General features: G+C 41.8%; 1 protein-coding gene across 3 annotated transcripts; it reads right to left on the bottom strand.

Moving 5' to 3' along the window:
• Positions 1-53,477: 53,477 nt before the first annotated feature.
• HERPUD2 (HERPUD family member 2) lies at positions 53,478-143,617 on the bottom strand. Of its 3 annotated transcripts, XM_003930736.4 has the most exons (9): positions 142,630-143,617; positions 124,216-124,293; positions 121,271-121,384; positions 118,571-118,725; positions 100,592-100,714; positions 97,377-97,700; positions 96,554-96,671; positions 58,262-96,102; positions 53,478-55,810 (listed from the first exon to the last, which is right to left on the bottom strand). In XM_003930736.4, the coding sequence occupies exons 1-8, from the start codon at positions 142,774-142,776 to the stop codon at positions 95,941-95,943; spliced, it is 1,221 nt and encodes a 406-aa protein (XP_003930785.1). In that variant the 5' UTR covers positions 142,777-143,617; the 3' UTR covers positions 53,478-55,810; positions 58,262-95,940. The 3 variants fall into 3 exon arrangements, with proteins under 3 accessions (XP_003930785.1, XP_010339605.1, XP_010339606.1); XM_010341303.3 differs by lacking the exons at positions 53,478-55,810; positions 124,216-124,293 and having other exon boundaries at positions 88,856-96,102; XM_010341304.3 differs by lacking the exons at positions 53,478-55,810; positions 121,271-121,384; positions 124,216-124,293 and having other exon boundaries at positions 88,856-96,102.
• Between the last annotated feature and the right edge of the window lie 562 nt (positions 143,618-144,179).

Below are 144,179 nucleotides of genomic sequence, written 5' to 3'. Positions count from 1 at the left end.
ATAGGGAGGTAGAGCCATCTACAGGAGATGTGTGGTACTGCACAACAAGAGCTGCGAGGAGCGGATGAGCAAAAGAGCGAAATCACAGCACCTACAGTCGAAATTGCCCTGTGCTCTCTTTATTTAACATAGGGGTTTAGCAAGGAAAGCAAGGTTTTCGTGAGCAGACCTTCTATTTGTGTTTGATGGGGGTGGGTGGAGAGACATGATCCTGACCCCGCAATTTATGTTAAAACAACATGTATGAGGGGGAGAGGGGATTTAAAGTAGGTGTTTCCTCTGCAGGCTTGAATGGACATTCAGCAATATACAAAAGTGAGCCCATTTTCAGTGTCTCTTTATCAGCAACAATTTTATTTAGCTGTAGGGCTTTTTTTTTTTTACAAGGAAAGCTAGGGGTGCCCAATGGTTTACAGGACATTCTACATAAAAAGTTTGAAAGTTCCTTATTAGAGCAACTAAAACTTCACAATGGTTTCCTGGATATGTATTTTGTGTAATATTTGGAACAATAGGTCTTTCTCCAAAAAAGTTAGGGCAATAGCATTTATGTTATAAGAACTCAGTCTGTTGGACCACATTTTGTGATTCAAAAAAAAAATGAGAAGCATGTTAATGTGCTTAGTAACAGATGTACACAGATGTGTTCACACTAATGAGAAGTCTCTCACAAAGCTCTCAGGAGTTAGGGAGACGAGCAATGTGCTGGGACAGATCCCTCCCGCCTCCTCTTGTTGCAAGGAATGAGAAACCTGTCTTCACCCAACATCCAACAGTATTCACTAGAGGCCTGCGACACACCAGACACTGTGATACATGCCAGGGATAACATGGTGAGGATGACAGACATGTGCCCTGTTCCCAGCAACTCACAAGAGTGGGAATGGCATTTCCAAGTATGAAACACTGATGTTCTCACTCATAGGCAGGTGTTGAACAATGAGAACACGTGGACTCAGGGAGAGGAGCATCATACACTGGGGGCAGTTGGGGGGGACTAGGGGAATGACAGTGGGGGGTGGGGAGGGTGGGGAGGGTGGGGAGGGATAAAATGGGGAGAAATGCCAGATATAGTCAAAGGGGGAATGGAGGCAGCAAACCCCCTGGTTATGTATGCACCTATGCAACAACCCTGCATGACCAGCACATGTACCCCAGAACCTAAAGTAAAATTTAAAAAAAGAAAAGAAAAGAAAAATCTCAAACATCATCTTATGAGGAATTCTGATTAAGAGGCTTAGTCCACTTTCTGTTGCTTATAACTAAATGCCTGAAATGGGGAATTTATAAGGAAAAATATATATTGCTTACAGTTATGGAAGCTGAGAATTCTGAGATTGAGAGGCCTTAACTGGTGAGTCTTCTTACTGATGGGGACTCTCTGAAGAATCCCAGGATGGTGCCAGCTATTACATAGTGGGGCCTGAGCATGATAATGTGCTAACTCAGGTCTCTCTTTTTCTTGTTATAAAGCCACCAGTTCTGCTCCCGTGATAATTCATTAATCCATTAATCCATGAACGGATTAATCCACTCATGACCCAGTTGCCTCTTAAATACCCCACTTCTCAATACTGCCACATTGGGGATTGAGTTTCAACGCGGGTTTTGGAGGGGGAAAACATTACATCCATAACAGAGGTCCTTCCAGATTAAAAGTTAAATTTTCCAACACGAAGCAAAGGGGTCTGTTGCTTTCTGTTATGTAGGATAGTTTTGCCCAAAGTAGTTTTCATTTGTCTTTTCCAACAATTCAGCAGAAGGTGGGATCAATGCCTTCTGAACAATTTCCATCGGAGAATATTTGTAGAGATATTTAGTCTATTTCTGTAAGAACATTTTCTCTAAGCCATTGATCCATTTAAGACAAACTTCAATTATCTTGATTGATAGTTTATAATAAGTTAATAAAGGTTATAATATAATCTGAAAACCCAAATATGAAGAACCCCAAAATGTTGCTCATTTGGTGGCTCTTGGCCCATTCTATGCCTTGTTTTGCTTTCTTTCTTCTTTTACATCTATTTTTTTGTTCCCACTATATGTTATTTTTCTGTATAAGGTATCTTAAATCCTTTATGAAATAAGTAACTAATATGTTTTAATATTAAAACCTATTGTGAAAAAACAGGGCTCACTTGTATTATTTTAACTTGGATCATCTAGCTGAAGAATCTACAGAAAAACCTTGAATTCCAACATTCTCATGTGGCCAGATCAACAGCAACACAGATAGTAGCCAAATAAAAGCTGGAAAGAACATTCAAATCCCGAAACCTCAAAACACCACTTATTCCTGCAGTTGTGGAAAAGCAACATGGCTCTAAATGTCAAAAGCCGTAAAACTTACAAGATGACTTTGGCTCTAAAACAGGACAATTACAGAAGACAAGACACTTTCTGGAGAAAAACATTCAAGTCTAAATATCTTTGACCATTCATAAATGGAAGTCAGAGAGTGGTTACCTTGGGGCCGGGGTGATGGATTGCAAAGGGGCACGAGAAAAACTGGAATGCTCCGCTGTCCTATATCCTGACCTCGGTGGTAGATGCACGAGTGATGACTTAGTTTAAAATCATGACTTAAGACTGGCACACCTGAGATACTTTACTAAGCTATACCTTGATTAAATTTATAATAATTAAATTTACTGTGTTGTGCCTTAATTGAATTAAACGTGCTTTACTATGGCATACCTTAAATATGTATTAAGTTAATACATATTTGTGTAGGATTTTAATTTCAGGAATCTTATTGAATCATAAAATAACCCAAAGAGAATTTTTAAAGGGATTAAATTTCATTCACTATATCCTACTTACACTCTGCCAAAATAGGAACATTAATACATGTTTTTTAAAAGTGTCCATTGAGACTAAGGATTAAAACCAAAGCATGTCCTGCTTGAAAGAATCAGCACATCTTGCCCCAAGTGAGGACCGCTCACAGATGGCCTAGGACTCTGCTCCTAGACCAGCCCCCCGGGGCTGGATTCTGAGCTGCAGAGAATTGGACTATTGGGGTCTCTTCTCAGAAAGGAGGGGAGCAGCTGGAGCCACAGGAGCAGCAGCTGCCCTGACAGCCCCACCTCAGAGCTTTGTGTTCAGAAATTCCAGGAAGTCCTTGTTACACTTGGAAATCTTCCCCCATACACACACTCCCACAAAGGGCAAGACAGTTTAGAGGGAAAGAAGAGCCCCTCCAAAGGCTCACCAAAATGCACAGCTGGATGTCTGTATGTTCTTCACTGCTGTCCTATGAGCCCTTAAGGAATTTCAATAATGAGCATCTTGATTTTCTGTGAAATTACAGAAGGAAATGTGACTTTTGAAAATGTATATAGCAATAGCAAAGACTTGGAACCAACCCAAATGCCCATCAAGGATAGAATGGATAAAGAAAATGTGGCACATGTACATCACGGAATACTATGCAGCCATAAAAAAGGATGCGTTCATGTCCTTTTGAGGGACATGAATGAATCTAGAAACCATCATTCTCAGTAAAGTGACACAAGAAGAGAAAACCAAACACCACATATTCTCACTCATAAGTGAGTGTTGAACAATGAGAACACCTGGACACAGGGAGGGAAACATCACACAGTGGGGTCTGTTGGGAGTGGGTGGCAAGGGGAAGGATAACATTAGGAGAAATACCTAATGTAGGTGACAGGGGGGTGAAGGCAGCAAACCACTATGGCATGTGTATACCTATGTTAACAATCATGCAAGATCTGCACGTGTACCCCAGAACTTAAAGTATAATAACATATATATGTAATATATTTTTAAAATATATATAGTAGTACACCCTTATCTGCAGGGAATAGTTCCAAGAACTCTGGTGAATGCTGGAAACTGCAGGCAGGACCCAACCCCATATACACTATGTATTTTTACTATACACACATACCTGAGATAAAGTTTAATTTATAAATTGGGCACAATATGAGATTAACAACCATAACTACCAATAAAATAGAACAATTGTGACACTATGCTGTAATAAAAGTCATGTGAATGTGGCCTCCCTTTCTCTCTCTCAATATCTTACTGTACCCTTCTGTGGTGACGTGAGATGATTTGGTGCCTATGGGATTGTGACATAACGTTAGGCTAGTACTGCCCTACTGACGATACATCAGAAGGAGGATCATCTGCTTCGGGTGATCCCAGAGCATTGAGCCATGACGATGTCAATGGCTGGGTGTCAGGAGCAGACGATGCTGATGTTTGGGGATCCTTGAGAGTTGAAGGGTTTTGTTTTGTTTTGTTTTTGCCACAACCTGCTGGAAGAACATCGTGATCAGTTGTTCTTTTCAATTCCCCAAAGTGTTGCTGCAGAGGTTGCAATCTTTCAGTGAGAATATGAGTAATTTTAACACGGCATTCCATCCTAGGATTATATTCCATAATTTTGTCCTGCAATGTCTGTGCAATTAGAAACACTTCAGCAAATTTTAAATATAACCACGTTGCTGGTTCTGCTTCAGTTTTTTATTCATCTTTCTCCGCAGATGACTCCACAAATTCATCCAATTCCTCATTTGTTAACGCTTCTTGATGGCCTTCAGTATCTTTTTCCATTTCTTCAACAAGCATGTCGGTAACCCTTCTCTACCAACTTGTCCTGCTGCACAAACGATTTTCCCAACTTCTCCATTGACCCCAGAGAAGGCTTTAAAATCATTCACGACTTTATTCCTTAAGTTCTTCCAGCAGGCATTTACAATTTCTGGTTTGAATTCATCTGTTGTAGCTCTGATGAACGTTATTGCATTAGCAATGGTGAATGGTGGCACTGCATTATGTCCAGATTAAGGTCTGTATCAATTGCTGATCAAATGTGATCAAATACAGTCTTGCACCAATTAGTGATATAGATATGTTCTGAGAAATGTGTCACAAGATGATTTCATCATTGCGTGAACATCGTAGAGTACATTTACAAAGACCTAGATGGTAGAGCCTGCTACACACCGGGGGTGTATGCTATATCCTATTGCTCCTAGGCTACAAACCTCTACCATGTGTTACTGTAATAGATACTGTAGGCAAATGTCACACAATGGTAATTATTTGTGCACCTAAACACAGAAAAGGTACAGTAAAAAGTAGGGCATGAAAGATAAAAACCTGTACACCTGAAGAGGGCAGTTATGATTAGCGGAGTTTGCAGAACTGGAATCTGCTCTAAGTGAGTCAGTGAATGAGTGGTGGGTGAATGTGAGCCCTAGGACATCACTGTGCACTACTTCAGACTTTATAAACACTGTACACTTAGGCCACACTAAATTTATTTTAAAATTACTTATATTTCTTCAATAATAAATTGACCTCACCTTACTGTAACTTTACGACTTTATAAACTTTTAATTTTTCTAAACTTTTTTACTCTCGGAATAACATTTAGCATAAAACACAAACACATTGTACAGCTGTACAAAAATATTTTCTTTTACAAGCTTTTTAAAATCTACTTTTAAATCTTTTTTGCTAAGAACTAACACACAAACACCTGCATTAGCCTAGGTGGGCCTACACAAGGCCAGGATTATCAACATGGCTGCCTTCCACCTCCATGTCTTATCCAGCTGGATGGTCTTCAGGGGCAGTAACACGCATGGAGCCATCATCTCCTAGGATGACAACACCTTCTTCTGGAATACTTCCTGAAGGACCTGTCTGAGGCTGTTTTGCACTTAACTTTTTTGTAATAGGTAGAAGCAGCACACTCTAAAATAATAAAAGTTATAATAAAGACATAAACCAGTAACATAGACGTTTGTTATCATTATCAAGTATTACGCACTGTGCGTAACTGCATGTGCTAGACTTTTATGACTAGCAGCACAGTCGGTTTGTTTACACCAACAGCACTACAGCTTTGATGAATGTGAGTGATGCATTGCACCATGACGTAGCCAAGACTACAGCGTCACCAAGCAATAGGAACTTGTCAGCTCCATTATAATTTTATGGGACCACCATCATGTATTTGCTTTATTGTTCATCTGAATGTCATCACATGGTACATGACTGTACCAGGCAGGTGTATGTGACCTTGACACAATAAATGATGCCTTGGTCAGGGGGCTGAAGCAATGTGGTTGTATTTGGAGGTAAAATGCAACATTGACATTTTCTTTTTCATAGCAATCAGATTCAGGATGGCCAGGTGCATTATCTATTCTTAATAAGACTTTGAATTCCAACCCTGCCTCTTCCAAGTATTTTTTCACTTCTGGGATGAAGCATTGATGGAACCATTCCATAAACAAGAGGCCATCACCCACACTTTCTGATCATGTTGCCATAACATGGGCAAATGATTTTGAGTTGTTTTTTTTGTTTGTTTGTTTGTTTTGTTTGTTTGTTTGTTTGTTTTTGAGATGGAGTCTCATTCTGTTGCCCAAGCTGGAGTGCAGTGGCACTATTTCAGCCTACTGCAATCTCCACCTTTCAGGTTCAAGCAATTATCCTGCCTCAGCCTCCCAAGTAGCTGGGCCTACAGGTGCATGCCAACACACCCAGCTAATTTTTGTCTTTTTGGTAGAGACAGTTTTGTCATGTTGGCCAGGCTGGTCTCGAACTCCTGACCTCAGGTAATTCACCTGCCTTGGCCTCTCAAAGTGCTGGGATTACAGGCATGAGCCACTGTGCCTTTTCTGGTTTTGTTTTTGACAGTGTGTGTATTCTTCATTCTGTACACTACATCTAGCTTTATCATATGCACTGCAGCATTGCCCCTTATACCAGAGTCCATCTGTCCTTCTATGTTTTTTTGTTTGTTTGTTTGTTTGTTTTTTGAGACAGAGTTTCGCTCTTGTTACCTGGGCTGGAGTGCAATGGCGCGATCTCGGCTCACCGCAACCTCCGCCTCCTGGGTTCAGGTAATTCTCCTGCCTCAGCTTCCTGAGAAGCTGGGATTACAGGCACGTGCCACCATGCCCAGCTAATGTTTTGTATTTTTAGTAGAGACAGGGTTTCACCATGTTGACCAGGATGGTCTCAATCTCTTGACCTCGTGATCCGCCCGCCTCGGCCTCCCAAAGTGCTGGGATTACAGGCGTGAGCCACCGTGCCCGGCCTGTCCTTCTATGTTTTATGTCCTTGGTGCCTCCCTTGCACTTTTATGAATGTAGGTTCTATGTGACATATTCTTCCAGAAAAGCCTAGTTTCATTGCAGTTGAAGACTTGCTTTGGATGATATCCTTTCTCCTTAATTAACTTCAACTCTGCCAGAAATGTGGCAGCATCTTCTTCACCAGCAAATGCAGCAACTCTAGCAATTTTTATGTTTTTCAGTCCAAACCTATTCCTGAATCTGTGTGGTCACCTCTTACTTGCAGTAAATGGCTTGGGGTCACCTGTTTCAGGGAATCCGTTGCTCAAGTCTTGGTGTCAGCTCACTGCCTTCTGGTGCAACGTGTTCCCATTGATTGCCGTATATGCCTGCTCAAGTTTTCCACCCACAAATGGAATGCCTTCCTTGTCTTAACTAAGCACTTATCATGCACTGTGGCCATAACGTGGGCAGTCTGAGGTGCCACAGAAAAAAATTAGCACAAATTTCTTTTTCCCTCCACACAATGTCATGGATAGATTTGTTCTTATCATAGATCTGAGTAATCTCAGCGCAGAATTTCTCTTTCCTTATTGAGAACTTTCACCTTTTTACTCGAAGAAAGCAGTTTGTAACTTCCTTTTGGCATATCTGGATTGCCAGCATCAGGGAAGTCCTTCTTGCTCTCGGAACTCCCCACACACACACACACAAAGGACTAGAGGGCTTAGAGGGAGAGAAGAGCACTATTCTTGCGCTTTGAGGCATTATTAAATGAAGTAAGGATTATTGAACACAGCACTGCAACACCTCGACAGTCAGCCTGAGAGAGGCTACCCCTGAGTGACGGCCAGGTGGGAGGCATCTACAGTATGGATGGACACCATGGACAAAGGAGGACTTGTGTCCCTGGTGGGATGACGCAGGACAGTACGAGACTTCACCACACTATCCAGGATGACATGAAATTTGAAAGTTATGAATTGTTTACTTAGGGAATTTTCCCTTTAGCATTTTCAGACTGAGACTCGTGAGTAACTGAAACCATGAAAAGCAAAACCTGACAGCAGCAAGAGAGGCTTCAAGTCATTTTAACAAGCATGCCCTTGATGCCTTGGGCTACGCCAAGTCCTGGAAAAACTGAGACCCATAAAAACGCGGTTTCTGGGTACTGCCCAGTGTGGACTGCAGGCAGGCAATTGAACGATCACCTATTGTGCTGGCCAGGTTACAGTAGCTGCAGAGTGCTAACAGAGGTGTAAGGCAGGGGGCACATTTTTGTCCCAGATAGTTAGAGAGGATTTCCTAGAGAGGAAATCATTTTCAACTCTTGCTTGATAAGACCTGCATGTTTAGGACATCCTAACATATTCTAACATAAAATATGATAAAGGCAGTTTAAAGAAAAAATTCCTCAAAAGTTCTGCCACCAGGGACAGTCACTGTTCGCTTCTTGCTTTCCCCTTCCAGACCTCCCTGCTCAGCCTGCATTCATTTACCATTGACCCTGTGCCTGGCACTCTGCTAAGGCTTTTTAATCTCGTGGTATCCTCACAACAAACTTGGGTGGTAAGCAGTATTAGAAAGAGTGATACTGATGTGGGCATTGGCAGGAGTGTCAACCCGGTTTTCCAAGCAAGGAGACAGGGGGTGTTTAAGAAAGGTCATTATCTTGCCCAGTTGCCCAGCTGGGAAATGGCAGGACAAACTACTGGGACTGTGTGACTGCAGAGCTCCACTCAGCCTTCTCAGAGGGCACGTCCTAGTCCCTGCTCTAGCTGAGGCTCCAGGTACCCTGGAGGAGCTTGAGGAGAGAGAAGTAGGATGGTTAGGGCAGGAACTGAGGCTGGATACAGAAAACATTGACGCTTTGTTGAGAAGTTGATGCTTCAGCTGGAAGCCAATAAAGTGCCTTCCAGGATTCTTAAGCATGAAAGTAACAAGGCCTGTGTTGTGTTCCAGGAAGATCCTGCTGGCAGCCATGGGGGTGGTATTGGGCAGTGCCCTGCAGCAGTGTGGGTGCTTCTGAGACAGTCCAGGCAGAGAGGCTTAGGGAGGGAGACCCAAGAAATCTGTCCTAAGTGGCATCACTGAGCTTCACAGAATGGATGGATGTCAGAGACAAGGGAGAAAAAGGAATCAATGAGAGCCCTAGACCAGGGTCCTGGGTTCAGCAACCCAGAAGATTCTGTTAATAATGACCTTGGCCTGTGCTAAGTGCTATGCTAGGCCCAAGGGCGCAAAGAAGAATTCAGCCTGAGTTCTTACCTGATTCAGCTGACGTACCCTTGGATGGGCCCATGACCAGATCCCCTTACACCAGGTTCCACTTGCTGGAGAAGTGCAGGATGGTGAGGTCCCACGTGTACCTTCCAGCCTGACACAAACATGCCATTTGAGGTGAAGGTCTGAAGTCGAAGGGTCAGACAACAGTTGATTTCTAATCGTTCACAAGAATATCCAGATGCTGTAACAAATTGTGGGGGAAGAAGAAAGAAATCATTTGTTTCTATTTTTTTCATGCCATCAACATCAACTTTGAGTGTCCCTGTCCCAGATCTTGGTGTCATACAGGGCCACATTCAATCATATTTTTTAAAGGGTTATTACTTTAAACTCATCCAGACTTGAGCTCTTTGTGTTATTAGAAAAAACAGTCTCAGACATACCTTTGGCAGAATTGAATAGTAGTATTAATGCAATTAAATCTAACTGAATAAGATTTCATAGACCCTGATATTTTATACATAGTGACTTAGCCTCTCTGGAGTGGAAACTTCTCTAACGGGAGCAGCTTTCAGCTTTTTAAAATCTTCCGGTAGCATCCATCTACATAAAGGGAATCTTGAATCACACACTCAGGTGAACAAGAATATTGCTTTCTGTTTCCCGTCACTTGCCTTGACTTCTGACTCACAGTCCCATTCCTCCAGGTTGGTGAGACACTGAGGCTCAGTCTTTCTGGGGGTTCGGCCTGCACCCCACAAGTGTGAGCCACGGGAGTCTCACTGGGACAGGGCACCCATGTGGTCTATGACCGCTGTCCTCAGAGCCTGGTCCTTGTGGCATTTGGGTGTGGAATTTCCTCTAAGACTGCCTTTGGCCCTGGCTGCCTAGACTCGGTCGTAAACTAAAAACCCCTACCTCCGATGCAGCCTGCAGAGGCATTTGCTCTTTTTTGGCCCATATGATGATATTTTTTTAATCAAGAGATTTCACATTTTTTAAAAATCCAGATGTCCAGCTTCTCCTAAGACCTGTCAGATGCGCCAACCCTGGACCCACATATTCTTAGGACACTGGCCAGTGGGGGCCAAGCGTCAGGTATCCCCGTTAGAAAAGACTGCGTTCCCCAGGCTGCCCTGTTCCTAGGATGTCCATGGACGTCAACAGCCATGGTCACCCTGCATCATTGCCCTGCACTTTTGTTTCTCTTATAGGAGAGAAACAGTTCCTGTACCTGTCATAGATTGAGTTCCCCTGAAGCTGACCTTGAGCAAGATTACATGTAGGAAGCTAAGTACGAAGTGCTCATTGCATCAATCCTGGGGAAAGGAGAGAGAAAGGTGCAGAACTGGGCAGAGAGAGACGTTGGGCTACTGTGCAGTCTCAACCGCAGCCCACCCACAGAGAGCTGGAAAGCTACGTGGCCCTTTAATTGCGGTGAAAGGATCCTGGGATTCCCACTCTTGTACCCACTAGTCACTGGATGCTGCTGCCCCTGGAAAGGAGTGTGATCTTAAACCAGAAAGATCTCTTTAGCCAAGGGCAGTGTGTGGCAACACCCTCAGCAGGAGAGGAATCCATCCTTCAGTGGGAAGGGGGATCTGGATGGTGTATAACAGCATCTCCTACAGCACCCATGTGGGAAGAATCAGCAGACCAGCAAGGGTACTGCGGGCCCCTCTGCTCACTGATGCCAGGGTCCTATAGGCATTTGGATCAAGGAGCGTGGAAGGCAGACATTCTTCTTTGGGCTTCCACAAGAGCCCAGGGGAGCCGCCCAGGAGGTCTGTGCCCTGACCACCACCACCAATGTCGCAAGAAGCTTTCCCACAAGAATCCTCACCATCATCTTTCAGCCCCTCTGCTGTTCCTTAAGGACAGGGACTTTTAGAATACAGAAGTCTAAAAGAACTGCTGATCACTTTCCTCCCTGCCACGAATCTCCCTGAAACATTGGACACAGACACAGCCACTTGTTGGACTAGTAAGGAAGAGAAATGAGAACATACAGGGAGATCAGGAAAATGTAAGTGAATGTGGTTGGCTCTCTGTTTCCCCAAACCCTGGCCAGGATTCGGAGACCAAGCAGTATGCAGGGCCTCCCGCAGCAGGACCATTCCCAGCCCCACTCCCCACTCCCTAGCGGAGTCCTGCAGCAGGGACTCTCTTCACTGTATTCTGACATGGCTGACTCTACAGGTGCCCTGAAAGCAGCAGCACTCTGGCCAGGACTCAAAGACTTGAGGGGCGACTTGCTCACATCAGTGAAGAGGTTTGGTCCCCTCCTTCCCTCCACCGCCTTCCTCCTCCTCCTCCTCCCCAGCCTCTGCCCTCTCCACATCGCACCCTGCCCCACTCTGCTATTATCTTTGCTAGGTCCTATTAGTGTTTCATTATAATTAGGGGGTAAACCAGAGGCTTCATCTGCCTCTGGAGATGGGGGATCAAGAAGGCCAAGTCAAGACCAATATGGGAAGTGAAATAAGCCTGGCACAGAAAGACAAATGTTCTTCACATGCTCTCACTTATTTGTGGGAGCAAAAAATTAACACAATTGAACTCATGGAGATAGACAGTAGAAGGCTGGTGACCAGAGGCTGCGAGGGCAGTGGGGAATGGGGAGAAGAAAGTGGAGATTAATGGGTACAAAGAAATAGAAAGAATAAGACCGAGTATTTGCTAACACAATGAAATGATAATAGTCAAAAATAATTTAATTGTACATTTTAAGTAACTAAAAGAGTATAACTGGATTGTTCGTAATAGAAAGGATAAATGATTGAGGGAATAGACACCCTGTTTACCCTGATGTGATTATTATGCATGACCTACCTGTATCAAAATCTTTCATATACCCCATAAATATATGCACCTACTATGTACCTGCAAAGCTTTTAAATTTAAAGGAAGGAAAATCCAGTCAACTTTCTTAGGGTTTCTGGCTGGTGTCGCCCTTTACCACGTTGTTCCGCAGCTCCCTCTACCCACTGTACACTTGCAGCCACAGGAGCCGGCGGGCTGACCTCAGCTGCCCACTCTTACTGCGCTTCCTGCCTACACAGATCTAGATGACAGATTTGTAATTGTCTTTATCTACCCTTAGGGTATTTATACAGGGGATGGAGAGAAATGCACGCCTATCATTTATAGAAGCTATGTATATAATAAAACAAAGCAGAGCAGCCTGATATCTCTGTTAGGAAATATATCCCCAGTGATCCAGCCACATCTAGATGATTATGTACAGAAGAGGGTGAGTGGTCAGCTTGGGTGCTTTGGGTGGTGAAAAGGGAGTGCCCTCCCATAAACGGGATCTCAGAGGTTCTTGTCTGTGTCAGAATCTCTTTCAAATGGCCAGAATCATTATGACATTTTTGTAAATGAGTTTGTGTGAAATGAGCAAAAGCTCCAGGAAGTGCCAAGCGTGGATGATGGGTTTGAGGGAGAATGAGATGAGTCCTCAGATGCTGCCGCGGGTCGGGGAGGCAATCCAGCAAGTTCCAAAGTGCCTGAGATTCAGGTAGGTGAGGAGGGAGCACATCTGCCACTTACGGAAGGTGGGAATGGCAAATGGCAGGACCACATTTGCCCTTTTCTAAACTTGGAGAGAAAAAAAAGATGTCCCCCTGCCTTCAGCAGCTCTGACTCTGGAACGGGAGCACAGATGATGAGCGCTGATTGCATGCAGACTGGGAAGACTCAAGAGGAAAGTAGAGGGTGTCATGGCAGTCCCAGGGAGAGAGGGATCAGCAGAATCTGGCAGGAGGGAGTGGGGATTTGGAGAATGATTTCTGGAGAAGATGGCATGGGTTCTAGAGGATAAAAAAGGCTTCACCAAGCCGAGGACATTTCTTCACGTCTGGGGGCAGAGGGACAGCCATTGCACCAAAGACAACTAACCACAGCCCATTCATCTCCCCCATGCTGGATGGAAGGAGGAATGGAAAGGAGGTGGATTGTGGAGAAGAGTCCTTCACAGGATTCTTCATTCTCCATCCTTCCCTAATATGACCCCAGTAAAATATAACATGAGGCCAGTTCTGGACAAATGAACCATTTTCTTCATCTGCAAACCCAGAGTTGAAGCACAACGCCTCCACTTGCCTTTGATGTTCTGATAAAGATTGAATCTGCCAGGAAGGATGATTCCTGCCAGCTGCCCTTAGAAAATGAAGGCATAGACAGCTCATTAGGAAGACAAAATTATGTTGACTTAGTCAATTTCCATTTCTCTCCAGTTCACCAAAGTCATATTAACTGTTTTTGGGGAAACTAATAAACTTCTTTGCTCCCTCAATCAATTACTCATGCCATGTTGTTCATGCTGCGGGATGGAGAGTCAATTCAAAAAATATATTTTGATGACCTACTATGTGCCAGGCATTGTTAGAGCCTTGGAGATTCAAAGATGAGAAGTACACTCATCAGATTACTGGAGTTGCAAAAAAGAGACCTGCATAGGACACCTTCTGCAATGGAAGTGAGTTGCATAGATCACAAAAACATGCATTTAGCAGGAGTCACTCTAATACACACATAGTCACCCAAAGCCCAGAATTCCTGAGCTGGGACCTGTGATAGGCATCGCATAGAAGCACTGCATGCAGCTCCCTCTGAGGAGCCTCCTCCAGAACTCTGTCTGCTGCAAAGGTTGGGCTGTGGCCAAAGGAATTGCTTAGGGATATTCATTGTGAAATGCTTTCAGCTCCACTGTATGTTTGAAGTTTTCACTAAAAAAAAAAAAAAAAAAAAAAAAAAAAGGTGAAGATAGAGATAGAGACAGAGAGAAGAGAGACAGAAAGAGACAGAGAGAGAGATGAAAGGTCTGTTTTTTAAACCACTGCTTCCCAGGCTTTACGATACTTAAGAATCACCTGGTGATCTTGGTAAATCACCGATGCTGGATGGGGGAAAGGGCACGGAAGACCCAGCTCCCAGGTCACACCCAGTCAGCCCAGCAGCAGCATGCTGCAAGGAGCAAGGCCAAAGGCAGCATGGTGACTGCAGTTAATAACAACACGCTGTATACTCAAAAATTGCTGAGAGAGTAGATGGTAAGTGTTCTCACCACTAAAAAAGGAGTAAAGTGAGGCAATGCCTATGTTAATTAGCTTGCTTTAGCCATTTCACAATATACATATTTTATTTTTCAGCTTTCATTCTAGATTCAGGAGGTACTTGGGCAGGTTTGTTACAGAGGTGTATCTGTGTAATGCTGAGGTTTGGAGTACGATTGAGCCCAACACCCAGGTAGTGAGCAGCGTAGCGCACTACCATACATTGTTTTTCAACCCCTGACTGCCCCCACGCCCCCGTTTTGTACTCCAGTGTCTGTTGTGCTCATCTTTATGTCCATGTGAGATGGTTTGGCTCTGTGTCCCCACCCAAATCCCATCTCTAATTGTAATCCTCATGTGTCAGAGGAGCGGCCTGGAGGAAGGTGATTGAATCATGGTGGCAGACATCCCCCTTGCTGTTCTCATGATAGTGAATGAGTTTTCACAAGATCTGGTTGTTTGAAAGTGTGTGGCACCTCCCCCTTTGTTCTCTCTCCCCTGCTGCCATGTGAAGATGTGCTTGCTTCACCTTTGTCCTCCGCCATGACTGTAAGTTTCCTGAGGCCTCCCAGTCCTGCTTCCTGTTAAGCATGCAGAACTGTGAGTCAATTAAACCTATTTTCTGGCCAGGCGTGGTGGCTTCCAGCACTTTAGGAGGACAAGGCTGGCAGATCACCTGAGGTCAGGAGTTCAAGAGTAGCCTGGCCAACATGGTAAAATCTTGTCCCTAATCAAAATACAAAAAATTACCTGGGCGTGGTGGTGGGTGCCTATAATCTCAGCTACTTGGGAGGCTGAGGCAGGAGAATCAGTTGAACCCAGGAGGTAGATGTTGCAGTGAGCCGAGATCTTGCCACTGCATTCCAGCCTGGGCAACAAAAGCAAAACTCCACCTCAAAACAAAACAAAACAAAAAAACTCTTTTTATCCATAAATGACCAGTCTCAGGTAGTTCTTTATAGCAATGTGAGAACAGATTAATACCCCGTATGTGCCCAATGCCCAATGTCTAGCTCCCACTTCTGAGCAAGAACATGTGGTATTTAGTATTCTGTTTCTGTATTAGTTCACTTAGGAGAATAGCCTCTAGCTGCATCCATGTTAAGGCAAAGGACATGATTTTGCTCTTTTTTATAGCCGTGTAGTACCCTTAGTGGGCAATGTGTACATATTTTAAAACACCAAGTTGTATACCATAAATATACACAATTTTTATTTTTAATGAAAAAGGACTTTAAAAAAAAAAAAAAAGCCTAAAGTGCTACAGCACAAAAAAGGGTGAGTGTGCTCCCACAGATCAGAGCTATTGAGTATAACAGAGACGCTAGGCTGTGCTGAATGGTGAGAAAGGGTGAAGAGCCCTCCCCAGGGCATGTGGAGAGCAAGGGGACCTGCGACATTAAATACACGGTATTTGCAAACAGAGACGGGACTCCAAGTGGGTCTCACCAATGGCTAGTCGTTAAAATCCTCCAGGGTAGGTTAAAAATTATGCGCCACTCCAGTGATTATGATTCAACAGGTCTCATGTGCCTGGGCATGGAACTTTTTAAAAAACCTTTCTAGATAATTCTAATGCAAATCTGGGGTTAACAATGGGTGTCCTGGATTGAATCTCACCTGTGTGTTCCAAGCTGGCAAGCTGAGACGCAGGGGGCCTTCATGATGGGCTCTCTCTTTACCCTGCCTGTGAGAACTGAAGCCCAGCAGGGCTGAGAGTGATTTTCCTTTTTTGTCTGTTTGTTTGTTTCTTGAGACAGAGTCTCCCTCTGTTGCCCAGGCTGGAGTGCAATGGTGCGATCTCAGCTCACTGCAACCTCCACCTCCTGGGTTCGAGAGATTCTCCTGCCTGAGCCTCCCAAGTAGCCGGGATTACAGGCACACACCACCATGCCCGGCTAATTTTTTGTATCTTTAGTAGAGACGGGGTTTCACTATGTTGTTCAGGCTGCAGGGCCCAAACCCATGACTGAAATCAGAAAATAAGCCAAGTCCAGGACAAGGAAGCCTCCCTATATTCAAGCCAAACACGACGTCGCGGCAGCTAAGCCCTCGGCAGCACCTTCTGTGAAACCCAAGTTGTGGAAAAGGAAGCAGAGCCCCTCTCTGCCGGGAGGCGTCAGACCCTCCCAGGTCACCCAAGGGAAGTCTAGTGGGTGGCACCTTCCCTGCACGCCCTGGAGTGAGGGTGGGAACCGCCCACATTCTGGCACGAGTGAGTGAGTGAGTGAGTGAATGATACTCATTGATCTCTGCTCTGACCCTGGCACTGGGAAGGGGCCTTTTACACGTTGCCTCAGCAAATCCTCACCACAAAGTAGATGTAGTCTTGCCCCAAACAAGGCCCAGCAAGGCTAGCCAGCTTGCCCAGGTCACGCCGATAAGGGGCACGTGACGGCCGGGGACCTGCAGGATATGTTCAGGACCCTGGGCCAAGTGAACTCTCATTTCCCCCGTAAGCCGCTGCCTTCTGAACCGGAGGGCCGAGAAAACAAAGCCCACAGACACAACACTAACCCCTGTGAAGAAAGAAGTGCGGATCGGGGAGCTGCTTTCAGGACCGCCCAGGCTGACTCGGGGCCCACGGCAGGGGTGGGTAGGACCTGGGGACCCCCCAGGGCAGAGCATTGCCAGGTGAGCGGCATCCCTTCCTGGAACGTATGAGAGGTGGGTGCGTAGGGAAAGAGGGAGCACGTGGGGCACCTGGGGAGGGGGCAGACCGAAGGCTGAGACCACCGAGACAGACACTGGTCCACCTTCACACTAACGGCTGCCGGTTTTACTGATCGGGTGTCAGCCCGGGGCCCCGGGCGGTCCCACGTGCCACCAACGCGGATCATGTGGGCACTGGTGCCACCTAGTGCCGGCAGCGCGGCAACGGCCCTTTCACCTACACGTGCGTCTGAAGTCCACGCTCTCGCACGACCTCTGCGGAGTCCGCGAGCCCTGGAGAGCAGAAGCGGTTTGTCTGACGATAGGAGAGAAATGGCCAGGAGCTCAGCCTCCTGATCACCAGTCCTGGGCCACCTCCAGAGCACCTTGGCTCTCCACTGGGTGTGGGCTGCAACACAAAAGACAGGACCCTCCCAGACAAGAACCACAGTTGCAGGCAGACGGTCTGCTTCCTCCCTCGCCACCAGCTGTGCCCTCCTTTCGCCTTATGAAAAATGTATCCCTAGGTTACAATTGAAAAGAAAATAAAACTTACTGCACTGTCAGAAATCACAAGCCCTAATTGCAGTTGACACAACTAAGGTTTCAGCAGTGAGATTGCTCCCTGAGCCCTCTGCAAGTTTAACAGTCTGCAAATCATGCACAATCCCTGAATTTCTCATGTCACCCTCTTTATCCCTTATTCTGGAACGATGAAGGGGAAACACGTGCACGCATGCAATTATGATACAGGAATCTTTGCATATGTGCTCATTTATAAAACAAGTGAATTATCCACAAAGGTTTGTCCTTTAGCAGTTACTAATGATCAATTCCCAGTGGGCCAACACATCATAAGCTGGTGTTCTGGAAGGTGGATGCTCCCTGCTCCATGCCATGTGTCCCTCCCCTACGACGAGGACCGCCAGAGAACCATCCAACCAAGCCTAGGCTCTCAGGACTTGCCTTAGAAGCCGTGCCCTGATACACCCATCCTTTCCATAGGAAAGTAAATTGTGATTCCATCTGTTCAGCACATGCTCCTTCCGTGGGAACAGACGGCTTGAATCCAGGCAGAGGAACAAGTTTTGCTGTGCTGTGGTTCACTGTTGAGGCTAGAAAGACCGGAACACTCTTTCCCTAGATTTGTCCTCAACCTTCAAGGCCAGCTCTTCCAAGACCTCTTCCCTGGCTCGACCCTGCCCAGCAAGGTGGCCACTCCCCAGGGTCCCTTCCTCCCACAGCACCTTGTAATAAATTCAAACAAACAAAGCCTCCTGCTCAAACCTTCGCATGGCTTTCGTTGCTCCGAGGATAGAAACCAAAGCCACCCCCGCGGCCCTGCCTGCTCCGGTGCTCTCTTGCCTCCCAGCCCCTCCTTCACTCCACAGCCTCTTTGCTTCTGCTCCCCAGCCCACCCACCTCCACTGGGCCCCTCGGTTTCACCTTCAAAGAGTCTAGCACACTCTGAGCCCTCGGCCTGGAATACTTTTCCCTCCTCTCTGCAGCTGGTCACATCTCCTTGGGGACGCCCTCTCCAACCTCCTTAAAGGGCCAGATCACCCTTTTAGAGGTTCTTTGAGCACCTTAAGGCACACATTCATGTTCTTATTGGGCCAACATCAGCCCTACCAGCGTTGAACGCTTCAGGTTGGATTTTGTTCATCTTCTGTCCCACAGTCGCTGTGGCATTCCACAAGAATCATGGTGACAATGGCCATGTTTATTGGGCACCTACTCTGAGCTGAACCTCGTGGAAGTACTTTAACCGAGTCCTCCCCCTCATCTCAGAGCAACTTTGTAAGGGAGAGCACCCACATTTCACAGATGAAGACGATGAAGGTGAGTCGGCTGCTCACAGCTGCGAAGTAGCCGGGCTGGGATTTGAACCCAGGGATTTCTGATGACAAAGCCCGTACTCCTAGCTACTACTCCATATACCCTGCCTGTCCGTTTTAGTACCTCCCCCACCAGTACACTGTGCTTATGACACCTCCCTCCAGGGAGCCCCCGCCAGATGGAGGCCCTCACACCTTCTGTCCCATCCCCCATACCCTGCACATGACTCAGTGGCCGACATGGTAGAGATTCATTAAATGTTCGTTGAAACCAGGCCTGATAATATGAAAGCAAGGTTCTTTCTACACAGATGAACAGACTGAATGCCCAAAAACATCATTTGCCAGAGTCACTCTGGGACCAGCACTGTCTTGGGATGTTAATAAACGTGCATCAAATGTGGGCTTCTATCAGCAGATAAAGGTGAGGAGGTACCACAGTAAACAGACATCCATAGGGGCCCTGATGGTGGGGATTCCTGTCTTTCAAAACTAATGTGTATTCAGAGCCCCCCTGAGGGCGTTGGGGTAGGTACCTTTTCCTCAAACAACCCTGGTGCCAGAACTTCCTTTTGAGGGAACAGAGCACCAGACTAGAGTCCCACAGAAACTAACCCACAGCACCACTCTCCTCCTCACTTTGTGAAGTCGGTGTGGCTCTGACATCTTCAGGATGGCACTGGTCCGGTGCCTGGCAATGGTTAATCTGATAAATAATTGAATATTCAATAACACTCAAGTACAGGGACTCTATCAACATTTCCCAGCTTTTAAGTCTGGTTTATTCAGCCACAAGTAGCACAGCAGCTGCTTCTGCTGCTGCCCTTCACGGCACGGCCCCCCACTCTCAGTCTATGGATCCACATTAGTGATGCAGAAGTCCTCATGGGCCTCTTTTCCCAATGACTATGGCCGTACATGCCTCACTGGAACGTAAGGAGAACAGGGAGTCTGCTTAAATGAAACGCGGGGAGGAGAGACCAAGATATCTGGTTTGGGGGGTTTTGTTTTTGTTTTTGTTTTTTCCAAGATGGAGTCTTGCTCTGTCGCCCAGGCTTCCCTCTGCGGGAAGAATCCGAGACAGGACTCAGACAGCGTCAATTCTGTCACTCAACATGCATTTAGTGAACGAATGACAACTTGCATACTGTTAGTGTTTGCACCCTATTTTTCTCTTTTAGCAGACATTTTAAGTGCTCTGTGTGCGAGATCTGGTGTGTCTGTTTTTCATGTCTTTGGTTTTAAGAGTTTAAGAGAAATCAATAGAATTTAAAGAATATAAAGAATATCCACCAGCACTGTGACTCACGCCTGTAATTCCAGCACTTTGGGAGGCCGAGGCAGGAGGATCGCTTGAGTCCAGGAGTTCAAAAGCAGCCTGGGCAACAAAGTGAAAGCCCGTGTCTACAAAAAAATACAAAACTAGCCAGTCACAGTGGCACATGCCTGTAGTTCCCTCTACTACTTGGGAGACTGAGATGGGAGAATCACTTGAGCCCAGAAGGTGGAGGTTGCAGTGAGCTAAGGTTTCACCACTGCACTCCAGCCTGGGCTATAGAGCAAGACCCTGTCCAAAAAAAATGGAACGTCAATGACATATTGGGGAATGAAAAGCCAACAAATCAATTGTGTTCTCAAAGAGAGTTTGTGAATGAATTGTTTGGAACTCAGGACATATTTCCTGGAGGAAATCTCAGACTGATCGTGATTATAGTACAATATAATAGTAAGAGACAGTAGAAATAGTGATTGAGTGCTTACTATGTACCTTGAAAATCCATTTCTCATTCAATCCCTGAAATACTGTTATGAGTTAGCTATGATGATCATCTCCATTTTCCAGAGGAAGAAACTGAGGCTTGGAGACATGAGATAACTAATTTCATGTCACACCACTGGTAAGTGGTAGGACGTGACTCCAAACCAGGCCTGTCTTATCCAGAGCCACGTCAGCAAAAGCCTATGCAATGCCAGAGCCGTGCTGACATGCAGCAGGAAGTCACACAGTTATAGCATAATTACAGCATCTATTACAGGGATGTAACAGCATTTAATAAGCAAGCCTCTTTTGTAACTCAAACATTAAGATTTTAGGGAGTTTTATTTTGAGAATTTGATTTTCTACCAAAGAAATACTTCTTAACACAGAGTTTACACTTTCTGATTCCTGATTCCTACCATACTATGCAGTATTCATCTCAATAGATCATGGGCTATCTCAGGAACCTTGAAAACAAGCCAAATACAAGCAAATTGGCCAAAGGAGCACAGGTTAGCTCTGCTCGCCACCCTCACAGCCAGGGCCCTGCGAGCAAAGTGGAAGGAGAGGACATAACATCTATCTGCCCAACCTGAATTAACCAGGGAGTAAAAGTCATCACCTAATAAATTCAAATTAATTGATAATCTGATTGATCAATTCAAATTAATCAGAGAAAGAAGAACAGCTCAACAGAAAAACATGAAAGATGAAAAGGCAATCCACAAAAAAATAAAGGGCCCTAAACATATGCAGACTGCTAAAGTTGCCTGAGAATCACCAAGACACCAGTTAAAATGAGATGCACTGGACCATTACATTGACAATGCTTGAGTTGATGTTCCTGTAAGGTGGCAGTACTTGTGCAGACTCCTGGGGCAAGAGCCTCCCATTTTTCACTGGCGGTACAACTTTCTCATAGAAAACTTGGAAATACGCATTAAACACCTTTGCAAAGTGCATACCCACTCATTAAAAGAGTTTACCTCAAATAATTTACTCTAAAGAAATAAACAAGGATATTTCCTAAAATTAGCAATAAGCAATATGACTCATATAATTTCATTTTTATAAAAATATATAATATACGCACATCCTTAAGACAAAATCTAGAAGAATATAAACCGAAAAATTAATGCTGCTTATCACTAGATTATCGGATTAGAATTGATTTTATTTTTTATATTTTTTTCAACAAATATGTACTAATATGGTAATTTTTAAAAGATATATAATATATATTTTTAAAGATATATATTATTCCAGCCAAAATTGTGAGCAAAAACTGCATTCTTAGCTCTGAAGAGATGATATTGTTGAGCGAAAAAGCAAAGTACAGAATAGAAGTAATCATCAACAACCACTTAGAAAAAGGGAGGAAAATACTATCTGCGTTGGCTTGGAGATGCATTTCGAAAACACCCTTGGAAGGGTATACCAGAAACAGACAATAGTGGCACCTTGTTTCAGAGAATAAAAGCAAAGCAGACTTTCAGAGAAACAAAGAAGAGCTTTCAGTATTATAATTTTGAATTCTGAACTATGTGAATACATAACCTTCTCAAAATAAAGTAAAACACATATATATTTTTAAGTACCTTTTTTCCTCAGGCCTTTTTCAGTACGTATGTGAGCTATATTCTACAGAAAGTATTCTACTCTTGGAGTCTACACTATTGTCTTAGGAGATCCAGTTTAAAAGCAAGACAGCCAGTAAAATGTCCTCATTTCTAACACTTATTTACCACACCACACCCCAGAGCTATTTTTCAGAACATCTCTGAATGTGGCAATTGAAAGACAAGGAGGAAGAGATAGAGAAAAGGAGGGGAAGAGTTAGAATGGATGACTTCTGCCTCCAACCCAGGAGACATCAATCTGCTCTCCACAAACTATCCCCGCCCCACCTCGCTCTCACCCCTGTCCAAGACAAACTTGCCTCCAAGTATTTGGCAAAGGTTTTCACCACCTCATTCTAGGCAGCACACAGGTCACCAGCCTTTAGAAATACTATCTTTGCTCAATGTATCCCATTTCAGCCCTCCTGGAAATACCTGCTTGATCAAATACACAAATCTCACCCATTCATCTTGACAGAATTTTTGATACAGTATCCTAGGAAGTGATTGAAATGACAGAAAATATCCCAAATCTAAACATCTTACAAAATCCCCACATGACTTTCAGTATGTAAGGAGTTTAGAAGTCATCACAAGATAAAAGCTGAACAACTGAAAATCAACAACTCTTCTTAGATCCATCAGAGAACTGAGGTTCCAGGGCAAACTGCTACCCCTAGAACTGCAGAAACAGACAAGGGGATACAGATGATCACGGGGAGAAAACTCTACAGGAACTAGTGCTGGGGCAGGAAAACCTGAACTGTAGTTGATGAATTGCTAGAGGCTCAGGATGGATGAGACTGAGAGATTAAAAACCCCAGGGGACCAGCCTCAGGGAGGTTCCCATGCTTAGTTTTACCTCTGGGAGCCCTACCAGGTTCTGACAGTGAAGATGGGGGGAAATCCCCTCATGCTCCCAACAGGGAGAGGGAGAGAGGAGCTTTTTTGAAATATACCAGATCATTCTCTTCTTCTTAACAAGGTCTGGTAAGAGAAACTATCTTACCACAGAATAATTAATGAATGTTTTACCAAAGACCAATCAACCTGGGGAAAGAGAAATGCCCAACTCCAGCCCCCTCTAGCCTGTCTGCATCACCTGCGGGGGCTGTAGAGGTGTGCAGGGAGGAGCACTTGTGAAGGTCACAGCCCAGGGCACAGACTCACTGAAAGACTGAGCTCTAATTGTCTACAGCACTCTCCCCTCCCCACACCTCACCAGTATATCACCTGAGCTCTTGCATCATAGCAAAGAACTGCAACAGAAAGAGCTCCATGTCTCAGACCTTATCCAAGGAGAATTCTTTAGGGAACCCCAAAGACAACAAAGAATACAAAACTAAGGACACTGGAGGAAATTTCAGAGCTACACCACAGCTCTTACCAATAGATGAGGCACCAACATGTGTTCAAAGCTCAGCCAGTTCAGTGTACCTCCCCCCTGGACTTTGAAGCAAATGAAAATAAGATTCAGGGATGATTTAACCGTCTTCCTGTCTGCCATGGTGGTGGCATCAAATGTCCCAGGCCCAGTGTGGTGATGCTTCTTAGCCAGGTAGTGGCTTTGCTGTTGTTCCTACCACTCTGGTGTCCTTGGTTCCTGTCTATTTTCTGAGCAGGTTCTGATCTCTAGCCTGACTGCTGATTCTGCAAGGTACCTAAAGCAAACTTAAAAAAGTTTTCTTCTTTCTCTCTTTTAGAACTTCTCTTAACATCTCAAGAGACTCTAGTGTTTCTGGGAATACAGTGTGGAAATTGTTACATTCAAAGGTAAACCATCAAGTCAGAGAGGCCTCTCTGCTGAGCAAGCCACCAGTTGAGGGGAAACTATACAGGAGCTAGAAAGAAATTATTTAGGTAGTGGGGGTAAGAGGGTCCTCAGTAAATAAATAAAAAGCAGTCACCAAATCATTTCTTTTCTAACAAAGAGCAGCCTGAAAATTCAAGCTGCAGGCATAGAAAAGCAAGCTAGAAGCTTGCGCGGGTGAGTGTCTGCAGCTGTGCCAATGGGAAAAGGCTACCTGAGGCCCAGGTGTGTTCAACATGGAGGCTCCATCTCCTCTTTTCTATGTAAATCACATAAACAGTAAAGGACCAGGCAACATGGCTCTCGTCAGGTAGAGAACCCATGTGCATAATAAAACATTAGGGTAGGGTGACCAGCTTCTTCATGTGCTATGTAAATGGCACACCTGGTCCAATTAATCTTTGAGCCCCACTTAAATCAGACGCTGCCTCCTCAAGCTCATCTTATAAAACCCCGTGCATTTCACCACAAAACCAGAAAACCTGCTTAACCCTGGGACATTGCATACCTGCTTACCAACCTCTCTCTCTGCAGGAGAGACAACTTTTGATCTTTCTCTCACCTATTAAACCTCCACTCTTAAACTCACTCTTTGTGTCTGCATTCTTAATTTCCTTGGCATGAGTCTGCAAACCTCGGGTATTACCGCAGACGAATGATGTTGCTTCAGAAAGAAACAACAGGAGAAAGAACATGCAGAAAAAGACCTGCAGCATTAGAGGCAAAGGGAGCTGCAGGGTAACTCCAGTAAGTGTCCTGACCGGGGCCTCCCACAGGGGTCCTCAGCCCTTGATGCACATCAGACTCCCCTGCAGAGCTTAGAAAAACTACACATAAACCACTCTCCACCCTCAGAGACCGTGAGTACAGGGAGGGCCCAGGCATACCACGGAGTCCATCTCCCCAGGTGAGGAGAGTATGCAGGCAGTGAGAACCACAGAGCTGGGGCTAATTACACCACATGCTATTTACAGCATGTGCTAATTACATCACACTCAGACACATTGTGTAATAGCTAGTATCCCTCAGACACAGTTTCCTGTAAGGCCAGAGACAGCGCCCAGGAATAATATACACATCCTTAAAGCAAAGTCTAGAAGAATATAAACCAAAAAATTAATGCTGATTATCACTAATTATAGGACTAGAACTGATTTTTTAATATTTTTTCTTCAAAGAATATGTACTAATATGGTAATTTTTAAAAGATATATCATCTGCAGAAGACACATCTTCTATGGGCTTCAGGTTTCTGGCAGGGAAGCTTGCCTTCAACAGCTCTGACCACAAGAAGCAGAGGCTCTTTCATGGGAAGGATGAGGAAGACTCAGAAAGTGTTGTCTGTCTTCATCAGAGCTGGGCCATTAAACAGAAGCAGCTTCCGGTCTCCAGAAGTCCACACTCACCCCATCGAAAGCCAGAAACAGGATGAAGGATTGCAGTCTCTCACAATCAATCCATTTCACAGGATCTCCCTTTCATTGATTTCCTAAATAAATGGATTGGTTTGGGGATGGTTTCACTTCCAATCAGTCCTGTCAGCTCTCCATACCATAAATTTGTATTTTCTTTCTTTTTTTTTTTTTTTTGAGACAGAGTCTTGCTCTGTCGCCAGGCTGGAGCACAGTGGCACAGTTTCAGCTCACTGCAACCTCCGCCTCCCAGGTTCAAGTGATTCTTCTGCCTCAGCCTCTTGAGTAGTTGGGACTACAGGTGTATGCCAAACACTCGGCTAATTTTTTTGTATTTTTAGTAGAGACAGGGTTTCACCATGTTGGCCAGGATGGTCTTGATCTCTTGACCTCATGATCCACCTGCCTCAGCCTCCCAAAGTGCTGGGATTATGTATTTTCTTTTTAAAGCATTTGCTGTGTTCTTGTCTCTGGGATGCGGCTTTAGAGATGGGCATCCCGGAGACAAGTATTCTGTTTTATTTAGTTGTCCTCTTTTAGGCTTTCTAGGTGCCCACTTTCCTGGCATCTCAGCCTTTATATTAATGGTTCTCAAGGTATGGTCCCAGGACCAGCAGCAGTGACATTGGGGAACTTATTTAAAATGCAGGTTCTTTTTCTCACCTCAGCCCTGTTGAATCAGAAACTCTGCGGCGGGGGTGGGGGCAGTAATCAGTGTTTTAACGACTATAATATGACTGCTTTAAATTATTTTTGTTTAATAGCCTAAAAGCCCACATTCTGGAGAAAATATCCTGGGTCTTTAAGCCCTACCCTAGGCTGTGATTTAATTATCTAGGCAGAGAGGGCAACCCACATCTATGGAGTGGCTCACTTTGAAGCCTTACAACATCCCTAGAAAACTTGTCTGCATTTGAAAATGAAAAGTCAGGTGTGAAGAGTCAAGTCACTTTGTCAAGGTCTCAGATAGCCAGCAACAGAGCTGGGTATCGAACCACATCTACCCACTGCCAAAGCCCCTGCCTCTCTGCATGATCCCCGCCCTGAGCTCTAGGACTTCACGGCTGCTAAGGGGGAATCCTGAGAGCTGAAAGGTGGGGAAAATCCTGGCTCATTCCTTGATTCTCTACTGGCCTGGGCTGAATGGAGAATGGGTGGGGTAGACTGCAGCAGAATCCAATCTGTTCAAGGTGAGGAAAGGTTTTTCAACAAGCATATTCTGTTTCCCTACCAGACTGCAAGTCACCCTCCCCACAAAAGACACTTTCATTCATTCAACACACATTTGCTGAGCACCAGATGCTCTGCAGATTCTACAAGTCAGAGTGGAGTGAGGCTAAGGGCCCTGCCCTGCTCGATGGTAGTAATAAGTCCACGTTTGGTGAGCACTTTCTATGCCCCAGCCACTGTGCAAAACAATATCATTTAATATTCACATTAGGCCTGTGAATTAGATAACATCTTTATCCCCTATTAAAGATGAGGAAACTGAGACTCAGCGAAAGTATGCAATGTCCCAGGGTTAAGAGGTAGAAGTGGCAGCAACAGAATTAAGTCTGGATTCCTCTGACTCAGAGCCTGAGCTCTTAACAAGATGCTGTGGCACCTTACAACATCTGCATCCTCTGCTGCTCTGGCATGTATGTGTGTTTTTAGAATAGTGATATGTTATTGTAAAACTGGGATCTTAGCCATTGTACAGGGCAGGCTCTGACTTTCCTGGTCAGGGATTGTCCATGGAAAGGACGCCAGAGCAGGAATCAGGATGCTTAGCTGTCTGGGCCATAGGGGTGAAATGAAACAGCAGCAAAATCCAGAACCAGCAATCAGAGCAGAGTTTGGGTAAGGAGAGGACAAGAGGAATAAGAAGCTCCTTGGGTACCTGTGGGGAGGGAAGCCAGCGGACTGCTCACTCCTCCGGCATGGGTCTCCTGGGTGATGCTCCTGCTTCAGGCACGTCCCAGCTGATGAAACTCTGAAATATTTCTAATATCTCCTTGAGCAGGTCTTTCTTCTCATTCTCCTCCCTTCCTTTCCCAAACTCACAATGCTCACGATGAATATGAGCAGCAGCTGTGCGCGCACGCTCCTGCCCGAAGCTTAAAGAGCAGGCATAATTAGCCTCGTCCTTCTCCTGCTGCCGCAGTCATGGAGCACAACTTGAGATGGAACCTCAGCCATGACACACACAGCGGCGCCCTGCCAACTTGCATTGGACAGGTAGCACAAGGCAGAAATAAACTCCTCTTGCACGAGGCCACGGAGATTTGGGGTGTTTGTCACCTAGCCTGTCCTGACTGATGGATTGTCTCTCTGGCAATCTGTCCTTTTCCTGTCTCCAAGAAGTTAGCACATGTGACATTCTCCAATGGCCAGACGACTGTGAGCCTGGTTTTTCATAGCTTTCTGCTGTCCTCAGAACAACCCTTTCCCTGGAAGACCTTGAATGGTCTCTGTTCTTTGCAGCCAAGCAACAACCACCACCCCTGCATTCCCTCTATCACTTGTCATCGAGTTCAGGTGGTTCAGGCCCCTGTGGTCTCTCATCTGGGCCATTGCAGGCCTCCCAGTGACTCCCCTGTATCTCGACTCTCCCTCCTATCTGCCTCCCTGTAGCTGCCAGAGTGGTCTGCCTAAACTGCAGGTGTGACTATGACCTTCACCCATTATCTCCTTCATCACCCCCTGGATTAGGGGTGCAATCTCCTGGCCCAACATCCAACACAAACAATCTTGTGTCTAGTCCTGTTTAGAAATAAATAAATCTAGAACTAAGACTGGCAGAGGAAATATTTCACAGGGTGTGTGTTTTCTGAAGCCCAGGCCATTCCCTCACCAGGACTCTGTTTTGGCTGCATGTTTATAAGGGAGTAAAACCCAGCCATGCACACCCTCTGATCCAGAGCTTATATCCAACACACCCACCACGTCTTAAGTGCGAGTACTCCAGCAATGGTGCTTAGCTCTAAAAATAAGCAGGCGCCTGCTGCCATGAGGAACAGGCTGTGAGCAAGCCACGCCTCCTCGGAAAGCATGTCTCACCTTCGCCACCTGTCACCTTGTCAGCCACACTCTGCTTCTCTGGGGTTACTGTCAAATGCTATTGCAGTGAGTGTGAATCTGACAATGAGTTCAGTTGCCTCTGTGCTGAGCCCAGCACACTCTTCTTTGACTGAGAACTTGAAGCCTCTTGAGCAGGTGTCCCCAAACTACGGCCCACGGGCCGCACGGGGCCCCCTGAGGCCATTTATCCGGCCCCCCGCCACACTTCAGGAAGGGGCACCTCTTTCATTGGTGGTCAGTGAGAGGAGCACAGTATGTGGCGGCCCTCCAACGGTCTGAGGGACAGTGAACTGGCCCCCTGTGTAAAAAGTTCGGGGACGCCTGCTCTTGAGCAACGGAGGAGGGCCCCAGGGCACACACCCTGCTTGGACACCTCCATAACAGGGCCACCAACTGGACAGCTTTGACAGACAGCAAGATGGCATCAACATTTCCCAAGCCAGGGGCACAGGCTTTTCTGGAAGGCCCACACGTGACCCACCTCTGGCATTTTACACCACTTCTGGGGTGGCAATTATGAAATACACTTTGACCAATTTTTCACTGATGCAAACTCAGGCTTCCCTGCATTGATCCAGGAGATACATGATACAACTTTCGGGATGTAGAAATGTTTGCATTATCATCAGAATTGCCCACCAACCCAGAGCTTGAATGCGGGCCACACCGCCAGTGCCCCAGGAGGGCAGTGGGCGCCATAAATGTGAACAATTTGGGGAAGCTCTTGGTCTGCAGGCTCAGGCTGCTGCTACTGGGTAGACTTTGGATGCCTCCACTTGTGCCATTGGTGTGGCCTGTCCCCTCCCTCATCCATCATGCAGCGCACTCCCGTCAGGACTGAAAAGCCAAGGCTAGGAGTCAGCTCAAAGATGTTTCTGAAAGGGAAAGTTGGACGGATCTAGTGGTGAGTCCTGGGTCGTCTACAGATTCAAGTCTCCTGTGAGAGTCACATGATTTGGGAGTTGAGGTTTCCAGGCAGCTACTTCTGCAGCAGAGAGGATCCCTGGGGCTTGGGGGGAGGACTCCCAGGTACTGGCACGTTCTCTATGTCAACCTGGGTGGGATTACACAGGTGCTCTTTTACATAACTGAAATTTATTAAGCTGTACATTTATAGCTGGGAGCAGTGGCTCAGGCCTGTAATCCCAGCACTTTGGGAGGCTGAGGTGGGCAGATCACTGAGATTGGGAGATCAGCCTGACCAACATGGAGAAGCCTCGTCTCTACTAAAAATACAAAATTAGCTGGGTGTGGTGGCTGAGTAATCCCAGCTACTCAGGAGGCTGAAGCAGGAGAATCACTTGAACCCTGGAGGCAGAAGTTGGGGTGAGCCGAGACAGTACCATTGCACTCTAGCCTGGGTGACAAGAGCAAAACTCTGTCTCAAAAAAAAAAACAAAAAGCTGTACATTTATGTCTTATGACTAATTGCCTAATGTGGGACATTTCTTGTATTTCATAATTTTTTTAAAAACATGGCTTTAAGAAAAAGACAAGCCCCCCTGGAAGAGATGGAGTGTGTATGTCAGGAAATGTCTGCGGAAGGGAAACGGCAAGCTCTCTGTCCACCAAAGGGGGAGGAATTTGATTTTGCTCTGTGGGCGGCAACGTCCAGGAGAGATCTAACCTTTCCAGGGCATGTGGGCCTGTCTCCACATCCTGAGGGCTGCAGAGCTGGGCTGCAGATGGCTTGGGGAGGGACCCAGGAACTATTGGCACTGGCGGGGGAAGCTAAGCCGCCCTGTGGCAGCTGCTAAAAGAAGCGCCGCAGGGGACCGGCCCCGGAGCCTGCCTTCCTGATCTTTGCTGACCATCACCACGGATTACGCGAGGTAAAATGTGTTCTTTATAAAGCCGCCCCTAACTTTTCATTAGCTTGCTTTGCTAGGTTAAAAAAAAGAAAGAAAGAAAGAAAGAAAACAAGAAAACTCATAATGAGAAACCACAAGAGATCCCCAAGCTGGATTTGAGCCCTCTCAGGCGTGACCAAATGTGGCTGAACTGGGACTAGATAAAGATGTTTACTGACAGCCTAATAAACAAATGGGCCCCGTTGGATGTAACCTTGATGAATGGAGCATCCAGGTGTTTTCACTAATGGCAATAAGCACTACAACCCAAAGTATTTCTGATTCAAGTCTAATGCATTATTAGGCCATTAGAGGCTAAGCACGGAGAACCATTTGGACACAACCCTATCAATAATGCTGCTTCCCAGCCTGCATTTAGGCCCGGGGAATTAGTCATCCTGATATTCTATTTAATAAAAAACCTCAAGAAGAAGCATCAAAAATCACATTACATTTTAACAGGGTTACAGCAGCCCAGGAGAACCACAAGTTTAATTTTCATAAGAGCATTCATTCCTCAATTATGTCAAACATGAAAATGTAAATGGCAAATTTAATGCTAACAATATCCCTCAAAGCACATTGGCAGGTAAGGCACATTATGTTGAGTGGATGCTGGCTGCATATCAAGCAGCTCCTGGAGGGAGATTTGGGGGCTCAGAGAGGAGGGGGTTCCAGGCTACTTGATGGGGCTGCCCCTGGGAGAGCTCCATCTCCCATGCAAGGGGGGAACCCATGAGTCTCAAGAACATGGGCTCCCTGGTGCCCCCTCAGGGCATCTCATGTGGGTGCCAAAAGTTTGTTTGTTCATGTGGCAGCAGCTGAAATATGCTAATGGAGGTATTGCAGGGCCTAAAAGTGATCAGAACTTCCAAGACATTGCCAGGAACTGCATGGGGTGTGAGATGAGAATCTGTATTTTAAACAAAATTCCAGGTGAGGGTCTCTCCCTCCCTCAAAAACTAGACCTATTTTCTGGCCAAAGGCATGGCAGAAAGAAGGGAATATTATTTCTATTTTTAGCTGAAGCCACTGACCAGAGCCACCAAAGAGTTTCACTGCCTTTTTCCATAAAAAACAAAAGTTGTCTTTGAAAGATATCCAGGATATATTGATTTTTTAGAAAACAATCTATGGCAAAAAAAAAAATCAAGTATTAATTGTGAATTGGTGAGTGCAGAGGAAAACAGCTGAATGATTATACATCAAACTATGAAGGGTACCTCAGGGCATATATTACTTTTGTAAGCAAAATATAATAGTAATAAAGTTTAAAAAAAAAACCCAGCAGAGAATGTCCATTCATGAATAGAGCCATCTTTCTGATGATAAGCGGTTGTACCATTCCTTCTGAGTTGATCTGTCATTGGAATTAAGGCAGAATCATAAAATGTGGGAGCAAAAAGAAGGTTCAGATACAATCCGGTCTTATCCCTCTTTTTATTCTGAAGAAAGCTAAGACCTAAAGCAATTCATTCATTCAAAAAGAATTTACTAAGAGTCTGAAATGTGCCAGGCAGGACTTGAGGCTCTGGGCTTCTCTTCAGGGCTTGATCCAAGGCTCAGACTAAAGATGCCCCCCTGTATCATTCATCACAGTAAGTGGATCCCACACACGTACCCCAACATATGACAGCAAATCTTACCATGTAACTATTACTCTGAATGTAGAAGTCCTTATAGGGAAAACACAATAAGGCATGCACATTAAGTTGATGCCAATACACTTTTATTAGGCAAATACCCCTGACAAGACGTCGTGATGGTTACCAGAGATATCAAGATGAAAAACAAAGCATTTCACAGTCTTGGGAGAAAGGCAGGTGTGTAAACCAGTAAGACAGTACAATGCCATAGGTGAGTGTGCGTAAAAGTGCATGTCTGCAATGGCATGCTGCCAAGTGGGCAATAGTTGACTTTTCAGGGAGAGTGCAGGGAAGTCTTTGCTGGGATAATATCCAAGCTGGGTTTTGAACAGCAAACAGCAATAAGTAGCAAATATACCAACTTATCTAGGCTCTGCCCACTTTCTCATTTGAGTAAACAGAGGCCAGATAGCAAAGGTAATTTAATTCAATTCTAAGCTTTGCTGTGTTTTGTAAAGGAAGCCTGAGCAAATACAATTTTACAACCCACTGCCACAACCAAAATTCCCTTTTCCCATTGCTCTACACCTGTTCTCTCTCACATCCCATGTCTGCACCAAAGCTTCTCTCTTCATCCCTCTCTCCCACCTGCCTACTGAAAACTCCCCACCAGAATCCGGCTCTCATGGTCTTCAGCTTGCTGTCCACACTCCCTTTTCTTCAAAGTCTATCTTGTCTTCTCTCTGGCAGACAAATCTTGGCCATGTTTGATACAAATCAAAAGGGTCCCTTCTCAGTTCTGCTTCTTACGGCTCTAACAAGGCCAATGATAAGGGATGGCAGACAGTGTTTGCCTTAGAGAGTGGGGTGCAGGAAAGTGGATGAATGCTCACTTGGGGTGAAGGTTTGACCCTGCCAACACTGACAGTGAGTTTGGGCAATGAGTGTGGGCTGCTCTGTGGACAAGCAAAAATCCCAGTGTCTAGGCTTCAGCTTGGGATAGATCAATCTGTCTTTCAGGAGAATAGTAGCTGCCAGTGGACAATTATGGGGGTGTCAAACACACTTATTGAGATATCGAGCCCTCTGGAGCGAAATTTTCCATTAAAAGCATTTTACAATTTCTCTTTCTACTTGTAATTATATTGGGAATAGGGTGGACAGAGTGAGCTACAGATATCTTTTAAGCTGGAGATATTTTATAGACTCATGAATTAGGAATGGGCTTTATCCTACAGCCAAATTATTAAGCAGCAAATTTTCTTCCTGTCTCAGGAAGAAAGAGTGAGAATCTATCAAGACTGAACTTCTCAAAGCCTTGCAAGGCAGTGTTTGGCTGAAAATTTGCTACAGTCCTAATTTAGGAGCATTCAGATAACACTGGGTGTACTCCAGTAGGCCGTGTGGAGTCATTATCTACCCTAAGTAGATTCAGTTCCAAAGCAGGCAATTAAACAGCTTATTTTAGGCAAGAAGGCTGCTGTAAATGAGCTAACTCTATTACCTTCAATGCTGTGCTTATCTGGCCCTACAGGATAGCCCTGGATAGCAAAGGAAGCCCTTTACTGCTGGGACCAGAGAAGGCTCATGCGCATCAAGACTCAGCCTCAGAAGTGTCTGTACATAGAGGACACCACCATTAGTTGACCTAAATGCCTCCGCTTTGGTTTTAAACAAGGATTTTCTCATGTTATCGTCGGGGAGATACGAAGCTCTGCAAGGAGAAGGATGGTATCTTTCATCTCTGAGCATGCTCCAGGGTGCCCTGCTTTATCAAAGCCCTCACTTCCTCATCTCTAAAGCTGGGGTAATGATACCGACACACTGGGAGCTGCAGAGAACATTATCGATCATGCACATAGAGCTCCCAAAACAAATCCTGGCATACAGCAGCCTCTCACTATACACACACCTAAACTGATAATGAAGAGGAGACTATCGCAAGAGGAATCATGGACATAAATTACCCAGAAACATGTATCTTTATTGTTGTGTGTGCTATAAGCCACCATTTTCCATAGACAGAGAACATCAAAATACATAGCAGTGAAAGACAGTATTTTTACAATATATCCTACTGGTGTGAAATCTAATGTAGTGAATACTTGATATATAATATAGAGTTAACTGTTCTATATAATTATATAATCAATTAAGAATTAACTATATATGTAAAACAGTTATATAAAAGAGTTAACTATATATGTAAAACAGTTACCTCTGTTCCCCTGCCTCTCTTTCTCTTGACTGAGAAACCTCGAGTGTTGTTTTTCTCAGATGACAGGGACTTGTGATAAAAAAAAAAAAAATCTTGTGTGCACAGGCATAATTAAGGCACATTTGTTAACATAGTGAAATTTCAGTATTGGATTTTACATCATTTACCAAAAGAACCTCCTCTCTGGGCTAGAGGAGAATTTTCCTCCAAGCCGTTAGACATTGCTTAATACAATTCAGCCTAGTCCCTCCTGATGGCAGTGTTTCGTCCCCGTCAAAGACAACAGGGGCATTGCCAGAAGTCAGAGTAGAGGCCGGTCAGGAACCCAGAATCCAGAGGAAAACACCCATCAGTAAGATGTCTCAGGGGTGACTATTATAGTTTCCAGATGGTATAAATTTTGTCTATGTGACCAAAAGCCTGCCAGTTCTGTGAGCTCAGGTTCAAGGTCTGGAGGGCATATCAGCATAGCCGAAGGCAGTTCTGTTAGAGGGAGCTGTCAAACGGCAGAATGAGGAAAGAAGACTAGCAACGATCGAGCTGCTCTCATACGCTCAGTCCTACCTGCTGGTTTCAGGCTCATGCTCAGCTAGCCCCTGTGTTCTCACATCAGTCTCTGGTCTCTCCAAATTGTTGTGTCTTTGGCCTCCCCAGGAATAACACAATAAAAATCAAATAGCCACGGGGAAATGAGTTCCCACCATCATGGGATAAACATCCCAAAAGGCAGTGGTTTTGGTTTCTGGCAAATGTTCAGTTCAAGCCTAATGTGGGAAGAGGTAGGAATAAAAAGATGGAAGGATCGGTCTCTTCCCCCAGCAGAAGCCGCTGTGGGTGACTGGCCAGCAGTTAGCTCCAATTTAGGACAGAGAGGCGATAAGGAAGGGACAGCCAACGCAAACCAATAAATCTCTCCTTCTGAGCGAACTTTTATCTGAAAATGTCAAAAAAAAAAAAATCCAGACAGGAAATATGTAACCCTAAAGCAATAGCCCAATACACTTATTAGCTGTAACTGGGTTTCCTGAAGATGCAAGATGAGTTAATTGAGTGCTCACGCTTAAAAGGAACACTTCAACTGCAGGCCCTTTCTACCCATTTAAAACTTAGAAAATCACAGTGTTCCTGATGAGAATCAAGATAGGTGGACCACTTAAAGAAACAGGCCCAGGAACCACTGGACACAAACACACCCAAATAGCTGGTCCCTCCTCTGTACCATTTTGTAAACAAGTAAATATGGCTATTACGTGTGAAGGCGGTAAATATGTAAGTTCTTGTTGTATTTAATGCACAAAGGGCCCAGGGTGCTAAGGCCTGACTTGTAATTTGTCTGCTTGTTCAGATATCACCTCTAAAGTTTCTTTCGACTTGATTAAGAAACCACAAATATATACAGCTAGTGCTCGACTTATGACCACGATTGGTTCCGACAGACCAGTCGTAACACGGTTTGGTCGTAAGTTGAGTAGGCTATATGTACAGTACTGTGAAATGATGTTATAAAAATCTTTAAGTCATATTTTATCATAATTTTCTTTCATTGTTATATATCATAATTTTCTTTGTTCATTTTATGCCATTTGTATCATCCCTACTCCATTTTGTCTCTTATTTTTACACAAAACACAAATTGCTGTACCGAGTCTGGGATAACAGCTGAAATGGTGCATGTGGAGATGGTGGTGCTGCCGGAAGCTGGTCTGCACTGTCGTACGCCCAGCAGGGCAACGTTTGCGCTGCCAGACGCGGAGCAGCCGTGGCTAGCGATTGTGGTCGTAAAGTTTAATGGTCGTAAGTTGCATGGGTCGTAAGTCGATCAATACCTGTACTATGCAATGTGGGGGGTGTGTGTGTGCGTGCGTGCGTGTGTCTATCTAATATATTTAAGGTTAACTTAAGCATAAATACATACATTCACAAATTACAAATACAAGTCAACAACATTGTGCTTCTAGAATCTTCTCACTAGGGAACTTTGCCCCAGTGTGATTAGATCGAATAGGCTATCAACTAGTGCATCATGTGGGACATGTGGCAATGTTTGGGGACATTTTTTATTGTCACAACTTGGAGATGGGGTGTTACCAGCATCTAGTGGGTAGGTGCCAGGGACGCTACTCAACACCCTCAAATGCATGGCACAGCCCCTCCCAGCAAAGAATTATTCCATCCAAAATGTCGGTATTATTCCAGCCAAAATGCCCAAATTGAGCATCACATTGATCCTTTTTCCTTCATCATCTGGTTCCACGTTTCACCAGCCTGGTCTCTCTCTGCCTCACAGCTCTTCCACCAGTGAAAACAAGCAAGCAGTTCTGAAATGACAGCAGCTTCCCTGACTCTCCACTCGTCAGTTCTCACTTGTATAGCACTGAATTCACTCCACCTAATTTAAACGAAAAATAAATCCATGAAAGGACGTCAAGTAGCTCATAGAATTTCCAGGGAGGCAGAGAGTTTACATTGAAGTGAAGCAGCTGGAGCAATAGCAAAACCGCAATCCAGCTGATACCACCTAGGCACTGACGGTGCCCTTCCACCTCCCCAACTAAAAGATTAAGTCCACCCAGCCCCTGCTCCTCTCATTGCCTACTTCTCACATGGTTGGATCTGATGGGTGGAGAAGACTAGGTAATAGGCCTGTGGCCCAGGTGCGAGAGGACAGATGAGTGAGCTGTAGTGTCTGTTTTAAAGAGGCAAGACAGATAGTGTAGAAAACTCCCCAAACACAGGAAAGATGCTCCAAAGATACTAGAGGCCACAAAAATAACTAATGTCTACAGCCCCCCTCACCTCCAGGCCCAGGGCTCCGCCATCAAGCCCTGCTTTGACTCAGTTTCATGGCCTCGTTCTAGGCTCTTGCTTCTGTATATGCATCTGGGCCTCCAATGAACTAAAGACCCTATGCCAAGTTTCCCCTTTTTACTCCACTGTGCCCCTGCAGCCAATTAGATGCCAGTTTCTTCTTCTCCAAGGAAAAGAACAGGTGAGCAACTGGGAGGCAGGTGGAGTCACTGTGCCAAGTTCAACATTGCTGCACGTGTGGATTTGTTCCTTGAGTTCTCTTTCTCTTGAGGCTCTTCCTGCCAAATGTCTACAGAAGTGAGGTGGCCCAGAGTCTACTTCCTCAGAGCAGGTTCAGCCATCTCTTGCTCTCTCCCTTTTCTCTCTCTTTTTTTCTTTTTAAGAAGTCAGAATTACGCATGTTTCTGGGCTACCTGAGCAGCCCATCTTTTTCTCCCTTTTGGATATTCTCATCTCTGGCAAGTTGAAGTCAGACTATTGCTATGGTCTGAGGTCTGTGGCAGAAGCAGACGCAGAAGCCAGTTCTCCTTTTGGCACTGGGAGCACTCCTGTCTCTGCCTCTTTCTGCAGCACACTGGCGTGTGTGTGCGTATGTGTGTGTGCGTATGCATATGTGTTCTGTGCACTTTCATGGCATGTGTGTGTGTACGTGTGTGTGTGCATGTGTGTGTGCACGTATGCATGTGTGTTCTGTGCACCTTCATGGCATGTGTGTGCGTACGTGTGTATGCATGTGTGTTCTGTGCACCTTCATGGCATGTGTGTGTACGTGTGTGCGTATGCGTGTGTGCGTATGCGTGTGTGTTCTGTGCACCTTCATGGCATGTGTGTGCGTACATGTGTGTATGCGTGTGTGCATATGCGTGTGTGTTCTGTGCACCTTCATGGCATGTGTGTGTACATGTGTGTGCGTATGCGTGTGTGCATATACATGTGTGTTCTGTGCACCTTTGTGAACATGGACTTTCCTCAGATCAGAGCAGTAAGATCCAAGACCGAGGCTTGGGATTGGAGGAAATAGGGGTTGAGAGCCTTTTAGTCTGCTTTGATTAAGGGCCACTGGAGGTAGCAGACCCAAATTCAAGTCCTGAGCCTCCTTCTTAATTAATAACCATGCAACCTTGAGTGATTTACCTAACCTTGCTGAGTCACAGAGTTCTCAGCTATAAATGAGATCATGAAGGCTACCTCAGAGCTATTAGGACTGAATGAGAAGGCACACGCAAAGTGCCTAGCACATCGTGCACCATGTCTCAGCATTCTGCTGGTCTCCTGGGAGACCAGAAGATGTGAATATTATTCTGTCTTATTTGGAAGCATTCATACCACCTCTGAAGGCAACAGATGTTTTTCCATCTCAAAGTCATTAAAGAGTAAGGGTAGGAAGAAAATGGTGAGGGGGTAGTTTTCAAAGCCCTGAGCAGAGAAGTCTGTTGTAACAGTGTCCAATACGAAATTGGGGTATCATGTCCAGTGGAGTGGTTACAAGTGTCCCTCATGAGTCCCAGAACAGGAGCCAAAAGCTGGTTTGAGTGGACCTCCCTAGAAGTAACATTCTAGTCCAGAAAGAAATCTCCTCCTCCCCAAAATTTTTCCCACCCATTCACTGGCTCTGAAAATTCCTCCTATAGGGAACACACATTTTCTTGCACAGTGAGAGAGCTTAAAATGTGAGTACTATGTATCCTCCTTGTGAAATTGACTACTCACTGAAATTGATTTGTAACTCGGAAAACTTGAGCACTTTCAAAGCCATTCACAGACATGCACAGGGTGGCAACAAAATTTGAGTTGCGGACACTTGCGCTCCCGGCTGAGGTGGAACAAGACAAGTCTCGGACTTCCTGTTTCAGCTCCTGTGCTATAAACAAGCATCCTTTTCATGATCTATCTGGTGCCACTTTTTCACATTTTTGTGCTTTCTGTTGGTGACCTCGCTGTTTGAGAGGGCCCTCCTGCGAGGTGCTGAAGTGGTGTCTAGCATTCCTAAATGCAGGAAGGCTGAAAGTAGTTGTGTTGGATGAGGTTCATTCAGGCATGAGTTATAGTGCTGTTGGCCGTGGGTTCAGTATTAATCAGTCAAAAATGCAGTACATCCAGAAAAGGAAGAGGAAACACACCAAACTGTGTGTGAGTCCTCTCTGGGAAGTGCTGAAGTAACAACTGCAATGCGTGCTGAAGCTATGGAAAACACGAAAAGCACAAGGTCTGTGGATTCACGAGATGACAACCAACCACAGAAAAGTGTAGTGGACAGACAGCATTGCTGTGCGGCGAAAAGCCAAAGACGTTTATGATCACATAATCATCATTGAATTTTTGTTTTATTATTTAAAACATTGCATTTAATTACTTGTTTGTAAGAAAAAACATATCTTTTAAAGTGTCTTCGGACTGAAACTTACATAAAACAAGGTTATGTGTTGATCTGCTGGTAAAAATGTTGTGTCCAGAGACTAAAGAGAATCTCATGTTGTATTTCTCCTGGGAGCAATTATTCCCTAATTCAGTGTTTGTGGCAACTTTGTAGGACATCACTACTGTCAATAATAAGAATCAACAGTAGCACCTTAGGAAGGAACTCTCAGAATCAATGTCACACTGAAGTATGAATTCCCGATGGTGTCTGCTTTCCTGAGAGCACATTTGAAAGGTTCACTGAATGCCTCGTAGGAGGTTCACTGTAAAGAAATAGAGGAATTCCTGAGGAAAGGACAACTGGGAGCAAAAGACAAACTTCTGCTTCCCCACAAGATTATAGCTGCAGTGAAATTGAAATGATTTGCCCAAGACCCAAGAGTGGAACTTAGTGACCGTGGAACCTGGGCTTACAGTTCGGGTCTGTCCTCTCTGCACTTGCCTCCAGAGTTTTTGAAAATTTTCTTCATGCCAATGTTCAAGCATGCACTAGGCATGCCAGCAGGCACACCAGCTGCACCAGGACTGCCCATCTCCAGCTAGCCACCAGCTGTGAGTCTTGGAATGGAGGAATACCACGCAATACCATTCAGCCTAAGGATAGTTTAGAAAACAGCCAGGCTGGAGAATGAGCAAATTCTTACCACTGAACCTGCTACCCTACGGCTTAGGATCATTGCTGATCCACTCAACAAAGAATGACATTTGGCCGGGCTTGGTGGCTCATGCCTGTAATCTCAGCACTTTGGGAAGCCAAAGCGGGCAGATCATGAAGTCAAGAGATGGATACTATCCTGGCCAACATGGTAAAACCCCATCTCTACTAAAAATATTAAAATTAGCTGGGCATGATGGCACACGCCTGTAGTTCCAGCTACTTGGGAGGCTGAGGCAGGAGAATCAGTTGAACCCGGGAGGCGGAGGTTGCAGTGAGCTGAGATTGCACCACTACACTCCAGCCTGGTGACAGAGCAAGACTCGTCTCAAAAAAAAAAAAAAAAAGAGAGAGAGAGAGAGAGAATGACATTTCTCAGTCCCAAAGAACACACACAAAAGTATATGTCTGGTAGCATTAATAATTTAAAAAATGATAACAGCAATATTTATGGAGTACTTCTCCCATGCCAGGCATTGGATTCAGTGTTTAATATGTTAGATAACTTGTAAAGCTTAGGGTACATCAGAGTTAAGCCAATTAGTGCAGCATTCTCAGGATGCTGGTTTGTACAGACAGGGAAGTTCCTTGTAGGCAGTGTTATTTCTATAAATCTCACATTGAAATGTGTGTCCTGGCAATAGAGATCACTGAGAACTTAGCAATGAGTGTATTACATTGTATTAATTATGGGATGAATACTTCTTAAACATGTGTCATGAGAAAGAGGGTAGGCTGGGTCCTAAAGACACCAAGGAGAACAATCTCTGTTTGCAAGAAATGTACAGCTGGCAGGGCAGAGGAGTTGTGAACTAACTGAGAGGTAAGCAATGCCACTGTAAGAAAGGAACCATGGATATTCTGTCTCAGAGCTTTGGAGCAATTTCTTCTGCACAAGAGACACTGGGAGACTCTCAGAGGAGGGGACATTTAAACTTGACATAAAGAAAGGATTTGGGGACCAGGGGTAAGGGGTGGAGTTCCAAAGACAGGCAGAGTGAAAAGCAAGGGACAGGCCATCACTAGGCAGGAAGCCACACAGTAAGTGTAGAGAAGAGAGTGTCCAGCATTTGTAATGTTCCAAGTCCTGGGTTACAATGAGGAGGTAAAGATGATGAAGACAAGGCTCCTGGCCTTGAGGGGCTCAAGCTTTAGAGCAGTCCTTCTCAGTGCGCTCATCCATGATAAGGAGCACGCACCAAAATGAAAAGCAACCTGCTGATCCTCCTTTTAGTATAACCTGGCTAAGAAACAAGTGAACTATGCCAGGCGTGGTGGCTCACGCCTGTAATCCCAGCACTATGGGAGGCTGAGGCGGGCAGATCATGAGCTCAGGAGATCAAGACCATCTTGGCCAACATGGTGAAACCCAGTCTCTACTAAAATACAATTAGCCAGGTGGCCCATGCCTGTAATCCCAGCTACTTGGGAGGCTGAGGCAGGGGAATTACTTGAACCTGGGAGGTGGAGCTTGTATCAAGCAGAGATCACGCCACTGCACTGCAGCCTGATGACAGAGCGAGACTCAGTCTTGAGAAAAAAAAAAAGAAAAGAAACAAGTGAACTGACCTAGCAACAGAACTGATTTACATTTTGGCCCATGCTTACCCCATCACAGACCAGCAGCTGGTGTGCAAGCCATGCTCGGAGCCATACTTCTGCAGAGCCACGGCCTCCAGAATGAGCGCATGCAAGAAGACCTATTCAGGCACAGAAAGAAAATATTAAAATTTCTTCTTACACAGGGCCTGAAATCAATGAAGCTAGATGTTCTTTGGCTCATCAACTTTGTTTCCCTGATGCTAGAAAGGCAAAATGGTGCATACACCATGCATTTTTTACACACCACGCCCAGAAGGAACCAGGAAGTGGAAACCGTTTTTACCCCACAGAACACTTCTGACACCAAATGTGTAGGGTTTTCTACCCACATCAACCAATTTCCCAACACCAGCTGGAAGTGTCCTACGCTTCAGTTATCTACCTGAGTTATCTACCTGGGGCATTATCTACCTGAGTTAGCATCAGACCCCGTAAGTTAGGGGCTCGGTCTCACAAGATTACCCCTGCTTCAGGTGCCAATTATAAGTCCTGGGTCTCCAGTACTTCTGACTGACCAGCTACAAATCAGGAGATCCCATAATACCTCCTCAGCCTCCAAATTTGTTATAATGACTCACATAACTCAGGTAAACTCTGTACTTACATTTACCAGTTTATTACAAAAGTTACTATAAAATATACAAATGAACAGTCAGATGAAGAATAATTATGTTAATATCATAATCAATTATAATTATCATATTAATATCAACATAATTAATAATAGTAATACTACTAATAATATTAATACATAGGGTGAGGTCCAGTAGAGCCCCAAGTAGAGGATCTTCTGTCCCCATGGAATTGGGGTGCACGACCTGCCAGTACATAGATGCATTCACCAACCCAGAAGCTCTCCAAACCCCATCCTATAGGATTTTGTGAAAAGTCATTACATAGGTGTGATCAATCAAATTATTGGCCATTGGTGATTAAGTCCATCTCTAGCCCCTTTTCCTTCCCTGGAGGTCAGGAGTAAGGCTGTAAGTACCATCCCTCCAATCATGCCTTGGTCTCTCTGGTGGGCAACGTCCATCCTGAAGCTAGATACAGACCCCAGCCACCAGTTATCTCATTAGCTTACCAAAGGCACTCATCACTCTAGAGCAGGTGTCGGGGACCATCCGGGACGGGTAGGCACGTCTGCCGGGGGTCTCTCGACCTGCAAGAGGGTCCCAATACCTGGAAGAGAGCGTGCGCTTGAGCGGGGATCTGGAGGGCTGATAGGCCGTGCCTAAACAGCAAATTTTATTTTTCAAAGGCCAAGAATAAATACACTTTCTTCTGCTCTGGTTTACGTCATAGCAAGAGGAAATGCAAATGTATACCTTACATGGCCTACACAATAGAGAAATCAGATACATAATGGTTGCAAGAGGAAATGCAAATGTATACCTTACATGGCCTATACAATTGAGAAGTCAGATACACAATCAGTGGTTGTAAAAAGTAACAGAATTTCCTGTGATCACAAAGCTTGTTTACATCCAGACATTATTCCTCCCGGCTGCAGGTATCTCTGGTTTGATCTTGTTTTAGAACTGAGATGTGAAAAGGTTTTCTGGTTTTGCTCATCAGAATATCTTTTAACTGGATTCTCCTTTGTCTACTCCTGACTCAACTTAACTTAACTTCCTCATTCAGGAGTCTCTGAGTCAGAGATCAAAGCCATCCCTTATGGTGGCATTTGCTTTGCAAATATCCGGACAGTCAAACCATTATCTAGGGTACACGGCAGTCAGGTAAGTAAAGAAAAGGTTAAAGCTTATTCTTTTTTTTTTTTTTTTTTTTGAGACGGAGTTTCACTCTTGTTACCCAGGCTGGAGTGCAATGGCGCGATCTCGGCTCACCGCAACCTCCGCCTCCTGGGTTCAGGCAATTCTCCTGCCTCAGCCTCCTGAGTAGCTGGGATTACAGGCACGCGCCACCATGCCCAGCTAATTTTTTGTATTTTTAGTAGAGACAGGGTTTCACCATGTTGACCAGGATGGTCTCGATCTCTTGACCTCGTGATCTACCCGCCTTGGCCTCCCAAAGTCCTGAGATTACAGGCTAAAGCTTATTCTTAAAGAAAGAGTCATAAAAAAGTTAAAAGCAGGAACCGGTTGCTGGCAGGGGGTCACTCGGTCTAGCAGCACCGCATAGTTTTAGGCCCAAACGATATTGTGGTTGATATTAGAAACTGATCATCCATCTTTAAGTTCCTTTTTCCAGATAGCGCGACTGCCTCCAGTAGGAAGCTGTGTTTGGGATCAAACTCACCGTATAGTGAGACTCACGCCTTTTGGGGGTCTCACACAGGAATGTTCCCCACAAGCAGGTGTCCCCAAACTTTTTACACAGGGGGCCAGTTCACTGTCCCTCAGACCATTGGAGGGCCGCCACATACTGTGCTCCTCTCACTGACCACCAATGAAAGAGGTGCCCCTTCCTGAAGTGCGGCGGGGGGGCTGAATAAATGGCCTCAGGGGGCCGCATGCTCTAGAGATTCCAAGGGTCTTAGAAATTCTTCCTTTAGGAACTGCAGCAAAACTTGTGATGGATCCTCAAACAGCATAAAGACTCTAAATAGTCTTTTGTCAGTGTGGGCTGGGTGTTCAGCTGTTGGGAGGCAATTCTCCCCAGATTTCTTGGCACAGTCTAGTCCTCAACCAAAGAGCACTGAGAAGCTCTCTTCACAAATGGTTGGCTAGCAAATATGTTTTGGGAGCTGGAGTGTGTAGAACAAAAACAGACAATGTCTTCCTCCCCAAAGCTATTCCAGAATTGTAAAGCTTAGAGATGTCCTAAGGTGGTAAGGATAATATCTTCCCCAAAGGCAAGGGTTACGCAGATTCGCTGGCAGTTTTCTGATAGGCCAGGACTTAAGCTCACAGTTCCTCAGCTGTGACATAGGTCCACTGTGAGCACAGCATCATCTGGTCCCACTCCACATACCCACTACAGAATTTCAGTGGGTGAAGTGCGCAAAGGGAATCAGCAAGAATAGTAATTAACTACCTAAATCCGTGCACACTCACTGCTTCCTTACTCCAGAATTTATGAAAGGGCAGCAAAGAAGCCTCAGGAACTCCTTCACCTCTTGGCCTGACAGCCGCCAAATGACTTGCAATCAAATATTCTGTTTTCAGAGATTTAGGGGTTTTAGAGTCATCAATGAGGCATCATGGGCTTGTCTTTATTGTTTACCTCATGTATTTCTCTTCTTTGTATGTTTTCTAATGTAAATAAGGTGTCCGTGCAAGAGTACCTGTATTTAATTTGCAAATAAATAAATATGCACCTATCAGAGGTGTCCAAATATCTGATCAGTAAGGAGGTGTCATCCAAAAAGCTTGATGACTGCTGTCTGGGAGATTCACGTCAGGTACAGAGAGGAGCAGGGGAAAGCAGCCTCAGAGGGGAGAGGGCCAGGGGTTCGAATGCCAGGCCTGAAGTCCGAACTTCAGCAGGATCTGACCCCAAGCAACTTTAACTGGCTTCTAAAGTGAGCCTCCCTCCATTTGTGCTGCTTTTTAGAAGTTGGGAAAAAAAAGAAACATCACCATATTTGAAAGCTACAAAGATTTAAAGCATAGCCTGGTACTGACATCACAAAGAAGAGGACATAGAATGAAATAGGCCAGGCAGGGTGGCTCTTACACTTTGGGAGGCTGAGGCAGGAGGATCGCTTGAGCCTAGGAGTTTGAGATCAGCCTGGGCAACATAACGAGACCTTGTCCCTACTAAAAATCAAAAAAATTACCTGGGCATGGTGCTGTGTACCTGTAACTCCAGCTACTCAGCAGGCTGAGATGGGAGGATTGCTTGAGCTTGGAAGGTTGAGGCTGCAGTGAGCTATGATTGTTCCAGGCTGTCCTCCAGACTGGGTGACAACGCAAGACCCTGTCTCCTAAAAAATAAAAAAATGTTTGTAGGATGTCTTAGTCCGCCTGTGCTTCTGTAACAAAATACCATAAGCTGGGTGACTTATAAACTGAAATTTGTTTCTCACAGATCTGGAAGCTGAGTTCAAGATCCAGGCTCCGGCAAATTCCGTGTCTGATGAGGGCTCACTTGGTGGTTCATAGACACTGTCCTCACCGGGCTTAGGAGGCTAAGGAGCCCCCTGGGGCCTCTTTAGACAGGACTCAACCACTTCATGAGAGCTCTCCCTCATATCTGATCACCTCCCAAAGACCTCACCTTCAAATACCATCACACTGGGGGTTAGGTTTTAACAGACAAATGGGGCAGTAAGACACACACAGCCTATAGCAATGTCTTTATCCCTCAGTAAACATGCAAAAACTAGAAGTTCCACAAGGGCAGATATTATACCCCTTTTGTTCCTGGTTTGCTGGTGGGTGCATGTATTTATTTTAAGGAAGCAGCCATATGAATTGATGACGTAAATGGCTTTTGTTGAATAAGGAATGACCACTCCTCCCTGTTGAGCTAACAGAAGCTGCAGTGCCCTGGCTGGACTCTGGGGTCTGCTCTGTTTGGGCCGTGGTTTAATGCCTTGCAGGGCCTTGTTCTGAGAACAGCCTCCAGGCTGCTGCTGCTCACTGAGACCTCAGCTAACAAACCAGAGCTTCCACTTCCTCTGTTCCAATCTTCTCATCCCTGTCCCTGGGTCCTGTTGAGGTGGGAGGAAGCCCATAAAAACATACCTTTCCTTGTCCTGAGTTATGAAACAATTGAAAAATAAAATTACTTCCTATAAAGGGTATAATATTGCTTTATTTCTGGTAAAGATGATACTGCAGCCTAGGCAAGGTGGCTCATGCCTATAATCCCAGCACTTTGGGAGGCTGAGGTGGGTGGGTCACTTGAGGCCAGGAGTTTGAGACCACCCTGGCCAACTTGGTGAAACCCCATCTCTAATAAAAATACGAAACTTAGCTGGGCGTAGTGGCACATGCTCATAATCCCAGCTACTTGGGAGGCTGAGGTGGGAAGATCATTTGAACCTGGGAGGTAGAGGTTGCAGTGAACTGAGATCGCGCCATTACACTCCAGCCTGGGAGACAGCAAGACTCCATCTCAAAACAACAACAAAAAACACCCTGATACTGGAGGACACAGCCTCCCCCCATGCGTAGGTGTGTTCTGAATACTGAGTCTTGCAAGTAAACAGAAGCTAACCACGCAGTCCAGGGCGCACACCAAGGCGCAGCAGGGCTAGGTGAGAACGCGAGTCCACCAGGCTCTGTCAGGGGCCCCGCTCCTTGCTTACCCACCATGCTCATAATGCAAACATGACGGGAGCACTGGCAATCACCTGCAGTGAAACCTCACTTAAGGCAAACCTCCCACTGCTGAGACTCTGTTTGCTTATTTGTAAAATGGAACTAACACTTTCCTACCAGCAGAAATTGTGAGGATTTGGCAAGATGATCACAAGACCATGCAGACGAACATATTCTGGAAATGAAAATGTCATGTAAAATATAAAGGGTTATTACTGCTCCCATCATGATGGTCCTGAAACTCACAAAATGAGAATGAGGGAAGTGATTGCTAGCCACGCCACTGCCTCCCACTGCAGCCTAGGAAGGCCCAGTGACACCAGGGGCCCAATCCAGGGAGTTCGGGCATTGGCCAGCGACACCTCAGTGCACAGCAGAGACTCAAGAGGAAGGGAGCTCTGGCCCCCTACCCACCTGCAGAAACAGAACGTGTCTTGCTTTCCACGTCCTTCATTCCAGAAATAGCCAGGCACTCTCCACAGGTTGTGGGGAGCAACGTGGGCTGCTGTGTTTTGATTTTCCCCAGAAGTGATCAGAGAAGAGCAGTTCCAGAGCCCGCTGAGCAGGATTGGAGAATTCACGTTCAGTTCCCCCCGCTTAGCTAAACATCCTCCTTTGGTTAGCCTGGCTGAGTCTGGAAAAAGTAAATATTTTTAGAAAGTCAAGCCAGTGATTTTGTTTTCTAAATCTATGCTAGCATGGTGTCTGGAAAGAAGAAATATGAGTTCCGACTGGGTTTAGGGAACAGAAACTGGCACTTGAACACCAACTGTGTATCAGACACAAAGCTGGGCATGCTCACATTCCTCTCCTTCCTTCTCACAGCAGCCCCGGAAGGAAAGATGTCACCCTCATTCTATTCCAGATGAGGAGGAAAAGCTTGGAGAGGCTGGGTGGCCTGCTACAGACACACAGGTGGCAAACCATAGAGCTGGGTACAGACTCAGCCTGGCTGTTTACCATGCCCATGCCATTTCCAGAACACCCTGCTCTGCTGATTAATTTAAGATACCCCTTTTCTGCCAGATGATCAAAGAACAGACAGACTGTAGAATGCCTGTGCCTCTTATTTTCTTTTTTTCTTTTTTTTTTTTTTTTGAGACGGAGTTTCGCTCTTGTTACCCAGGTTGGAGTGCAATGGCGCGATCTCGGCTCACCGCAACCTCCGCCTCCTGGGCTCAGGCAATTCTCCTGCCTCAGCCTCCTGAGTAGCTGGGATTACAGGCACGTGCCACCATGCCCAGCTAATTTTTTTGTATTTTTAGTAGAGACGGGGTTTCACCATGTTGACCAGGATGGTCTCGATCTCTCGACCTTGTGATCCACCCGCCTCGGCCTCCCAAAGTGCTGGGATTACAGGCTTGAGCCACCGCGCCCAGCCCTTATTTTCTATTTGTTAAAAAATATCATTATTTTTCTGCTTGCAGATTAGGAAAGTAGCCCCTTTGGACAATAAAATGGTGCTGTTGACTTTTCCATCTCATCCTGTAATCGTAATGAGCATGTATTAGTCTGTTCTCATGCTGCTAATAAAAACATACCTGAGACTGGGCAAATTATAAAGGATAGAGATTTAACTGACACACAGCTCCACGTGGCTGGGGAGGCCTCACAATCATGGCTGAAGGTGACTGAGGAGAAGTCACGTCTCATATGATGGCAGGCAAAAGAGCTTGTGCAGAGGAACTCCCATTTATAAAACCATCAGATCTCTTGAGACATATTCACTACCACAAGAACACTATGGGGGAAACCACCCGTATGATTCAATTATCTCCACTTGGCTCTGCCCTTGACACTTGAGGATTATTACAATTCAAGGTGAGATTTGGGTGGGGACACAGCCAAAATGTTTAAGAGCAATACCTTTAGAAGTTGACATAGAGGTCCCTAGGTTACCCTGATTTCATTTTGTTCTCACTTGCTAGATTCAGGCCAGCTTGTGATGCTGCTGAAAGGCAGAAGACAGAGATACTGGAGTGAATCAGCCAATTCCCGGAGGCGGTGCGTCTGAGCCAGAGCCCAGCCATGGTGATCACCAGGTACTCCCTGGAGGAAGCCAGGCCTCTTTGACAACAGCAACAGGATCAATAGTGTCTGTTCCTGTAGCCCTGGGAGTGGCAGGGCATCCTCTTGCTCAGGGTCATGTATCCCTTTCCTTGACCCTCTTTCCTTGCTGGGACTTGTGACCCAACATGAGAGGTGCTGGGTCTGGTTTAGATTTGAATTAAAGGGTGTATTTGAAAAGATCTGGAAGAAAGTGTTAAACATTGTTTAAGAGAATGAAAATGAGAAAAAGAGAGAGACAGAGAGAGAGAGAGAGACAGAGAGAGAGAGAGAAAACAGTCACTTTGTCCAGAGAAGGGAGACACAGTTGAAACACAGTCAACTCCTTATTTCTGTAGGCACTGGTTCTGCTGCAGAAAATCCAAGGACTTTGCAACTGAATCTTTTTTTTTTTTTTTTTTTTTTGAGACGGAGTTTCGCTCTTGTTACCCAGGCTGGAGTGCAATGGCACGATCTCAGCTCACTGCAACCTCCGCCTCCTGAGTTCAGGCAATTCTCCTGCCTCAGCCTCCTGAGTAGCTGGGACTACAGGCACGCGCCACCATGCCCAGCTAATTTTTTGTATTTTTAGTAGAGACGGGGGTTTCACCATGTTGACCAGGATGGTCTCGATCTCTTGACCTCGTGATCCACCAGCCTCGGCCTCCCAAAGTGCTGGGATTACAGGCTTGAGCCACCGTGCCCGGCCGCAACTGAATCTTCTTTATGTCACTGGGCATCTACCACATGGTTGCCACTGGTTGCCCACCCTACCCGCATTATCTGGAGTAGGGTACTCCTTCCAAATCCATACTGCATCTGCACTGATCCCTTTAGAGAGAAAACAAAAGAATGACAATGGAGGAGAGGAGGAAAGGGAGGGGTGAGGACCCGCAGCTAGTGTAAAGGAGTCCAGCACTGACACACTCTAAATCTGTTAAAATCATATTTTCCTCTCTAAATTATTAATTTGCTGTGCTGGTTTCTACGCAGTGCTTAGCACTATGCCTGGCACGTGGTAGGCTCTCAGTAAATATTTGTTGAAGTATATAAATACACAAAGCATTTTTTTGTTTTTGAGAGGAGTTTCACTCTTGTTGCCCAGGCTGGAGCGCAGTGGCGCAATCTCAGCTTACTGCAACCTCCGCCTCCCGGGTTCAAGCAATTCTCCTGCCTCAGCCTCCCAAATAGCTGGGACTACAGGCACATGCCACCATGCCCAGCTAATTTTTGTATTTTTTTAGTAGAGACAGGGTTTCACCATGTTGGCCAGGATGGTCTCCATCTCTTGACCTGGTGATCCTCCCGCCTCGGCCTCCCAAAGTGCTGGGATTACAGGCATGAGCCACTATGCCAGGCCACCTTTTTCAGTTTTTTAATCTTATACTACTTCCTTGAGATCTCATGCATGTAGCTTCTTTATATAATTCATTCTCGTATAGTATCTTTATTTTTAATGTATATGTGTCTTATCTCACAAAGACCTGTAAAAGAAGGAAGCATGTATATCAATGAATATTTATTGAGCATCTGCTATGTGCATACATTTATATTAGCCCAGAAAGTTTTCCTATAGCTGTTATTATTCAGTTTGCAGTTTACAAGTTATGCAGTAGTAAAACCAACTTAGTGGCCTAACCACCTTTTTTGTTAATGATATAGTACAAGATGGAAGCAAATAGGAAGGAAAAGCAAATAGTAGCAAGCTTCTGGCATATTGAGAATAAGTTTTGGCTGGGTGCTGTGGCTCATGCCTGTAATCCCAATACTTTGGGAGCCCAGAGCAGGAGGAATGCTTGAGCCCAGGAATTCAAGACCAGTCTTGGCAATATAGTGGGACTCTGTCTCTACAAAAAAATTAAAAAATTAGCCAGGCATAGGGCATGTGCCTGTGGTCCCAGCTACTCAGGAGGAAGGCTGAGGTAAGAGGATTGCTTGCACCCAGGACTGGTCGAGGCTGCAGTGAGCTCTGTTCATGCTACTGCACTCCAGCCTGGGCCACAAAATAAGAGCATCTTAAAAAATAAAAAAAGAAAGAAAGGAAAAGAAAACAGAATAAGTTTCATTTAGTGATACTTCATTTCAGGGTGTGTGTGTGTGTAGTCAGGTAGGTAAAATGGGACTCAATGTAAAATATTTTTCTCCATTAAAAAGATTTTTGTTAAAAAAAAAAAAAGAAAGAAAAGAAAAGAAAGCTGGCAACAGTTTCTCAGGCTAGAAGTACAGAAAGTCACCTTGGAGCAGACATTCATTTGGCAACTTTGAGCACTTGAGAAGCCTCTTATCTGTGTGTAAACACAAAGAGCTGAGGCCCCCTGTTGGGAGAAAAGAGTTCAAGACTTCCAGCCTGAAGGGCTGATTGTCTCTGGCGTGCAGAGCTGGTTTGCCAGGAAAGTGCCTCTCTTTGTCTGAGTGACAAGAAGCCTCCTGAAACAGTAAGAAACAAGTCCTGACCTTCCATTTAGAAGTTCAAAAGGCCTGATACAGTCCCTGCCAAGGACCATGGACAGGAGAGGAGAGTCTGGGCTGGCTTGGAGGCTGCAAGATAGAGATGGCTTCTGCACAGCAATGTAGAAGAGGCTTTGACACAGAGAAACGGTGCTTTCTGCAGGCCTGGTGGGGACACCTTAAAAATCACACAGAAAAAATAATAAAGATATGACAGTGATTAATAGTCTAAGCTTTTTTAAAAATGCATACCAATTATTTGCAAGACTGAAACTCAGACACAACCTGTGATATTCAGGCATATTATAACTTACTAATAGCTACTAATTGTCCATCAGACCCTGCATCCCCATGAGGTACCATGGGCACTTGTCAAAAAGAGTCATGGCACCATCATGGCACGAGGGTAACAGATCTTCTGTGTCCCCTGATGGAAGAACACAGTGGCACCTGCACAGTGGTCTTGCCAAGCAAAAATCAAACCTGAAATTGACCAAAGCATCGGATCTGACTACTAGATTATAGTAAATATGGAGAAGGGAACAACGCCACAGGGGCACTCCGCAAAATACAGACTGCAGGACAGAACAGATGGACCATCTTCTTGAACAAATGCATTGCAGGAAAAAAACAGAAGAGAAGAATCTAGATTAGATGACTCTTAAGAGGCACAGCCATGGATTGCAATACTACACATATCCTGATTTTAACAAACCATAAAAAAATAATTTGATAAATCAGGAAAATTGGGACACAGATTGGATAATCATTTAGTTACAGTAAGGAACTGTTGATTTTGACAGATTTTATATTGGTACTATGATTATGTTCATGAAGGCTCTTTATCTTTTAGAATTACATTCTGAAAAGCTATGAATGTAAATACAGATTTGCATCCAAACATGAGGTGAGGAGAAACATCGATGCAAAAACAGAGGCCATGAGTGGATACTAGTCACAGCTGGAGAGCGGATCTGGGATTTTATTATTCTGTTTCTATATGCGTATGTTTGGAATTTTTCATTTTCCAAAAGCCATAGACACCCCAGTCTTTTTTGCAGGCAGTGCGGACCCTGTCACTTAGCAGCCTCTGTTCTATCACATCCTCAACTCCGTCCCCTTCCAACCTGATGAAGACGCTCAAAACAAGCATTTCATCTCATTCAATGCAATAAAGACTATACCAGAAACCAGAGACTTAAAGCATAAGAACTGACAATAGATGTAAAAATCCCATGACTGTGATCAATGCAGTGATTCATGCTTGCTGTTGTGCATAGAATACATATAATATATGCAATTTATTTACACTTTAAATTTATTCAGTGGCTTCACCTCAATGAGATGACTGGAATACAGCCACACTCAAAGTCTACCTAGAGTTCCATATAGTATTTCAGTAAAATGAATCACTGTGTTTCACTGCAAGGCACACCATTGAAATGCTGAAAAGACATGTATAAATTGATTCAATCCATCAATCTCTGGGTGCTTACAATATGCTAAGCACAAGTAAACAAAATATAACTATTTTACTATAGAATTATAATAAAGTTCTACTGCATCGGTGGTTTGTCACAGGAACCATGAATTGCCAGGTGGACTCAAGAGCAGAGATTCAAAATGGGAGAATTCAGAGTGAGCATTACAGTAACTTAAACAAATTTTTAAATATTACTTGAAAGTGTAAAATGCTACTGGGGTGCAAAGACATTAAATTTAAGAATAAGCCACCAACACACTTGACTCATGAAGGTGACAGACTTTAGAGACTATCTGGTTAACCATTTGCATGAATGTGTAATGATGGATAGAATGTACAGAAATGTATACAGGAATTGTGTATCTGTTTCTATTATGTTTCTCTCTCAAAATGCTTAGAAGTGGAAGGTTATATTTGGCATACTTGCTTCTTTACTGAGTCATTGCAACATTTTCATATAATTTTCTTTCCAAATCAATATTTGCATGCATTTAATAAAATAACCTGTGTGTTCTCCATAGTTTAAATTATAGCATGAATGTTCAATGGCCTTCCCTTATTATTATAACAGGCAATAATTTAGCAGGTTTTGTTACAGCAAAGGGAAGAAAAATGTCTGTGGATTTTTCTTTTTTTTTTTTTTTTTGAGACCGAGTCTTGTTCTGTTACCCAAGCTTGAGTGCAGTGGCGTGATCTCATCTCACTGCAACCTCAGCCTCTTGGGTTCAAGCAATTCTTCTGCCTCAGCCTCCCAAGTAGCTGGAATTACAAGCATGTGCCATCATGCCTGACTAATTTTTGTATTTTTAGTAGACATGATGTTTCACCCTGTTGGTCAGGCTGGTCTTGAACTCCTGACCTCATGATCCACCTGCCTCAGTCTCCCAAAGTGCTGGGATTACAGGCATGAGTCACCATGCCTGGCTGATTTCTTTTTCCTATCTATTGTCTTCCTATCTGCAAACTATCATTTGACAAACACTTACAATTTCTGTGATAAACAGGAGTGCTTCCTCGGAAACAGGCTCTGCTTTCTTGTGGAGGAATATTATCTTGTGTTTAAAGATCTGAAGAAGGGTTACGAGAAAGAATTGACAATCACTTTCTAGGCTATTTGAATTCTACTTTGAAAACAAAGAACCAACTTTGTTTTCAGTCTTGGTGCCTCAAAAGATGGGAAGCTTTGTTCTTGCCTGGTATTTTTTTTTTTTTAATCTTCCTTCCAGGGATAAATAAGGCACCAGATACCTACAGTGCATTGAACTATTTTACTAATATTTGCTCAGGTGTCTTTTCAGGTTCTTCCAGAGTTGTTTTGTTTGTTTGTTTGTTTTTTAATTTCTTACAGCTATTGTTTTTCTATGCAGGTTATAATAATTACAGAAACTTTTAATATTTTATAACTAATAGATTGATTTGAGATCCATGTAAACCATGATCTAAGTTCAGCCCGTCAGTTTGGTGTACAGGAGTGATATGGTTTGGCTCTGTGTCCCCACTCAAATCTCATGCTGAATTGTAATCCCCAATGTTGGGGGAGGGATCTGGTGGGAAGTGACTAGATCACGGGGGCAGTTTCTCCCATGCTGTTCTCCTGAGAGTGAGTGTGTTCTCATGAGATCTGATGGTTTAAATGTGTGTGTCACTTCCCTATGTGGCTTCCCTGTGTGTGGCTGCCATGAGAAGAAGGTGCTTGCTTCTTCTTTGCCTTCCACCATGACTGTAAGTTTCCTAAGATCTTCCAATCATGCCTCCTGTTAAGCCTGTGGAACTATGCATCAATCAAACCTCTTTTCTTCACAAATTACCCAGTCTCGGATAGTTCTTTCCAGCAGTGTGAGAACAGACTAATACAAAGAGAAAACAACCAAGACTGGAAACCAGATGACCTGAATTCAAGTTCCAGCTGTATCACTAGCTATCTGTGTGGTCCTGAGCAGGTGAGTTATTTAATCTACCATAAGAAGAACTCAGAAGATGTTTTCACTTCCTTTGGATGTTTAGACCTGTGATGGTTAATATTAGGAGTCAACTTGATTGGATTGAAGGATGCACAGACAGCTAGTAAAGTCTTGTTTCTGGGCATGTCTGTGTGGGTGTTGCCAGAGGAGATTAACATTTGATTCAGTAGACTGGGAGAGGAAACTCCACCCTCAATATGGGTGGGCACCATCCAGCTGTTTACCAGTGAGGCTAAAAACAAAGCAGGTAGAAGAAGGTGGGATGAGCTGACTTGCTGAGTTCTGGCTTTCATCTTTCTCCCATGCTGGATGCTTCCTCCCATTCCTCCTGCCCTTGGACATCAGACTACAAGTTCTTTGGCCTTTGGACTCTTGGACTTACACCCGCGGTTTGCTGGGGGCTCTTGTGCCTTCGGCCACAGACTGAAGACTGCACTGTTGGCTTCTCTGCTTTTGAGGCTTTTGGACTCAGAATGAGCCACTACCAGCTTCTTTCTTCCTGAGCTTGCAGAAGGCCTATTGTGGGACTTCACCTTGTGATCATGTGAGCCAACTCTCCTTAATAAATTCCCTTCACATATACATATATCCTATTAGTTCTGCCCCACTGGAGAACCTTAACTATATAAGACCTAAACATTTAGTGCTAAAACTACCTGGTTTTGGCCTAGAACTCTCACAAGACCTTTGTGCTATAATTTGTGAACTAGCTATTCACAAGCCACAGCCCGCACCTCTGCCCCACTTTCTCTCTCTCTTTCCTTTCTCAGTGATGGGCTGGAAAGCTAACGTTCTTGGTTTTCAGACTCCCTTGTACTGCAGTGGGATGACCAAGTTATTTCTGGCCAGTGACATTAGTTAAAATCTCTTGAAGAAACTTTCAGGAAAGTTTTTTAAAAAGAACAGACCCCAGTGTGACATCTCTTCTCCCTTTCATTTCTTCTTCCATCTTCCTGATTGTGATGAGATCATGAGCCTGAAGCCTCAGCAGCAATCTTTGACAACGAAACACAAATGTTAAGGGCTAGAGCTGGACTCTACTCTGTGTGGAGGGCAAATATGAAAAGAGCCTACTTTACAAATGCACCACTAAACCGTCATCCCAGACCGAGCTGGCCTACTACCACAATTCTTGTTGCCTGAAACAAGGAAATATTTACCTTTTGAAAGCACTATTAATTGGGCTTCCTGCAAGCTGCAAATGAGTGCAGCCCTAATAAACCTTAAACACAATGATTTTTGCAGGATAGTACCAATTTTAGAAAGACTTCATTACACTTTAAAATGAATCCTACTGCTTGGAAGCAGTTTCCATTTCCCTTCATCTTTGTTTAAAGTTTCTGTAACTCCCCCTCAGTGTTCAAGACCCCATTTTTGCCCCTCTGCCCTGACTCCTCCAAGCAGAGCCCATCACAGCCTCTTTGGTGCCACTATCACAACTGGCACTCACCTTTATTTTTGTCCCCATCTCCTTGTACTATGATTTTAGTCTACCTTTCATCCTATTTAAACCAAGAGTCTCCAGGGACAGATATGTTTTACCCAGCTTTGTTTACCAAAAATATAGCTCTGAACCTGGTACATAATAGTTAATAAATGGTAGTGGATTTAATTTTGGATGAGTATGTTCACTTACTCATAATCATTAATATCATCATTATTTAGCGAACTCTTCACTTACATAGAAGTGATTGAGAACAACTGAATCTTATGTTGATTGTTCTATCCACGGGTCTATATCTGCATAGTTCTATACAGACTGTCTCACTGCTCCTGACATCTACGTCTAAATACAGTACACACTTAACTTTCTTTTTATTTATTTTTTCTATAGGTTACTGGGGTACAGGTGGTTTTGGGTTACATGAGTAAGTTCTTTAGTGGTGACTTGTGGAGATCTTGGTGCACCCATCACCCGAGCAGTAGTCACTGCATCTTATTTGTAGTCTTTTATCCCTCACCTCCTTCTCACCCTTCCCCGCAAGTCCTTGAAGTTTAACTTTCAAAAGGAGCTTCTTTACAGCTTAAAAGCTGTGTTGAACTCAGCCCCCTCCCACCTTTCTAATGCATTGTAAGTAGCAATAGGATTGATCCTGGGTTTGTTCATTACTTTAAGGAAATGAAAGATGTTATGATGACCCTGAAATTTGTGAGAATGAAAACTAGAGAGCTTTTCACAAACTGTGCTCAGTAAACATTTATTATGCCTGGAAGGGATGCATTACGCCTTCCTGGGATAGTGTATATTACAAGTGGAAGACACAGTGAGTTACTAATTCTTTCTGGTCTATTGATTGCCTTGGAACAACACAGGAAGAAGACATTCAGAATTGCAGAATTGTGTGTGTGTAGGCAGGAACCATCCTTAAAAGGTCAAATAAGTAATTGGAATGTAATAGGATTGTGTGAGATTATATTAAAGCCTACAGTTATTCAGTTTATTACATTTTGCTATAAACCACTAAAATGTCTATCAATCTAGGCAAATTGAAGCTGATTCAGTTATGTTTAAGAATGCTCAGAAAATTAATATTTTAGTGTCCTCATTACTGAAGCTATGGATAAAACATGTTTTCTTTATCAAGGAAAGTGCTCTTGTCCACTGAAAAGATGCGTGGTTGAGAAAAACATTCTAAAAGTAATCCACATGGAGAATTCACATCTTTGGATTTCCTGTACTATCATACAGTTAATGAACTGGTTGTTTTTCTTCTAGAAAATTACTTTTCTTTTTCCTTTTCTCTTTAAGTAAATTTACTTCAAAAGGAATTGCAAACCCCCACCACAAAATTAACTAAATGTGTGTGCATGTGTGTGTGTGCATATGTATGTTACTGCCCAGCCTAAGGTCTGATCTTTCTTTTTTTAAACTGAGACCAAAAAGTGTTAGCTGGTGGGGTGCAGTGGTTCACGCCTGTAATCCCAACACTTTGGGAGACCAACGTGGGCAGATCACCTGAGGTAAGGAATTCAAGACCAGCCTGGCCAACATGGCAAAACCCTGTCTTTACTGAAAAAAAAAAAAAAAGAAATGCAAAAATTAGCTGGGCGTGGTGGTGCACACCTATAATCCCAGCTACTTGGGAGTCTGAGGCATGAGAATCACTTGAACCTGGGAGGTGGAGGTTGCAGTGAGCCAAGATTTTGTCACTGCACTCCAGCCTCGGTGACAGAGCAAGACTCTGCCTCCAAAAAAAAGTGTTAGCAAGGTGAGAAGTGTTAGAAACATACTAATTCTAACTTGAGACTTTTTCATTGACATTAATAATAAAGATAATTTGAAAGGGTATGCTTTTCTCATTATATGACTGAACATTGTGTCCATTTACCATGTGAAGTCCTTGTAAACCATGAGATGTGTGCACCCTCAGGCATGAGTGTAGTATAAAGAGCACAGGTTTTGAAGCTAAGCAGAGCTGGATATAAACTCTAGCTCCCCCACTTACTGTGTAACCTGGACAAGTTCTCTTATCTCTGTGCTTTAGTTTCTTTATCTGTAAAATAAGATAACATGGTACCACAATGGCATACAATTACACAGCAGAACATCATAATTTGCAAAAGCATGCTGAAGGGTAAAGATGACCATAGTTTGAAATGGTTTAAAATAGCTTCACCTGTCAACTTGGTCAGGCTGAGCCATGCTTCCCAGAATTCCTTTCTGGTTCAGGTGAGCCTCAGGAGACATTTTGCCTGAGATTTGGAGGGTGAAAGTGAAGCAGCAGCCATTTTGATTTGTATGCTTAAGTTATTATAATAGAAGAATCCAAGTAAAAGCCACTAAGCAGCTTCTACCGTAAGAATTTAAGCACAGCAAAAGCAATATCTCATTCCTGGAGGGCCTGTAGAGATTAGTGCCAACATAGGACCCCTGAAAGATCAGAGGTGATGATTCCTACCAATCCCCATTTGACTCACTGATTTGACCTGTGCAGTAAACAGAATTACAGTGAATTATCAGAAATTTAATCAGATGGTGACTCCAATTGCAGCTGTTGTTTCAAACACAGTTTCATTGCTGGAGTAAATTAACACATCCCTTAGCACCTGGTGTGCTGCTATTGGTCTTGCAAATACTCTTTGTTTCTCTACTCTTAGTAAACACCATGAAAAGTTATTTGCTTTCAGCTGAGAAGGCCACCAATTTTCCTTCACTGTCTTATTGCAGGGGTATATCAACTCTCCAGCCCTGGTCTGTAGGATCTTGATCACATTTTTCATTAATTATGTCAATTAATAATTAATAATGTCAATAATTGACATTATTCTAGTCAATTGCATCGAGGATATTATATTGACTGGATCTGATGAACAGGAAGAAATGACTTCTACTCACATTGGTAAGATACCACCAAAAAATCCACAAATAACATACAACAGCATACCAAAAAATTAAACGATTATGCTACAAAAAATTCAGAACCTTTCTACTGTAGTGAAAAGTTGAAGGATTCAATGGTCTGAGGCATGTCAACATATTCCTTCCACATTGAAGGCCAGGCTGTTGTATCTGGCCCCTTTTACCACTAAGAAAGAGGCACAACCCCTCGTGAACCTCTCTAGGTTTGGGAGGCAATTTTTACCTCATTCAGATGTGTTATTCCAACCCATCCACCTAGTGATCCATGAGACTTCCAGCGTTGAGTGGGATCCACAAGACAGGGAGTTCTACAATAGGTCCAGGCTGACGTGCAGGCTTCTCATTTGGGACACAGAACCCATAAGAACTGATGCTGCTTGAAACGTCAGTGGCAAATAGGCATTCTGTGTGGAGTGTTTGGCAGAACTCTCTAGGGTAAATCACAGTGTAGATTCAAAGCATTTGGGAGCAAACCTGTGGTTCTGCGCTGATAACTACTCTCCTTTAGAGAAACAGCTTTTGGAAAGCTGCATGTCATTTGTCGGATGCTTTCTAACCCACCGTAAAGTTGGGAATGCAAAGCAGTGCTCCATCATCAAGCAGAAGTGGTATGTACGGTCCAACCTCCAGCAGGCGCCTATGCCCTCGCCCCAGATTCACTGGTCCTCAGACGCCCAGGCCCCCTTCCCTGGCTACACTGCATTCTCTCTCTCAACCCACATATATGGTTTCATGGGGAGTCCTCCATGACTGATGGAGAAGAAACAGGCTTGTCTGGCAGGCAGATCTGCCTGATATGTAGACACCACCTGGGAGTGGGCTGCAGCACTATCATCCCACTTTGAGACAGCTCTGAAAGGCAACGGTGAAAGGAAATCTTCCCCCTGGGCAGGACTATGAGCACTGTGCCTGTTCGTTTTGCCTTGGAGAGATGGCCAGGGGCACAAGGCACACTACCGAGCGGGTTCTCTTCAACTCAGGATGGCTTTCCTGTACATGGCTCCCCACAGATGATTTGGAGGTTAGCACTCCTTAGAGAAGACTCCAGCAGCTCACATTCCGTCTTATCAGAGCTAAGGTTGTCAGTGGATTTATATTCTTCCCTAACAGGCAAGTTCCGTGCCAGCTGCCTCCCACTTAACATAAAGCCAACCTTTAGCTAAGTAAAAACTTCTGGATGCTTTTTGAATACATATTAGAAATCTATGAAAAATCTAGCCACAGCTTCGCATGTCACTGATTCCCAGGGACAGAAGTAGTCAGAGCCTGGACTTTAGACGTCACAGTCGCTCCCTCCTCACCTTCCCAAGGAACACCTCCAAGGAGAGCTGTGCAGAGAGCCATGGCCCAGGATGGTCCTGAAGCCCATCCCCGAGAGCTCCTGTAGTAGCCTTGGCTCCAGCAGGCCATATCCCACACACATCCCAGATCCACCCTGAATATTCTGCCTGGAACCCACACCAGCCCATAGGAACTAGCACAGAGCATTTGGGGCAAAGGGAGAGGGCAGGACAAATTTCCTGAAGAATTCCCAAGTCAAGTTTTACTCAAAAAAAAAAATCAATTACAAAAAAGAACACAGTGAATACTCATGTACCATCCCTTATATTCAATAATCAATTTTGACATTTTGCCATGCTTCCTTTCCATACATGTGTATGCGCGAGTGTCTCTGTAGAAATTCATGATGAAGTAGAAAAGAGTCTGGAGGGAATGATAAATTTTACAAGGCTCTGTTCTTAGTTTTGCCGTTGCTGACTCTGTCTAATAAGCATCTCAAGCTAAATGGAAATCGTGATTCACTCCTCCCACCCCCAGAGCTGCTCCATCCAGTTCCTCACCTTGGGAAATGATGCCACCATCTACGCAGTTGCTCTGCATGAAAACTTCGGCCAATCTTGAGTCTCCTCTCACATGAAATATTTGCCAAAGGACTATGATTTGGGAGAAGATCCAGAACAGGGCAGGATCTGGATAGCTCGGAGGTTTTGAGTGTGGATCCAGGCTGCCTGGGTTGCCTTCAGCTTGGGCACTTACCAGCTTTGCAAACGTGGGCAAGACATGTGAACTGTTCTTCATGCTTCTGTGAACAAGGAAGATCATGACAGTATCTCCTACAAAGGTTGCTACGAGAATGAAAGATCTCAGTGTGGGCCAGCCCCAGGAGATGGCGGGGTAGAGTGTGCAATCCAAGCAGACCATAGCCTTAGATTCAGCCACCACGTTCAGCTCACCCAGGACATCAAGAGTAAGCCTCATTCTACCAGCTCATGGTCACCATGTCACAGCAGCAGAAAGATACCCTTAGAAATATGAGATTTTCAACAACAACAAATTGAGTGGTATCAGCCAGGCACATGACTCACTGTGGGCCCTGGGAAACTAACTCCATGATGACACTGGCTTCGCATGCTCTTACAAAACCCAAACCGTCATTCCCTGTTCACCTCCTCTCAAAGGCATGTGCATCCAGGGCTCTCCACAGCGCCCTCTTTCATGCCCCCACTGGATTCCACACCCACCTTTTGTGCCAACACGTCACCGTGATGTGGGCCCTAGTTTAGGGTCCTTGGCTACCTCACTTAGGAGCTCCCTCAGTGGTACCCTCTTGCTAAATGGCTTCTTCCAACTCTTAGAAACCAACTTTTATTTTATTTTTCTGTTGCCCAGGATGGAGTGCAGTGGCATGATCTCAGCTCATGGCAACCTCCGCCTCCCGGGTTCAAGCAATTCTGCCTCAGCCTCCTGAGTAGCTGAGATTACAGGCATGTGCCCCTATGCCTGGCTAATTTTTGTATTTTTAGTAGAGATGGGATTTAGCCATGTTGGCCAGGCTGGTCTCAAACTCCTGACCTCAGGTGATCCGCCCACCTCGGCCTCCCAAAGTGCTGGGATGACAGGCACGAGCCACTGTGCCCAGCTCCACTATTTTTTTAATTGTCCTCTTCTCCCCACTCTCTTGATATTTCTTATTAAAAACAATCTTCTCTCTGGATATTATTTGTAAAATTTTACTAGACCTTTTACAACTAATACAATCTCGGATTAAGTGTATTTCTAGTTATTGTGCACCACACACAGCAAATTCAGGGGCCAGGCACAGCGGATGTGCTCAGGTGTCAGCTCTCTTCCTCAACTCCCACAGCACGCTGGCTCTGCCTTCTTCAGGATCGTGCCCTGGCTGGGCCACAGGAATAACATCAGCCTCTACTGAAGCAGTGAGAAAAGGCCAGTTGCATACACATGGTTGTTTCTGGACTGGTTTGCATGTCTGGGCCACAGGAAATTATTACTAACATTGTTGTTATTGTTATTATTAGAGGAGACTGCTTGGCTATTTAGAATGCATCTGAGAAATCAACCAGGGCTTAGGGATGAGTAAGCACCCCTACCTCTTCCTTTGCTCATGGGAAAGATGTACATTTCATGGCAGATTTGACACAAAACAGTCGCTGGCATTTGGAATGCAAAACAGAAGAAATATGTCAGGACAGGTGAGAAAGGGGGCCAGGGAGAAGACTCACCACAGTTTCTCCTTCGACTGAGGCCACACCAATGGCGGCTTCTCCTCTTCCCCCAGGCAGCCAAGACAACGGGGGACAGGACTAAGAATCAGAAACACCCCTAAGGTTCAGACCCAGCCAGAAGAAGGGTGGTTTATACCCACAGCAGCCCTTACACATGGTTTGCAACAGTATTTCTAAAGCTTCAGTAATTCACCTATCAAAGAAACAATTTTTGCTATAATTTTTTGCCAGGTACTACCAATATTATAACACTTTTACTTAAGTAAATATATATAAAAAATCTTTATATCCACTGCCATGCATTTTTAAAATATAAAACATGGACCTATGTAAAAATATAGCCATAAATGATAGATAAGTATAAAATGAAATATAAATGTTAAAATACCTTATTAAGTTTGAGAGAGACTTTGTGCCTGCAAGCATGCTGTACCTGAGGAGCGCCCTCTCTTTGCTGAAAAGGGAGGTAAGAGAGTGCCAGGGAGATTGAGAAAGGGTAGGCACTGACCTCAGGCCTTCTCCTCCACGCAGTCAGAAAGATCACTGTAAAATTCTTCTTACAGCCTTCGGAGCCACTGAGAACTAGATGTAAATTTCAGGTCTGCAATTTCCTGTGTAACTTCTTTCTCTGTGCTTCAGTTCCTTTCCTCATCTGAAAAATGAGCATAACAAAGGAGCACAGTGACATATGGAAATGCAGTACAATGTCCATATGATTTTCAAATGCATGCTGAAATGTCAAGTCATCTGTTACTTTGAACTGTTTCAGAAAAAAAAAGAGACAAAGGTAGAAGTAAATATCAGAAAATGTCAACTGTTCTATCTAGCAGGTACACATAGGGACGTTCATTGTACTACTCTTTCAGCGTTTCCTATGTCTCATGTATGTGATTACGAGAGAGAGGAGGGAGCGAACTGGATGTGCTGGCCAGTCCCAGGGCACAGGCATTCTTCGCTGAATCTGTCTGGCCCTCTACCAAGGTCCCAGTTCTGCTTCCCCGGCACTGATGTGGGTTCCGGGCTGAACTCTTGGGGTCGCTCTGTGGTGTGTGTGGAGTGTGGTCTTGTGGAGCCACGGCTATGGGATGGTGCCCCGGGTGCCCTCTGTACAGCACCCCCTTGGAGAATGTCCTTAGGAAAGTGAGTAGGGAGGCCGCCACGACTCCGCCCAACCTGAGCCTGACCTCGACTTCCTCAGCCTCTTGTGAGAGTCTGGGACATGTGTAGCCATATTTGGACTTTTCATACCTTTTTTTTTTCAGATATGTTAATCAGCTAAAATCCAACTTTATGTTAAAAGAGGGACACAGCTGGAAGAAAAACATGTCCACTGATTCAGGAGAAATGCAAAACCACTGATATTCTCAGCTCTGATAGGAAGGAGGCTGTGGAGCTAGAATCTTTTGTAAAAAGCATTGGCCTTTAGGCTGTCAGAAGAAACCTGGAGCCTACCAGAAAACCCTGAGAGCTGAAGGTCAACTCAGTTCCTTAGGAGGACCTGTAGGAAGAGAAGAGAAGCCCAGGCTAAGAACAAGAGGAGACAGCTGAAGTCCGAGGAAAGGTCCAGTTGCTAGAAGATGAACTATGTGTCATCCCACTGCAAGCAGCTCTTGTGAACAGAGCACTCTTCTGAACAGGTGCACAGCTGGCCCCTCACAGCAAGGGGGCCTCCCAAATCCAGAGATAGAGCTCCCCGACCCCTCTGCTCAGCTCCCACCTAAGCTGCCAGGTTATGCTCACCCTGTTCCTCCTTCCATCCAAGGAACTGTGTATGATATTTCATGGCCTCATTTTCCTCCTCTCTCCTCCCCTCTTTCTCTTCCTTTCTTTCCTTCTTCCGGATGCCATGCATGGATCCCACCACTGCCACCACCATCAAGATCTCCCCCAAACTTTACAGGCTGAAAACAAAAATGTGTGCCTGCAAAATTAATTCAATCTTCAAACAATTCAACCATTGCGCTTTCAAAACTATAATAGGAAACTCGGAGCCTTCCTTTGTCTTGCTTAGAAAAAAATTTAATTGTGCCCCTTTCCTTATTAGTTCATGCAACTGCTGCTGCTTAAGAGATTATATTTTTGCCAGATGAAGCTATAATTTTCAGGGATTTATAAATTATAAATCATTTACAAAATGATTATGTAATTACTTTTTATTTTGCCCTTTAAACAGTATAAAAACCGTATTTTAATTTTAATTATGAGTTCATTATAACCTCAACAATAATGTGAGTAGCATAAGTATCAGCAATAGAAATTTTTTTCACTTTCAATGTTGTATTTGTTTTTATAGTTAAAAGGCAAATGTACACATTGTTTCATACCTACATAAATATTGATTGGCTTTAAAAAACAGATATTATTTACATGAATTCTTTTCTTTAAAACATACCTAACATTTCTCAAAGCGGCTCACTTACACTCTTAGCATATGTAACAAAAATTATCTGTAAGATGAAATTACAAAAGGGAATCATTGTCTAGATCCACATCAAATAGCCACAGTATATAAAACACAGTATCAAAATGAAATTAAGTTGTGAACCCTTCAGAATGATGCCTAACTGTACTAAATAGTTTATAAATACTTAGTAGATAGCTTATTTATCTGCGAAAAGGAGCTAGTAATGGAATGTCTCATCAAGAGAGTCACTGTATAATTAAATCGAATTGTAAAAATAGATACTATTTTAAACTATTTAATCTTATAAAACTTCTTTTAGTACTATAAACAAAACAGAAGGAGCTAATGCATTAATTAAAATCATAACCTTTAGCAACTTTAAGATCTAAGACAAATATTAAATTGAATCAATAAATAATCTTTGATACCTAGACAATCTGTAATAACGAGTTTCAAAAGACTTAATAAAATTTTAATTTACCCTTATTTCTTAAGATGGCTACAAATTAACAGGGTATGCAAATGACTTTTATGATTACATACCTTTGTTTTGCTAACTTAAATTTGTTGAAATTGGCTAAAACTGTAAAACAATTCAACAGTTTTCTAGTTTTCTTTTGTGTTTGGGGCACAACGCTGGTTACTTTGGCTACATATAATAATATACATTATATGAGTTGGGTTCCAGGCTGAACTCTTGCAGCGGCTCCTTGGAGTGTTATAAGAGCACCCTACTTCTTCAAATACCCACCAAAACCACCTAACAGGTTGAGTAGACTAGTGCAATCATTACAGAAAATAGGAATGTGATATAAGATAATTGATGTGATTTGATTGTTTAAATCATTACAATGTATTAAGATGATATAGTATAATATATATATTGTTTTAACATATTTCAACAGGTCAAATATATTTTAAAGTTATAGTTAAAATATTTACATTTATCATTTATTTTTATGTTGATATATATGCATATACCTAAATATAGCCAGGAAGTTTTATTTATCTTTCCCTGTAATTGTTACAGGAATAACATATAAAATTAGTAAAATTAGAAGTAGAGGATTTGGTTTTTCTTTTTCTTTTCTTTTTTTTTTTATGGAAAAGTGATTGTCATTCAATAGGTCAATAGGGTCCATGCCCCATACTGTATTACTCTTCAGTACAAACTCCCTCTAATGTGAAGGCCCAAAATAAACTAGTTAAATTTACTAGTTAAAGGCGAATTCGTGCTATAGTATACACTCCCTGTGTCACCAACATATGTACAATTGGAGAGACGGAACAGTCTGTGATTAGACTGAAAGAAAGGCACATGACCTAGATCCATAGAGCAGACCCACTTGGACTTTGGCTCATGTTTTCATGGCCTGGAGTTAGTCACCTTGTCCCTTGTCCTCTGGACTTGAAAGACTAATAAATAGTCATGTTGTCTTTCACAGTTGCCTAGAAATCACTTGACTGATGCATCTTGTACTGAGTCTAAAATGCATAGCCACTGTCATGTCAGATCACTCAACAACTCATCTGCTAACAAAAGGAATAAGAGGTACCAACTTGTTCAAACACAAAGAATGTTCTCTGGACAGCCTCCCAGCAGGCAGAAGGGCAGTAATGGTGAAAAACCTCTATATCATGGATTAACTTCCTGTGGCCTAACTTCATCTGCTGTTGAACAAAAGTGAGAATTAGAAGAAAAACATATCCAAAAGCTGTCTGCTTGCACTATCAGCAAGACCATTATGGTCTACTGAAGATAAACAATTTCACAGAATACCGACATCAGATGAATTCGATGTGAGACCACGATAGAGTAGGACAAAAGTCAAATTCCTAGGAAGTTATGTCTGAATACAAACACAACAATACTGGAAATACTATAAAAAAGCAATCCAGTTTCTTCCTCTCTGAGCTCACATGAGTGGCCATTGCCTTTTTGCCAATTACATCTTCAGTTCCATTCCGTTTCTGCTACTTCCTAGGTAAAATATTAAGCTGTCCATACATATATTTAATTTTATTTCCTGACAGTATCCAACACAGGAGAGTACCCTGCTTCTTCAAACACCCCCCAAAACCACCTAACAGGTTTAAATCCTGAAATGCTTCCTGATTCCCTTATGGTGTGTGGTCTCCTTTGTTGCAACAAGTAACACAGGCAAATTTGTTCCACTGCAGATATATTTCTTGGGAGTTTTGGCTGACAGGCAATGACACCACCAACAGCTACATTAAGTCATTTGTTCCAAAAATGATCAAAAGCCAATGAATAAAGAAAAAAAATGAGCAACAGTAATAATTTTCACACACCAGACATGTGCCAGAAGGCATTTTCACATTTGCCTCTATCTCACACATCAACTCTATGAAAATGTTCTCATTAGAGTCGTTTTATAGTTCAACGCATTAAGCTTAGAGAGTATAAAAGACTTGCTCAAGGTAATTTTCATATCACATCTACATCTGCATATATTTTATAGCATTTTTAGCTAGGAAATGCTAAGGCTAAAATTCAATTTAGGTTTCTCCAGCTCTCAAATATTTTCCTCTGTAACATGATACCTCCAAATACTGTACTGTTTAAATCAGATTCAGGAACAAATTCTTCTGACTATCTTCATGGCAGCTTCAACAAAAATCCAAGAGACCTGTTAAATTTACCAACAAATTCTGGAGGGTAAGAGTGACAGCTGTTAGTAATACTGAGGAAATACGGTGCTAAAAAGGAATGTTTGGGGGTCAGAGGAAACTGAGGAACTGTATCTGGAGATGGATAAAGGAAAGAGGAGCAGCCTGGAGCCAATGAAAGGAGAACTAAACTTCCTCCCGAGTTAGACGATGTATTATGGATTAAAACCAATGGGTCATGAAAATAGCTGTAAACCTCACACTTATTTCTTTTCTTTTTCTTTTTCTTTTTTTTTTTTTTTTTTTTTTTTTTGTTGTTGTTGTTGAGGCTGAGCCTCACTCTGTGGCCCAGTCTGGAGTGCAGTGGCACAATGTTGGCTCACTGCAACCTCCATCTCCTGGGTTCAAGTAATTCTCAAGTCTCAGCCTCCCAAGAAGCTAGGATTACAGGTGCCTGGCTAATTTTTTATTTTTAATAGAGATTGGGTTTCACCATATTGGCCAGGCTGGTCTCAAACTCCTGACCTCAGGTGATCCGCTTGCCTCAGACTCCCAAAGTGCTGGGATTACAGGCGTGAGCCACTGTGCCCAGCCCTTTTCCCATATTTCAATCCAATAATTCTGATCATGGAAATTTATCCTAAATAATAACTTGGCAAGTAAAATATATACATAGAAATGTTCATTGTAACATATATTTGCAAAGACTTGTAAACAGCATACATATCCAACAATAAGGAAACAAAATAGCACATTTTATGCTTTATACCACACAATATTATACAACATAAAAATATAATTGTAAATAAAATATGAACAGAAAAATGCTTAATGCATAAGGTTCAGTTACAAACAAATCAGAAAAAAATAAGCAGGAAAAAATGAAATATATATAAGAGTCACATATAAAGCTGCTGGGGAAACCTTCCATCTGCTCTAAGGAGTCATTCCCTATCCTCAAGCGAGAGAAACACCAACCACCTGGACTAGATGCTTAGCTACCACAAGGAGACACCTGGAACCAGCCCCAAGGACTTTGTCTGAGGACATCTGAAAGAAAGATCAGCCATTTCGGTCCTTCCCCAAGTTACCAGTGCTCTGGGAGTTGCCTCTCCAGCTGCTACTGAGACGGGCCCACACCTTATATGCTCAACAGCTAAATAATCTATAGCTTTCTTTTGATGGCCCTCCTTCCTCAAAGGAAGGACCAATCCCATTATGCCTCACATCCCATTTGCTTCAGTCCTCAGCATAATCAGAGGCATGCTTACCCTACTCACATGTAGTACCTCAATTGGACCTAATCACCTACTCTTTTCATCCTCCCAAATTAACCACCTATCATCAGCAAAATCCCCTGTAATGTCCATCCATACCATAATTTTTTTTTTTTTTTGAGAAGTATCCTTCTAGTCACCCAGGCTGGAGTATAGTGGTGTGATCTTGGCTCACTGCAATCTCTGTCTCTCAGGTCCAAGTGATTCTCCTGCCTCAGCCTCCTAAATAGCTGGAATTATAGGCATGTGCCACCATTCCTGACAAATGTTTGCATTTTTAGCAGAGATGGGTTTTACCATATTGGTCAGGCTGGTCTCAAACTCCTGAGCACAGGTGATACTCCTGCCTTAGCCTCCCAAAGTGCTGGGATTACAGGTGTGTGCCACCATGCCCAGGTAATTTTTTCATTTTTAGTAGAGACAGCGTTCCACCATCTTGGCCAGGCTGGTCTCAAACTCCTCACCTCAGGTGATCTGCCCATCTCAAGGTCCCAAAGCACTTAACAAACATATGGCAAGAGGCACCTCTCCCAGACTGTTTTCCCTTTTTTCTTCTGACTGAAATGTGGCTGGCACTGGAGGACATGCTTTACCTTAGTCTCCTTAAAAGATGCACTCCCTGATCTCCATTATGACCCTGTGAGCAAGTGGCAGTGACGCAGGATTTTTCAGCACTGCTTGGCCAGCTGGAGATGTCCACAGCTGCCAAAATCCACAGCTGAGCCTCACTCAGCCCTGGGCTCACAGCAGGAGGCACCCTGCCCACTTGGCCAGCCAGGCCACACCTGGTTTGTGCCCTGGCCAGATGCCATGTTCACCACAGGATCCACACTCAGCCCACAGCTGGGCCAGGCTGGGCATGCCTTGACCTGCCTCCACCTTGTGCCCTGGGATCCCAACAAGGGGAATGTGGTGGTGCTTCAACAGGGATGCCGGCAACCCCGGAGCCCCAAACGGGGTGTCACAGCCTTTTTTGTACTTGCATTCAGCAGGTCTCAAGCTCTTGTCCTGTGTCCAAAGAGAATGAGGTTACATTGACAGCCAAAGGGTGAGCAGGGCAGAGAGTTTTACTGACCAACAGCTCTCAGTAGAGAAAGGACTAAGAGAGAGGGCAGCCCCCTACCTGAAGTTGGGTAGCTCCCTCCACCCGAAGGCAGGCAGTCCCCAACAAGTGTAGCTGAGTCCAGGGCTTTGATAGGCTCAGAATGTGGTAGTACATGCTGATTGGTTTGTGAGTATGCAAGAAAGGCTAAAACAAAGGCACCACTCAAAGGTGGATAAGAAACACAGTGTAGGAAACTAATTAGGGAAGGCAGGTATATGTAAAATAGGTGAAAGGTGGGGCTCAATCAGAGGAAAGCACACCAAACAAGAAGAAAGGTTCTCAATCTGGTCCAAGACTTGTAGCTTGGCTTTCAGGCTTTGAACTGTCTTTGGTTTGAAGGTGTGATTTCATTGGGGACCCACTCCATCTGCTTGGGCATTTGACTGTCTCCTGCCACTATCAGCAGGGTGAGGAGGACCTCACCTCAAGGGCATTGAAGTTGAGGAAATCAAGCATCTGGAGCAACAGGTTATTGGACCCATAACTTGTGGACACAGTGAGTTGCCCAAAGTTCTACATGAGCAACCATGTAGAGAAAGCCAGTGATCCAAATGTTAAATACACCAATTAAAGAAGGTGGGTGTGGGGCATTACAGGGTGTTGAGTAGATGGCTGCAGTGGATAAGAGAAAAGCTTGACTCTTCAGTCTGAGGTTTTTGAAGGTGAAATAACTTGGAAGTGGCATTGAGGAGCAAGTTGATCTCCGTGCCTTGAGGTACCTAGAGTGTTGCAGACAAAGCAGTCAACATATGTGGGTGCAAGACGGATGTCCACATCTCACTCCCATTAAATCATGAACTGGTCTGCATTTGTACCCCTTATTCCATTTTCACTGCCTAAGAAATATCCCTGAAAAACCACAGATAATCCTTCCCCTTGCAGTCTATACCCCATTCTCTCTTGACTTCTCATTGATAAGTAAAAGGTTCTGCCATTATTCCCTCTCCTTCTGGCATCATCCATTTCTCCCACAGAGAAGAACATTCCCATGAGCCTACAAACATATTGTTTTTGAATCTTTCCCAGATTCCAAGATCAGATACGTATTTTATTCCACTTATCTGTTCCCCTCAACACAAAATTTCTCAAGAGATTTGTCACCATCTCCTCTTCCTCTTTAACCACTGTAATCATGATTCTGTCCTCACTGCACCAAGAAAACAGCACTTAACAAACATATGGTCAAAGTTTACATCAATTTCTTGTCCCCATCTCACTGAACACAGTTGACACTTCTTCTTGAGATATTTGTGACAGTATCATTCTGTCACCCAGGCTGGAGTGCAGTGGCATGATCTTGGCTCACTGCAACTTCTGCCTCCCAAGTTCAAGTGATTCTCCCACCTCAGTGTCCCAAGTAGCTGAGATTACAAGCACATGCCACTATGCCTGGTTAAACTGTATTTTTAGTAGAGATGGGGTTTCCCCATGTTAACCAGGCTGGTCTCAAACTCCTGATCTCAAGTGATCTACCCACCTCACACCTCCCAAAGTGCTGGGATTACAGGTGTAAACCACCCTGCCTGGCCAACACTACTGAAATATTTTTTCCTTATGTTTCTTTGACAGCAAACTCATTAGATATCTGGTCTTCCCAGTTGTTTATTTTCTCTCCTTTACTAGATTCTACTCCTCTCCCAGAACTTTAAATTATTACATGCCCCAGTTCTCAGTCTTCATTTCTCTATCTTCTCTCTAAGAGATCTCACCCATTCTCACTGCCTTAGAAACTATCTGTACTCTGGCCTGCAAATCTGTATCTTCAACCTAATCCCTCCTGATTTCCATGCTTGTAAATCCAACTGCTGACTCAGCATCTCCACTTGTCTAACAGGCATCTTGCACTTAAAAGAAATCTTGATCCACCCTTCCCCGCTCTAACCTATTCCATCCTGTCTTCCCCCACCTTCCCAACAAGGAAATGAGGCCACCACCCACTCAGTTGCTCAGCCTGAAAACCTCCAAGTCATCCTTGTTTCCCCTCTTCCCCTTATAACCCATATCCATCAACAAACACTATTAGCTTTCCCCCACATGTCCCAAGTGTGACCCCTTCTCACCACCTCCACCTCTCACACCCAGCCCAGCCACCCTTAGATGCCACCTGCAGCACTGCAATGGCCTCTGGACGTGTCTCCCTATCTCCATTCTGGAGCCCCAGTCCCCTCCCACTGTGCATTTATCATCTTGCCACAGCCAGAGTGAGCTTTACAAATAGAAAACATATATGTATGTGTAATATTGAATTTCTGAAAAGATGTTCAATCTCAGCAAGCAACTAAACATTTTGAAATTAAAATAACACATTGCTTAATGTAGTGCTTTGCACAAAGTGATTACTCAATGAATATTTATTGCATTTTCATTTATGAATTGGCAAAACTTTTTAAGTATAAATGTATGGTATTAGCAAAGGCTCAAAGAAATGGCATTCTTCGCACTTCTGGAGAGACTATGTGTTGTTTTTTTTTTTTTTATCAGGAAATCTGTCTGAAAAGTCTCTGAAATGCCCATATATTTTGAGCAAGCACTTCCATCTAAATTTTCAGTTTAAGAATTTGACTAAGGATGTGCACAAAGTTTTGGCTTCTGCATCTTTGATGTTACCGGATGAAACCTTGAGAAACCAGTTGGTGTCTTGGTGTGTCCATTCACTTGTTTTGTCTGCAGCTCTAGTTGGCTCAGGGGTTATGAAAAAGATTTTTGTCATGTGACACAGAAAGGTTTTCCAGGCCTTTTTTCTAAGAGAGGCCAATGTTTCACAACTGTGACTTGAGTTCACTAGCCTGGGGTGGAGCCTGGGAAGGATATTTTTAAAGCTCCTTAAAGAGTTCTCAAAGTAGTCTACTGAGAAGGATTGACCTGGGTTTTCCTCACCCACACAGCAAGAAGGGTTGTTCCCCACACTGCAGTTTTCTGAAAGGAGCTCCCCAAGTGACCTTGCCTGTGATGGGCATGGCTATGTGGGAACTGAAGGGGCTGCATTCTAAGCCCCTGACTTGACAGGAGCAACTAGGAAGCCTGGGCCAGACCAGCAGTCATTAGGGGAAAGCCTCACGCACTCTTCGCTTATGGAACAAGCCTCTTTCCATAAAGCAATACTGTAAAGGATAACTTCTTCGGACTCCATCCAAATTGCCACCACATCCAAACTCTATTATCTAGTTAGATTTTCATGAATATTTTAGAATATTGCCTGTCACATGGTGTTATGAACTGAATATGTATCCTGAACATTCATATATTGAAATACTAACCCCTAATCTGTTGGTAGAGATGACTCTTTTTAAAGGTAATTAGATCATGAACGTGGAGCCCTCATGAATAGGATTCACGCCCTTCCAGCTCTCTTGATCTGTTTTTACCATGTGAGGACACAGTGAGAAGATGGCCAAACGGACACCAGGAAGAAGGTACCAAATCAGCTGGCACCTTGATCTTGGACTTCCCGGCCTCCAGAACTGTGAGAAACACACGTTTCTTTAGGACCTCCAGTCTACAGTACATTTGTTATAGGAGTCTGAATAGACTAAGATACATTGTAAATGTTCACTTTACTATAAAATAAGTGGAGAATAAAATGAGGTAACAAATTGCAAAGTATCTTATCCATATCAGCTGTCAATATTTTTCAGGTCAGAATTGTTAAAGGGTTAAGAGTTGACATTTTAATCAAGCTACATCATTACTCCTCCCCTTGCCCTCTTTTCCCCATTGCCACACCTACCTTGCATTCATTTTACAACCCGAGTTTGCCTGCGGAGATGCAGAGCAGGGCTTTGCACACCCTTCAGAGGTTGCTGGGTGACTGGCAGGATGGGAATCCCGAGTCAGCTCCTCCTTGAGATTTTCCTCTGGCCTCTCCCACCATTACCACTTCTCCCCCAAGGACCTGCAGGGGTCAAGTCCAAAGGCAGGTGACTCTTTGGCAGGAAGAACATGGACGCTCTGAATTAGAACAAACATCTCTGCGTGTGGTCATTTGCTCTCCCTCAGGCTGCTGAGAGGGGTCTGGAGACAGCTTTGGGTAGGCTATTCTGAGCTCTATAGAGACCTGGGGTGGCAGACAGGCCGGGCTGCCCAGGCACTGGGGCACACTGTCTTTTGGACCAAATGCTTGCTCTACATTCACCTTTCCTTGCCACCAGATGACCAGAGACAAGATCAAGGCAGAACAGATATTGGGCCTTCCCAGAGCTTCTGTCTAAAATCAAAGGGGAATTCCTCTTACTGACCATCTATCTCAGTAAGAGAAGGAGCAGCTGATCCTCTCTGGTTTCCAAACATCAGTATTTTGGCTAGAAAACGACCAATTTATATTCAGTAATTCAGCCATTTTAAGTGACAATTTAAACTTCCATGTTCGAAGATGGATTTTTTTGTTTCATTTATAAAAATTCATTATTTAATAGAAAGCAGTTCTTTGTAGAAGAGTACATTAATTTCCTGTTACTGCTATAACATGGCCACCCACTTAGTCACTTTGAAGGATACAAATACATTGTCTTACAACTCTAGAGGCAGGAAGTCAGACATGGATCATCCTGAGATGAATCAAGTCATCAGCAGGACTGTGTCCCCCCAGAGGCGCTAGGGAATAATCCTTCTCTGCTTGTTCCAGCTCCTGCAGGCCTCCCTGTGGTCCCTTTCCCCATCTTCAAAGCCAGCAGTGGAGCATCTTCAAATCTCTCTCTCACTTTGACCTCCTCTTCTGCTTCCCTCTTCCACCTTAAAGGACCCTAATAATTACATTAGACTTGCTTCAATAATCCAAAATAATTTCTCAATCATAAGGTCAATTAATTAGCAACTTAATTCCTTCAGCAACCTTCATTCTCCTTTGCCATGTCACATGATATACTCACAGGTTCAGGGGCATGGGATGTGGAGATTGTTGGGGGATCATCATTCTACCTACAACAGGGAGTATGCAACATTTTGGTTTGGCTGCTAAGCAAATGATGACCCTACCTACCTACCTACAGATGGGTCTTCAAACTTCAAAAGAGGGCCTCGGGCCCCAGACAAGGAGCAAGACTTCCCAACATAATCAGGGCACCTTCTGGTGACAATAGTCAGGGTGGTTAGGAACCAGCATTGCTGATATTTAGGTGACTAAGGTAGCATCACCAGAGCCCAGATAGGTATTTTGTCCTTGGACAAAAAATAGGTTTGGGTCTACTCGAAGCAGTCAGGAAGAAGGAGGTCAGAGCTTGAGTTCGGAGGCCACCTGAGTGTCAAAGTTGGAAAAACAAAGTTTAAACACAAAATCCATGAGGCAAAAGTAGGGCTGACACTGGGACATCAAATCCTGGCAGAAGGCAGGGGCAACAAGAGTAGAACTGGAATTTAGCATCCAAAACTGAGCCCACTGAGCTGACGCACTGCTAGGTGCCTATTTGGCAACTGCCCTTATAGTGTTAGGCAGGTCAGCCTGGCTCAAGGACACCGGGTTTGGCTGACATCATTTTTCTCACAGGTCTGAACTACATTATAGTTTTGATTCATTTCTGTTGTCTCCCCAAAATTAAAGAAGCTCAGTGGTTTGAAGATGACAATGCCCATTAGTAATCCTGGTGTGGAAATGGCATTTGGACCTCCTGGCTGGACTCCCTGCCCCACTGGCTCCAGCATCTTCGCGGTTACTGAAGTGTTTGCAAGCTGAAAAGAAATGAAATAAAAACCTGGCATCTTAATGCATGCCACTCACACCATTTCAAACAACTTCACATTCCATGGAGTCCCCTTTCATCCAGGTATCGTTGTGCATGTTCTTCACTGCAGTAATGGAATTGCATAGGTGAAGGAAGCAGAATACCATCAGAGTGATACAGGAAACCTCCAGTTTTTTCCACTGTGGCTCAGAAAAAAGAGCGTTATCATTCAGCCTCTAACTAATGTGCTTCCTAGATTTGAGAAGCAACACAAACCTCAGCCGATTCTGTAGTAAAATGTTATCTAAGTCCATGTCTTTTTTTATTGAGGATACAAAGAGCTCTAATATTTAGCCATAATTTCCAAGATGATGCAAGCAAGGGAAAATGTATAGAAGGAAAGCAAACAAAAATAAATAAAGGCTATTGCACACCAGATATGAGCCTGTGTGTTTCACATGTTTGTCATGCACCCCTCATGCAAATCCTAGGAGATGGTGATTATTCTATCCATTTTAATTGAGCACTTGAGGCTCACACAGAGTACAAATGACTTGCCCAAGGTAATTTTTAAAGCACGTACCCACAGGCTTAAAATTTCCTTACATTTTAGCTAGTAAGGGGTAAGACTAAAATACACACTTAGATCTCTCTGATCCCCATAAACTTTCCTCTATTACATAATACTTCTAAATATTATTAGTACTCTATTAGTTTTCTAACCAGATTCCACTGCAAAATTCCGAATATCCTCAATGGTGGCTTCAGTGAAAATACAAGAGATGTGTTAAAATAGTGGTGGGGCCAGGTGCAGTGGCTCACACCTGTAATCCCAACACTTTGGGAGGCCGAGGCAAGGGGATCACCTGAGGTCGGGAGTTCGACACCAGCTTGACCAACACGGAAAAACCCCACCTCTACTAACAAATACAAAATTAGCTGGGTGTGGTGGCGCATGCCTGTAATCCCAGCTACTCAGGAGGCTGAGGCAGGAGAATCGCTTGAACTTGGGAGGTGGAGGTTGCGGTGAGCCGAGATCATGCCATTGCATTCCAGCCTGGGCAAAAAAAAAAAAAGACTGATGGACTTCCAGAAGGGTAGGGGTTGGCTGGTAGGGAGAGGAAGTATGGCTCTGAGAAGGAGCATTTGGGGAATGGGGGAGATTAGGGGTCCTGATGGGAGTGGGAGAAAGGGGAGCCATCTGGAGCAGCAGAAGGAGGACTGAACTTGGCCCTGGATTCAATGAGGTATCAGGGACTAAAACAAAAGGATCAATGAAATGTCCTTATATGTTTTATATTCTGATGCAGCAATTGAAATCCTGGAAATGTATCTATCCTAAGGGATAATTTAACAAATATGTAAGCACACACATATACACAAAAATGTTCACTGCAACATATATTTATGAAGATATAGAAACATGATACAAGTCCAAGAGTATAGACATAAATTAGCAAATCTTTATACTTCTCCATCACGCCATGTTCTATTTTAAATGTATAATTTGTATGTATTTAAATAAAGAAAACTGCTTCTAAGATTCATTTTTAAAAATCAGAAAACAGAGAAGCAGGGAAAAATCTTCACAAAACATATATGAAAGATAGTGTCTTAGGCTGTGGAAAGAACAGGCTTCTGCTGCTGTGAGTCCCTCCTCACCTGCAGGGAGAGACGGATCCCCTGAACCAGCTTCTACAACACAGCACATCTCTCCCAGCCCCTAGGACAGGCAGGCCTGGAAACCTGGCCCAACTCTCCTGAGCTTCCAGCTGAGCAAGACCAGCCACCAGCCCCTCCTCCCAGCCACTATACCTCAGGGTCCTGCCTTCTCCAGCTCAGAAAATAAGGCTACCACCCACTCAGTTGCTCAGCCTGAAAACCTCCAAATCATCAATTCCCTTCATAGTTCACATGCAATCCATCAGCAAATGCTATTAGCCCCACTCCTGCAATACATCCCAAACCTGACCTTCTCATGGGCCCCACTTCTCACACCTGCACCACTGCAATGGCCCCTGGACAGATCTCTGTCTGCTGTTCTGGCCCCCTCCCCTTCCTGCCATCCACTTTTACCACAGCTAAAGTGAGCTTTACACAAAAGAATTGGAAGGCCAAGGCAGGTGGGGCATGAGGTCAGGAGATCAAGACCATCCTGGCTAACATGGTGAAACCCCATCTGTACTAAAAACACAAAAAATTAGCTGGGTGTGGTGGCATATGCTTATAGTCCCAGCTACTTGAGAGGCTGAGGCAAGAGAATTGCTTGAACCTATGAGGCAGAGGTTACAGTGAGGCAAGATCACGCCACTGCACTCCAGCCTGGGCAACAGAGTGAGACTTGGCCTCAAAAAAAAAAAAGGAATTAAAATTAGCTACAAGGTATATGAAGAGATGCTGAATCTCAATGAAGATCGACACATTTTCAAATTAAAGTAACACTGTCCAATGGAGTAATGGCATATAGGGAACATTCAAGAAATACATATTACACACATGAGAAACTATTTTTCATCTACCAATGGACAAAGATTTTAAACTGAAAATTTCCAGAATTAAAATAATCAGTCCTTTTCCACTTCCAGTGAAACTGAGTTTTTAAAGTCTCAAAAATATCCTGTAACTTCATATCTAAAATTTTAACCTAAGGATTTAATTAAGGAAGTAAGCAAAATGGTATCTTCTGCATCTTTTCAACAGGCTTAGACATTGAGAAATGAAGAAATTAGTGCCTTGTTTGCTCATTTGTTTATCCTTTCTGGCTGCCTTTGGGAGGAGAGGAAGGACATGTGTGTTTTTTCTCCCAGAAGGCGTTTGTCCTAGGCCACTGGATGTGAATACTGGGTGTATTTAAAACAATCTAGAAAGTTGAAAAATATACCCATCACCCAGGCTCTGTCCTCAGAGATTGCAATTTCATTTGGCCTAGGGTGGGGCCCAGAGAGGGGTTTTTTTTGTTTGTTTTTGTTTTTTGTTTTTTGTTTTGAGACAGAGCTTTGCTCTGTTGCCCAGGCTGGAGTCCAATGGCAAGATCTTGGCTCACTGCAACCTCCGCCTCCCGGGTTCAAGCAATTCTCCTGCCTCAGCCTCCTGAGTAGCTGGGATTCCAGGTACCTGCCACCACACCCAGCTAATTTTTTGTATTTTTAGTAGAGATAGGGATTCCACCATATTGGCCAGGTTGGTCTTGAACTCCTGATCTGATGATCCACCTGACTCAGACTCCCAAAGTGCTGGTATTACAGGCATAAGCCACCGCGCCAGCCCAGACAGGGCATTTTTTTAAGTGGGGGGACTCTCTTAGGGGGATTCTCACAGCAGCCAGGCTGAGAGGGGCAGGTCTGGGGGCCCCTCCTCTTCCAGGGAAATGGGGCTTTTCCCTTCTCCACACCACAAGTTTCTGACAGGAGCCCCCTGGAGGTGACCAGACTCTAGATGGACCCAGCTGCATGGGAGTCTATAAAAGGCTGGAATCTAAGACCCTTACCTTGAGAACAGACATGAGGAGTCCTTCGCCAGGCCAGCAGTTGACAGGGAATGTCCTGATCCCTGAGGTGGGAGCGTGCCAGAGGTGTTCAGGAACCAGCAGGAGGGCAGGGTAGCTAGAGAGGTGGGGCTGAGGAGAGGGCACCATTGGAGGTAGGTCAGAGAGGTGCCCAGGGGAGCACTGGCTTTTACTCCACGTCAAATGGAAGCCACTGCCAGGTGCTGAGCACAGGAGGAACCAGATGAGAATACTGCCAAACAGAACTTGGGCCAACCTACCTGCCACAGCAAAGCCAAACACTAACATCAGGATTTACAGCAAGAAAAGATGAGGCATTTATTGCAAAGTGTCGAGCAAGGAGAATTGGGCAGCTCGTGCTTAAGACCAGAACTCCTCACTGGCTGACAGATAAGGGTTTTCTAAGGCAGTGATATAGTTTGTATATTTCTCCTTGCCCAAATCTCATGTTGAATTAGAACTCCCAGTAGACAAAAGTAGAATTTTGTATATCATGGCAGACGTTGAATTAGAAACTCCTGCTGGAAGGAGGTGAGGGAGGCGGGAAGGGCTGGATGGAATAGACAGAGATCAAGGAGGTAAGGCATGTCCTAACATTTACAATAAAGGAACAGGGACCTCACAAGCCAAATTCTTTCTACTTAGCTTTTTATTTTGAAAGTTTCGCTCTGTCGCCCAGGCTGGAGTGCAGTGGCACGATCTCAGCTCACTGCGACCTCCCCTTCTCGGGTTCAAGCGATTCTCCTGCCTCTGCCTCCCCAGTAGCTGGGATTACAGATGCATGCCACCACACCCAGCTAATTTTTGTATTTTTAGTAGAGATGGGGTTTCCCCATGTTGGCCAGACTGGTCTCAAACTCCTGAACTCAGCTCCGCCTGCCTCGGCCTCCCAAAGTGCCAATTCTTTACTGTAAACCATTACTGGCTGCCTGAATTCTAAAATTCTTAGGACTTAAGAAGCAATAAGCCAGGATTGACTAATCAGTTGAAAGAAACCAGGTCAAGAAAGACCCATCCTGAGGCTCAATCCCAAATGCCAGTCTCCCTTCCTGCACCCTCAAGTGCGCCTGCCTGGCTTGATAACAAATTCCCTCTATTTGGCCTCGAACTAAGCTAACAGAGCAAACAATTCCTTCTACCAGGCCTCTGCTTTGTTCCAGGGCTTGTGTTTTACCAGGGCCTAGGGTGAGATTTCTCCTTCACATGAAGGAAGCAGTGTTGAAAGCAAAATATTTCATTCCTGTTCTTGAGGCTTAAACATTTAGCTGTAAAGTGTGTAAACTGTGTTCTGGAATTCTGGCTGTGGTATGTATCAAGCTACGAAAACAACATGCCATCTCATCTCTTCATGTAATACAGAGGTACAGAGAGGCTGAGATAAAGAAACACACCAATAGGTGATTAGCTGTGATAGTAAAATAAAGGAACTGCTGGGAGAATTTCTGTGCTACTGGGAATGAGAGCTGCCATTGTATAAAAGCTGCATACATTTTGACTTGATATCATCATCAGTTAAGAAGTAGTTATCACATCTTGTCCCTGGAAATGTATAAAGGTAAGAGACAACTTGTTTTCCCTGGAGACAGCTTTCTGAAAAATGTGTAAACCAATTTTCATAAATAAACTAGTAGGCACACCCCTATTTTTTTCTATAGTAATTATCACTTTTTACCATAATAGATGGACTTATTTATTTTTTGCACTTACTCTATTGATTCTTTTATATAAATTTACATAATTTACTTATCTGTTGCATTCATTGGCTGTTGACTCTTTCCCTGTACTACAATGTGTCATTCTTTGAGGTGGATGGGGATCGGTGCATGTGGTGGGTGTTACTGCTACTGTGGTTGTTGGTCCACAACACAGCTGAAAACTCAACCCTGGTCTTCCTGGCTCCACATCTGGAGCTCTGTTTTCTCCCCAACTCTAGCCATGCAGGCATAGGGTGCTAACCCTAATTCTGTATTACCCTAAAGGTGTTACAGGACTATTTAATTCACAAACAGGGAAGAGATTCTCCCTTTACCATTCTTCTTCTCCTGTTGTGGTTCTCAGTTGGTGTGATGTTCTCCATGCAGAGGTGCCCGGATCTACTATTTCAACCTTAACATTTCTCAACAACTAAGAAATTTTAGTTTAGTTTTGAATCCCAAGCACCCAGGACACTGGGATAGAGATCAAGGGGGAAAGGCAAGTCCTAACCTTTTCAATGAAGGAAGAAGAAAACAAAAAGCCAAACCTTTATTGTAAATCATTACAGGGTGCCCATATTGAACATAAAATATAATTTTTGAATCCTACTGAGCGCTTGGGATTCAAACATAAACCAAACCCCTGCATTAATTGTCCATAGAAACTGATCCTGTAATCAATATCCCTCTGAAAATTCACACTAGATCTCTAACTTTATGTTTTGGATCAATCTCACATTGAAACCCCAACCTGACACCAATTTCTGGTGTTTGCCTTTAAGATAAGCAGGCATAGCACCTATAATACTCTAGGTCTCTGGAGTTTTTATTAAAAGTGTCTTATCTTACATATACTGTAAGTGAACAGGTGCTCACATCCCATAGGACACTGGGAAAAGGATCATTGTGTGTAAAATGTCACAGGTTCACAGGATGCACAAATCCCATTGTCATTTCAAGGAGACTCCTCACATTCTTAATCAAAAAGCCAAATTGAATTATTACAGAATTCTGGAATAAACCTCCTAATCCTTTCAGAAATCTCTGTCAATCTGCTTCCATCTGACCACACCAGTCTACAACCCACTCATATGGAGACTCTTACCTAGACAAACCACTGGGGATTTTTAGTCAGAATATAATTTATGTGCCAAGTCATAATATCTATCTGGAAAATATTAGAAAAAGTCAATATAAGAAAAAGCTTTCCCTTGTCTCTTTCTTGAAATTCTTCTCTAGCTTAACCCAATTTCCTAAGTCACTTAGAGGCCTTTAAACAAAATGAAATCTTAATGATGTCTCTGCCATGAATAATTAATTGTTGGTGTACAATCTTCTCAACAAAATCCATTCTCATTAGATTAGAGGTTTCTGCAAGATACATGAGTTCATTACGGACATTTTTACATCCTTCTTGTATCTTTGTTTGTCCTTCTTATCTGTGCCGGAATCTGAGATTCCATCACCCTGACAGCCTTTCAAAGAAAAGCAGTGGTCAGGCAATTAAAGACCTTTGAGAAGTGATAGGGTCTTCCTGCTTTAAAACATGGCAGCCTAACTGAGGGGAGGAAACAATGGACAGTGAAGGCTCGAACTGACCATGGTAAAGGCTGGTTAGTCTTTCAGTGGGACAGAGGAAGGTCTAGGGAAGATAGGCTTACCTGTCTTCTTAGAAACTTCTACATCCATCAGTCTTCTGTCTTCATGAGAAAGCCTTAAAGACCAGAAAGCCCTGCAAAGAAAGGAACATTACACCAACAGAATCTCTAATGGTTCTGTTCAGATGCTGAAATGCAAGGTCAGACACACAATGGAGAAGCTTTAGAGGCCACTTCCTGCTCATTGGACAAACAGCTGGCCACTGCCACGAGTTACAAGACTAGCCACTGTGCTTTTACGAACTTTGTCCCCATCCCCTTCCCAAACCCTCCTTTTCATTCTTGTCTCATCCATCCTCACGCACAAGTGTGTTCAATTGTTCCAACTGTATTGCTAAACCAAATCAGATTTATTAAATCTGTGTTTGAATGTGAAAACCTAATCTGGAAGAAGAAAAGAATCTCATGTATAGTATCAACCATGTTTGAATTTTTCCTCCTAAACATAATGTATATCTACATTGGATTATGCCTAAATTACTGTATTTTAAAGTAATGATCCAAACAACAGTTAGGCACAGGGTAGACTTGGCAGATGTCAGACACAGAGTTTTTTGTCTCATACATTTTTTACATAGCTATAATCACCCAAGAGACACAATCCTGTATCCTGTTCTTGTTCATCTGTCATGTGCATTTTTGAGGTCACAACATTGTTTCTATAAACATCATTTAGAAATGTCGCATGGCACTCCACTGAGTAGATATACTCAATTTTAACAAACCATGGCCTTTTCTTTCCACTTTTTAACTACTATTAATAATGGTGCAATAAGCATCTTTCTGTGAAAAGCTTTTCCAGTATTTAGGATTATTTCCAAAACACTGTTCCACTGAATGTTTTCACATATACTGTCCTCTGGACCAAAGTGAAAAAGATCAATGAACTTGAAATTTCAATGCAAGTGGTCACAAGGTACCTAAGAGACTGCTTTTATTTATTGTGAAATGTTCAGTACATACAGAAAAGTATATAAAAATTATGTGGTTTAAAAAATAATAATGAGCCAGGCGTGGTGACTCATACCTGTAATCACAGCACTTTAGGAGGCAGAAGTGGGTGGATCACCTGAGGCTAGGATTTGAGACCAGCCTGGCCAACATGGTAAAACCTTGTCTCTACTAAAAATACAAACAACAACAACAACAACAAACAGAGAGAGAGAGAGAGAATAAAATGGCCAGGTCGATATGCTGACTTTTGACATGTAATATTGTCTAGCAAGAAACTTTGTGTTGAGCCAGTCAGGTTCCTTCTTTTGGGAATCTGAACTGGGAAACACGGTAGGAATCCAGCAGTCAACAACAGGGCTAAAACTGGAAAAGTGCATAGAACCAAGACATGAGGCAAAAATGGGAAGATGAAGGGTCATAGCAGGCAGTGGTTACTAAGAAGCTATGAGTAGCGACAAGTACACCAAGCAGAAGGCAAGACTGAAAACATCTGCAGTGAGAGGACTGTGGAAAAGATGCACAAAAAACAAACTGATGCTGGCCAGGCATGGTGGCTCATGCCTGTAATCCCAGCACTTTGGGAGGCTGAGGCGGGTGGATCACCTGAGGTCAGGAGTTCAGGACCAGCCTGGACAATATGGTGAAGCCCTGTCTCTACTAAAAACACAAAAATTTGCTGAGGTGTCATTGTGTATGCCTGTAATCCCAGCTACTCAGGAGGCTGAGGCAGGAGGATCACTTGAACCCAGGAGGCAGAGGTTGCAGTGAGCAGAGATCATGCCACTGCACTCCAGCCTGGACAACAGAGAAAGACTCCATCTCAAAAAAACAAAAAAAAACAAAAAGGCAGAAAACTGATGCTATTACAGACTCCCTAGGCCATGAGAGCAGCAACAGGGGGTATCGCTGGTCCTGCAGGTGACTCCCCACTGCCCCTGATTCTTCTTCTTTCACATAAATAATTAAATAATAAAACTCTACAAAGCCAAACAGAAAGGAGACCTTTGAGCACACAAAAAACAATATTCACTCTAAAGTGTATTGATTAATTGAATTCTCAGATACACTTCTTCTCTCACTATTTTTAAAATTACTGTCTTCTACGTGCAAAATCTAGAAGGAAGATGCAATTAACTTTCATGACATCAGATAGTATTTGACTCTTTGCTTGCAGGCCATCATCAAACTTCCCTCATGAGAAAATCCTAACTGTAAACAAGAAAACAAATATCTCCCAAAAGCTCATTGGAGAAATGGCTGATTCTAGCACCAGAGCAGAAAACATACAAGATGAGCCTGGAACATCTTATTTTTCCAGGAAATAAGCAAATCCTCAAAAAAAAAAAAAAGTCTCAATGATGGGAATATAGTAAAGAAATGCAGCATCACTAAGCAGCATGGAAATGCAAATCAAAACCACAATGAAATGTCATCTTACAAAATGCCTATGATCAAAAAGACAGAAAATAAGAAGCTTAAGACCATGGAGAAAGAGCAAGGTTGTACACATGTACAACGTGTAAAATAAATATCCATGAGTCCATACCAAAACAAATAAATGGATTGAATAAATAAATAATTGGGAGGCAAGAGACAAATCCCCCATAGAGAAGAATTCCAAATAATTTACGTAGATACTCCACCCTCAAAGCAGTGAGACATAACTCCCTGCTCCTTCTTGGCTGTGCACAGTGATTTCCTTATAAAGAGCTCAGTGTGGAAGGCAGGTGGGAATTACTTTACAGTGGGGAAACCTGACAAATACTACCAGGTGGCCAAGTGGTGAAGGTCAGTATCATGTTGATACTATGTTTGGTTTTTTTTAAGATGGAGTCTCGCTATGTTGCCCAAGCTGGAGTGCAGTGGCACAATCTCGGCCCACTGCAGCCCCCACCTCCTGGGTTCAAGCAATTCTCCTGCCTCAGCCTCCTAAGTAGCTGGGATTACAGGCACCTGCCACCATGCCTAGCTACTTTCTGTATAGAGTCAGTGTTTTACCATGTTGACTAAGCTGGTCTTGAACTCCTGACCTCAAGTGATCTGCCTCAGCCTCCCAAAGTGCTGGGATTACAGGTGTGAGCCACCACACCCAGAGATACTATGTATTCTTGATATGATGTGATTAAAATGGCACTTTACCCCTGCTGTCTTCCTCCTAAAAACACACAACCCCAGTTTAATCATGAGAAAAATATCAGACAAATCCCAAGTCAAGAGACATCCTATAAAAATACTCGATCGATACTCTCAAAAATATCAAGGCCATCAAAAAGAAGTCTGAGAAACTGTCACAACCTAGAGTGACATAAATAGATGTGACATCTAAATTTACTGTGATATCTTGGAATCTTGGAGGAGATTCTAGAACAGAAAAGAGACATTATATAGACTAAGAAAATCTAAATATAGAATCTAGTTAATAATAATATATCAATATTTGTTCATTAATTGCAACAAACATATCGTACAAAGGTAAGCTGGTAATATAGGGGGAACTGGGTATAGAGAATATGGTAACTGTATCACCTTTGCAATTTTTCTGAAACTGTAAAACTGTTCTAACATTAGAAGTTAAAGAAGTCAAAGAATCAAAAGCAGCATTAAGCAACTTTATCTATATGTTTTTGGGCCATCTTTATCTATATGTTTTTGTTTTAGACAGTGATGATTAGATCCCTATAATAAAAGACAAGGTTTGGGGGGAAAAAAACTCTCCCAAGAGAATTGCTATGTAGGGCATGGAAATAAGGTGCTATTTCATTAAGCAAATACTATGGTCATAGAGGTGGATTTTCTGCTAATTCACTCTAAAATAGAGTCTGTCAAAAATTTAAATAGCTCTTGCCCAAAATAATGGTCCAGGAGCCAGCTCTGGACAGAGAGGGAGACAACAGAGCTCAACGCTTAAGTCTTGCAGGAACTTCATTCCTTCCATCTGGCACCAAGAGCACCCTTGAGTCACCTGTAAAAGTGGCCAGACTTATCCTCTATATTTTTCTATATGTTTGAAATATTCCATAATAATGTTAAGAACACTTTTAATAACTTTTATTAACTTTCAATTCTGAAATAATTTCAAACTGGACCAGAAAAGTTGCAAAAATAGCACAAAGAATACCCATATACCCTTTACCCAGGTTCCCCAAATGTTAACATTCTGCATAGCTATAGTACAACGATCAACACCAAGAAATGACATCGAAGCAATACTATTAGCTCACCTACAGACTGCATCCAAAAGTCACCAGTCGTCCCACTGAGCTCCTTTTTCCGGTTCAGGACCCATGGTGCAGGCACAGCTGCCATGTCTCCCTTCTCCTCCAATCTGGGACAGTTCCTCTGCCTTCGTCTTTCATGACCTTGACACTTTTGAAGAGTCAGTGTAAATCATTTAAACCCATTGAGTTTATAACAATCTCCCTAAAACTGTTTTGAACTCAAGGCAGCTCTTCAGCGAGCTGCCAGGCCATCAAGAAGCAACCTTAATACAATTTCTCAGGCTAGACAATTCTGCAGCCTCAGCAGGAAGGCTCTCCAGGTGGCACATGGGAAAGTGGTGAAAGCGCATGGGAAACAGGGGTGAAAGCGCACCCCACTGGCATTACAACCAGTCTCCTCAGCATCTAACATGACGCCAAGCTCCTACATGTCTAAATACCTCCCGCCACTGGTAGGAGACTCTGAGGAGGTGGGTGGGTGTGTGTTCCAATCCACTCATTAGGGCTTCATGGGACCAAGAGTTCATGGTTAACTGAGAAAAACCCAGGCTGCCAGTACTGCATATTCTGGAGCCACCTGGAGGCTACAGACTCCAGCTTTCCCAAAGTTTGGCATCAGGGACCAGAATATCAGGGCCAAGAGAGTGAGCTGTCTTCCATGTTTTTTTCCTGCTCTGGTAAGGTAGCATCCTCCCCTCCAGCATCTCCAAGCCCTGAAGTAACCTTTCTCCAAGGACCATCGTGGTAGAGACATGTGGTGTTACAGCACCATCTAGTGCTAAAAATAGTACAGTGCAGCCATACCATCCCTGCTGCTCCAGTCACAGCTCCTGGGGGTATAATTAATAATTTAGCAGCATGTCAAGATTTAACAAGTTGACTCTAATTTCAAGGTGTGACAAGCCAGTGTAGTTTACCAGGGAAGAGGCATTGGAGTCAGATGAATCCCTTTTCTGCTCTAACCAATGTGCCTTGCTCTGATGGTCCCCAAACCTTACTTTTCTCATAAAGTGGGACTAATACTGTATTTAACATTGCTATAATGTACTTGGATAAGTCCTGAGGTCATAGAAAGTCCCAATAAGCATGTATATTGCTTCTCATCTTCCTCTCTACCCTCTGTATACAGAGGATTTCCATGACAACCTGGAGCCATCCAAATGGAAGGGACCTTCCTCCATGAGCTGTGATGTTCATCTAAAGAGCTGAACAATCAATAAAACCCTGAGGTCACTCTATGGTTAGGAGCTGAAACTTAGAATCTGCGTTGGCTTACTTTGAATAGCAGCTCTGACAGTTGCTGGTTTCTCCATCTGCAAAACATCGATAGCAATGATGATGCCTGTCTCCTAGGGCTGTTGTAAGGATTAAATAACTACGTGCAAAGCACTTAGAATGCAAGAATTTTTTAAAGGTGAGCTACCATTAATAAAATTTCTTAGTAATCTGGACCCAAAAAGAGCAGGAGGTGGGGGAAAGCTCAGAGCCAGTATTTATGTGATTTATAAAAGACAGTGTTCCTTCTTGTCCTTTCGAATAGTACACCACCTCTCAGGTTTTCCCCTAAACACACACACACGCACACAATCTTCAAACACTTATTTTGAGTCTGGCTCCTCTTCGACCAGCTCCAAGTCTGGCTTAGGTTCCTGGGCCATCAGCAAGGTGAGGCAGAACCACAGGCAGCCCATCTGAGCTTCACAGACAGCCCAAATACCCCAGCCAGCAGTATACCCCTGGTAAAGCAAGCCCTTTATCATTATGAAATACCCCTCATACTCTAATAACACTTCTCGCTTGAAAGTTTACTTTGTGTACTAAATACACCAGCTTCTTGTTGGTTAATACTTGCACGACAGTCCTTTTTCCATCCTTTTACTTTCAATCTTTCTGTATCATTGTTTAAGGTATATTGTTTTTAAGCCTCAGAGAAATTACATTTGTTCCTTATCCAAGGTGATAGTATTGCCTTTGAATTGGAATATTTAGTCCACATATGCTTGATGTAGAGATTGATGCATGTGGGTGTTTGTTTTCTATTTGTTTCCATCTATTTTTGCCCCCCCCCCACCTTTTTTTTTTTTTTTGCCTTCTCTGGGATTATTTTATTTCATATTCTCCTTCTGTATTCTTGTTAGTTTTACATTCTCTTATCTTTTAGAAAATACTGTAAAAATTGAAACATATACCCCTTATTTATTAATTTCTAAAATAAATCAGTGCCTTCACCATTTTCACTTCCAAGACAATTCAAGGACTTCAGAATGCTTTAATTCCATTTACCCAGGAGTCCCTAATCCCCAGGCTATACTGGTCAGTGGCCTGTTAGGAACCAGGCAGCACAACAGGAGGTGAGCAGCAAGCCAGAAAACATTACCGCCTGAGCTCCACCTCCTGTCAGATCAACAGCAGCATGAGATTCTCATAGGAGTGCAAACCCTATTGTGAACTGTGCATGAGGGATCTAGGTTGTGTGCTCATGAGAATCTAATGCCTGATGATCTGAGGTGGAACAGTTCTACCCCAACAGTATCCTCCCACTTCCTCTACCCCTCCACCCACCACCATGAAAAAGTTATCTTCCATGAAACTGGTCTCTGGTACCAGAAAGTTTGAGGACCACTGCATTTACCACCCTCCACACTTACATGTTTTGGTCATGTATTTTAGTTCTTTATATATTTAAGACCCCATAAAGTAAAAGTTGCTTCATTCATTCAATATTTATTTAGTTTTATATACATATTTACCTTTTCCATTGCCTTTCAAATCCTTTCTGCACCTCCAAGCTGTGTTCTGTGATCATTTTCCTTCTGCTTCAAGAACACCCTTTAGTACTTTCCTTTCATACTTCTGGTACTTTTCCTTGGTGGCAAATTCTATTTTCCTTTGTCTGGACGTGTCTTTGGAAGGATATTTTTGCCTCATAGTCTTCTAGATTGGCTATTGATTTTCTTGAAGCTCTTTGTGTTAGGGACAAGCTGCCTTAGAAAACTCCCTCCACACAAGCTGACACCCCCCCCCACCCTGTCTGACTGCTCTGCAGCTGCATTCCTGAACCCCTACCTAGGTGCCACATTAAGGCTGCCAGACGCGCTACAATTAAGCAAAGCCTGATTACAGCCCTCCAGGCAGCTCGAGGGAGGACAGAGAAAATAAATGTTTGTTATCCATACTTGTAAATTCCTGTTTGACGGGTATCTGTAAAAAATCCTGGTTTCTTTTTTTAAAACTGCCACCACAAAAGTCACAGATGTATTGTAGGTCTGTTAGAAGTTGACAAACTATTTCTGTGCCTGTTACCAGTAGATAGATTACCTCAGTCCTGAAACTCCCTTATGCCCCTATCACCCCATATAAACCCCTCGTTTTGTAAGCTCGGGTCTGCCTCCTCTGATTGCTATGGAGCAGCCCGGCAGGTTAATAAAACTTGCTTGCCTGACTTCAGGTCTGTTCTCCTTTCTCTCAGCCAACCTGACACTTTGAAGACACCATTCCATTTTTCTCTATCATTCCTTCTGCTGAAACTCTCCTATCAAGGCTTGCTGTTGCTCCTTTGATAGTAATATATATTTTTCCTCTGGCTACTTTTAAAATTAGTCTTTGTTTTTCAGTTTTACTATAATTAGGTATAATTTTCTTTGTAACTTATCATGCTCAGAGGTCAACGGCATTTCTTACTTATGTGGTTTAATGTCTTTCATCAATTTGGGAACATCCTTGATTCTTTGAATAGTTGTCGGCCCTATTTACCTCCAGCACCAGTCTGGATATTTTCTTATCTTTCATTTAATTACCTGTCTCTTAAGTTGTGTCTATCTGAGCCATCTACTGATTTCTTAAATTGTTATATTATTTTCCAGTTCTCTCCTGAAGTTGTTCCATTTGGTCATTTAATTCATGAACATTTTAATCAGTTACTGTAAGGTACCTGTCAGATAATGTGAACTATCTGAATTTCCTGGAGGTCTGTTTCTATTGTTCACTTTCTCAACGTTAGTCAAATTGTGTTTTTGCATTCCTAATTTTTAAACACAATTTGTCAACAACTAATAGAGAAAATTTGAGAAATTAGACCATGTCCTCCTCCCTCAGAGGTGCTTTTTGCTTCTGGCCATCCACTAGATCTAAGGCTGGGCTTCAGTCCTTGTGAGGACAGGTCCATATCCAGTTCACCTTTAATCAAAAAGAAGCCCTTTGGGGTCCCAAAAGAAAGCCTGGGGTGTTTTCCAGGGCCACTTCTACATGGATCCCCAACTCTAATCTTTGTTCTCCATTAGTCTTCTAAAACTTCTGCTCAGGTTCTCAGACCCTGCCCTTGAATTAGCAAGTCCCTTGAGGGGGAAATGAATAGTATCAAATGTAGGTCTCACCTCTCAGAATATTAGCCCTTGCTTTCTCAATAGGCCTCTGATGCCTGAATAGATAGGTTTTCTCTTTTCCTCAGCAGAACGGTTGGTACAAAACAAGCTCATCTCCCTTTGTTCAAGGCTAAACTCTCCACATTCCTTATTTGTATAATTAATTTTGGAGTCCATGGTCTAGAGTAGAACAGACTGAGGTTCAAGTCACCATTGTGTTACTTACTAGCTGTGTGTCTTTAGGTGAGCTATTTAACTTCTTAAAGTCTTAGTGTCCCCATCTGGAAAACAGAAGTAACAGTGGTACCTGCCTTGACTTACTTTAAGGATTTTTTAAGATGCAGGCATAGCATTTAGCACAGAGCCAGGAATACAGCAAATACTTAAATGTAAATAATACCAAGTTTTAAAGCATTCCAAGTAACAGCTGTTATCACTATGTAATGGAAAGGATGGCACAGTAGCAGCCTGTCTCCCATACATGCTCTGTGAAAGAGTAACTAATTGGGAAAGATCCTATACAGGATCTATACAAGTCTTTCCCACTTGCTCATCCTATGGCTTTGGAACACTTGGATGAAATAGCTTACTGCACCACATGAAATGGTTTGTGCAGGTGTTGGTATGCTCATTTTGGAAAGATGATCAATTGGAGGAAAGGTCAGAATTCAGCAGCAGGATCAAGAAAGTAAGCTTTGTCAAGAAGGCCCATGAAATTGGTCCCCTAAACTAGGGCTTCCAAGGTTTATCCCCAAAGTGTAATGGAAGAACAGGTGCAACCACTAAGGTTTGCTCTGGAAAGAGACAGGTCTTTTGCTGTCCTGCCTATATCAGGGCTGAGACTTCAATATGCTTGGGAAATGTTTCCCACTTACTAAGAATTCTGGACAGTAAAAGGGCCCTAGAGGCTTTGAAACAGGAACCCTGAGTAATTATTCTCTGCTCTCTGTAAGAAAAAACCTTTCTTTTGAATATTCCATAGTAATTTTTAATAAAAGGCTTGCATTGTTCACAACATATTCAAGAAGCATTATCATTGATTTTGCTGTTTTAAAATGTTTAACTATTGAAACATCCAAAATATTAGTGTGTATAAAATACAACAAACATCCTTTGTACTCACCACGAGATAGGTTTCTATCACTTTCCCAGGTTGCAGTTCCAATATGCAATGCTAGCAATACCACCTGCAGATGTGAGCCAGCTGGCCAAACTGGGCCTCCCAGGAATGATCTGGTAGATGAGAACACCACATGCCAGAGCCTGGCAGTCCTGCACATCCAGCAACACCATTCCAGATACCATAGGTCTTAGGGTATGACTTACACCAGACTTCGAAAAAGCTGATGTATCACATTATAGTCATTCAACAGCAAGGCAAAACAGCCACTGGGACTGTACATTTGAGGCTCCAAATATGACCTTTCCTCCCACTAATTTACAAAGCCTTATTTCAACAGCAAAACTGCCACTAGGACTGTATATTTGGGTCTCCAAATATGACCCTTCCTCCCAGTAATTTGCAAAGCCTTATTTCAACAGTGATAGTACAAAGAGCCAGAGAAACTAGTTAGAATACTGGTAAGCTATGGCATCTAATTATGTCACCAAAGTACGATATGAATGTCTCCCAATTCTCCAGCCCTCCAGATCACCCTTTTCTTTTACCCACCTAACATGATCTGACCCTCTCACTGAACATCATCTAGTCTTTACGGTAATGTATAGCAATGTAAGAAGTCCTAAAAGTGTTTATATTCCAGAAACATATATCCTGGTTGTTACTAGTCAACATCTGGCCTTGAGACCAGTGTCTGGATTATCTCAGCCACCTAGGTACCGTCTGGCCCCAGTATAGACACAGCCCCTTCCTAAAGCATCCAAAACACGGCTGACACTAGGCTGTAGTTTTTGACAAAGACTTACTGAATATGAGGCTAACACAAAGGAATTAACAATGTAGGAAAAATAATTAACAGTGGGTCATGCATTCCAGTGTTCTTAGAACCCTTCACAGGAGTTTATAACCAGGATCTTTCTCCTTAGGCCCCAGCCTGCTGCTAGGAGGCAGGGACCTGCTCATTTCCTCCAGAGGGGTGATCCCACAATGCTGCCCACCCCCACTGAATTCTACAGCTCCAATTCTCTACTCTCCAGCTCCCAAAAGAAATGAAACTAATCAGTCTCATAATTATCACTGCATTGTCTCCCCATCCTATACCTGCATTAGGCTCTGACCCACGGAGCATTTCTGCCAGCTTTGATAGTTTATTTAACTCCCAGGTTAAAATGCAGACCCTTCTTCTGGATGGAATAATCGCATCAGTCTTGAAACAAGCCATCCCTAATTACGAACCCAAACTGTTCAAATGTGCCATAGGTCACTCTGTTGAACATCCGCCAATTCTGATTTTTTTCCTAATTGCAAACAATGCAATGATTATCTGGAAAGCTGAATCTCACACATGCATGACATCCTTTCAAACTTCTACTGGCACTTATCCAAGACTGAACTAAATTCCAGGTTCTCCTGAACTTCATCCATTCTATATGGTGAGAGAAACAAGGAAATAAATGTAAACTGCAACAGTTTTAAAGGCAAAGTAATAAACTGTGCTTCCAAGGAAAAGCCTCCCAAAGAATTGGCACTTTTGCCGAGATCTGATGAGTGATTAGTGTTAGTGAGGCAAAGAAGGAAAAGAAGCTGTATGTTTGCAGCAAAAGAACAGCTATTTTAAAAGTTCTGGGGCTGCAAGAGCAGCCTAGCTAAAACAGGAATTAAGGGGAGCTCAAACTGATGGGAAGCAAGGGCACGACCTTTCGAGATTTTTGTAAGCCATGTTCATTAGTCTCATCTGTATTCTGGGAATAACAGGATGACACTAAATGATTCTGTGCATAATTTGAAAATCTGATACTTGCTGGAAAGGCTATATTCTATTTTACATTCCCCTACAGTTTTACCAAAACTGAATTTCATCTTATGAATCTGGTAGTTTTAACTACTAGATACTACTTTTTTTCATATTTATTACCCATTTCCTATTGGAGTGATTATTTTTTTACTAGATACAATTTTTTTTTAACTGGACTGAATTTAAGGCTTCATTTATCACTTTTTCTATCTTTTTTCCCCTAATTATTTGCCTTTAAATTACTTATGTCAAAACATTATATACTTAGCAATCTTCAAAGATTCTGCCATTCTCTCATTCCATTCTCTCATTCCAATGTTATACAAATATTCACCTATATATTCTTATTATTCCCACGATTTGATTGTTCACATTCAGTCATGACCTCTTGACATTTATAAATAGAAATCTAACGTTACTTTTCAAAGGGTTAACTAACCAGTCATCCCTTGAAAATGCTACTTTTATCATTATAAGTAAACAAATCAGAAAATTATGGATGTTTTCTTAATCTTCTACTCTGTTCTGTTACCTAATCATATACTCCTGGGCCAGGACCACACTCATAATACTGCATTTCATGTGAGACAAAGTTCTCCCACCCATATTTGTTTTACTTAGCTATCTAATAAGAAACTGCCTTCTTATGACATACTAAATTGGCTTGTACAGGGATTTTTAAATCAGTTAATGAGGTTTCAGACAATCTAACCAGGAGATATCCATCTGGAATGGAAAGAGGTGTAAATGACCTTTAAGACTTCAACCCTTCCAAACAACTACTAAAATTCACATAAATTTTTGCATGTAATGGGGGGAGAGTTTGAACAAATATCCCATAAGAATGTTTACCATAATTGACTTTTTATTTAAAAAATTACAGGGAGCAATTTCCAGCATATCTTATTTTATAAAAGTACTGCCTGTATCAAACATTTTATATCACTTTAATTCCATTGAAGAGCTGCCTTTTTCTGTTAAGGTACTGATTCCAATTGATGGGATACATGCCCTTAAAATAGAAAGTTTCCATTACTTATTCAAATGTCAAAATTAAGATTATTGAGAAGTTTATTGCTTTATCTCTGGGCAAGATGCTACTAGCACATTTTAGGTAAATAATATCCTTTATTAAAAACTATGAGGTCATTCTGTTTAAAACTTTCAAGATAATTCACAGAAAATAGATATATTTATTCAAATTAAACATTAAAGGGCTGGGCTACTAGCTATAGACATTTATATGTGAAGCAGCTCTTTTTTTGTTTTTGAGACTGAATCTCACTCTGTTGCCCAGGCAGGAGTGCAATGGCCCAATCTCAGCTCACTGCAACCTCCGCCTCCTGGATTCAAGCAATTCTCCTGCCTCAGCCTCCTGAGTAGCTGGGATTACAGGCGCGTGCCACCACACCTGGCTAATTTTTTTTGTATTTTTAGTAGAGGCAGGGTTTCACCATGTTTGTCAGGCTGGTCTCAAACTCCTGACCTCAGATGATCCACCCACCTCGGCCTCCCAAAGTGCTGGGATTACAGACGTGAGCCATGGCGCCCGGCCAATAAAGCAGCTCTTTAAAGAATAAGACACGAAAATAGGTCTGTCTTGGTATACTATACATAATTGAAATGAATAACACCTGGAAGACCAATATTGTTACACTATGTTCTGTTAGGATCTTTAAAAAAAATCAAACATTTAGTAGTCCTTTTGTGCTTAAAATATTCATATGCATGAGAAGCCTAAAGAAAAAAACACCTCTGTACATGATGATCAAAAGAAAGTTATAAATTTTTTGAAATTGCACTGTTATTTAAACCTCTTTCCTAAAGTCAGACCCTCCTTGTAGCTGGCACAGTTTTTCAGGTCAATTGGCAACCTGGGGAGGCCCCTCTGGTATTAGTGAAGTAAAGAAGGTGGTGATGAAAGACCAAGCTGAAGCCATTAATCCAGGCCTCTGAATTGCACTGGCATCTTCACCTGCATCTTCTCCACTTTCATCTTCAAGCCCGTCATCCATAAGACGCTCCTTTCAAGCAAAACAAGAAACATAACGTGAATAAGTATTAGTTCATGATAGAAGAGAGTTACATTCTTCTTTGTAGAACAAAGGAATATGAAGTGCTATACATGTGGTCATTAGAAATCTTTAAGGCCAAAACTGATAAATTCCTCAGTGCTCCAGTTTAAAGGGGACAACTGCCAATACAATAAATGCTCACCATGTGTATAATTTTATTTCTAGGCTATTTTCAGGAAAAAAAATGTTAGTTCTTCCCATTTAGTTCTAATATATGACTGATTCGGTATTACATTCTAAGTTATCCCAGATGAAACCACCACAATTTATATGTTAGCTTGCTTTGATGTGCCATTTCACAAATACTTATGGAACATCCAATATTCTTTCATCATGTTGGTGCCATACAGTGCTGGGAAAATCTCTGTATCTAAAGTATACAAAAGCTTCAATTACATACCATTTCTTCAAGTTCCAAGTTGTTTGCATTTTGCCCATCATTGTTAACTTCAGGATTATTGTTGGGAGCCTGCTGCTGACCTCCTTCTTGCCTAAAAGGGAACCATCCAGCTTGGTGTCTGTTCAGTAAAATAAAGAGAAAATAAAATAAGTCACAGTTCTTTTTATTTGTAATACTATAAAATGTTATTAGTGTCCTACAAGAGAAAAACGATTAGAACTATAGCAAATAAAAAGACCAAATCTCCCACTTTAGGCCAGGGAAATACCCTTGTCAAAGCAATGACAGCAAAACAAAACCAACCCAAATCTCTAAGTCTATAATGGACTTCATTGGATCTATGCTAGTTACTAAGACATCTCAGGAATCATAAGTCTTTTCTAGTATTTTTCAAAATGAAATACTACTTAGATATTTGTTTGCCCCTTGGAGAGAAGAGAGCAGGGGAAAACAAGTCTACCTACGAAAAAAAATCTGGTTTATACCTATAGGGCTTACTGTTGGCAATTCTAATCAAAGAGGATGACCTTACACAGGAGTGTATCATATACTTCTTAAATTCTAAGTAATGGATAGAGTATGTCTCACTGAATAAACAATTTTTATAAAATACAGTAAACAAAAATTCTGCTTCTAAATAATTCTGATAAACATTCTCACTCAACAAAACCTGCCCTTACTTCTGGTATCAAAAACATGCTAGATAGGTATCTAAAGCCCAGCATTCATATTCCTTCACTCAAAATTCACAACAGACCAGATTCTGTGCTGGACAGTTGCAGAAATTAAAAGAAACCACAAAAAGTTAATAAACATGACTCACAAATAAACCAGTAGCATGGCTCCCATTACCATGATAAACCGACTAAAAGAAGAATAGAAGTATACAATGCTAAGGAGAATCGCAGCTCGTGAGAACGTGTACATCCAGTCTAGCCAGTCTCGATTGAAGTCTTCTTCATTTAGTACTGGGCCTCCCTGTGCATTCATTTGAACATTCTCATTCATGGGTTGATTTTCTTGGGCCACTAGGTTTGGAGCTGGTGGGGGTTCTTCTCCAGGAACATGTGCCAAATTTAGAGGCTGTGAAGCAGTAGGCTGGGTTGGGTTGACATTTGATGTGGCCTGAGCTGAAACTGCAGCTTGACTGAAATAGTCACCAAAATAAATATTAAAAAGAAAAAAAAAACTTTACCATACCATATTTTTTAAACTTCTTGGGGAAGCTATATGTATTTTTCATAAACCTAATATGGAATATCCCAACTCCTGCACCACATTTCTTAGGTAAGTGCAAATTCCAGTGGAAAAGTGGAGCCAAGGTTGATGGTAGATGTCACACAGGAAAAGATGTTCTCTCAGCCTGGTAGTGTAAGATGACAGGGGAAAGGCAAAGACATGAGAGCAGCCATGTTAACCACTCTTGTCTCTCTTCCAATCAATTACCTTATAAGCTAATTCGATGTCCAAACCTTTTCATGAATGACCCCTTTTGTTGTTCTACATGGGATGAAAATTCTCAAGCCCATCACCTACTTCTTTGTCAGACCCATGTTCTGAAAGACTTGTCTAAAAATATATACTATTATTATCCTATGTGTCTACTGTCAATGATAAATGATTTGTATTAGTATTCTAAAATTCTAACTACATCTCAGATAACAACTCTTTCACCCCAATACTGATTTGAAAGAACTCCAACTGGAGACCACTGGTCCTTGTCAAGTTAGAAAGAATTGTGATCCTGAGGTTTGCTTATAATTTGATGGCTTAAATTTTCCCAGTAAAGAATAAATTTCCCAGTAAAGTGATAATAAATCTTAGATTTGCTTTAAATTATCCAACAGAAGGAGGAAAGTTGTAAAATAAGACTGACATGAATTGATAAATGTCAAAGCTGGGTGACACATGGATTCCTTTTACTACTCTACCTTGTTATGTTTTTAAATTTTTCTACAATAAGTTAATAATCAGGATAGCAAAGAAAAGTTAAATAAATGGCTCCCAGGCTACAAAATCCTATTTAAGCCAGTATGATAGTAACTTTTATCTGTACAGGGCTTTTTAGTTTAGAAAACACACTTCCTACTTCATGGATATTCTGATACACAGGTGAGTTACTTTATCTTACAGAGGAGAATCTGAGGCTCCTAAGTTAAATGATGTACACAGTATATTATTTAGCAGCAAGCATAATAAGCACCCCTTATCTTACACAGTTCTTGTGAGGTTCACAAAAAAGACAAGGTGGGATACAGCATCCAGCAGAGTACTGAGCACAAAGTAGTCACTCAACTGATAATCATTATCATGGCAACAGGTAAGGTACAAACATCCTGCCTAGAACCACGGGCTTACGGGATACAATGTTCATAAAGCAGCTTAGCTTTACGGGGAAAGGTCTGGAGGAAGAACAAGGATGTAGACTTCACAGTAAGCAAGAGAATCAGAGGATTTCTGGGTGGCTGTGGGAATGACTGACTTAATAATGTGTTAAGAAATGCAACCTGGTAAACTGGGCGTGGTGGCTCACACCTGTAATCCCAGCACTTTGGGTGGCTGAGGCAGGTGGATGGATCACTTGAAATCAAGAGTTCAACATCAGCCTAGCCAATGTGGCAAAACCCCCATCTCTACTAAAAATACAAAAATTACCCAGGTGTGGTGGCACACTTTTATAATCTCAGCTACTCGGAGGCTGAGGCACGAGAATTGCTTGAACCCAGGAGGAAAAGGTTGCAGTGAGCCAAGACTGCACCATTGCACTCAAGGCGATGGAGCGAGACTCTATCTCAAAAAAGAAAAAAAAGAAAAGAAAAGAAAAAAAGAAAGAAATGTTACCCATAAAAGTATAAGGAAATATAGTAAAAAGACTAAAAGGAGAAAGAGCTATTGAAGTCAAGTGGACTTAGAGTGAGAAAAGATCTAGGTGAAACACTGGAGGTAGCATACCCGGAAAGACAAAAGCTCTATTAACTCATCTTTATAAATTACTGCTTTCAGGGATAGCAGAAGCCAGAATCAAAGCTGTTTATGGCTAAGAGCTTGGGTAACAATTAAGAAGAGAAATAGTATAACTGACAAAGAAGTGAGAAAAAAGAAGGTACTTCAAGAGCAGAGGCATCTAATTTTAGATCTACTGAAATTTGAGGTAAAGGCTTATTCCCCTATGGAAACCTTCCAACAATAAAGCAGAGACACAGAATGAATTACAGTATATGAAGAACTGGGATTCATCCACAGAGAGCTAATAACTAAGGCCATGGAAAAAAAGAAATCCAGGAGAACTGCCCCCACAACTAAATCCCATCCTCTCTACCAACTATGAGTGCTGAGAAGCGCATAGTAACAAATACATGATGAACTAGAAAGAAATGTTAATAAAATGAGCTATTAAAGGACACAAAAAGAATGATCAGAAAGATTGAAAAAAAAAAGATACAAAACACAAAAAGAACCACAGAAACAAGGAGAGGAGAATGGTAAAGAGAAGCTAATCAATGGTAAATGAATGCCGAAGAATGAGTCCAGGAGGATGAACGGTCAGAAACTGTCCTCAATGCTAGGACTGTCCCATGCTGACCAGAATCAAAACAGACTAAATACTGAGTGTCCAGTAAGCATATCCGCCACTTCTGAGTCCTACATAAGCTATGGCCTCCCTGACATGATTCTATTCTTTTTTCATTCAACTAACTCTTCATGTAGATTTGCTGCCTTTCAGTAAAACACTTAAGTTTTCTCCTCCTGAATTTATAAAATGTTATATTAAAGAATCTGACTACTGCTAAATGTAATTAGGGAAGAGAGGGAGGAACCAAGAACACGGTTAGTTCATGTGAACTGGAGGTGAGCCCTTTTTCCTTTGGTCAAATAATTTAAAATAAAGTATCTGCTAAAATGTTTGTGAATTCCTTCCCATGACAATTTCAAACAACATTAAATACATAAGCAAATGAAATCCCAAATCAATTTACTTAGGATAAAAAATAATAAAGCAAATAACACACTCAAAAAAATGAGCTCAGATTAACTTACTACTGCATGTAATACTGATGAGCATACATCTGTTGCCACCAAAGCATCTGCAGTGGGCTAAATGCGGGGTACACTGGGAATCCAGGTGGAGCAGCTTGCCCAGGAAACTGGTTGTCTACATTTCTGCAAGAAAGAAATAATGAGCCCTTTCAGTGCTCTAGCAGTTAAAAGTGTTATTCTAAATTTTCATTTCTCAACCCCAAGTCAACCATTGACAGAATATATTTAAATCTCCCTGGGAAAAAAAAACAAAACTTATTTTTAACAATTCTTCAAATAAGACACTATGTCTTTTATAGGTTGACCCTGGGCCCAACTACATAGAATAACTAACATTTCAGCCCAGTTTTAAAGGGAAAACAAAGAGAGACACTCACAAAATGTAAAGCCAATCTGAACATTTATTATCTTCTCATTTCAGCACAGAAAGCCAAAATTACCTTCATTTTAAGTACATTCTCCTAAGAAATAAAGCCCTAAAATAAATTTCATGACAAAATATTTTGCGGAATGAGAAAAGAGACAAATGATATTTTATATAATAAAATGTTATTAAAATATAGCAGCTATGAGCTATAAAATAAAAAATAGACATTACAAAAACCAGTAAAATATTCTTTAAAGACACAAGATTAGCAGAATATGTTCATGTATACATTCTTCAAGTAGGTTAAAATTTTATTTCTTTTTTTAATTTTTTATTTTTGAGATAGAATCTTGCTATATTGCCCAGGCTGGAGTACAGTGGCGTGATCTCAGCTCACTGCAACCTCTGCCTCCTGGATTCAAGCAATTCTCCTGCCTCAGCCCCACAAGTAGCTGGGACTACAGGTATGCACCACCACACTTGGCTAATTTTTTGCACTTTTAGTAGAGACAGGGTTTCATTGTGTTGGCCAGGCTGGTCTCAAACTCCTGACCTTAGGTGATCTGCCCACCTCAGCCTCCCAAAGTGCTAGGATTACAGGTATACGCCACCGCATCTGGCCAAATTATATTATTTCAATAAAACTTGTGGAAGGTCACATCTAACTTCTCTATACTTCCGTTTTCTCACTTCTAAAATGGACCTAATAATAGAAATCTTCCTCACAGGATTCCTACCCTGTATTCTGGAAATGTTAGTTTTATTTTTACTCTTCCCCATTCCAACACTGAACATGATGCCAAAGCGTATAATGTGAGATCTGTAGAAAATCACATATATCAAGGTAACTACAGAGATAAACAAGTAAATGCAGAATTATTTCTGAATTTGCTAACTCTTCTTCACATTACTTGAATTTTATCTTTGCTGATACTAATTTGGCCTATCCAGAGTGAGATAAGAATAATTAAATTCATTAACTGTAATTTTATGTTCTAAAGACTGTTTATACATACAATTGGTAATAATTAATTATAAAAACCTAACTTAGAAGAGCTTGGGGAGCTAAGGCTTATCAATAGGCTATATTTAAGAAAACCTGGTGCTAGGTAAGGCATCACCTTCCCCACATATTACCTGAACTTTCCTCATTCCTTATTTCCTTATTCTTGGTGGAGCACTGGGAGCCATATAGGGTCCCATCCTCAAAAGACCCTTCAATGTCCCAGTATTTTATATTTATACACACACACACACACACACAAACACACACACACACACACACACACACACACACAATGGGGGTAAAGCTTGGCTGGCGCCATCATATATATATATATATATATATATATCCCCCCTTCAAATAGAGTCCTGTATAAAGGGGAGAAAACTTCAACTCTCTTGGACACAGGACAACAGATGACAGACAGCCCTTGCCTTCTCAAAAAAAGCAAACCTCAACCCAGCTATTCCTTTAAAAAGATGTCAGTTAGTGATCAACTCTGGAGAGAAAGCCATACCACTGAGGCAGAGAAGTACTGCAAAAACATTTGTTTTATACAACTCAGCATTTATACCAAGGAACTGATACATCTCTGAGCAAATCCATAAAACTACCTGAATAAAGTATTATAGCAATATGTTGTATCTATACGTATATTTTAAATTTTATTTGTATTCCCCACTATGAAAAAGCCCATCCCTCTGAAAGTAAATCTCCACCAATCTCTACTATTAATAAGAACATCAAACAAATCTGTAACTTCAATTGTAAAATGGGAAGACTGGACATTGTCACTGTTTTTAAAGCTCAAGGGAGAAAAAGAAGCCACTAACAAATACTTTTAAAAAGTTACGGCTTCCCATCTCACCCTACTGCATGCTGCCCAAAACAAAAGGAGAATATATGGTGACTACTGAAAACATATTGCCAAAATAAATAAATAAATAAATAAATAATCTCCCCAAAGTATTCTTCCCTTTTTCTCCAATAAGTTAGAGAACTACTGGATTATATAATTGCTAAATACATCCCAGGCCCAAGATGACATACTATAATTTTCAGTTGTGTTCATTACCCTCAGACAAGGTGGTATGCATTTGATATTCTCCAGAAACTAGGAATAAAGGATTTGATGCTAAATTATAAATTTATTAATAAAATATATAGAAATAGATCCAATGAAACACATTACTTAAGAATTTAATATGTTTTAGAGGATGTATCATTAAACAAGTTAAAGAGAATTGTTATTTGGTGCTAGGAAAAAAGATTACCAAATTTGTAGAGTAAGGGAGTTTAAAAGCTTCATCTCATTCTATATATTCAAATGTGAGAACTAAAATAAAGTATTAAGAATTAAACCACAGATAGCCTAGGAGAAACCACAATTATTTACCAACCCTTTGGAGGAAGGACTTTCCCAACTTAAGTAATAGAAGAATGCAGAAAAAAAAACAACATATTTGAAAACAAAATTTAAAGAGAAATGGCTTAGAAATGTTAGCATACGGGCACAGTGGCTCACACCTGTAATCCCAGCACTTTGGGAGGCTGAGGCAGGCAGATCACCTGAGATCAGGAGTTCAAGACCAGCCTGACCAACATGGAGAAACTCCTATCTCTACTAAAAATATGAAATTAGCAGGGCGTGATGGTGCATGCCTGTAATTCTAGCTACTCAGGAGGCTGAGGCAGGAGAATCTCTTGAACCCGGGAAGCGGAGGCTGTGGTGAGCCAAGATAGCGCTATTGCACTCCAGCCTTGGCAACAAGAGTAAAACTCCATCTCAAAAAAAAGAAAGAAAGAAAGAAAGAAAGAAAGAAAGAAAGAAAGAAAGAAAGAAAGAAAGAAAGAAAGAAATGTTTGCAATAAATTATAGTTAGTATCTTTTCTATATAAAGAACTGATAGAAACAGAAGTAATCATTAGGATACCAAATACTAATTAAAGCAAAGTTAGCTTTTTTAAGTTTGTTTGCCAAGGTAGAAAAGATTGAATAAAAATATCCATTATTGGCAAAAGGGACAAGTAAAGCCTAACTCTTTCATTGCTAATAGTAGTATGAATTTGAATAAGCCTTTAAAACACAATTTCACAATTGAAGACCTTTAAAAATGTTTTGCTCTATGGAAAGAAATTATATGCCCATGAATAAGAAGAATCAATATCATTAAAATGGCCATACGATCCAAAGCAATTTTTAGATTCAATCCAATCCCTATCAAACTGCCAATGACATTCTTCACAGAACCAGAAAAAAAAAAACTTTTTAAAATCCATATGGAACCAAAAAAGAGCCTGAACAGCCAAGGCAATCCTAGGCAAAAGGAACAAAGATGGAGGCATCATGTTACCAGACTTCAAACTACTGTACGGCTACAGTAACCAAACCAGCACAGTACTGGCGTAAAAACAGACACACACCAATAGAACAGAATAGAGAGTCCAGAAATAAGGTTACACACCTACAACCCACCTGATCTTTGATAAAGGTGACAAAAACAAGCAATGGGGAAAACTATTCAATAAATGGTGCTGGGATAACTGGGTAGCCATACACAGAAGATTGAAACTGGACCCAACTTCCTTACATCATATTCGAAAATCAACTCAAGACGGTTTCAAGACTTACATGTAAAACTCAAGACTATAAAAATCCTAGAATACAACCTAGGCAATAACATTCTGGACACAGGAATGGGCAAAGATTTCATGACAAAGATGCCAAAAGCAAGGGCAATAAAAGCAAAAATTGATAAATGGGATCTCACTAAACTTAAGAGCTTCTGCACAGCAAAAGAAACTATCAGCAGAGTAAACAGATATCCTACAGAACAGGAGAAAATATATGAAAACTACACATCAGACAAAGGTCTAATATCTAGCATTTATAAAGAACTTAAACAATTTTTTAAAGAAAACATTAAAGAGTGGGCAAAAAACATGAACACACACTTTTCAAAAGAAGACATACATCCAGCCAACATGCAAATGAAAAAAAGCTCAACATCATTGATAATTACAGAAATGCAAATCAAAACCATAATAAAATACCATCTCACACCAGTCAGAATGACTACTATTAAAAAGTTAAAAAATAACAGATGCTCGCAAGGTAGCAAAGAAAAGAGAACCTTATACACTGTTGGTGGGAGCGTAAATTAGTTCAACCATTGTGGAAAGCAGAGTGGTGATTCCTCAAAGAGCTAAAAACAGAACTACCATTTGACCCAGCAATCCCATTACTGGGTATACACCCAAAGAAACATAAATCATTCTAATATGCATGTGAATGTTCATGCAGCACTATTCACAATAGCAAAGACATAGAATCAACCTAAATGCTCATTAATGACGGACTGGATAAAGAAAAGTACATAAACACCATACACTTATACAGTGCAGCTATAAAAGAGAATAAGATCATGTCTTTTGCAGGAACATGGATGGAGCTGGAGGCCATTATCCTTAGCAAACTACAGGAACAGAAAACCAAATACCACATTTCTCACTTATCAGTAGGAGCCCATAGCTACCACATCTATTAAAGATTCAGTTTATAGACAAAATTATAATGTCTAAGCTTTGTTTTAAACTCCAGCCCAAGGATAAAAAAGGAAACAAAAGGGGAACTAGATGAACAATGACAGTTTGTTGATTGTTGAAGTTCATTACAATATCTTCTGTACTTTGTGAATGTTTAAAAAGCATAACAATCCCAGCACTTTGAAAGGTCAAGGCTGGCAGATCACCTGAGCTCCGGAGTTCGAGACCAGCCTGACCAACATGGAGAAACCCCATCTCTACTAAAAATACTTGATGAGAGCTGGGCGTGGTGGTGCACGCCTGTAAACTCGGGAGGCTGAGGCAGGAGAATGGCACAGGAGAATGGCTTGAACCCGGGAGGCAGAGGTTGGGGTAAGCCGAGATCTCTCCATTGCACTCCAGCCTGAGCAACAAGAGAAACTCTTTAAAAATAAAAAAAAGTATTTAAAAAAACTTTTAAAAAGCAGTATATAAAAATACTGACCATTTAACCTAAATATCCATCAACAGGGACTGGTTCATTAAATTATAGTAATCTATGTAATGGAATGCTGTGCAATTAATAAAGAATAAGACAGCTGGTCTTGCCCGTAGTCCTAACTACTCAGGAGGCTCAGGGAGGAGGAATGTTTGAGCCCAGGAGTTCAGGCCAGTCTGGGCAACATACTAAGACCCCATCTTAACAAAATAAAAATAAAAACTAAAATATATATATTATATAAATAAAGAATGGGACAGCTCCTGTGTATTAATGTGGTACAATTTGTTAATACATTTAATGAAAAAAAAAAAGATATAGGCTAATATGTACAATAAGTCCTCACTTTCATTGTCAATAGGTTCTTGGAAACTGACTTTAAACAAAACAATGTATAACAGGTCCTTGAATAATGTCATTTTGTTATAACATTAATGAGGAAAAAGTTGGTTTTGTTAACACTGTTTCACTTAAAGTTGGAGTTTCCAAGAACCTATCATGATGTTAAGTGAGGACTTACTGCACAGAAAGTATGCTACTATGTGTTAAAATACACATGCATATAGATATGCATGCACATACACATATACTCGTGTAAGCACATTTTATCTCTAGAATAATACAGGGAAAACAGCTAATAATGGCTGCCTCTAAAAAGGGCAAGTGATAAAAGACATAGAAATGTAGAAATAAAATTCATGTATATATATATATTTTTTAATTTTGTTAGAGATGGGGTCTCAGTATGTTGTCCAGACTGGCCTGAATTCCTGGGCTCAAATATATACATATGTTTTTAACATGGTACCACTCACTTGTATTCCCTCTTAGAAAACAGCTTTAAAAATAAATCACCTCACCGGGCACGGTGGCTCACGCCTGTAATCCCAGCACTTTGGGAGGCTGAGGCGGGTGGATCACGAGGTCAAGAGATCGAGACCATCCTGGTCAACATGGTGAAACCCCGTCTCTACTAAAAATACAAAAAAAATTAGCTGGGCATGGTGGCACGTGCCTGTAATCCCAGCTGCTCAGGAGGCTGAGGCAGGAGAATTGCCTGAACCCAGGAGGCGGAGGTTGCAGTGAGCCGAGATCGCGCCATTGCACTCCAGCCTGGGTAACAAGAGCGAAACTCTGTCTCAAAAAAAAATAAAAATAAAAAAATATAAATAAATCACCTGTTTAAACTACTGTCTCTCTAACTTGTCCCTGTGGGAATGGCCTTTACCCATTATTACTACATCTCTAGCAACTAGCACAATAAGTACTTGTTGAACAACTTCATATGAGCATCAAGAAAATATTGAAAGTACTGATTATAAGCAACTAATCTAGTAACTTGTAAATTCCACTTAATTCTTCAACATCAAATGAAAACATGGAAGGTTACCAACACAGTAAAAATTATAAATTTACTTTATGGGGGCCGGGCGCGGTGGCTCAAGCCTGTAATCTCAGCACTTTGGGAGGCCGAGGCGGGTGGATCACAAGGTCAAGAGATCGAGACCATCCTGGTCAACATGGTGAAACCCCGTCTCTACTAAAAATACAAAAAAGTAGCTGGGCATGGTGGCATATGCCTGTAATCCAAGCTACTCAGGAGGCTGAGGCAGGAGAATTGCCTGAACCCAGGAGGCGGAGGTTGCGGTGAGCCGAGATCGCACCATTGCACTCCAGCCTGGGTAACAAGAGTGAAACTCCGTCTCAAAAAAAAAAAAAAAATTTACTTTATAACAAATAAATAAATGCATTTGCAAAGCATATTAAAATAAAATCATTTGCAAAGTAAAGGATACTGAGCTGGGCACAGTGATTCAAGCCTATAATCCTAGTTTACTCGAGAGGCTGAGAGGGGAGGATTGCTTGAAGCCAGAAGTTTGAAACTAGCCTGAGCAACATAACGAGACCCTATCCCTAAAAAAAAAAAAAAAAAAAAAAAAAAAAAAAAATTCAATTAGCTGAGTATAGTGGCACAGGTCTGTAGTCCCAGCTACTCAGAAAGCTCAGGTGGGAGGATCACTTGAGCCCTAAAGTTCAAGGCTGCAGTGAGCTATGATGGCACCACCACACTCCAGCCTGGGTGACAGAGTGAGACCCCACCTATTTAAAAAAGAAGAAGAAAGAAAGAAAGAAAGGCTATTGGAAGAAAATATGAAACGTTAAATTAGTTGTCTTCTCTTTTTGGCAAAAAGCAAAATAAAATAGCAGAAACATGGGAAAAATGTAACTATTCGGAATGTGTAATACACCTGTCCCCATAGAAAATGTCATATTCTTTATGCAAGGAAAACTGAGTAAGATGATAAACTTGGTTTCTCCCTCTACCCCTAGGAAAGTAACAATGAGGAAAAACAGCTGAAAGAAACAAGCTGGAGGAAACCACAACTGGTGGCAGAAGTTCTAAATTTTTTTTTTTTCTTTTCGGATAGGCTATGCTAGTTAGCACCAAAGGATAATAACTAAACACAGAAAAAAAGCTAGCAAGGCAAACTCACTGAAACACATAAAATTGGTAGAGTACAATAGAAATTATGAAAAAAAAACAAGAAGTAGAAATACTGTCATTCACAATTATGTACTTGAAAGCTACACCAAAAGACACTCATCATAGGTTTTAAAAAGTTAAAATTACAGAGAAAAGGATATGAAAGGAACTGGAAGCTTCCAGAACAAACTTTCACAGAAAACTTTTTAAATTAGCATTGCTTCCCCCACTACTCCACACAAGTGACCATGCAGAAACCTCAGGGAATCCCTACTGTGTTCCCAGAATTATCCTTTTCAAGAATCTGCACTTGCTTTGTTCTCCCTATTAACCCCCTTAAAGACAGCTCAAATGTCAACACCTCCGAAGCCCTTCCCACTTCTCCAAGCAGAGATAGTCCCTCCCTCCTCCAGGCTCCCTCAGCACTTTTTTCCAGGCCGTGACAGCCCATCAGCAGATGGTAATTCATTTGCCTATCTGACCTACTTCCAGTGAGCTCAAGTACAGAATTCATTTTCCCCTCCTGAGTGCCTAGCACACAGTAGATTCTAAAGTAAACATTTACTGAATGAAGTCACAGGGTCTTCATGCAAATAGATTTGCTCACACAGTCACCAATACTTAAAATCTGACTGATAGATTTCACCAGAAAAAAATTTTGAATTGGGGTTGAGGTAGGATACCACCATTACAGATGAAGTCAAAATACAAATGATAACCTAGGAAAAAATACTGAAACAAATGACAGACAAAATAGTCACTTCAGCAACACTGTTAAGAATACCACCCTCCAAGTTAAAAATGGATTTGAATTCTAGTTCTGCTACTGACAATCTCTGTGAACTTAGGCAAGCTGCATAACCTTTTAGTCTCATTCTCCTCACCCCTAAGTGGCAGAAAACAGTGCCTAGACCAGAGTTGGTATAAAATGTAGTGAAGTAACACACATATAAGTTCTTAGTACAATGCCTACCTTCTGCTAATGCTCAATAGTATTAGTTATTAATACCCTTTTGGTTAAAGTGCGGCAAGTGAATTTTTAAAGATACCAACACACCAACAAATAAGCAACTCACAAATAAAAAGAATACATCTTTATCATGTCTCAAATTAAAATAAGGACATTCCAATTTATTTAGCAAGTACCTATCTGTACAAGTAAAGATATTCAGGCACTTTAATGTTTACTGAGAAAGTAACTGGTACAACTTTACTGCAATTTTGCAAAAGTATTTAAGATCCTCAAAAAGTCTTAAGAACACTTTGACTCAAGAATTGCCCTTCTCACAATTTATCTTAAAATAATAACTGCTAATATGTAAGTACACACATTTAATAATGATTATGGTAATATTATGTGGAGAAAAAACAGTCCCAAACATTTATGGTAAAAGATTGCCCCAATTCTTTAGTCTTCTATAACAGGATTATATACACGTAGTACCTACCACTCAGTGGCAAAGCTGGTTTATGCTGGCTCACCTGGCTCATAACAGCAGACTGCTGAGCCATGATGGGAGTATTTATAACACAGAAATCAGCAAATACTACAAATCTAGGGCTTTATTTTCCTCACCCCGCAAAAGCCAGCTGTTAAGCATTTACCAACACAGCACAGGATGCAACTCTGCAATACCTCCCCCCTTCAATACTGCTGAGCTGTTGAGAGCGGCCATGTGATTTGCTTTGGCCAACATAGTATTAATAAATGTGACAGGTAGAAGGCTCCACATGTGTTCAATCGTTAGCTTGCCCTCTTGTTTTCCTGTCATTTGTCATGAGAAGAACGTGTGCTAGGGCATTACTGATCTACAGAGAATGAGAAACTCGAAACAGATCTGAACTCAATCTACAACCCAAGGCAGAGCTTTACCAATGACTAAAAGACCTGTGAGCAAGAAAAATAAAATGTATTGTAAGCCACTGAGATTTTGAGGTTAGGCAGCAAAACCAACTCATACGTTCTCCACCAACAGATGTGTGAACAAGTTAGTAAATCTACATAAATACTCATACAGACTTTAAACGTTGTGGATTTATATTTGATCTGGAAATATGCCCAAGTTATATCACATTTTTTTTAAAGTTTACAAAATAAACAGTATGATGTTTCTATTTTAAAAGTATACACAGAAAAGTGTTTAGAAGGATATTTGTTAAAATGTTAGTCATGGTTGTTGTCAACAAAAAGTGTCGAACTGTGTAACATACTTGAAGAGATTTATTCTGAGCCAAATATGAGTGACCAATGGCCTGTGACACAGTCCTCAGGAGATCCTGAGAACATGTGCCCAAGTGGTCAGGGCATACCCTAGTTTTATACATTTTAGGGAGACATGAAACATCAAATACATGTAAGAGATATACTGGTTTGGTCCAGAAAGGCAGGATAACTCAAAGCGGGGGCCTCCAGGTTATAGGTAGATGGCTTTTTTTTATGTTATTGGCAATTGGATGAAAGAATTATTATCAATAGAAAGGAATGTCTGATTTTCTATAAGGGGTTGTAGAGACCAAAGTTTTACCACACAGATGAAGCTCCAGGTGGCAGCCTTCAAAGAGAATAGATTGTAAATGTTTCTTACCAGACTTAAGGTCTGTGTTGATGTTAAATGTTGGTCAGCTTTTCCTGAATTCCAAAAGGGAGGAGGGTATAAAAAGGGATGTCTGACCCTCCCTTCCCATCATATCCCAAACCAGTTTTTCAGGTAAACTTTGGAGTGCCCCAGCTAAGAGAAGAGGTCCACTCAGATGGTTGAGGGACTTGAGAATTTTATTTTTGGTTTATATCATTATTTCTGAGTGGCAGGCTACAAGAAATTTTTATGTTTAAAAAAAGTCAGGGGAACTGCGGCTTAGGTGCAGACATAGCCAAGTCCAAGAACCACACAACACACAACCAGTCCCGAAAATGGCACAGAAATAGTATCAAGAACCCCGATCACAAAGATACGAATCTCTTAAGGGGGTGGACCCCAAGTTCCTGGGGAACATGACCTTTGCCAAGAAGCACAACAAGAAAGGCCTAAAGAGGATGCAGGCCAGCAATGCCAAGGCCATGCATGCACGTGCCGAGGCCATCAAGGCCCTCGTAAAGCCCAAAGAGGTTAAGACCAAGATCCCAAAGGGGGGTGTCAGCCGCAAGCTCAATCGACTTGCCTACATTGCTCACCCAAGCTTGGGAAGCGTGCTCGTGCACGCATTGCCAAGGAGCTCAGGCTCTGCCAGCCAATGGTCAAGGCCAAGGCCAAGGATCAAACCAAGGCCCAGGCTGCAGCTCCAGCTTTAGTTCCAGCTCAGGCTCCCAAAGGTGCCCAGGCCCCTACAAAGGCTTCAGAGTAGGTATCTCTCTGTCTGCCAACGTGGGGACAGAAGGACTGGTGCCATGCCCCGGGGCTGCCATCTGCATGGGGCTGGGGTCCTCCTGTGCTATTTGTACAAATAAACCTGAGGCAGGGGAAAAAAAAAAGTCAGACAATAGAGGTTCTAAGAGGGGTTTCCAGAAGGCTGACTAGAGGCAACTCGCCTCCTCCAAAAAACAGAACAAAAATATTGAGTAGATAATCACACTTCCAGTAGATCTCCTAAAGGAGACAACTGGAATTCAATAGAGAAATGACAGGACACACCTAAGGCAAGTTAAGAGAGGGAAGCAAGACAACCTGCTGCACTAGATGGGCTGGGAGCCTAGAGAGCCTCCCCAGTGAAGTGAAAGGTTAAGTGGAGAGCCCCAGACTCCTGTAATCCTAGCCACAAGAGAGATCTTTAATGCACATGGGCCCCAAGGCTAACAGGGAGCTGCCTGAAGACCATGCAAAGGCACTGCTCAAGAGGAGTTCACAACAGGTCCCACACACCTCCTAAGTAGCTACAGCAAGGTACCATTTTCAGAGTCCAACCCCCAGCAGGCTGTATCCTGCCCTGGGGCCCAAGAACCCCTGCATCTCACATCCCTGGAGCCTCACTGACATCCCCTGGGCATTCCCAGGAGGTGCTGCTAACTGATGTATCTTGGGCCAAAGTGCAAGACGTTGTCAGCAACCCCACTCCTGTAAATGGCACTACAGTGCATTTATGAGCACCCTGAGGACAGGCTACCAGCTTGCAGCCACCATATGGAGCCAGTATATACCGCTCCCCCTCCCAGTTTATGGCTGTTGTTACTGAAAGCAACCCAGCCCTCCCAGTAACAGGCTGCGGTGCATCTCCTGACCACTGTGCTGGGAGTCTGGGGATCATTTCATTCTCACCTACCAGAACCAGCAGCTGCACAAACCACCAGGGGGCCTGAGTTCAGGCCAGCCTAGCCCAGTTCCACCCACCTCCAGTGGCTGAGCATGCCATCCAGGGGCTGTGGACGGCACCATTCACAACTGTTGGCACCTGACTACTCCTCCCAGAGGCCTGAGGACCCAATCTGTCACTACTACCACAGCAGACACCCATGTGTATGCACCACATGCGGGCTTGGGAACTGGCCCACCCAACCCACTGCAGTCATCACCAACATCACCACAGACCACCTGGGAGCCAAAAGTTTGTCCCACCACTACTACTGCCATAATCCATGGCATATCCACTGCTGAGGGGCCTGATGACATGCCAAACTGCCCAGCCCAGCACTGTCACTGATGGCATCCAAACATGCTGGCTGGAGACACCCCCCATAAGAATTGACCCACCTGGACAAGCTAACACTGGTGCCAACATATGCCACACCAGGGCCCAAGGACAGGCATGCGCAGCCTCCCACTGCCATCACTGGGGCCTAAAGATTGGCCCACCTGACACCCCTGTCCCCAGCAAAACTTCACTACAGCCTCCACTAAAAACTGCACACAAAGACACTGAAGAAATCAGACACTACTGACACTGTTCCTGACAAAATTCATACAGAGACCACACCATGGTATACATACAGAATCAAAGCCAAAGTGGCCTACCCAAACAACACCACAGACACATCTTTAGGAAAAAGTGCCCCGCTACAAGAGCAAATTCAAAAAACTAAAGAAGGGACTGTTACACCACATGCACAGATATCAACATAAGGAAAGAAAAAAAAAAAAAAAAACATGAAAAAGCAGGTAGATATGACACTTCCAAAAGAACATAATTCTCCAGCAATGGATTCCAGTGAAAAACAAATCTGTGAAATCCAGAAAACGAATTCAAAATACTGACATTAAAAAAGCTAAATTCATAGGCCGGGCGCGGTGGCTCAGGCCTGTAATCCCAGCACTTTGGGAGGCCGAGGCGGGTGGATCACGAGGTCAAGAGATCGAGACCATCCTGGTCAACATGGTGAAACCCCGTCTCTACTAAAAATACAAAAAATTAGCTGGGCATGGTGGCACATGCCTGTAATCCCAGCTACTCAGGAGGCTGAGGCAGGAGAATTGCCTGAACCCAGGAGGCGGAGGTTGCGGTGAGCCGAGATTGCGCCATTGCACTCCAGCCTGGGTAACAAGAGTGAAATTCCATCTCAAAAAAAAAAAAAAAAAAAAGCTCAATACAAGAGGTTTCAGATAAACAATATTTAAAAATTTGAAATTTCAGGATATAAATAAGAAATTTACCAAAGACATAGATATCATTAAAAAGTACCTAAGGAGAGTGAAAATCACCTGGTGACCACTCAACAGACCCAGAGACATAAACTTCTTATCTGAGCAATTTAGAAGTGAGCAAAGACTACCTGGCAACCACCAAATAGGCCATCCAGAGGCAAAACTCCTTATCTGGGGGAATTTAGAGGTAATCAAACCTCTGTAGTATCTGAAGTTGGCATCTGATTCCAGTCCCCTTTCAGTTTTCATAACTAAAATGTCTATATATCCCATGCTGAAAATAGTGCTGTCACCCTAAGCTACCATCCTAAAGCCTATAAATGCTCCTAAGGAAAATCCACCACAGTGCCCTCAGTCCTCTCACTGAGGCACCCTGCTGTACCCTTTTGCAGAGTTCTTCCTTTCTCATAAACTTTCCTTTTTCAAACTTAACTGTTGTCAGTAAATTCTTTTTACCAACCCATGAGTTGACCACTTCCTGGTGCCAGGGCTCCGACACCTTGCCCAGCAATCCCCAAATAGAGACAAAAACCTGAAAAAGGTATACTCCACAGCACATTACAGGCAAACGTCAAAGGCAAAGAGAGAATTCTGAAAACAAGAGAAAAGCATCTAGTCACTTAGATGCTTAGAATCCCCAGCAGACTACCAGCAGATTTCTCAAAGAAACCTTACAGGCCAGGAGAGAATAGGATGAAACTATGCCCAGCAAAGTTATTCTTCATAAATGAAGGAGAAATAAAGTCTTTCTCAAACAAGCAAAAGCTGAAGGAATCTATCACCACCAGGCCAATTCTCCAAGAAATAGACTAAGAGAGCCTAGCAGCAAAAGATAAATATCTACCACCATGAAAACACATCAAAGTATAAACCCACTGGTAGAGCAAATACACAAATAAAAAAGAGGAAGGATTTAAATGTTACCACTATAGAAAAAACCAACCACAATGGAAAACAACAGGAGAGAAACAAAGGAAGAAACACTACTCAAAAACCAGAAATCAGTTAATAGAATGACAGGAATAAGCCTGTCATATCAACAATAACCTTGAATATAAATAAATCAAACTTTCCACTTAAAAGATACATAAGGGCTGAATAAATTTTTTTGAAGGATCCAACTATATGCTGCCTACAAGAAATTCATCTCACTTTAGAGACACAGACTGAAAGTAAGTGATGGAAAAAGATATTCTAAGTGAACAAAAATCAAAAGCAAACAAGTTCATCTATCCTGATAACAGATAAAACAGACTTTAATTTAAAAATAATAACAACAAAGGTCATTATAAACTGATAAAAAGTAAACTCAACAAAAAGATGTATCTTTTTCTAAACATATATGAACCCAACACCAGACCACTCAGTTCTATCAAGCAAACATGATCAAACCTAAAGGGAGGGACAGAATCCAATACAGTAAGCACTAGGGACATCAATACCCAATTCTCAATATTACACAGATCATCTAGACAGAAAATTAACATAGAAACACTGGATTCAAACCGCACTTTAGACCAAATGGGCATAACCTGTTGGATGAAACAGGTAAGAACACACACTCTTCTCATTATAAATTTTTAAAAACTTTTAAAAGTCAAAGAATTTTTAAAAATCAAAATCTATCAAGTATCTTTTCTGACCACAATGGAATGACACTAGAAATTATTAAGTCTCTACTAAAAATACAAAAATTACCCAAGCGGGGTGGCACACACATATAATCCCAGCTGCTCGGGAGGTGAGGCAGAATAATTGCTTGAACCCAGGAAGCAGAAGTTACAGTGAGCCAAAATTGAGCCACTGCACTCCAGCCTGGGTAACAGAACAAGATTCTGTTTCAAAAAAAGAAAAAAAAAAATCTTTGGAAACAAAGTAACAAAAAAACCTTTGGAAATCGTAGAAAATACATCGAAATTAAATGGGTCAAGGAAAAAATTAAGGAGGAAATCAAAAATGTTCTTGAAGCCAGGTGTGGGGACATGTGCCTATAATCCCAGCTACTCAGGAGGCTGAGGCAGGAGGATCGTTTCAGCCCAGGAGTTCTGCAGTGAGCTAGGGTCACACCACCACACTCCGGCCTGGTCAACAGAGTGAAACTGTCTCTAAAACAACAACAAAAAGTTCTTGAAACAAATGAAAGTCAAAAAACAATATGCCAAAACCTGTGGAATATGACAAAAGCAGTGCTAAGAGAGAAGTTTATACTAATAAATGCCCACATCAAAAAAATAGAAAGATTTCAAATAAACAATCCAACAATATAGCTCAACGAACTAGAAAACCAAGAACAACCTAACCCAAAATTAGTAGAGGGAAAGAAATAATAAAGATCAGGATAGACTGAAAAAGAAAAACAATACAAAGGATCAACAAAATTAAAACTTGGATTTTTGAAAAGAACAAATCAATATGTCACTATCAAGGTAACCAAGGAAAAAAAGAAGACCCAAATAAATAAAGTCAGAAATGAAAAAGGCAACATTACAACTAATACCACAAAAATACAAAAAAAAATCATCAAGTTATTATGAACAACTATACACTAATACACCAGAAAACCTAGAGAAAATGGATAAATTCTTGGACATACACAGCCTGCCATGATTGAATCAAGAAGCAACAGAAAACCTGAACAGACCAATAATGACTAATGAGATTGAATCAGCAATTAAAAAAAAAAAAAAAATCCCAACAAAGAAAAGTTCAGGATTGGATGGCTTCATTGCCAAATTTGACCAAACTTTTTTTTTTTTTTTTAAGACAGAGTCATGCTCTGTTGTCCAGGCTGCAGTGCAGTGGTGCAATCTTGCCTGACTGCAACCTCCACCTCCTGGGTCCAAGTGATTCTCATGCTTCAACTAACCGAACAGCTGGTATTACAGGCATACACCACCATGCCCAGCTAATTTTTGTGGCTTTTGTATGGGTTTTGTTGTTGTTGTTGTTTGAGATGAAATCTCACTCTGTTGCCCAGGCTAAAGTGCAGTGGTGCAATCTTAGTTCACTGTAACCTCTACCTCCTGGGTTCAACTGATTCTCCTGCCTCAGCCTCCCAAGTTGCTGGGATTATAGGCATGTACCATGACACCCAGCTAATTTTTGTATTTTTAGCAGAGATAGGGTTTCACCATGTTAGCCAGGCTGGTCTCAAACTCCTGGCCTCAGGTGATCCACCCACCTCGGCCTCCCAAAGTGCTGGGATTACAGGTGTGAGCGAGCACACTCGGCCAGAAATAAGTGTTTTAAAACATAGGATTTTATATACAGGCATACATATATACACATACAAAATCTGCATTTGTCCCTAACAATACAATTTAAACAACCTTATATATCAATATATATACTTCTGTAACATATCTTTGCAATATAGTATTACATTGGGCAGGTAATATAATTGCTAAGTTAAAATCTAAGGTATTTTTTTTTTCCAATTTACACTACTCACTCATACATGGAAGCTAAATAAGTTCATCTCATGGAGGTAGAGTAGATTGATAGATACAAGTGGCTAGGAAGGGTGCTGGGAGTGGTGGGGGTTAGGTGGTGAGGGGAAGGTGAGAGGTTGGTGAATGGGTTATAAATATAGCAGAGTAGGCTGACTATAGTTAGCAACAATGTTGTAAATTTCAAAATAGCTAGAGCAGTGCCACACACTGCAGCCCCATACTTGATATGCAACACAGAAAGATTATCACTACCTGCTACTCAAGTTTCCTTTCCTTCAAAATAAAAAATAATAGTACTCCAGTAAAACATTTCTGCTTTCAAACACAACCCTAGTCCAAACCATGTTCTCCAAGATCCTACTCTCTGAGCTGCTTTACCTGTGGCTGTATTTCCTCTGGAACTGCCTAACCCAAGCGGCCTGCTATAATTGCTAAATACAGGGTGGCTGTAGCAAGCTTCTTGAGAAAACTGCTTTATAGAACTCTCAAAAGAACAAAGATTCTGGATAACTTGCAGGGGTTAGCATATCCCTGTAATATATCATTTACTCTAGCACAGTTGTTACCAAGTTGATCAGAAACACTTGTGGAACTTTTAAAAAGAGATTGCTAGGCTCTGTACTCTTCCAAGTATACCTTCACTCAGCCACACTTCCCTGAAGACTGAGTCTATAGGGAGGCTGAGTAAAAAAAATAATAATAATAATTACCTAGATCCTTGCTATTCAAAATGTGGTCCAAGCATCAGAAGCATCAGCATCATCTGGGAGCTTGTTAGAAATGCAGATTCTCAGGTCCCATCATACCTACTGAATACAAACCTGCAGCTCAACAGGGTCTCCAGGTGATTAATACAAACATTTAAGACTGAAAGTATTGCCCTACATGATTCTAATGTGTAGCCAAGTTTCAAAAGCAGTGCTCTTCTTAACCCTCTAGTTCTCAAAATATAAAATCAAATATATGAATGCAGGTGAAATGTCCTTTAATTAATGCAAAGAGGCTAAGGTGAAAATCAAAAGCAATTCATTTTTAGGGGGTCCCAATCATGTTCCATAGCTATCACAGTTTCACTTACCCTTGCATTACATATGGAAATTGGTGACTCTGTGCTGGGTCAGTTTGTACTTGTGGAAGGGTACGCTGCCTCAATCCTTCCAAGGAAGAACTCGTAGCTAAGGACAAGGTTTCTTGACTGGATGATGGAGTTGTTGATCCTGAATGATCTGAACTCTACAAGCAAAATGTAATTTTTAAAAGGAGATTTAGTTCTTTACAAAATTACAAGCACATTACTAAAAATGTATTCACGAAATCCCTCTGTAAAATAACTAAATTTCAGAAATTTACTGTTTTAAATCTTGTGTCCAGTATAATAGATATTTTAATTTTGATAAGTCAAAATTTATCAAAACTGCTTAATTAAATTACAGTATTCCATTTTTTCAACTAGAAATGGCTGAGTAGAATAATAATATATATATATAAACAGCATATTCTGAGGATTAAACTAATGCATAAAAAGCTCTTTTCATATGATTAAATTAATGCATGCAAAACTCCTTTCATGATGCCTAACACATAGAAAGTGCTCAATAAATGGTACTAATTACTGAGTCATTTAAACAGGTACTATGCTCCAAGTACTTTATAACATGCTATTGGTAACACATTGGTTTAAAATTATGAGAAACAGGCTAAAAATCAAAAGATCTAAAATCTAGTGTTACCTCTGACATTGACAAGTATAAGCTTAAAGGTTCACTTAACCTCTCAGAGTCTCCACTTTCCTACAGAAAATGATATTGGACTAAATTTTCAAGATTGCTTTCAGTTCTAAATTCTATTAATTTATAAAAATCACCAACAAATACTACTTTTCTAGAAATGAACTACTAGAATCAAGATGTTAATCAGGATTTTTTTATTCTCATGCTCAAATGATGTCAGTAACTCATGGATTCAGTAACCTTTAAACAATATAACTCCCTGAAGACCATCCCAATTTGTTTGAAAACAGTCTGTCAAGCGTTTCATGTACATTTAAAACCTAATTACAGTTTACATAAATGACAGATCTTCCACTTTAAAAAGCTGGATACAGTATTATTTTATTTGTTAAACTGTATTTGACCTGTACTGCCTTCCTACTGACAGGATGTCTTTTTGCTAGTCTTCCACACTAAGTCCTGCCATGTGAAAGGTCCAAAGCATACCAGTCTTTTGCAAAACTAACAAAAACTTTCTTTAAAATGTTACTTCACACACAATAGACAACAAATATCTTACTAAGGAGTCTGATTCTTAGGAACACAAACTGGGAAAGGCTTCTTTTTCAGCAAGATTTCTCATTAAACGGGCCATCATAATATGGTGTTCATTAATATAACTATTAGAAGAAAAGCCTAGTCATTTGGCAGCACAACCTAATTTCTCTAGAACTAATGATTTCTGACCTTATTAGGTAATTATTTTATGATTAGATCTTTAAAACATTTTCAAATCCCTTGAAATTTCTGAGCCATGAAAAATTAAGGTGAATTCACCTTAACATTCCTTTGATACTTTTCAGACTTTCATAACACTGAAAAAAACAAATACACACACTAATGACACAAAATCATGGCTGAGGAACCCACTGGACAAGTCAAAGTCAGAGGGTTCTTTCCCAGCAAAAATTAGAGCAATGCAACTGTGTCCAACAACTACAAAAAATACTCTGTGCCAATGCCAATGTCTGTGCCTTTCCATGCCAAGGCAGAAAACATATAAAGACCCTTGGGTGTTTTGACAAAGCATATATGATTTAGTTTAATATAAGCTAATTTCCCATGACTGGTACTAGAAAACACTTACCATTAAGGGAATACTAATGAAATACAGCAATTGGAGGAGCTAGTTTCTTGAAGAAGTAGTTAACTGGTATCTATGGAGAGAGCTATAAACTAGTTCCCAACCCTGTCACTCGTGCCCTCTTTAAAGCTTTGGCTGGATTTTGAACAAGGAAAGCATACTTAGCAGTATAAAAGTTCCCTGCCTGCTCAGGAAGTTGAAAGCAAGCTTCCACTCATCAAATCCTCATAACCGCAAAGGTGTCACAGAAAGCTCTTAAGGGAAATCAAAAATAACACAATTTTTGGATTGGGGACAATGTCTTTGAAATGCGTTGAAAATGTCTAAATTGAGAAGGTTAACTACTACAAAACATTTCGAAAACAATTTTAGGCAGATGGAAAAATAAGGATGGAGGAATGAATACCCAAGTCCGAAAGACATTAGTACATTAAGTATTTCCTCCCCCCGGCAGGTGGAATGTATGCGCAAATCCAGTCATTTTAAAAACAAAATCCTTGACCAAGTCATCTGCTTCAAGAAGATTTGGGGTACTTAAATTTTAAACAATCTAATCCACCTTGAATCAAATATACTACTTTAAATACCTACTTCTCAAACATCATTGGCCTAAGAGTTTATATTATATAACCATAAGCATAATTCTGTTTTCTGAGTACTTCAGTAATTAAATCTTTGAAAATTAAATCTATTACTGACCTGCCATACAGCAAATTACAACTCATGTTGAATAGACTTCAAGGGATAACACTGTGTATTAGACCTTTCAAAATGGTAAACTTCACGAGATGCCTAACTTTAATTCAAAACACAATCTCAAAATCCACAAGCTCCAATAGCTATTTTTCATTTTTTAGAGGCAGAAAATAATAATAATAATAATAATCAGAAAACTTTAGTGCTTACTCCTCCAAAAACAACTCACAGAATTGCTGCTGGATGCCAATGCTTCACGACTTTCTCTATTGGTGCTGGATTTTGGAGAACTGGGAGGAGTCCGAGAAGTACATACTAGATGAACCATATGATACTCATCTTGCTAAAATTAAAGAAGATTACATTTAAAGGGTAGTACTAGAAAACGTACAGTTCAAAAAGTCAGTAGCTAAACTGAAATACTTAAAATGTAGTTCCCTTTCTAGCCTACCCATTCTATTAGTGATAAACTGCTATCATTTGAAGGTAAGTTTGTCATTTTATTTGGGACCCTTCTGAATTCAGTATTTTCTCCATGCTTGGAAAATGATCTAAATACTCTGCAATTGCTGTATTAAAAAATTATTTTGCATACGAAGCAGTCGTAAAGCAAACAATGTTGTTAAAGTTGTATCAGCACAATCTACCATTTCAGCATAAAAATATCTAGCACCTTAAACTTTGTACAGTTTACATATTTCCATCACTTGAGACTTAGCAACTATAAAAGAAACTCAAATAACTTCATCATAATCTCATTTGCCTTAATTTTACAAAGTTGATTTTTTTTACTCTTTTTTGAGTCAAAAACTATTTTTATCTGTAACACCTATATGCAGACATAAAGCACACATTTAAACTATATTCTGTAAATATCTCACGTTTTTCTATAAACCTACAGATATGACTGAAGAAAAATATTCAAAATAACCATTAGGTTGGCATTTTAGCTCAGTGAGATCATGAGCATATTTGTTTATACTTAGACACAAAGCTAGTAAGATGGGAAAAGTAAAGAAGGAATAAAGGAGGACAGAGAACAATGAAGGGTGAGTTAGCAATTAAAAAAAGAAGAAAAAGAACCAAATAACAAAGAAAAAGGAGTAGGAAGAAAGATACCCAAATGGTGAGAAAGGGAAACAAGGCTAATAGAAACTACGAATGTATCACTTGCCTACCATGAACCTATAATTGTACTTAATTTGAAGGCAAATCCACTTAAGGGTACAAGACCCTTCCTGAAAGAGGCTCATGATATTATTAAGACATTAGACTAGTACACTACAGCACAATTACAGAAACACAGAGAACAGTCTTTTGCATGAAACTCAGAAGCCCAACCTTAACTGCTTTAGAAGTTTGGAGGAAGAAGTTCCTAAGGGTTAGAATGCTAAAGAAAGGTTTCAAAGACAGCACAACAGAAGGTAAACCTGGCAAAGGAGGTTGAAAACACTCCTCATTTACAATGTCCCCCTTAGCTTCTGAATACAGAATATTAAAAAGCATACAAGTATAAGACGTTGATCCTTAGAAACCTAGTTTCAAAAGGTCACTATTACTCACAATTACTTCACAGAATTTATCTTGGGAATGTTTCTATAAAACATTTTATGACTAAATAGGTAAAGCTAATGGCAGCATTTAAACTGAAAAAAGTAAAGGGTACACTGATTTTAACAAAAACAATTGAAAGAACTATTCAAAACATAAACTTATTACTCAAAATGTTTTATATAGGCACACAACAGTTGACTGAAGCAGTTTTTTATTTTAAGTTGTCTGGCCTGAAACCATTCTGACAGCAAAAATCTTTCAAAAGTCTTCATGTGCAAATTTAAGCTATCTTTGGGGCAAAACATTTAATATATCTGTATTTCAAAGAGCAGATAGCAGAAAGGACTATATTGAAATATATTTTAGTTCTGAGCACCAGTATAAAAACAAGAAAAAAAAATAGCCAGAACACAGAGATTTTTAGGGCTATTCTAAATGACACTATACTGGTGGAGACATGTCATTACATATTTGCCAAAACCCATAGAATGTACAACACCAAAAGTGACCCCTAACATAAACTACAGACTTTGGGTGATAATGTATGTCATCGTAGGCTCACTGATTGTAACAACTGTATCACTTTGGTGTGGGATGCTGATAGTGGGGCAGGCTGTGCCTATGTGGGTTCAGGGAATGTATGAGAAATTGCTGTACCTTCTGTTCAATTTTGCTATGAACCTAAAACAGCTCTAAAAACTTGTTTAAACAAAAGAGGAAAGAAAGAAAAAAGAATAATCTGCTGCATTAATTCCACTATTTTAGAGGGAGTTTGTATTGCACCATGTTAGCAATTTGAAACTACGTAATTAAAATAACAGCAAGAAGTTACACTGGCAAAGCTAAAATGTCAACTGTCTAAGCAGAAGGAATATACTAATATTTTTTAAAGTTTCCCACAGGTGATCATAAACATACAGGAGAAGATACAGATCTTCTAAATTAGATAGGGAATATCCACAACAATAGTTAAAGTCAAAGATCTAAGGCAAAACATAGAAGCTATTCAATTCTGCTACAGTCAGCAACAAAAAGCAATATTTCAAATGCTGAAAAGCTCTATAAGTATAAATTCCACAAATGAACATGAGCTAAAAGCTACCACTAAAATAACTAGCCTTCAGGCTGATTTTATTGAAAAAACCATATTGAAATATATTTTAGCTCTGAGCACCCACAAAGTTTGCTAACTGATGGACCAGTTAATTTCCTCCTGAAATTAAACTCCCAACTCAAGCAATTTGTATAAAAATATTATGCAGCTGGCTAAAAGGAAATTTATAGGAAATTTCATTGTTTTAATGAAAATCCATCACCACTACTAACATTCTCCACTTGTACCAATGATGTCACTAGCATTTTCTTACAAAAAAAATGACAAATACCTGAACACAAATACATAATCCTTCTTCAGACTTAGCTATCAGATGGATATACAGAACTGTTAACGTAAACTAATAAGAAAACTATCATGTTACTTTCTAATTTATCTTCACTTATGCTACCCAAAGGGATTGATTGTAAGTATCTAAAACCTGAACTGGTTGAATAAAACTTCAGAACATATCTCCTCTCACATTCTGAATGTATCTGGTATCAAATAGTGGTAGAAAAGCTTACTTTTCTGAGAATGTCTTTCAGCTGCAGATGATCGGGAAGCAGTCTGCCCGAATACACCAATCTTTGATCCTTCGTCAACTAAGAAATGGGACAAAGACAAGAATTCAACTTTTCTAATTATGCAAATTAAAGTTGGGAATAACATGCCCAATTATGGGTAAAATAAAACTCCCTTTAGGCACAAGTAAGCAGAAAACTGACACAATTTAAGAATTTTTCATTTTCCAAATTCTACTTAAGAAAAAACATTGAAGAGCTCAGCAAATGGTAGCGTATCTATTGTAGCTACAATAAAATACAGATTAATTAATACATAAAAAAAACCTAAGTGGGGGGAAAATGTAGGTAAATTGGAAGTCTGTCTTTTCAACTATAAAGCAATGCATATATGACTATCATTAAAAAATCTTCAAGACTACATAAATGAGAAAGTGGTTGGCCTTACATTAATCGTCAACAGTAGCATATAATTTCGAGGTCACCAGAATCATCTTGCCTCATTTTGTCAATTTTTCATCTAAATGATACATAAGACTCATCTTGTTCTTTACTAATATCATGCAGAACCATTCATTGGTTTTAATTTAAGAGCCATTTAGATTTAGTTATAAATTTACTTACTATTCTAGTTATCATTCCTGCCACTCTCCCAAATACCTTTGTATGTTTTTGAAAAACACTAAAGAAAAATCAACACAAGTGCATGGAGAGTCAGACACCATCTCTATATGCATCCAGAATATAAAATTATTTAAAATTAGAGCATTTGCACATATTCCACATAAGGCCTATTTCATAACTGCAAAACAGGTGAATGTTCTTTGAATTTTATCAAAGCAAGTACTAGCTCTATCAACAACTATTAAATATGTCAAATCCAAGCCACAACTATAACAATTTTTAAGACTCACCATGGCTATTACAAAAGGGTCTTCTTATATTAAAAGTAGCCATAATAGAAACTATCATACTAAGATCTGTGGTTCAGGCATCCTTACACACAAAAGGCATAGCTAACCTTCCAAGATACTTAACTATTACACATATTCCATTTTCTCCTGGAAGCATTTTGGAGTGTGCCACTCCTCAAATTCACATGTACAAACTCCTATATATAAATAATCAAATACAATGCACAGGAGGTTTTTAAAAATATGTATCATAAGTCTTACAACTTATATATATATATATATATATATATATATATATAGAGAGAGAGAGAGAGAGAGAGAGAGAGAGAGAGAGAGAGAGAGAGAGGAGCACTGTGGTACTATAAAATGTATTTGGTTTTCATGCTGTTTCCTGCTGAATAGCTCCTAAAATCCTTGGAATCTTCAGAAGATGAGTATCTTTTCCGTGCTAATAAGATAAATGTGGCTGGAATCCCCTACATTGCCTCAGGACGGTGGCTGGTTGCCAGGAGAACCACGAAAGATTAGAAGGTTGGAATTTTCAGTCCCACTCCCACCTCCAATCTCCAGAGAGGGAGAGTGGCTTAAGGTTGAGTTGATAAACCAATGACCAATTATTTAATCAATCATGCCTACCTAATGAAAACCCAAAAGGACTGAGTTCTGAGGGCTCCAGAATAGTGGAGTAAGTTGAAGTTCCTCCAGAGTGGATGGGCCCAGAAAGGGCACAGAAGCTCTAAGTCCTTTCTCCCAGACCTTGTCCTCTGCGTCTCTCTTCTACTTGTATCCTTTGTAATAATATCCTTTATAAGTGGGCAAATATAAGTAACATGTTTCCTTGAGTTCCATGAGCTGCACTAGCAAATTAATTGAATCCTAGAAGGGGTGTCACAGGAACCTCAATTTATAACCAGTTGGTCAAAAACATAGCCCACAACCTATGCTTGGGACCACATATGAAGGGGGACAGTCTTTTGGGATTCAGCCCTCAGCCTGTAGAATCTATGTCCAGGTAGATAGTGTCAGGACTGAATTAAAAGGACATTCAGCTGGTGTCCACTGGAGAATTACCTGCAGAACTGCTTGTTGTTGGAGAGAAATCCCCACGCATTTTGGTGACTAGACATTACAGAAGTATTCTGCATTGAGTGTTGTGAGAGCATTACAGGAGAAACTAAGTTTTTTTCCTATATCCTTATAGGCACTGAATGGCAAACTATATGGCCGTAAAGTTGAATGCTAAGTATATAATCAATTATTTAATTCCTAGCCAAAATGAATTACCTAATGCTTTATAAATTTCTGTAATGTGCTGATTACAATTGGAACCTAAAGAAGTTTTTTCAATAAGTATTACAGTCATCATAAACTGTCGCTTTTTTACCAGACCAAACATTTAGTTAATAGATACTTTTATGTCATATCATCACTCTGCATAAAGGACATCAGTCTCTTTTTATGAATTTTTTTCCTTTATAAAAATTATCAAACATACATACAGTGGAGGGAATAAAATGAACCCCCAGGTACCATCTTCAAGAACTCCCAAGTACCCAGCTTCAACAACTACCAATATTCTGCTACTGTGTTCTCACCCATCCCTCATTTTTTTCTTTAAAGAGAATACTGTATTTTAATCTTTAAAAAATATAGAGAGAGAGACAGGATCTCACTCTGTTTTCTAGACTGAAGTGCAGTGGCTATTCACAGGTGCGATCACGTTACATACTGCAGCCCCGATCTCCTGGGCTCAAGTAATCCTCCCACTTCAGCCTCTGGAGTAGCTGGGACTCAGATATATGCCACTCTACCCAGCTGAGTACTGTATTTTAAAGCAATATTACACATCACTTCTTTTCATCTGTACAGATTTAGTAAGTTATATAATAACCATATTACCGCATTCAACAAATAATAATTCCTTAATATGTAATATCAAGTACAGCCCAACTCTTCCCACTTGCCCAAAAATGTCTTTTAAAGACAGTTTGAATCAGAATCCAAACAAGGTTCGCACACAGATTTTGGCTGTTATGCCTCTTTTAATCTTTTAACAATTTCTACTTTTTAAAAATTTTTCCCATGCTATTTATTTGTTGAAGAAATTATTTGTCTCATAGAACTTTCCAGTCTGATTAGCCAAACTATCCTCCTGGTACTGTACAGCATGTTCCTATACTTCCTGTACAATGTAGTTAGCTCTAGAGGGCTGATCAGATTCCAATTCCTTTTTGTTTGACAAGAGGGCTTTTAATAAGGGAGACCTCAAATTGCACCATTTTTGACCAGTAAGAGTTCCTGCTAGGTGGTTCCAGCATCATTTTAACATGATCTCTGTCATCTCTAATAGTAGCTTCGTTGCTCTCAGGAACAAAATGTAAGTTCATCTTACACATTTCAGGCCCCAGACCTGGCATCAGCCATTGCTCCAGGATCCATGATTCATTTTAATGGGAAATAGTATCTGAAGACCAAAATCTAGGAGCTAGGAATACTGATTTTTACCTGTCATTACTTCTTCAGTGAGCAGAGCTAGAAAATATGCATTTTTATAAGCAGAAATCTAAATCCTGAGTTCACTTTGGTATTTCCCATTAAATTAAACAGTATTCACTCATTTTATTTGTATCTTCTCTCACCCTGAAAATCTTTCTTGCTAATGACACTAATAAATACATGCCATTAGCAAACGTACCTATTTGTTTTAGCCTACTACATGTAATCTCAAAATAACAATAACAAGATTGCTATTAACAATAATGAACTAGGTTTAAGATTTCTTATTGACTTTCTCTGTCCTTAGGATATAAGCCACTAGGGATACACAGTCAAAATACAGTGTTTCAAAGTTACTTGAAATAATAATTCTTCAAACTGTGTCACCACCCTGACATATTTTAATTCTTGTGCTTCCATTTAGGGATTTTTATAATTATATATAACAAAAAATGGTGATAAGGTAAAAACTATAAATAAGGTACATTCAAAGAGGTTTTAGTTCTGTCCTTATCCCCTCTATGATTTGGATTAGCCTTACAATGCTTTACAACATAACAAAGCTGAATACACACATATTCCTATTTTCCTCGTTTTCTTACATGAAAAGTAGTACAATACACTTACTCTATTGCATCTGGTTTTCTCACTTAATAAATCAGAGATACTACTGCTTAGCATCATAAAAATATCTTCTTCGTACCTTTTAACAAATGCATATTGCTCCATTATAGGAAAGTACTATAGTTTGTTAATGAATATTTGAGCGTTTCTAGGCTTTTGTTACTATGCATAGTGTTCTCCCTTCATGTTATTCTATTTATCTCTATAATTCCCCACAGCACCCTGCAACAAGACCATTAATGACATCGATAAAAGTAATCTTAGTGGTGTAGCAGGATAAAAACCTAATTGGAACTGATTCAAGAGAAAAGGAGAGACACATAGAGATAGCAAATAGATACAACAGATAAAAGTTCTACACTTAAAGGAAGAAATAGGACAATAGCTAGAAGGGAAACGGGATCAACAGAGGGTCTGGCTTTTGGTATGTATTACTGTGTGCTTTTGTTTCTTCAAGAGAGAAATAATGTGTTTGTATGCCAGTAAGAGTAATTCAACAGAAAGGAAAAAACTGGGCCGGGCACAGTGGCTCATGCCTGTAATCACAGCACTTTGAGAGACCAAAGCAGGCAGATCATGAAGTCAGGAGTTCAAGACCAGCATGGCCAATATGGTGAAACCCCATCTCTACTCAAAAATACAAAAATTAGCTGGGCGTGGTGGCGCACACCTGTAGTCCCAGCTACGCAAGAGAATCGCTGGAACACAGGAGGCAGAGATTGCAGTGAGCCAAGATTAGGCCACTGCACTCCAGCCTGAACAACAGAGCAAAACTCCATCTCAAGAAAAAAACAAAAAACAAAAAAACTTAAATCAGCCAGGCATGGTGGCTCACACCTGCAATCCAGCACTTTGGGAAGCGGAGGCAGAAGTACTGCTTGAGCCCAGGAGTTCAAGGTCAGCCTGGGTAACATAGCAAGACCCCATCTCCTCAAAAAAATTTTTTAGTGCAGCCAGGTGTAATAGGGCATGCTTATAGCTCCAACTACTTGGGAGGCTGAGGTAAAAGGATCACTTGGGCTCAGGAGTTTGAGGCTTCAGTGAGCTATCATCAGTTCCACTGCACTCCAGTCTGGGTTACAGAGAAAGATCCTATCTCAAAGAAACAAAACACAAAAACAACAAAATAAACAAAAAAAACTTAGATCAATCCTGTCACTTTCTGATGGATTCCCACGACAATGGATTTAATTCTGATTCCTTTCCATGGCCAGATCTAGGTTCTGTCTCTCTCCAAACTCTCCTGATAGTATTCTTTCCTCCTCACTCACCAGCCAAACTGGTATTCACTTAGATCCCAATTTCTTTCCCAATTCAGACTCCCTGCCTGCAGTATTCTCTCCCAGCTCTTGTATACCTGACTCTTAATCACCTTTTAGATGTTAGTTTTAAAATCACCTCCTCAGCGAGGTCTTCCTTGACGTACAAATCTATAGGAGAGTATGCCCTCTCACACACCCTGTTTATCTCCTTCATAACACAAACCACAACCTGTAATTATGTCAACATGTGTTTTTTTTCCTTAAATAAAAGTGCCAAGAACAAAGGGTCCATAGCCATCTTGCTCATTACTGTGTTCCCATAGCCCGCTACTGTGCCTCACAGATTATATGCTAAATGCAGATTTGCTAATTGAGGTGTTACGAGTCCAAAACTGTTTTATACAGACTTGGAGAAACCAACTAATTTGTTAGTTATTTTACATATAATCACTTAAAACAGAAATGAAATATTCAGTCTATGAATCACAACACTAATTTAAAACACTTGCTGGTGCTAAATTCATCTGATTCACTTCTACAAATGATACTGATACTAGCAAATTATGATAAAGAAGCAATCATATATTAGCATTTTAGTATGTTTTCTTTAAATTACTAGTCAACTTTGAACAAATGGTTTTATCTTTCCACAGCAAGGGCACATCAATTTTCAGAAATGTAGAACATAAAAATATAACAAAATTATATAGTACCCCCCAAAATACATAAAGCAAAACCAAGTATTGGCAAGGATGTAGAGAAACTAGATCCTTCATACATTGCTAGTAGGAATGTGAAAGGGTTCAGCCACTGTGGAAAACAATTTGGCAGTGTCTCAGAAAGTTAAACATACAGTTATCTCATGACACAGTATACGCCCAGTTCCATTGCTAGGTATGTACCAAAAAGGATGGAAAACATACATGCACATAAAAACCTGTACAGTCATGTTCATAGCAACATGATTCATAATAGTCAAAAAAAAAGTAGAAACAACCCAAAATGTCTATAAGCTGACAAATGGATAAACAAAATATGATGTATATAAAGATATACACAGAGAGATTATTCAGCATAAAACGGAATGAAATACACGTTATAACGTAGATGAGCCTTGTAAACATTATGCTAAGTTAAAGATAGCAGGCACAAAAATCCATATGATTCCATTTATATGATATATCTAGACTATGCAAATCCATAGAAACAGAAAGTGGATTAGTGGTTACCAAGGACTGGAAGAATAAAGAATAGAGAGTGACTGCTAATAGATATGGAGTTTCTGGGGTGATGAAAATATTCTAGAATTAGACAGTGATTATGACAGCAAAACTTTGTGAAGTACTAAAAATCACTGGGTCATATACTTTACAGGGCAAATTTTACAGTATGTGAATTCTATCTGAATTAAGAAAAACTGTTACCTTCAATTGAATATTCAAATGTCTTCAAATAGTCTGAAGTTTTTGGCTTTTTGTCACCTAGGCTGGAGTGCAGTGACATGTTATCAGCTCACTGCAACCTCTGTCTCCTGAGGCTCAAGTGATCCTTCCACCCCAGCCTCCTGAGTAGCTGGAACTACAGGCATGCCTGGCTAATTTTTGTATATATTTTTGGTTGAGACAGGGTTTTGCCATGTAACCCAGGCTGGTCTAGAACTGCCGGACTCCAGTGATCCACCTGTCTTGGCCTCACAAAGTACTAGGATTACAGGTATGAGCCACCATGTCCAGCCACTATGAAGTCTTAAAAGGAAAGGTATTCTTAACAAAATACTAGCTAACCATATCCAACAACATATCAAAAAGATAATCTACCATGATCAAGTGGGTTTCATAACAGAGATGCAGGGATGGTTTAATATATGCAAGTTAATAAATGCAATATACCACATAAACAGAATTAAAGACAAAAATCACATGATCATCTCAATAGATGGAGAAAAAGCAGTGGACAAAATCCAGCATCCCTTTATGACTAAAACTCTCAGCAAAAGCAGCATATAAGAGACATACCTCAACATAGTAACAGCTATCCATGACAAACCAACAGCCAACATAATACTGAATGGGGAAAACTTGAAAGCATTCCCTCTGAGAACTGGAACAAGACAAGGACGTTCACTCTCACCACTGCTTTTCAACATAGTACTGGAAGCCCTAGCCAGACCAAACAGACAAGAGAAAGAAACAAAAGGCATCCAATCGGTAAAGAGGAAGTCAAACTGTCGCTCTTTGACGATGATATGATCGTTTCCCTAGAAAACCCAAAGATTCCTCCAGAAAGTTCCTAGAACTAATAAAAGAACTCAGCAAAGTTTACAGACACAAAATTAATGTACACAAATCAGTGGCTCTTCTATACAACAACAGCGACCAAGCAGAGAATCAAAACAAGAACTCAACCCCTTTTACAATAGCTGCAAAAAAATAAAATACTTTGGAATATACCTAACCAAGGAGGCAAAAGACCTATACAAGGAAAACTACAAAACACAGCTGAAAGAACTCACAGACAACACAAACAAATGGAAGCACATCCCATGCTCACGGATGGGTAGAATCAACATTGTAAAAATGACCATACTGCCAAAAGCAATCTACAAATTCAACCCAATTCCCAGCAAAATGCCACCATCATTCTTCACAGAATTTGAAAAAAAAATTGTAAAATTCATATGGAACCAAAAAATACCCCACACAGCCAAAGCAAGACTAAACAAAAAGAACAAATCTGGAGGCATCACATTACCTAGTTTCAAACCGTACTATAGGCCATAGTCACCAAAACAGCATGGTACTGATATAAAAACAAGCAAACAGACCAATGGAAGAGAATAGAAAACCCAAAAATAAACCCAATACCGCCAACTGATCTTTGACAAACCAAGCAAAAACAAGAAGCGGGAAAATGACACCCTTTTCAACAAATGGTACTGGGATAACTGGCAAGCCACATGTAGGAGACTAAAACTGGATCCTCATCGTTCACCTTATACAAAAATCAACTTGAGATGGATTAAGGACTTAAAGTAAGACCCAAAACTATAAAAATTATAGATGATTGCTAGACTCTGACTTAGGCAACGATTTTACGACCAAGAACCCAAGAGCAAATGCAATAAAAACAAAGATAAATTGCTGGGACTTAATTAAACTGGTACATGGTAAAAGGAACATCAGCAGAGTAAACAGACAATCCTCAGAGTGAAAAAAATCTTCACAATCTATACATCTGACAATTCTCAAAAGATACACAAATGACCAACAAACATATGAAAAGATGCTCAACATCACTAATGATCAGGGAAATGCAAATCAAAACCACCATGCAATACCACCTTACTCCTACAAGAATGGCCATAATCAAAAAAATAAAAAAACAGTAGATGTGGCATGGTTGTGGTGAACAGGGAACACTTCTACACTGCTGGTGGGAATGTAAACTAGTACAACCACTATGGAAAATAGTGTGGAGATTCCTTTTTTTGACTATTATGAACTAAAAGTAGAACTACCAATTAATCCAGCAATCCCACTACTAGGTATCTACAGAGGAAAAGAAGTCTTTATACAAAAAAGATACTTGCACACACGTTTACAGCAGCACAATTTGCATCGGCAAAAATGTGGAACCAACCCAAAGGCCCATCAATCAACGAATGGATAAAGAAACTGCGAAAGAACTACTCAGCCATAAAAAAGAATGAATTGATGGCATTTGCTGTGACCTGGATAAGACTGGAGACTACTACTCTAAGTGAAGTACTCAGAAATGGAAAACCAAACATTGTACGTTCTCATTAGTAAGTGGGAGCTAAAGCTATGAGAATGCAAAGGCATAAGAACAACGCAATGGACTTTGGGGACTCTGGGGAAAGGATGGGAAGGCGGTAAAGGATAAAAGACCACAAATAGGGTGCAGTGTATACTGCCTGGGTGATGGTGCACCAAAATCTCACAAATCACCTCAAAAGAACTTACTCATGTAACCAAACACCACCTGTTAACCAATAACCTATGGAAACGAAATAAAATAAAAGGAAAAGTATTCTTTCACTTTACAGTAATTGAAAATGGAAAAACTGGCCAGGTATGGTTTCTCATGCCTGTAATCCCAGCACTTTGGGAGGTCAAGGTGGAATAGCTAGAGCCCAGGAGTTGAAGACCAGCCTATCTCTACAATGAGACCCTATCTCTACAATATATACTAAAGTTAGCTGGGAATGGTGGTGCATACCTGTAGTCCCAATTACTCGGGAGGCTGGGGTAAAAGGATCACTTTAGCCCAAGAGGCAGAGGTGAGCCATGGTTGTGCCACTGTGCTCCAACCTGGGCAACAGAGAAAGAGACTGTCTCAAAAAAAAAAAAAAAAAAGAAAGAAAAAGAAAAAAGAAAAATTAACTTCTTTTTTTCATGTGCCTAAACTAGGTAAAAAGTAAGACTTGGATTTTTTTTTTCTTTTTTTTTTTTGATAGAGTCTTGCTCTGTCACCCAGACTGGAGTATAGTGGCACAATCTTGGCTCACTTCAACCTCCGCCTCACCTCCCAGGCTCAAGCAATTCTCATGCCTCAGCCTTCTGAGTAGCTGGGACTACATGCATGTGCCACTATGTCCAGCTAATTGTTTTGTATTTTTAGTAGAGACAAGGTTTCTCCATGTTGACCAGGCTGGTCTTGAACTCCTGACCTCAGGTGATCTGCCTGCCTCAGCCTCCCAAAGTGCTGGATTACAGACGTTAGCCACTGCAACTGGCTGGAAATTTTTTATAACATTTTAAAAATCTGCCTTTTCAATTTAAATATCAATGAATTTAATTTAAATATCAAGGCTGGGTGCAATGGTTCACGCCATCCCAGCACTTTGGAAGGCCCAGGCAGGCGGATCACTTGAGGTCAGTCATTCGAGACAAGCCTGGCCAACATGGTGGAAACCCCGTCTCTACTAAAAATATGTAGTGGCTGCAGGTGTGGTGGCAAGTGTGGAAGGCTGAGGCTGGAGAATCAGTTGAACCTGGGAGGCAGAGGTTGCAGTGAGCCAAGATGGTGCTGCTGCACTCCAGCCTGGGCAACAGAGCAAGACTCTGTCTCAAAATAAATAAATAAATAATTTAAATATCAGGAAAATCATGTGTTAGACATAATAACAAATGAAAATAAGCAATTGAATTTTCAACTAGTTATTTTGGTATTGCAAGCTATAGCATTGGAAAAAATAAAGATTTTGAGCTTTCAATTCAATTTGACTTATACAAACTAATATAATGTTATTTGTCTAGCCCTGCTAATAACATTATCTTTTAGCTTGATTAAAGACCCATTGCTGCTCACATCTGTAATCCCAGCACTTTGGGAGGCCAAGGCGGGCAAATCATAAGGTCAGGAGTTTGAGACTGGCCTAGCTAACATGGTGAAATTCCATCTCTACTAAAAATGCAAAAAATAAGCTGGGCATGGTGGTATGCGCCTGTAATCCTAGCTACTCAGGAGGCTGAGGCCGGAGAATCACTTGAACCTGGGAGGCGGAGGTTGCAGCTGAGATCACACCACTGCACTCCAGCCCAGGGAGGCAGTGCAAGACTCCATCCTCAACTAAAAAAAAAAAAAGAAAGAAAACCAAAAAAAAACCATCTCTATCAGGGTAATGATAGTTGCTATAACAAATCCTAAGATCTCAGTAACTTAACACAATAAAAGGTCATTAGTTTCTCAATTAAAAAAAAAAAAAATTACATGGTACCCTTCTAATCCAAGAATTTAGAAGGTTTAGGGTTGACAAATCTAAAAGTACTACTTAAATGGTCAATTTAAAGATTCTGCTGGCTCCACAGAAAACAACATACAAATATAATTGACCTCTCCATTAATACTACCACCATTCTTCCTAGTATTCACCCCTACATCCAACAGTCAGCAAATTCTATCAGGTTCACTACTTTCACCACCAATACTTCTCCACCCCACCACCCTAGATGAAGCCTGGTCACATATGGCAGTGCAGAGTCAGCTAAATAATAAGACAAAGAACAAGTTGGAAACATCCTAACGTACTCTAGGTGGCCCAGAATCAGAACTATCCTACTCCAAATAAAAGGTTGCTTAACTAGCTGGCCATAAAAAGCTCTGCTACCCACTTAATAGACATTGCTAAAAACCAAGGTGAGGAAAGCTCACTTGCTGGTATAACAGGTGAAAATAAGTCCTAATATGGACTTTTTCACTGTTTCTAAAAGGTTCACGTGTATACCCTTATCGAAAGTGTCTGACCCTTTAATGTTTAACCAGAAACCGCTCAAACATCATACATCCCTATATCAAAAGACAATTTTTTTTTTTTTTTAGATGGAGTCTCGCTCTGTTGCCAGGCTGCAGTACAGTGGTGCAATCTCCACTCACTGCACCTCCCGGGTTCAAATGATTCCCTTCCCTCAGCCTCCCGAGTAGCTAGGACTACAGGCATGTGTCACCACGCCCAGCTAATTTTTTTGTATTGTAGTAGAGATGAGGTTTCACCATGTTGGCCAGGACGGTCTTGATCTCCTGACCTGGTGATCCACCCACCTCGGCCTCCTAAAGTGTTGGGATTACAGGCATGAGCCACTACACCCGGACAAAAGATTAAATTTTTTATGTCAAGGATTAAATGGGTCTTTCAATTATGTATGGCTTAAAAATCACGTTCCTTGTATATCCAACTTCAGCATAATCAAATTTCATATGCTAATTTAAAAACATTAATTTAAAAAATTTTAATATCTATCATCTTAATAGCTCAGTAAAAGCAATCTTCAACTTACAGCTTAGTTCAGTGAACTATAATCCAGTTCAATGAACTAAAATCTAGTCCTTTGAAAGTAGTAACTATTAAGTAATTACACATAGTTCAGCCACAAACATCAAATACCTTTAAAGAGCTAGGTCCCAGCAAGTGCACAAAGTTATCATTTCTGTGGGAAATGACGTGTGTAAATTCGTACTAGAACACATCTCCTTGCTGTTTCCCACTAAAAGCATCCAATCTAAAAGCCCTGAAAATTCAGAAACACTACAAATAGAGTCACTGCCTCTACTCCTTATCTACTTGCAGTAACAGTAAGCAAAACTGTCATACAGAATATTACAGAGTAATGTTCTCTGGAACTCCCAAGACACATTCCCAGCTTAGCTGCTTCCACTCATGGGTGGAGATATATGATATTCACACAGCAGGTGATGTACACCTCTGATGTACAATAGAGTATGTCAAAATACACGACTGCTATGGTTCACACAAACTGGTAGATTGTGAAGATAGGACAAAGACAGGTGCACTGCAGTCTCAGGATATAATGCACCCATATCCTTCCTATAATTTAAAGAATAAAGAGAAATAACCACACATTAAGCTAAATGTTAGCACAATAGTAAGGCTGTTATCCATTTATCTGAAGCCTTTAGACAACAAACCAGCCAAACATAAACAATTCTTTCTATAGCTGAACTGGTTCTTTTTAGTTTACAAATATAAAACTGAGATAGCCAAGTCCCTAACACCTTTCTTCATCTTATTATGACCATCATATATAATGTGTACACTACATCCAACCTGGGTTCAAATTCTAATTCTACTACTTAGAGTTTGACCTAAGCAAAAAGAATCACCAAGCCTGTTTCTTCATCTATAAAAAGTAGAGCTAATTATAAAGCTTACATCATAAGAAGCCTAGGATGAATATATGTGATACATCATATCAAATACTTACTAAAATGCCTGGTACCAATGGCAAACACTTAGTAAATGGCAATTTAAAGTCAGACCAGTTAAATAAAAGCATCTAGACAATCAAAGCAGAATTTATTATGTTAAGAAAAGAAACTTAGGCTAAAAGTTATACAAAAATCCTATCTGAAAAGCGTTGATGATTAAACAAAATATTACCTTCATAATGATGTTATATTTTCCAAAAAGACATATGACTACAAAGAATATTAAGCAATAAAACATCAGTGAGCAGTCAGTCAAAACTTTTAGTCAGTTTTTCATCAACTTTCACATTCAATTTGATAGTACTCTTTGTTCAAAAGAGGTTTTAAAATCTTGATCTACATTCCCAGGTGACATGAAACCCTCTTAAATGTATTAAAATCTTATAAGACAATAGTTTTATAAAACAAAAATCATTTTGTTTATGGATTATAGCCCCTTTAAATCAACAATTCCAAAGTGGTTAAGCAAGTCGACTTTTTTAAATGTCCTGCCTAAGTAAAGTAATAGGAAATTACAAAATTGAGAGATGTAAATTTCAAATGATATAAGCTATCCCACCAATAATGAAAATAAGACTTCTGATTGCAGGCAATTTGGTTATGAAATGTCATAATCTCATAACAGAACCTACATACACAATTGGTTCTATTCTTGCTTCTTTAATTCTAACAGAATCTGAGAGTAAAGGAACAGTTTGAAAAAAAAACAGCACAAACCTGCCTAGCTGATCAGGAGAGCTAGATATGAAAATGACTGCTTTAGTTTAACAACACAAACAGCAAAGACAGAGGAAATCTACCCAGAACTGAAGGACACAATCAAGACATATTTTGACCCCAAGACTGAAAAATGGAGAGCCAAACCATGCAAGTCCCAAAAAGGTTTACCTTCAAAATTGAATTCAGAGTGTGTCAGGTCCATCTTAGTGACTGCTTGTTTATAAGAACAGATATAGTAAGAAAAGAGAATGATAAAGGTACCTTACTGGACTTAGATATTCCTATCTTTAACATTATTTAAAAATTTCTCTAGGATGATCCATCTATTATCAACCACTTTGATATTTACATCTCTAATAACTAAGTCTAAACTCAGATTAAAGTCTGAAACTCAAGTAAAAGTGGTCTCCTTGCCAAGTATCTTGAACACCAAACAGCAATTACCTATATTTTAGAATTACTCCACAGTGCAGGCCAACTTCAGGACCTGAAAAACTAGTCATTAAGTGATGACAACTGTCACACTAAAATACAACTCAAAATTATCTATATAGTCTATTAATATAAACTAATGTACTTCCCAGTTCCTAAACCAAGTCCTAAACTAGTTACCAGTATTATTCAAAGTTAACTAAACTCCAAAGGAGTTCAACTCCACATCCAAGGTTTTTTTGTTTTGTTTTGTTGGTTTTTTTTTTTTTTTTCTTTTTTTTTTTTGAGACACGAGTTTCACTCTTGTTACCCAGGCTGGAGTGCAATGGCACGATCTCGGCTCACCAGAACCTCCACCTCCTGGGTTCAGGCAATTCTCCTGCCTCAGCCTCCTGAGTAACTGGGATTACAGGCACGCGCCACCATGCCCAGCTAATTTTTTTGTATTTTTAGTAGAGACAGGGTTTCACCATGTTGACCAGGATGGTCTCGATCTCTTGACCTCATGATCCACCCACCTCGGCCTCCCAAAGTGCTGGGATTACAGGCATGAGCCACCACGCCTGGCCCACATCCAAGGTTTTTAATTATGAATTTGTGAATATTTTCATAAATATGTCAACTGCCTAAATTGTTAACTAGAAAATACCTTTCCCTTCATAGATCATTAAGGATCTGTCATCGTTTTCCCCAATACTATATTACTAATACACTAATATAAAACCAAGTCATCAGTGCAAACTTTAACTCCAAAAGAAGTTAATGTTTCCTCTCCTTCTAAAGGAAGCTATCAGATTCTGATTCTTGTCTGCTTAAAACTGTAATCAACTCTTTAAGAAAACTTAAATGTCCCCATGAATCTTTTCTGGAAACAGCGACATATTCCCCAAACCCTGACTCAAGCTGACCACTCCTTTCCTGTGCTCCTATGTAGCTCACAGAACATCCCTCCTGTATAACATTAGTCACATACTATTATAGTTATTTATTACATGTCACTGGACCTGAGCTTCATAAAAGAAAAGGACTCTTACCATCATCTTCACACTTAGCATAAATATTCAAATCCTAGGCCAATAAAATTCTAGTTAAATAAATCAGTGACAACAAACAAAAAAAAAAATGTGCTTTGAATGGGAGGGGTACATTTGTTCTAAGTTTGCTAGGGAAGGGAGAAGTGAATTTAACATATCCATACGGAGACTGTGATTAGTGAAATCAATATGTGACCATGAAGCTAGGATCCTAAGATTTCACAACTTCACAGAGTTCAGCCAGAATTTCATTAACAGCATGTACACATATGACCTATCCTTGTAGGATCCTAAAAGAACAACCTCAAATTCCCATTCTTTCCCCTCTAGCAGCACCCATTTGTTTTCCAGGGACAAAGGCCCTCCACCTACCCCTAACCCATCAGATCCAATTAGAGCAATGTTGATGAGAGCCATCAACTTTGTACTTACTGGGGCACTCCTGTTCCCACAAGGCACGGGAGCCCTACTCTGCTAAGTCCACACGCTGATAATCAAAGGAGGCATATGTACAAGGAAGAGGCACCAGAAATTATCTCTGTTAAACATAACAGCACTTAAAATATGAAAACACAGAATCAATGTTTAGTCATTGCAGTTGGTCAGAAGAACCTAAACTTCCTTTATAATGTTGCTTAATAGCAAACTGTTCTGAATTCTAAATAATGACTTTACAAAGTAAACTTTTAGACTCCAATTCCTACACTGAGGACTACCTATGACTCTGGAATACCATTAAACTGCTGCTCAACAACTGTGATGCTTCAAATCAATTCTCATGTGATGAGAATGTAAACTTACTAAATCTAATAACTATATAAAGTTTTTGGTGAAATTCTATGACGATAAACACATATACCCCCAACTCCCAAGCTCCACCCACTCTCAACCTAGAAATGCAATTCACTTAAAGAAAACTTGCCAAACAAGAAAAAAAAAAGTTTTAAGACAATAAACACACATATCCCCGCTCCCAAGCTCCACCCACTCTCAACCTAGAAATGAAAGTTAGATAATTACAATTCACTTAACGAAAACTTGCCAAAGGAGAAAAAACAGTTTGCCACATTAGCCATTAACAGGCTATATAGTGTTTGGTTTAGCCTCCAAAAGTGTCTCGAATGTGGCTACAAGAGGCAGGCGGGTTGGGAAGGAGGAGAGAAGTTCTACAACAGATCTCATCCTCAGACAGCTAACTATGCACAGGGGCACTGACATCTTCCACTAGGGATCTGTGTTACACAGGCAGACCTCCTCCCAGAAGCAGGCCTCCGCAGGGGTAGATAAGGCAGACAGGCTTTTCACTTCCATCTCAGGGCCTTTTTTAAAAAGGAAAGCTTTAGAAAAGTGATAAATTGGTCTATACACTGCAGACTAAGTCCCTTTTGGTTTCATAGTACAATATAAAGCTCCCACCTATGTACATACCAGAGCAAATATTTGTTATGAACAGTATTAAGGAAGTCTATGACTTTCAACTGACTATCCTAAAAACCTACTTTCCACTTCCAAAAATGTTTAATCATATACAACAGGAATTCTTTTTAATCAAGACATATTCAAACAAATTGTTACTCCCTGTGTAAATCTTAACTTTCAAACGAAAGATGTGAATAAATAGAAGCTCTAACTAGTTTGTTTCAAGTACCTAAATTCCTCAGGGGTTTTTTCCTCTCCTTCTAAAAATATTTGTATCACCAAGTACTGACAAACACAGCTAATGCCAACTAAGAATTGCTTTTCTAAACCTCCTGTTTTTGCAATAACCGCCCTATTTCTGTGGTTTCTCTGCAAGTCTAAAAGCCTAACTAAACTTAATACTACAACACTGAAACAGTCTTCATAAGTATTGTAATACAGACTGTCTTCCTTACTTAGATGCATAAAACAAGTGTTACGCGTAGAAAGCAGTTACCTTCCAACGGATCCATGCTTAAATGTGCCTGATGCCAAAAGTATTTCCCACCCTAAAATCCAATCCTCTTCATTTAAACAAAAGTTTTATTAATTAAACACTACTTATTCAAGAATAAAAAACGTATACAATGGAGAATGTGAAAGCCTCACTTTCATACACAGTACTCTACATGACAGTACACTTCTTTTCTAAACTATTCCAAGACTCTTTGATTACCAACTATGTCCTTTCAAATCTGACTTTGGGGACAGATGGAGCTCTACTATCTATATTTTATTATCTTTGCAATATCCAGATATGATATAGAATGGGACACAAGAGTGGAAAAGCCATATGAGAAGAATAAAAGGATGCACCATATGGTGGCGGGGTGGAGGGCAGTCCTCTTTTCAATTAATGTCCATGTATCCTCTACAGGAGAAAAATGTGAAAGAGGTGCTGGTGAAAGTGAATCTACAACTTAAAATTCTTTGCTCCTTGAATCATATATAGTAATCCTGAAAGTATAATTTTTATAGGGACCACATACTTCCAGGAAAAAAAATTATCTTAAACTTCTGTTCAAATTTCTGGGCCAAGTGCTTAAAGTAAAATGGAATTTTAGTCTAATAAGCAATAAAAGTTCTGATACGTGTTGTAGTGCTTTATCTTTTTTATAAAACAAAGGATACATCTTTCATTCGCGAATTAGGTTGATGACTTTAAGTCCAAGGAAAATGGTCCCTTTTCCATGCCTGCCAATTCTTTTTTCAGACAGAGTTTCCGGCTCTGTCACCCAGGCTGGAGTGCAGTGGCGAGATCTCTGCTCACGCAACCTCTGCCTCCCTGCTTCAAGCAATTCTCCTGCCTCAGCCTCTGGGATTATAGGCACGCACCACTAAGCCCGGCTAATTTTTGTATTTTTAGTAGAAATGGGGTTTCACTATGTTGATCAGGCTGGTCTCGAACTCCTGATACCGTGATCCGCCCGCCTCAGCCTCCCAAAGTGTTGGGATTACAGGGGTGAGCCACCGCGCTTGGCCTTGCCTGCCAATTCTTTAAGTCTCTTGATATTTCTGTATCCTCTTACTAATTAACTGAATCTCATCAGGAAAATATTAACGATGGTTCGAACACTCAGGAGATACCACCTCAGAACTCAAAATACCTCGCGGTCTACCAAAAGAGACGTATGTGATTCAAGACTGGAGGGGGAGGAACAGGAGACAGGAGCGTACGCGGCACGAAAAGCTGCTGGTCAGAGCAGCTGCGCCCAGCTTTTGCACACTTACTGGTTTGCTAGGGTAAACGTTTGAGAGATGCGTTTTTAGTTTCCCCACGGTCCAGTTCAAGAAGCAGCTAATAGTCTGGTCACTGTATTTCTGATTCGGTGCTTTAATGATGAGGGTCACAGGAATCTCCATCCCACTTTGGTCCATGGTGCCCCAAAGTCGGACAGAGTCAAGAGGAGCAGCAGTGAAGCCCAAAAGAGCCGAGGTGGTCACCGCCCGCGCGACTGGGATGCGGAGAGAAATTAGGTCTTAGTATTCCGTGTCCGAGTCAGTCACAAGTGCACTGGGCGATACAAAGGCCATTGCCGGTACCCAGGATGGGCTGAGGCGGCGGCGGCGGCGGCGGCGGGGTCTGGGTGCCGAGCCGTGGATGCAGCTCTCCCCGCCAGGTCCGGGCTCCGCCGGGCTCCGGACGGTGCAGGCAGTCGCGGGGAGGGAGGAAGCGATGAGAAGGAAGAGTGGGAGGGGTGAGGCCACGACGGCCGGCCCGGGGTCACCGCCCCGTCCCGCCGCGACCCCCAAGCTTAAACGCAACAAGGCCACTACGCCACGGCCTCGCGGTGCGGGTCGGGGAAGGGGCTGGGCGGCTCAGGGCGCTCCGTCGGGACCGGGGTACCTGAAAGAAGGCCGCGGGGACCGCCGCCGCCGCCCTCCGCGCCCGGGCAGGACCGCCAGCCACACCGTCCGGCGGGGCGTTCTCCGCGGCAGCCGCTCCCTTCCTGCTGCGCCGCGGCGGGCACGGCCCAGCCCCGGGTCTCGCTAGGCGGCGCGGGTGGCAGTGAGGGAAGTTGGCCGACGGGCGCGGCCCGGCTCACCGCCTGACCCCTCAGGCCGGACGGCTCAGGGTGGCGCAAAGCAGGGCCGGGCCGGGTGCGGCCGGGGCGACTGCAGGTGGCAGGAGGGCGGGGACCAGAGCGGTGGAGCCGGCCGCCGGCGCGCTGGTTTTGTTGTTGTTGTGAGGAAGGGCTGGGGCCCCTTTAAGCCGGAACAGGCGGGGCGGAAGTGCGTCACCGGCGGCACGCCCCTACACGTGGCCCTGCCAGTCTTGCCGCCGCCCCTCCCCACCCGCCGCGCTCGGGCTGCCCGGCACTCTTCGCAGCCGGGGGCTGCCTCGCCCACCGGCAGGTCAGGCTCCTCGGAGCCTCTCCCTCCTGGCCGTTCGCTCGGCCTCGGCCCCAGCTGCCCTAAGGCCTAGCCACTACCTCCGCTGGCGCCGGCCTACCCTGTCTCGACCGCACCCTGAAGATTTAGGAAGCCTTTCTCCATCCCAAGAGTCATCTCTGCAAAAGTTGGTGTCCTTCCTGGTGCTGAACCACACTCTGAAAATGTGTTGAGCGTCGTCTGTCTGCAAAGCACGGTGCCAGGAGCTTTGGCAGAGAAGCCGCGGGGTACATGAGTAAGGAGTACAGGCTTTTGGTTAAACTTGAAGTCTTCCTCTACTTTCTGGGCGACCCTGGCGGTCCTTGCTGGGCCTCCGTTGACTTCTGTAATGGGGACAGTAATGCCTACCTTACCGCACGCTGATGAGTAAATAAGCTATGAGTGCAAAG

This window comes from Saimiri boliviensis, chromosome 10 (assembly GCF_048565385.1).
Source record: "Saimiri boliviensis isolate mSaiBol1 chromosome 10, mSaiBol1.pri, whole genome shotgun sequence".
NCBI classification, from domain to species: Eukaryota; Metazoa; Chordata; class Mammalia; order Primates; family Cebidae; genus Saimiri; species Saimiri boliviensis.
Note: the sequence above shows the minus strand (reverse complement) of the source record. Positions and strands in the feature narration are given on the sequence as shown.

Bases quoted from the DNA above. Each gene is read 5' to 3' on its own strand.
- HERPUD2 (XM_003930736.4), bottom strand. From the start codon at position 142,776: ATGGACCAAAGTGGGATGGAGATTCCTGTGACCCTCATCATTAAAGCA. The intron at 124,294-142,629 runs GTAAGTGTGCAA...CCCATTTCTTAG, and splicing joins ACGTTTACCCTAGCAAACCA to TTGACGAAGGATCAAAGATT. The intron at 100,715-118,570 runs GTAAGTGAAACT...TCTTTCTTGCAG, and splicing joins TTTCCATATGTAATGCAAGG to AAATGTAGACAACCAGTTTC.